At 41.0% G+C, this 127,167-nt stretch overlaps 2 protein-coding genes across 6 annotated transcripts; both read right to left on the bottom strand.

Annotated features, from left to right (window-relative positions):
• Window positions 1–21,256: 21,256 nt before the first annotated feature.
• LOC129783125 (kinesin-like protein KIF2A) lies at window positions 21,257–108,032 on the bottom strand. 5 transcript variants are annotated; one of them, XM_055792880.1, is made up of 21 exons: window positions 107,226–108,031; window positions 72,883–72,977; window positions 71,470–71,589; window positions 70,975–71,029; window positions 68,831–68,953; window positions 68,151–68,251; window positions 65,696–65,791; window positions 62,510–62,564; window positions 58,810–58,972; window positions 55,583–55,673; window positions 55,372–55,435; window positions 54,886–54,977; window positions 54,499–54,641; window positions 53,609–53,813; window positions 49,050–49,160; window positions 36,968–37,035; window positions 35,286–35,399; window positions 34,024–34,174; window positions 31,680–31,781; window positions 29,190–29,325; window positions 21,257–23,026 (listed from the first exon to the last, which is right to left on the bottom strand). In XM_055792880.1, exons 1-21 carry the CDS (start codon window positions 107,287–107,289, stop codon window positions 22,941–22,943), a joined length of 2,235 nt encoding a protein of 744 aa, XP_055648855.1. In that variant the 5' UTR covers window positions 107,290–108,031; the 3' UTR covers window positions 21,257–22,940. The 5 variants fall into 5 exon arrangements, 4 of the variants coding, with proteins under 4 accessions (XP_055648855.1, XP_055648852.1, XP_055648853.1 ...); XM_055792877.1 differs by lacking the exon at window positions 35,286–35,399 and adding an exon at window positions 53,006–53,040 and having other exon boundaries at window positions 53,644–53,813; window positions 107,226–108,027; XM_055792878.1 differs by lacking the exon at window positions 35,286–35,399 and adding an exon at window positions 88,732–88,844 and having other exon boundaries at window positions 107,226–107,938.
• Window positions 108,033–112,423: 4,391 nt separating this feature from the next.
• Window positions 112,424–116,630, bottom strand: LOC129783046 (uncharacterized; the record flags this gene model as incomplete). The annotated part of the gene is made up of 2 exons (XM_055792709.1): window positions 112,424–114,020; window positions 114,534–116,630. Coding segments are annotated over 2 exons (3,006 nt in total), but the record flags the coding sequence as incomplete, so codon positions are not given.
• Window positions 116,631–127,167: the final 10,537 nt, after the last annotated feature.

The following is a 127,167-nucleotide window of genomic DNA, read 5'->3' as shown; positions in this document are numbered from 1 at the left end:
AATAGATAAAGCAAAAGCCATGCATGCAAGCAAAGCAAAACAAGGATCCCCAGGAAAGCAGGGCTCCATCACACATAACAGTTACTTGGGAAGACAATTGCCATAATGCCAGATGTCCCCACCTTCCTTCTTCTTCCCCCAGTTTATATACTCAGCATAACGTCATATGGTATGGAATACCTCTTTGGCTCATTTGGGTCACCTGTCCTGGCTGTGTCCCCTCCCAAATTCCTGTGCCCCTCCAGCCCTCTCACTGGCAGGGCTCAAGAAACCGAAAAGTCCTTGATTTACTATAAACATTACCCAGCAACAACTATAAACATCAGGGTCCTATCAACATTGTTATACCAAATCCAGATCACAGGACTGCACCAGCTACTAAGAAGAAAATTAACCCTATCCCAGCTGAAACCAGGACACCCCAGTTCCTCCCTTTCCTCACCTTTTTTTTTTCTTTTTTTTCTTTCCACTCCTGTCTTTTCATTAGCTCTTGTTTTCACTTTTGATAAACCAGCTGAACTCACTAACCCCACTTTATAGCTCTCTGGAGGATATTTTTTTTTTTTTAATTGAGTCAAGCCATCTGAGCATACTGTTCAACAGACACCAGGAACTGTCTAGGGAAGGAAGGAATGTAGGACTTCTAACAGTGTCAAGCCATTACAGTCTCAAGTCCTAACAGGCGATTTCAACTCTGATGATTTCAATTCTCCTTACATTTTCTTCTCACAAACAGGATTTCTATTGAGAACTTATCCTCTGCATGCACTCTGTAGAGATGATTGACTCAATGAGGGAATCAGCTCATACCTTATGTATTAATGGGATCATTTCAAAACAGTTTTAATTACTGCCACATACAGATGCCTTTGTGAAATCAATTCCTGCAGATAGAACCCAGCTTTAGGAGTTTAAACACAGATCTCTCAGATCTTGACTTGTTGTGACCTCTCCCCACTTACACCATCCACCACCACCCCTTTTTATTTCCCCTTTTTATTCAACTGATGGGCCATGGCCAGGACAAATCATAATTTATAGAGGACATACAGGTGCTTTTAGGCACCACAGTACAGCAAAGGTCCATGAACTGCAGCTCTAATATTGTGGGATAGAGACAATTTTAATCTCTTACAAATCAGGAGGTAGAAAAGGCTTTTCTGTTGCAGAGCAAAGGCAGAGGGACATAGGTTACACCATAGGTAGGTTACATCATAGGAACAAGGAATTTCTCCACAGTCTGAGTACTTCTAGAGTTTAACTCGTTGAACAAGTTCTACAACTGTCCTAGAGATGAAACACAGGAGGTGAGTATTAAGTAGCTGCCATCTTTTGTGTACCTTCACAGCTATGAGGCATGCATAGAAATGCTGGTAGAGTCTATCAACCTTATAAAGCAACATTTTCTTAGAAGGAAGCACTTATGACTGCACTTAGTCATAACAGCCTGAATTTCCAAGTTTGGTCATTGGGTAAGGTTAATGTTTCCCATCTCTACTTACTAATCTCAGACTGTGTCTTCAAAATAAATGTTGAGCAATTTCAGGAATGTTGCTTGCTTGCTTTCTGCTGCTTTTGTGGTTTGTAACCAAGTAGCATGCACGGGGGGGGGGGGGGGAATGATGGGATATAAAACCCTTCAGCTGACAGTGTTGAAACATTTTCATATTGCAAAATCCAAGCATGGCTCTATTGCCATGCCAGAATTTCTACTAGTATGAGGGAAAAGAGCCTAATCACACACGAAGAAAAGCTACTCTCCAAGATCCCACTGAATATGCGCAGAACTGAGACAAACAGCATATTCTCAGTTGATGGTGTGTGGGGTGTGGGTGTGTGTGTGTCAGGGCTCAGTTACACCTAGAAGATATTGCAACACATCAAATGACACTCCTCAGCACAATGAGACAGTGGTGTCTTCAGAAACCACAAGTACCAATACAATCTCATCATCATTACTATACAATGTCCTGCACTTCCATTCCCACTCCCAAACTCCATCTCCTTTCACTTGCAAAAATCCAAGACCTGCTTCTGTTCTACTCTTCAGTCCTTAATTTCCTTTCTAAGGAAGTATCTGGATACAGTTTACTTCAGAGAATAGTCCAAGTCTCTTGATTGTTCTGCCATACTGGTTTAACATGTCATTGTCGTCGTCCCCAAGCAGTCAATCCTTTTGATAGATACAAAAGAGTATAGAGGTACTTTTCCTGTAACACTGAAATACATTTGAATTTTAGAATCACATCAGTTATGAAAACAAAATCAAAGACTGCTATATATCTGAAAGGGAACAAAACAAACAATCAGTAAATGCCTCCAAACTTCACTTTTTCTGGACTTCAAAGAATGCAGGTTTAATAACTCATATCCAAGCAATTAATTCCATACATTTTTTGTTATCTTTTATTAAGTATTCAATAAATTCTTTTCCACTAATGAGTTGCAAGAATAGATTCAGTTAAGATTCTCTGAAATTAGGAAAGTGTGGTAAATATATCACCCAAAATATAGTGTGTTCTCACTGATAATAATGCAAACTACATACTGGGCTACTTTAAGAGGAATGGGGCAAGTGGCTCTAGGGGATGTTATTTTCCTTTACTCAGCAGTAGCTGAGACTGCTTCTAGAATAGTCTTCAATTTCATCATCATTGTTCTCCCTTTCTTCAGTTCAAGAAAAAAAAAGAAGTATAGAAACTGGAGAGAGGCCAGAGCTACTAAGATGGTCTGGTGTCTAAAGCAAATGACCTATGTGAGGTTGAAGACTTGTTTAGTCTAGTAAAGTGGAAGCTAAGGGAAGACTTTGTAGACATCTACAACTACCTACCTGCATTGGGTTTGCATGGCAAGGTTTTCGGTAGAAGGGGAACTGCAGGGGTGGCTTCTGTGAAAAAGATGCCAGAAGCTTCCCCTATGTCTGATAAAGCCAGTGCCAGCCAGCTCCAAGATGGACCTGCCACTGGCCAAAGCTGAGCCAATCAGTGATGGTGGTAGCACTTCTATGATAATGTATTTAAGAAGGGAGGGGGGGAACAACCACAACTGCACAACAGCAATTGCAGCCAGAGAGAGGAGTGAGAATATGCAAGAGAAACAGCCCTGCAGACACCCAGGTCAGCGAAGAAGATGGGGGAGAAGGTATTCCAGCAGAGATTCCCCTGCAGCCCATGGTGAAGACTATGGTGAGGCAGGCTGTCCTCCAGCTGCAGCCCATGGAGGTCCATGGTGGAGCAGATATCCACCTGCAGCCTGTGGAGGACCCCCCTACTGGAGCAGGTGTGGATGTGACCGAAGAAGGCTGTGACCCTGTGGAGAGTCCATACTGGAGCAGGCTTCTGGCAGGGCCTGTGGCCCCATCAGGAGGAGCCCAAGCTGGAGCAGGTTTATTGGCAGGACCTGTGACCGTGTGGGGGATCCACACTGAAGCAGTTTGTGGAGGACTGTCTCCTGTGGGAGGGACCCCATACTGGAGCAGGGGAGGTGTGAAGAGTCCTCCCCCTGCAGAGGAAGGAGTGGCAGACGGTGTCACGGTCCACTCAGTGGACTCGTGATGGTTCGTTAACTATGATCTCGAAGTGCAAAAATCAAGGCGACCACACCCAGGGGTTATGTTTCAATCAAACAGCACAATTTTATTGTTTGCCTGTAAAGCGGCGTGCAATAGGTAGAAAGACAGAAAGTGAATAAAAGGTAAAGTAAAAAGAAAAGGAAAGAGGATTATAGCTACCACCACGGGTCCAAGGCGTCCCTATGGTCCCAGGTCCAGGCAGCATCCCGCCGGTCCTTCCGATCGCCATGATCCTTGGTGGGGAAGATCTCCAAAGTTCAGTTGCTAAGAAGGCATCTTTTTATGCCAAGCAACACACCTTGCTCCTCCTCTGGTCCATGGACTTCCACCAGTCTCTGCCCTCTCGAGCCAGGTTATCTTGCTCCAGTGGCGGGTAGCTTCAGACCAGGAGGCGTGTTCTTGTATTGTTTTCTGGTTCGTTGTTATGAACACAGTTGTGATTCATCTTCTGGACAGCTGTTATGCGGCCTTGTTCAATCCCAGGTTGCAGGGAGCGGCATAGTACTCCTCGTACCGTGCAGTTCTCCTTCCCAGGGTCTTTGTGTCTTGGTGTCCATGAGGACCACATTCCATCTCCAGGTCTCTGTTGGCAATGTTGAGACAATATTGCTCTCTTTAGACCGACTCTTACACAGAGACAACATGTCCACAACTGACTGCAACCCCCATTCCCCATCCCTGCACCGCTGGGGGTAGGTGGTAGATAAAATTGGGAGTAAAGTTAAGCCCAGGAAGAGGAGAGGGGTGGGGGGAAGGTGTTTTTAAGTTTTGGGTTTATTTCTCATTATCCTGCTCTGATTTGATTGGTAATAATTTCCCCAAGTCGAGTCTGTTTTGCCCATGACTGTAATTGCTGCGTGATCTCCCTGTTCTTATCTCATCCCACAAGCCTTTCATTAGATTTTCTCTCCCCTGTCTAGTTGAGGAAGGGTAGCGACAGAGCGGCTGGGTGGGATCCTGGCATCCAGCCAGGGTCAACCTACCACACTACCTGAAGGGCACTTACAAGAAGAACAGAGCCAAACACTTCTTATCAGCAGGTTATATAACTAGGAGCAAAAACTACAAGCTGCAGCTTGGGAGGTTTAAGTAGAAACTTCAGGTTGTCTTCCCCCCCCCACACACACACATTTGTTTTAAGAAAAACAGGAAAAACAAAGTTTCCATTCTGAAAAGCCACAAGAACCACTTATGGGGTCACCTTCTGAAGAAACGAGTGGCATGAATGATATTCACATGACATACTAGCACTGCTTTTAAGGATACTGTAAATTTCAGGAACAGTTGGCAGTTATACCAACCCTTCCCCAACCTTCTATAAACTTTCCTATGAGTATCTTTCCTAACATTTTCTAACCTGTATCAGTCATGCCATATGTTAGTATTTCTACTGAACAGTAAAAAACAAAAAACCACCTAACTATCAGTATCTTGCTATTCAAAGTTCTCCTAAAATCACTAACCACTAATGACCACAATCACTACAATGACTAATTTAGTCATTACTGAGATTTTAAAAACCAATAGATTAAGTTTTCTTTATATAAATGAGCAAGTCTGTCTGTACTTTGCCCAGTTTACACCATAGTAAGGAAGACAAAAACATTTAAGTAGGAAAGAGTTATGGGTTGGGGTTTTTTCCCATACTGCTGTTGACAAAAACAGAGGAATAGAACTTCTACAAATTTATTTTTACAAAAATGCAATACAAACTAAAACCTAGGTCTGAAAAAAAATCAGCATGCAGAAGACACAAGGGATAAAAGAACAAAGAGTAAGAAGGTGGAACACAGGAATAAAGGACAGCAGTGAGCAAGGCTGACAATAATATTTAGGGATGTAACTCAGATTACATCATAAAATATTGAGGACAAGAAGAATGGCCTTTCAGGTTAAATGGAAAGCACCAAACTGACCAAAACTCCAAACAACCAACAAGGAGGGGAAAAAAAAGTGGGACTATTCTAGGGAATTTGCTTGGATACAACTCAGCAGAAATTCTTATCATAGGGTTCAGTATTGATGACATAGGTGTGGTGAAAATTTATTAAATTGATTACTGCTTATGAAAAAGCCTTTGTCTTTAATTAGGACAGGGAGCTCAGGGAGCTCAAGGACAACTTTAATGAGCAGGTGGTGTTTTTCCTGAGCCCACTGAACAAGCAAGATATGAGCAGGACCACCCAGACAATAAATATTATGTGCAGCTGTGTCATGACAGTAACTCCACCATGCTCGGGTGTCTGGCCAACGTCCTGGCGTGTGTGAACCTTACAAATCATGAGATAGTGCACGCCTGCACTTAGCCTAAACTTAAAAGTTTACATGCACTAGATACGTAACCTGTTTTTGTTTTTCACTGAGTATAAAGGCAGGCAAGCTCCAGGACTTGGCCAAAAGCCTCACCTATGGGTGGATGCACCGCATAGGAATTCTCCCAGTTATCAACAGACTCCTGGCACTGCCTGCAACAAGGCTTCCCAGCTGAAGCGTGGGCCTGGATGACATTAAGGTGGTGATTGGTGATGTATCCTTTTCTTAGTCTCTGTAACACTTTGCAGTAATGATTTGATGCTTCGCTTCTATTGCTCTTTTATCATATTGTGCATAATAACTAGTACTGTTTCCTTTTATCATATTGCATGCTATTTTTCCTTTATTATAGTGTAATATAATAAACTCAATTTATTCTTATATTTGATTTGGAATTCATTTTTGCTTGGTATCCAGTCAATCAGCAAAACAATAGGGAAAGCCAAAGGGATAGCCAAAGACAACAGAAGAATATTTTTAATGTTTAATAGTATGCTTATAGGATGGCCAGTCTCACAAGACCAATCTTGTTCCTTTGACTTCTTCCTAGTTCACCTACTTTTAACAGATTTTCAAAAAGATAGGATAGAATGCTTTATAACAAATTATTGTGCAACAGCTGAAATAGAAATTCAAGTTGCAGTCTACCCTCATGCTCTGAAACTGCTTTAAACCATTTTAATTTCACCACAGTTAAAACCTGCTTCTGATGATACAGTTTTAAAATTTTATATGTAAAGCCTGGGCAACAAAAAGCTCTATTATGTTGCTTATAGATATGATACAAAATGCCCTTCTGCACAATGGTGCAATGAAAGAATGAGAGAAGAAAAGCAGACAGTGATGAAAAAGCCTAGTGTTAAAATGAAGTTTCAAGAAGTCAAAACTCATAAGGTACATGCTATTTTCAAAGACTCAGGTAGTTCAGTTCTCTCATATTATGAATGCCTGTGACTGGTACCCCCTGCTCCCAACCCCTGGTAATATGGTTCGCATAACTAACATTATTTTATGAGGCAAGCAGCCATTCTCTGTTGACAGAGTGAGTCACATATTCGTTCCCTTTCCCCTCGTTATCAGGCTCTGAAGGTCCTATGAACCAAGTAGAAAAACCAAGCAGATTTCTTCTTCCCCTCCCTACAGCCTCAAGATTCCTGTGTGCTAGGCTGATTACTGCTTTCCTTACTGGCCTTGAAGGTCCCAGGCACCCAGCCAACCAGGTGTTGTTGATGACCCTGTCAAAGAACAAGGAAGTGTAATAGCACACAGAGCACTGTCTATAAAATCAAGCAGTTACAAGTCCTAAGTGGGGAACTTGGACTGGAACTGCTGCTGGACAGTGAGACCCATGACCATGGCCACTGTAGAAGAAAATTACCATCTTTAATGAAAGACCAATACTTGCACTTTCCAACAAAAAACAATTTCTGTCAACAAACCACACAGCTTAATGCTTCATATTGTTCTGATGCCTTCCCATTGATTCTACCCAGACTGAAAACTGTTTCAATTTGAAACTAGGAAATAGTTCCCTGGAATTAGGTAACAGTTTTTCTTCTGACTCAGAGAAAGCACTTTGCCATTGCCAAACAATATAAAATGCAAAGCCAAATTATCTTATCCTTGGTAGTCAATAGAAGTCAGCACAGAAAATGACACACAACATAAAAGCAATGCTGCACTAGCACAGAACAGCACCTGGTAGCTTAAATAAAAATACAGAAGATATAAACAAACAGCCTAGATATACATGGGTGAAGAGGGGCTGGGAAGAGCATCGCTCATTGCACTCCAACTTTAGGGCTCTTTCCTCCAAGCTGTGCCTTGCTCTAAGCAGAAACTATTTTTCCCCTCCCTTCCCCTCTCCTTGGGCTACTGCCTACCTGCACGGCATGGCACCTGCCCAAACCCAGTGTTACCAAAAATCATAACCAGGAAAACACTCCAAACCAAATGATAGTTTAGAAAGCTGACATTGGTTTATTGCAGCGCTGGGTGCATGGGGGATCTTTCCTTCTAACATGCACACCAAGTTACTTGAGGGTGCACATTATATACAGTAGAGTACTTGCACATTCATAGTACATTACACATTCATTTTCATTCACGCACAGGATTGGTTACAAGTTTCTCACTTCTAATGCAAATTAGCATGCATCCTCAGATAGGGCTACTGAAGTTTTTTTACCAACTATGCGTATGCCCCAAGCAGGAGTTTGCCCTCTTTGGGGGGGGGGCTATTTGAGTTGGAGGTCAGGATCTCCCATTACCACAGTTACCTTTGTCCTACTGATGTGTGGAAAACAGACTTTACAATGATTAGATTGTAAAGTAGGTATGTTTATTCAGCACTGGGCGGCATGGGGGGTAGTCCCACCAAAATCGTGCGCACCGTTTTAACATTTTTCAGACCTATTTATACATGTTACATTTCTTTATCTAAAAACACACATACTATTGATTATATTCAACCTTTAGGCCACACCTCCACTGCAAAACATTGATTATAAGTAATCAGCAAACATGCTATAACAGTAAACATATCTAAGTAATGCCAAGCGACCTTTATGCAAACTCATCATGACATATAACTCTTAACAACTTAGAGGCATTATATGTGCAGTATTGATTAAGTATGTGCTTGCTTATCAGGCTAGGATGCCTTGGCTCACTACTTTCAACTAATTTTCTGCGGGTTGCAACACCTTATCAGCCTGTCTCCTCTTGTGGCCCAAACTTTCTCACTTAGAGGCTTCTTTCTGCATAATTTAGATAACGGTGTTCTTATAATTATCTGTTCTTTGTTTCCCAAGGTTGACTCCCTTGATTAGAAGTCCTTTCAGTCATCAGTTTTGATGAAATGAGAGGGTCAGCTTGACCTATACTTTCTGCATGTAAGAAATGGTCCAGCAATTCATGTCAATAGAGGGTTTAAAAGGTAAACATTGGGACCTGGATCTAGGGGCAGGAGAACAAAGGAGTTTCAAAATGACTGTTAACTATTGCACAGGATGCTACACAAGTCTCTGACATCCAGCCAAGAGATTACCAAATAAGGAAGAAAAGGAAACTGAAGGACGACTGGAGGACACAGCCTGGGAGGAAGACTGCGAGCCTTCAGCCCAAACGACGCCCAGAGGGACCACCGAGAACTGACTAATTGTAATAACCCTGCCTTTCTTAGAAGGAGTGATGAATATGTATTAGCTTAGGAACATAAGAACCGGCCGCCCGATGTAACACGTGTTAGAGGAGCCCTGACTCCCCGCGCACCCAGCGCTGTTTACTTGCCTTTTATTAACCCCATAAATAAATCATATAAAACTAAAAATTGACTCGGAATTTATAACAGTGCACGTACTTGTTTAATAAACACTAAATCAGAGTTCAGTAATTCAGGAATTTAGGGAACACCAGCACCGAGCAGCTCCACATCTCGCCAGCGCCCGCCATGCCGAGGGACAAGGGAGGCTGCCCACCCACCCGCCACGCCGGGGCAGCAACTCGCAGCCGCCCACTCCTGGGCCCGCACCACCGCTACCCCCTTAGTCCTAAAAGGGCGGCCCGCAACGGCGAGGAAGCCCCCAGGTGGTGGCGGCTGGCGGTACTGCACGCAGAGCAGGCCCGGTATGCGCAACCATGCCTGTTCTGAAACTTGCGCCACGAGCCTGCTGCTACACCTCACCTTCCCCCAGCGCGCCGCTATTGACGTGCGGAATCAGACTCCACAATCTATCAGTTTGTAAAGTAGGTATGTTTATTCAGCGCTGGGCAGCACGGAGGGGGGAGGGGACGGAGAGGTGTCTCACCAAAGTCGTGCGCGCCTGGGCAACTTGACTCACTTTATGCAATCAAATGTTACATATACATAAGGTTTCCAAATACGCCTATACATATTCATGACCTATCCCCACTTCATATTAAAATTAGTTCCAAGAAATCATTTCCAGAAGTCCCTCCCAGCTGTGCTTGCTAGTGCCTCTTGGTGGTGGTCGTGGGGGTTGTGGGGATGAAGGCTTGGTAGTCTCCCTCGCTCTGAACTTTTTACCTTCTCTCTTCACACAGACTCAGTTATCCTTGGTCTTTGTCCAAGCTGTATAGTTGGGTTTAGCTAGGTCTTATCAGGTACTGTCCTTCAGGAGGAACTGCAGACTCCTTGCTTCAGTTAATTTACACAATGGTTAGTAAAACAAAGCATTATTTATCAACAATCTAGGTAATCGTTAAGCAATTAGATCTACTAAAATTCCCTTAACCCCTTCTCTCACTATAGCGTCATCATCCAGCGACACAGGACCAGTTCATCCCCGGTTCATGTGGATGCTGTTGGACAGGGGTTGATGGGAGCTGGTGCACCCTTTAATGCGTGTGCACCTTTCCATTGGAGGCAGGTATTTGAGGTGGTGTGCGGGGGGTGCCTAGTTCAAGGTGTTGTGTGATGTTAGTGGAAAGGTGGGGGAGGGAATCTCTATAAGGAGTGTTGGGGCCATTGCTATCCCTTGGGGTGGATAGTAGTCCTATATCTCATGTCTTTATATCTGCTAGGGATGGCCTTGCTGTTCAGCTGTCCTGGAGGAGCAAGCTTAAATCTGTGGTGCAGTGGGTTAGGGTTCATGGTTACCAAATTACAGCCTATGGGGTGCACCAGTGCTGCTTGTCTTGGGCCTATTAGGAGACATTGCTGGCATACAGCCTTTACACAGAGAAATGGCCTGCGTACCTGGCTTGCTGTCACACTACTTCAGCACAGCATGGCTGTGAAACCGTGGCTGAATTAATCGCAATTCCCTGATTTAAAATAATAGGACTACTGAGCTTCCCTCAACCATTTGCTTCTTCATTTGTGTATTTCCCATCAAATCAGGACAATGGCTTTCTCCTGATGAGTTTAATGTGTAAATAATTGAAGAATAATTGAAGAAAACAAACTTTTGACAGTTTTGCTTATTTTGTGTAATTATTCTAAATAGTTATAATGATGGGGAAAAAATAATGTGAAGGGGCTGTCATAGAAATGTATGATATTTACATCTGCATATAACTTTACATTGAGTCAGGCATTTAATGTTAAATAACTTGGGGTTTGTTTGTTTATTTTGAGGAATACCTAATATTGAAGAAATAGCTGGTGAAATCCATAGGCTGGAATCCCAGATGTCTCTAACTGGATAAGGAATTACTGTGTGCAAGTATAGCCTCACAACTTACTCTTTCCTCCTGTGTAACAGCATTTGGACTCTGTAACAGCAATAAAGTGCCCCTCCCCACTATATACCAACAATAGAGAATTATTTGATTATAAACTACAGTTTCAAATTATAAACTGATAGACCATTTATGTCATATGGAGTTAATGAGTTAAAGCATCCTGTTGCTTTATCACCAGAAATTTTTGAGAATCACCTTTAAAATAATTTATTTTTCAAGGTTGAAACATAAGGCTTGCATTAGATAGTAGGTACTGGAACAAGGGAGATCCCTCCAGGACTGATGAAAGAATAAATTATTCTAGCTGTTTATATACAACAGCGTAATGTTGAATATTCTGACCCAAAGAAATTTAAAAAATGTTTCTTTTCTCTTTCCCCTTGTTATCTGTTCTCCCTCAGGTTTTTCCTGCCTTCTACTCATCCAGAGCTACCTGGAATGGGTATTATTCTTGGTTATTTACCTCTCTCTCAGTATCACATCTCACTACATGGCAATAAAACAAAGCCTAAATAGCCAATGTAATTGACTTTCCACTTACTGTTTTATTTAATAACATGTATTTAGCTAGGAAAACACGCTGTCATTTTTTATGACTTACGGGCTACATATATTCCTGCATTTAGGTGCTCTTCCTAATAACTCCTGAAGAGTCTATTCTCCAGACAACTTAAAATAGAAGTACTGTGTACTGTATTTGTAGCCCTACAGCTGAGCTGTTTTTAACTGGGCAGGGTAACACTGCTGCAAAGTACACTTGTAGCTTCTGCAGGAGGTTGTTTTGGGCACAGAGGTCTTGCTTTTGTAGGCAAGATTGTTACAGATCTGCTAATAAGTTAGAATTAATTGACTTTATTTGATTTTATAAAATCATTTGGAATAAGAAATATATTTTAATGAAACTTGTAGTTGCACAGCAAAAGCTGCTAGGAAATCCTTTGTACAGCCCTGTAGCAAGGCCAGAAGAATGGGCTAGAATCATTGTTTAAAACTTAGGTAAAAAATTTGGGATTTTACAGATTTCTTTGTATTTGACTAGACTTCTGTATGTAGAAAGTGTATTGAAATGTCAGAATATAGAATTAATGGGAGCTGGGGAAGAGTCAACTGGAACAACTTGTAGTTATCTGCCAAGAAACCGTGAACTTTAGTAAAAGGTAATTCCGGCAGGGGGATATCGTGACCACCGACTCATATACCACCTACCCAAATCGTACCCCAGACCCATTTCTGGACCTTTCTAAGCTTTACTGCGCAGAATCGGATATGGGAGGAGAGTATGTTGATTTTTGGGAAATACTATGATTATGCATGAATATTTAATGAATATGTATGAATAAGTTCTATATATGGTGTCTGATTTTGAAACTTGGTGTGCGTTTATCGTGAGAGGACTCACTCACGCACCCGGCCATCAATAAAGAAGTGTCTGCTTATCTGCATCACATTGGTGTCGATAAGTTCTTCATTCCGAGATTTTGGTAACAAGATCATGCTCTGCTCGCAAAAACTGCGAATCTTAAGCTAAATCTAACAGCAGAACCTGCAGCAGCAGCGAGAGAGCCGGTGCAGCTGCCGCACGGTCTCACCATGAGTGACCTGCCTTGTGTGGGGAAACTCAACCTCAGCGAGAAGCACCGGAGTGGCCCCGACATTCTGCCGGACCTGACGGATGTTGCACCCCGTGACACCCCGCCCGCCTCCTGTGATGCGCGACGATCCAGTTGCAGTGCTCGGCGTTACTTGTAGTCTCCTTGTGAAGCAAGCTGGGCTGGGCGTCGTCATGCCCAAGGTGCGGGCGGGGAAGCAGCTGCGGCAGGAGCACAGAGAGGGTTACACTACTGGTGAGTGTGGGCTGGGCTGAGCGGGTATGGGGCCGGAGCCTACTGCCCGGGCATGGCCTGCGTTCTTCCCCCTACCCACTACTTCCCATGGTTGGAGGATGCCTCGGTGCTGGAAGTGGCCCTGTAGGAGGCTCAGGGGAGAGCTGCTCTTGGTGGGGAACATGGTTTGATCTGAAAGAAGAGTGAATGCCTGCTGTATATAAAGACCTTCTTCTTAGGTAAAGGTTTCTTGTTGTGTTTTGTGAGATACATTTTCATTTTGAGTAACTTTGCTACTCTGGCTGCACTGTACTGGCATGCTGTTCAATACTGGAGCTGGCCAGTGCATCTTAAAAGACCTCCTCATTGTCAGTAGCATCACTGAGAAGGTGGGTGATGGCTGCCTAATGGACCGCAGCCACAGAACAAGATGGCTTTGCACTTTGGTTTTAGAGTAAATGCTCCTCTGTGGTCTCAGCTGCATCTTCAAGCTTCAGGATTAACTCATTTCGTATATTTGCTATGCAGGTTTACAGTCAAGCATCTAGCATTTGCACTAAAGAACCCAAATGGTTAGTCTTTTCAGTCTGTGTTGCCTGACATCAGGCTTTGAGCTTAGAAAATAGTGCTGAGGCATTCAGACAGGCTAACATGGGTTCCCTATAAATGGGGAAAAACTTGCACCCTCTGTGCCTGTGGTACCTGACATCTGCTGCCCCCAGGGCTGGGGAGTTTATTTGAACATGCCATTAGGGAACCAGGTGAAGGAGGTGATTAACCAGAGCTGCTCTCAGGGTTGAGCTGGGTGCTTGCTTACTTTTCCACACTTGGCTGTCCTGGTTTCAGCTGGGATAGAGTTAATTTTCTTCTCAGTAGTTGGTGCATTGCTGTGTTTTGGATTTAGCATGAGAATAATGTTAATAACACACTGATGTTTTTAGTTGTTGCTAAGTAATATTTATACTAAGTCAAGGACATTTCAGTTTCTTAGGCCCTGCCAGCAAGACCTGAACTAGCCAAAGGGATATTCCATACCATATGACATCATGCCGAGTATATAAACTGGGCAGAGTTGGCCAGGGCCTGCTGATCACTGCTTGGGGACTGGCTGGGAATTGCTCAGCAGGTGGTGAGCAATTGTATTGTGCATCACTTGGGGTTGTTTTTTCCCCTTTTGGATTTTATTCCTTTTTCCCCCCTCTCTCCTCATTACAATTGTTATTATATTTTAATTTAGTTATTAAATTATTCTTATCTCAACCCATGAGTTTTACCTTTTTTTTGAATCTCTTCTCCATCCTGTGGGGGTGGTGGAGTGAGTAAGCAGTTGCATGGTACTTAGTTGCTGGCTGGGGTTAAACCACGACATCAGCCAAGGATCTCTTATAAATTAGCTTTCACTGTTTTCCTCCCATCCCTTTCTAAATGACATTCACACTCCTGTTAGTTGATTTCAACTTTTTTTTGAGCTGCAAGTACCTTTCATTTTAAAATTAAATGATTACTTGAAATTGTTTCTAGAAAAATACTGAAATGCCATTTGTTCTTAGGCTGCCTTACGATGTACAGATGTCATTCTGAAAGTAGGCCTGGGAACCAGTAACCCGACAGTAAAGATGTTGGAGAAAGTTAAAAAATTAAGTGTGAATTTCCCCAACCAAGCTCAAATTACATTGTGGCTTAGACTATGGCAAACAAGGATCTTGAGCTATCTGATTCAAATAAGTAGAATTACTCTATGGATATTAGTAGAATTACATTCTGTTGTAGCTTTAAGGAGATTTGCATAGTTTCACCAAATTTTGTGGTGTTTCATGGCTTTTTATAAAGCACTCTGAGATAATTAAGGTAGTGTTTATGACAACTTCTATTGCTTCGAAGTGCTGAGGGAAAGCTTATGTTTTCCAAGTCTGTTAGTTGGCTTTTGACTTAAAAGCTGATTAGACTTTGAATTCCTTTTTTTGTTTCTGTTATTCTCAGGTGTGAAAATACTTACGTTTCAAAGGGAATTTTCACTTCATTTGGTTGTAAAACCAGGAACTAAACTATACTGTACTCTCTATTAATACTCAGTTATTAGCTCAAGTGGACCATCTGATGAAGGCATGTCATTCCGTGTTAGCGAACAAAGCTATCAAAGAGAGAAGAACCTTTCTAGGAATGTGAGGATTTGCTGCTTATTCATACAGCTGTCTGACTTCACCTGACTAACAGGTCAGAAAGAACAACTTCAGGCCTCCTCCTAAAGGTGAATCCAGCGTTGTCAGAATAGAGCCAAAGAACCCACCACCACCTATCAACTTAACAACAAAACATACTAGTCATAACACTTAATTTCATTTTTCTTTTCACTTGTTACTCAGTTATATATGCTGTTTTCACTACTAAGTACCAGCTATTCATTAGCATTTACAGAATTCCAAAATGCATATTCCTTTATTGATCAGGGTTTGCATTAGGACATTACCTGAACATGCCACCATCAATTTGGGTGCTACTTTGTTTACAGTATTTCTGACAACAAGACTGAGGTACCATCTTTGTGCCAGTTGGAATTTTGCTAGTAATAATGTCCCCTTCACACTACTTTGTATCTCCCAGAGACCTTTCTGGCTGATGACTCTGTTGCTTATGATCAAAGGAGTATCTATGAGAACTCTTATCTTCAGATGAGTGTGTAATCTCAGAAGACAGATGTTACAGGATAGTATTCTTAAAGTTATTTTTAAAAATGCTTTGAACTTCAAGATCATTTCAGCCTTGCCCAAGGTTAGTGTCCTGGTATCAGCTGGGATAGAGTTAATTTTCTTCTTAGTAGCTAGTACAGTGCTGTGTTTTGGCTGTGATGTGAGAACAATGTTGATAGGACACTGATGTTTTTAGTTGTTGCTGGGTAATGTTTATACTAAATCAAGGACCTTTCAGTTCCTTGGGCCCTGCCAGCAAGAGGGCTGGAGGGGCACAGGAAATTGGGAGGGAACACAGCCAGGACAGCTGACCCAAGCTAGCCAAAGAGGTATTCCATACCATATGGTGTCATGCTGAGTATATACACTGGGGAAGAAGAAGGAAGGTGGGGACATCTGGCACTATGGTGTTTGTCTTCCCAAGTAACCACTATGCATGATGGATCCCTGCTTTCCTGGGGATGGCTGAACACCTGCCTGCTGATGGAAAGTAGTGAATGAATTCCTTGTTTTGCTTTGCTTGTGTGCTATGTTATATATATATATAACTAGCAATGTTATATGCATGCCAGCACAGTCTGGCATGATGGAGAATTGATTCTGAGGTCACAAGATCTTCTGAAGTGAAGCTTTTTAGAAGAAAACTAGGCAGCTGTTTAAAAAGAACAGCTCTGTGTAGTCAATCCAGAGAGGAAACACTCTAGGAGGTTCCTAGACTATGTGGAAGATAACTTCCTGACACAGCTGGTAAGTGATCCAACCAGGGGAGATGCCCCACTAGACGTACTGTTTACGAAAAGAGAAGGACTTGTGGGTGATGTGGTGGCCAGAGGACATCTTGGGCATAGCAGTCATGGAACGATAGTTTTTCATTCTCGGATAAGTAAAGGAAGGGGGCTCAACAAAACCACTACCATGGATTTACGGAGAACAGATTTTGGCCTGTTTAGGAGACTGGTTGGTTGAGAGTCCCTTGGGAGGCAGTCCTGAAGGGCCAAAGGGCCCAGGAAGACCGGACATTCTTCAAGAAGGAAGTTTTAAAGGTGCAGGAGCAGGCTGTCCCTATGTGCTGAAAGATGCGCTATTGGGGAAGACCACCATCCTGGCTGAACAGAGAGCTTTGGCTGGAACTCAGGGGAAAAGAGATTTTACCGCCTTTGGAAGAAGGGGCAGGCAACTCAGGAGGACTACAAGGATGTCATTAGGTTATGCAGGGGAAAATTAGAAAGATGAAAGCCTAGCTAGAACTTAAGCTGGCTACTGCTGTAAAAGATAAAAAAAAAATGTTTTTACAAATACATTAGAAACAAAAGGAGGGCCAAGGATAATCTCCATCCTTTATTGGATGCAGGGGCAAACACTGCAACAAAGGGTGAGGAAAAGGCTGAGGTACTTAATGCTTTATTTGCCTCAGTCTTTCATAGTTAGACTAGTTGTTTTCCAGGTACCCAGCCCCCTGAACTGGAAGACAGGGATAAGTTGCAGAATGAAGTCCCCACAGGCCAGGAAGAAATGGTTAGTGACCTGCTGCTCCACTTAGACATGCACAAGTGTATGGGACTGGATGGGATCCACTCGAGGGTATTGAGGGAGCTGGTGGAAGAGCTTGCCAAGCCATTCTCCAGCACTTATCAACAGTCCTGGCAAATTGGAGAGGTCCCAGTTGACTGGAGGTCAGCCAATGTGACACCCTGTAGAGGGATTTTTAAAGGACCAAGGACATATGTTACCATTGTCTGGGTTGGACAACCCAGGCCTGTTAGTTGAAGCTGCAGAGCAGCTTTAAATTGTCCTGGGAACAAGCAGCGTGAGAAAGAAAACAAGCTATGCACAAACAAGAAGCCAGGTGCAGAGCAAGTCCTGGGAACCACGGAATCAACACACTCTCATCGGCACACTCTGATAAGACACCTGCAGCATGCTCACCAATCAGCGACACGGACCCCCACATGGCCAGAGACTTTTATCCAATCACCTGTGTGTAAAGTCGGGTGAGCGGTCGGTTTAAGTTATAAATATAACCTGTTTGTTTATTAAAGTGAGCACGGCATGTAGCCATATTGGTGTGATTGTCGTGACTTGGCCGACTCTCCACGGGGGACCCTCTTCGACACCCATCTACAAGATGGGCCAGAAGGAGGATCCGGGGAACTACAGGCCTGTATCCTGGTTTCAGCTGGGATGGAGTTAATTATCTTCTTAGGAGCTGGGACGGTGCTGTGTTTTGGCTTTGATGTGAGACTTTTCAGTTCCTCAGGCCTTGCTAGCAAAAAGGCTGGAGGGGCACAAGGAATTGGGAGGGGAAACAGGCAGGTCAGCTGACCTGAACTAGCCAAAGAGGTATTCCATACCATGGGACGTCATGCCTGGTATATAAACTGGGGGGTTTGCTGGGGCAGGCAGATCATTTTCTGGGGGACTGCCTGGGCATTTTCAGCAGGTGGTTTGTGTACCAACTGTTCTTTTCTTCCTTTCCCTCTGGATGTTATTCTTTCCCTTCCTCTTTTCATTATAACTGTTGTTGTCATTGTTGTTATTATTGTTCTTTCATTTTTATTCTATTTCAATTATTAAATTGTTCTTATCTGGACCCTTGAGTTTTACATTCCTTTCCAACTCTCCTCCCCATCCCTCTGGGTGAGAGGGGAGTGAGTGAGCGGGCGGCTGCGTGGTACTTAATTACCAGCCAGGGTTAAACCAGAACGGTCCTTTTTGGTGCCCAATGTGGGGCTCGAAGGGTTGAGATAACAACAGGTCTAATCAGACTGCGTTAGAACAAAAATTGTTGTCAGTGCTCACTGTATTACATTAATAATCATTGACTACAATGCTGATTTCTCTGCTGTTGAAGTTGCTGCTCATAGTCCCAGGGTTGCATTGGTTAATTTACTTACAGCATGTGTTCCCTATTGTGTTGCTTGTTTATTTGGGACCTGGGCTAAAGTTACTATAGTGTTGTACTATATAGTACTGGTTGGTGATATGATGGACTCACTGGTTATGAAACTAATCCAGTCTGTGTACTCTGTGGTGTTGTCACCCCTGTGTGTCAGATGGCCCCTGGGGGGGAATGTCAACAACTGCACCTTTGGCTTTGTTTTCCCAGAGTTGGCCTATGGGTGGGGTCCACACCTCCCCCTTTCCCCTTAAGAGAATTGGATATTACAGTTTCCCTGGAAACTTACACAGCCCTTCCATGTCTGTCTGTCTTGAGGATTAGGCCTTAATCTATAGTATAATTCAAAAATTTTAGTAATTCTTACTCTTACTTCTTGTCAGTTAATTTAAGTGGCAAGAGGAATGCTCTCCTAATTTAAGATAAAATTTCCTAGCTGCTTCTCAGAGTAACAATTAACAGAGCTACTGCTCTTTAAAGAAATGTAGTAAATCTGGTAGGATGCAATAGAAATAACTGCACTGGAAATATATCTGCATCTCTAAACTAACCCATTTGCTAATAACTTCTAGTGTAAAACTTGTAACAATTCTTTATGGCAGTTGAACAGTGATGGCTGTTTTCATGCTATTTTTATATATTCTTTGCCAGCCCGCATGTCTTGGAAATGACTTAATCTGAAATATAAATTAGTAGAAATTGTAACATGAATATTTCACTTTTTCAGACTGCTGCATGGCTTCAATTCAGAAGGCATCCATTTCTTATAGATTCTACTGGAAAAAAGAAAGTTGTTCTGTATTTTGTCACCTAAGTCTTACCTAAGTGAGAGTGACTTTAGTGGGACATGCTCTTCTTGCAAAAGCAATGAATGGAATACAGCATACATACTCTGGTTCTTAATGAGAACATGCAATTTTATCACAGATAATGGCAAGAAGTTGACACTCTGAATTTTAAAAGCATTAAATTCTTTCAGGACTGAAGTGAGGTGCTGGACTTTAATATGACAGCATATTTTTAAATATACCAAATGACATATGGATTGATGCTCCCATAATTGAAATCTATGTTCTCTGTTCATGGACTTCATCTCAGTATATTCTTGTGCAATACCCAACAGTATAACCCATAAGTCTGGTCTGGGCAACAAAACCAGATTTGTAGTCATTCCATTTGTTTGGGATTTTTGGTTTGTTTGTTTTAAAGTGTATTTAAATACTTTTTATTTTGTTTTTGTTTTGTTTTTTGTCAGCTGTAAATTCAGGCAGCTATTTTTATAAGAAAACTACTTTGCCCTTCAAGGCAATGAGGAGTTTTAGCATAGATCAAAGCTTTCAGTGAGTCTTAGAGCAATTCATGTCTGGGTTCTGACAGAAAGACTCACTGAAGTGTCTTAGTATAGTTTGGATTATATATATTTGTTATTAAGGACAAGGTAGAGGTTTTTCTACCAAGTTTGCATTAACTCTGCATAGCAACTATCAAAAGAAAAATCCACTTTGATCTGTCTTATGATTCGGGAAAACAGTAACTGTTAACTCTGTAGCATCATGTAGGGGTGAAGGCCCGACTGTGTATTAACTACCGTAAGTAATTTTTTCATGTATAGCATATCTCTTTCCATCAGACCACAGTAAGAGGAGAAGAGGCAAATTAGCAAAAAAAATCCCAAGATATAACTTCATTTTATACATGTCCAGTGTCAATACTTTAAAAGTAATTGGGAAAAAAAAAGTATAGAAACATGTACTTGAATTTGCAGACATCCTGAGAGATTGTCTTGGAAAACTGAATTGCTCATTTATTTTATTCTAGTGCTGCTTCACTGCATATAGAACCAATTTATGAGTGAGTATGAATAGCCACAGCAATATGCACAGACCAATACAGAAGGAGCAAGTGTTGGAGACTTGTGTCACAGGGCTTAAATGCTTTTGTTTTACAGGATGGGAATCAAGATAAGCTTGTCTGAGTCTTATTCAAGTAATTCCAGTCCACCATAGCAATGGGCTACAGGAATTCAAATGCTATAACCAGCTGTATCAGTTTTTTTTTTAATCTCGATTCTCAGGGATTCAGTATCAGTGTAGATCTGATCTTTACAGCAGGCTCTATTGCAAAGGCTGTCTCTTAACACACACACCCCCAACACCCCAGTTGATGCAATTTCAACTTGCATCTGCTACCTGACAGGGCACGTCATTTACAAGGCTTAGTAAAAGTTGTCGAAATCTGCCTCTGTCCTTGTCCTCTTTGGTACCCCTATAAACCACATCCTGCTTGTGGCTCTAGGCTTACATGGAGGAATAGTAGGGAAGCAACTGTTTCTCGTGTGGGATGTCTCAGTCTTCAGAGGCTTTTTAGAAAGTAAAATTTCTTTAGAGCAACTTCAAAGAAACCCTCTGGTATTATACAGTAACCTGTACTATCACCTACTAAAAAAAGCTGCTGCCTTCTATTTCATTGGGGTTTTGTTGTTGTTTGTTGTTTTTTTTTAAACTGTGATGGAAGACATTCTTAAATGTTCAGAAAGATGTGTGATGTTTCTTTTAAGACCTGTTGCAAAACTTGTCAGGACAGTCCTCTGGGGTGCTTCTTCCTATATGACAAATTTGTACAGAATAGTTAGTTCCAGAAGTAAATATTCATTCTGAAATCAGAGGCCTTTTAAAAAGTGTAACTCAGATGTGTTTACAAAATGAAACCCTTCCCAAAGCAGAACAGAACTTTCATATAAGTAAATTCTCAGCTGTAATTCACTTAATAGCTTAATTTATTAAACACAGTATGTAAAATCTACATTGTTTCAGTTTTCATGTTTACACACAGGACGATATATTTTTTTTTTTAATTTTTAACTATGATGCGACAAGAGCTTCCTATAGCCTACCTTCCTATGTGAGATACAAATATTAAACACTACGAGAATTCCTGGCTCATTTAACCCTCTTTGCCTTCCCTTTGTTTCCCTCCAGGCCTGGCACAAACAAACAGGTTTGTATTATAAAAGTAATTTTTAAACAGTTCCAAGGGGAAGTCTGCTGATATGAACTCCTGAAAACAGGGAGAACTTACAGAGAGGTCTAAAATTCTTAATTTGACAAATTCTTACATGAAAGGTCAATCTGTTTTGGATACTGACTTGCAAAAATAACTTGAGTGCCACCACCTAATAAGTGCTGATACACATGGTACCATTTGTGAGAATTCAGGTACTTGTGGGATTTCTGTTAGCACTAGGTAGAGGTATTGTGCAAATCCTCAAATGATGCAATTTCACCTCACTTTTCAGTTGCTGGGACTATATAGTATAAAGGGAAAAATAGGTATTAGCTAGTTTTTTTGAAGCATCAGAGGTACTTAAACTATCTGCAAACTACAGTTAATGTACATGTAAGCTTGTCATGCATCAAAAGCCAAATTTTAACAATATGTGAAAGGCCAATATGTATTTCTTTAGCCAGATCCTTGAATTTTGACAGTTATCCTATCCCATATGCAGAAGTCAGGTTGTACCTTTATTCTGACAGCAGTATCACACCATACCGCATACTGTATATCTGCATTATCCTAAGATACAACTCTCCTCAGTATTTAAACATTACCCTTTATTATACATCAAATAATTTATACTTTTTGGATTTTTTGTTGTGTTTTTTTATTACAGGAAAAATGTTAGAATTATATAGCTATTTGTTATGATATTCAAATAAACCTAGACTCCAGATTTTTTACAAGGAGCATGGAATGTTCAGCTGTTTGTCCACTCTAACAGCTCTTGTTAGTGCTGTGAAATGCACTAGCCACCAAAAAAAAAATAAAATTCAAAACACATTAGAAATGTACACACACTAAAAGTATTGACAAATATTGACAAATAAGGAATATTGTTTATTAAGGCTGTGCTTCAGAAAGAGGATGTTTAGGGTTAAGAAGCCTTCATCAAGGCACAGAATGGGAAGAGGTAAAAGCACAGCTGTCTGTAGAACATAAGTTATGTAAAATCACTAGTGAGATATGCATCCATACAAACACAAACTGCACAGCTGGTCTTTGTAACAAAACTGAACATAGTTAAAAGGAAATACTGTGTCTTTTTAATGGCCACAGTTTTACTTCATTATTAAAAACATGACAAATATTTCCAAACGCAAAATTCACAATTTGAATAAATGAAATATTTTAAACAAAGTGCTTCACAGATCTGAACCCTGCATGGTTGTACTGTCTGGCCTAGAAGCATTTTGTAGACATCGTAGGAGCATTTCACACAAATCTGAAAATGTCATTTAGGTGAATAAGAAACAGGACATTTCCACAGACATTTCTAACATTTTTACACTTTCAAGTAGCTGAGTTCTTACAGCCACTGGGTTTTGTAACATATGTGTGCTACAGCAGTATGGGTTCATAGATTCCTTTAGCAGCAGAGGCCCATTTCAAAGGGCACGTGGTCTTTTCAGGTTGATCTGTTTACTGGCCTGTTCCTCCTCTTGTAGAGCTGCCCGGAAAGATTTCACTTTATCTTTAATGAAAAAGAGAGAATGAGTACTAATGTGCCTGTGCTCAACACAGATCTTGAAATTAAGCCCTGATACTTCATATACTGGCACTAATGCACAACAAAGAACATTCCTCCACAAAAATAGCTGATACTACAAACTACAAGAGGATTGAGATAAGCTTAAATTCAACACTCACCATACAAGCAAGTTGCTTAGCAACTTAGTCCCTTAGATGATACCCCTGTCTCTAGACAGGATAGGTTTGGAAACTGCACAAGTGCATTGTGCAGCTCAAGAGGAAAAAGAAATTGTACAATCTCTGGAAGCAAGGTCAGACTTTGCAGGAAGATTACAGAGCTGTGGTTCATATATGCAAGGAGATGATACGAAAGGCCAAAGCTCAATTAGAGTTCAAATTGTCCAGTGTTGTGTCTGATTGTAAGGGCTTGTTAAAGTACATTAATAGCAAGAGGAGGTCTCAAGAAAACATTGGAGTGATACTTGTTGATGATGGTCATCTGACTAATAGGGATGAAGACAAAGCAGAGGCATTCAATGTTTTGGTTTTTTTTACTCAGTGTTTTATAATACTGACAGATCTTGGGCTGCCCAGTCCTCTGAGTCAGAAGACCACAAGTGTGGGAACAGTGACTTTTCATTTGTAGACACTGAAGTTGTAAGGGACCAGCTGTACCAGCTAAATGTTCACAAGTCCATGGGGCCTGATGGGATTCATCCCAGAGTACTGAAGGAACTAGCAGATGTTATTGCAGGACCCCTCTCGATCATCTGCCAAAGGTCTTGGGAGTCTGGGGAGGTCCCTGTTGACTGGAATATTATTACAGTTTACAAGAAGGGCGTGAGGGAAGACCCAGGAAACTACAGACCTATTAGTCTAACCTCAGTTCCCGGAAAAATTATGGAGAACATACTGGCTGCTATTGAAAGGCATTTCAAGGACAATGCAATCATCAGGCACAGTCAACGTGTTCACAAAGGGAAAGTCCTATTTAAATAATTTGATATCTTTCTATGATAAGGTCACCTGCCTAGTGGATGAAGGAAAGGCAGTGGATGTAGTTTTTCTGGATTTTAGTAAGGCTTTTGATACTGTCCCTCACAGCATCCTTCTGGACAAGTTGTCCAACTGTGAGATCACAGAACAGAATCATAGAATCATTTAGGTTGGAAAACACCCTTAATATCATCAAGTCCAACTGTTAAACTAACACTGCCAAGTCCACCACTAAATCATGTCCCCAAGTGCCACATCTACATGTCTTTTAAATACCTCCAGGGATGGTGACTCAATCACTTCCCTGGGCAGCCTGTTCCAGTGCTTGACAACCTTTTTGGTGAAATTTTTCCTAATATTGAATCTAAACCTCCCTTGGCTCAACTTAAGGCTGTTTCCTCTCGTCCTATCACTTGGTACTTTGGAAAAGAGACTGACACCCGCCTATCTACAACCTCCTTTCAAGTAGTCGTAGAGAGCAATAAGGTCTCCCCTCAGCCTCCTCTTCTCCAACCCCAATTCCCTCAGCTGCTCCTCATAAGACTTATTTTCTAGACCCTCCACCAGCTTCATTGCTCTTCTTTGGACATGCTCCAGCCTCTCAATATCTTTCTTGTAGTGAGGGGCCCAAAACTTAACACACTATTTGAGGTGTGGCCTCACCAGTGCCAAGTAAATAGGGAAGATCACTTCCCTAGTCCTGCTGGCCACACTATTTCTGATACAAGCCAGGATGCTATTGGCCACCTTGGCCACCTGGGCACACTGCTGGCTCATATTCAGCTGGCTATCGACCAACACCCCCAGCTCCTTTTCTGCCAGGCAGCTTTCCAGCCACTCTTCCCCAAGCCTGTAGCATTGCATGGGGTTGTTGTGACCCAAGTGCAGGACATGGCACTGAGCCTTGTTGAACCTCATACAATTGGCTTCAGCCCATCTAGCCAGCCTGTCCAGATCCCTCTGCAGAGCCTTCTTACCCTCAAGCAGATCACCACCACCACCCCCCAATGTGGTGTCATCTGCAAACTTACTGAGGGTGCACCCAATCTCCTTTTCCAGATTGTTGATAAAGATATTAAACAGGACTGGCACCAATACTGAGCCCTGGGGAACACCACTTGTGACCAGGTGACAGCTGGATGTAACTCTATTTGCCACAACTCTTTGGGCCCGGCCATCCAGTCAGTTTTTTACTCAGCAAACAGTATGCCTGTCCAAGCCATGAGCAGCCAGTTTCTCCAGGAGAATGCAGTGGGAAATAGTGTCAAAGGCTTTACTAAAGTCTAGGTAAAGAATATCCACAGCCTTTCCCTCATCCACTAGGCAGGCCGTCTTGTCATAGAAGGAGAGATCAGGTTAGTCAAGCAGGACCTGCCTTTCATAAATCCATGCTGACTGGGTTTTCCTGTGTGCTGTGTGATGGCACTCAAGATGATCTGCTCCATAACTTTCTCCAGCAGTGAGGAATGATGAGCAGGTACTGGGTGAAGAACTGCCTGAATGGCAGGGATCACAGTGTTGTAATGAATGGGGCTACATCTGGCTGGTGACTGGTCATCAGCGGTGTTCCTCAGGGATCGATTCAAGGGCCAGTTCTGTTCATTATTTTTATCAGTGATCTAGATGTAGAAGTTGAATACACCATTAGCAAGTTTGTTGATGATACCCAGCTGGGAGGTGCTGTTGACTCTCTCGAGGGACAAGAGGCCTTGCAGAGGGATCTAGATAGATTGGAGCATTGGGCAATCATCAATAGAATAAAATATAAGAAGTACAAATGCCAGATTCTGCACCTGGGATGGAGTAAAACCAGAAACAAGTATAAACTGGGAGAAGAGTGGCTGGAAAGCAGCCCTGAAGAAAAGGATCTGGGGGTGCTGGTTGACAACAGGCTCAATATGAGTCAGCAGTGTGCCCTGGCAGCCAAGAGGGCAAACCACATCCTGAGGTGCATCAAACACAGTATAACCAGCCAGTCAAAAGAGGTGATTATCCTGCTGTATTCATCATTGGTGCGGCCTCACCTTGAGTACTGTGTGCAGTTCTGGGCCCCACAATTTAAGAAGGATGTGACAGTCCTTGAATGCATTCAGAAGGGGGCAACAAAGCTGGTGAAAGGGCTGGAAGGCATGTCCTATGAGGAGCAGCTAAGGACTCTGGGCTTATCTAGTTTGGAGAAAAGGAGGCTGAGGGGTGACCTCATTGCTCTCTGCAGCTTTCTGAGGAGGGGAAGTGGAGAGGGAGGTGCTGATCTCTTCTCCCGGGTATCCAGTGACATAATGCATGGGAATGGTTCAAAGCTGTGTCAGAGGAGGTTTAGACTGGACATTAGGAAGCATTTATTTACTGAGAGGGTGGTCAAACACTGGAACAGGCTTCATAGAGAGGTGGTCAATGTCCCAAGCCTGTCAGTGTCCAAGAGGCATTTGGATAGTGCCCTGAATAACATGCTTTAACTTTTGATCAGCCTTGAAGAGGTCAGGCAGTTGGACTAGATAATTGTTGTAGGTCCCTTCCAACTGCAACTATTCTATTATGTTCTGTTCTGTTCTATTCTATTCTCAAATGTAACCTGTTCACACTTAAATTCTGCTTCTAACTTACAGAGTATAGGGAGATACATACTACATATTTCCTTTTCCTTCCCAGTAGCTTCCAAACCATCCTTAGACAGGTTCAAAATTGTAATTAGCATGCAATCAGTAACTTCTGTCCATTTGAAAAACTAGCAGAGTAAATTCTACTCCCCCCAATTTTTCATAGAATCATAGAATGGTTTGGGTTGGAAGGGACCTTAAATATCATCTAGTTCCAAACCCCCTGCTATGGGCAGGGACACCTTCCATTAGAACAGGTTGCTTAAAGCTCCATCCAACCTGACCTTGAACACTTCTCCAGGAAACCTGTTCCAGTGTCTCACCACCCTCACAGTAAAGCTCTTCCTAATACCTAATCTAAATCTACCGTCTTTCAGCTTAAAGCCATCCCCCTCATCCTATCACCACATACCCTGGAGCCTTCTCTTCTCTGGCTGAAAAACTCTCTCAGCCTGTCTTCATAGGAGAGGTGCTCCAGCTCTGTGATCATCTTTGTGGCCCTCCTCTGGACTTGCTTGAGCAGGTCCATGTCCTTCTTATGTTGGGGACCCCAGAGCTGAACGCAGTACTGCAGGTGGGCTCTCACGAGAGCCAAGTAGAGGGGCAGAATCACCTCCCTTGACCTGCTGGCTACACATCTTTTGATGCAGCCCAGGATGCAATTGGCTTTCTGGGCTGCAAGTGCACATTGCCGGGCCATTTTGAGCTTCTCTACCAACACTCCCAAGTCCTTCTCCCCAGGGCTGCTCTCAATCCATTCTCCGCCCAGCCTGTATTTGTGCTTGGGATTGCTCTGATCCACGTGCAGGACCACAATTGCACTTGGCCTTGTTGAACTTCATGAGGTTTGCATGGACCCACCTCTCAAGCCTGTCAAGGTCCCTCTGGGTGGCATTCCTTCCCTCTAGAGTATCAACCATGCTACTCAGCTTGGTGTTGTTGACAAACTCGCTGAGGGTGCACTCAATCCTACTGCCCATGTTGACAACAAAGATGTTAAATAATACTGGTCCCAATATGGACCCCTGAAGGATACCACTCGTCACTGGCTTCCACTTGGACATCGAGCCATTGACTGCAACTCTTTGAGTGTGACCATCCAGCCAGTTCCTTATCCACTGAGTCGTCTACCTGTCAAATCTATGTCTCTCCATTTTAGAGACAAGGATGTTGTGCAGGACAACTTTTCTATGAATGTGAAAAACATCTGTGATTATATTTTGGAAGTAAATAGATAAATTCATCATTCATTTGTTTCAGAATAACTAGTACAACAATGGGAAAAGCCTGAGAAAGGATGTATGGCATCCTTTTGTATTTTTAGCCCCCCCTCCCCCCCCCCCCCCTTCCCCAGTACATTGCTCAAGAATGGGAAGAAGGAAACCACAATGATAGCATTAAAAAGTCAGTCCCAATGTGACAGGAATAAAAGCTGAAATATTCAGTGACCATTATGTGCCATGAGCATAACAGAAGTTACTGGTAGAAAGAATCTTTGACTTAACAGTTCTTCCCTCCTGTAAAGCTATACATGTATCATGCTGCCTGTAAAGATGCAAGGATCTTTTAGATATCCCGTACCTCCAGTATCTAGTTTCAAAAGCGGTATCTAATAAGTTTTGGAAGAACAGGGAGTCACCTAAACTGTTTTTTCACTGCTGGTGTCTCAAATTGTCTTTTCCTGAAAAGGAAGCCATCATCCATAATAAGCAAAGGAATGTACATCTGCTAAAGTATACTGGTGCCAATACATGTTTACAAGGCAAGCAGGCCACATCCGATTTGCTTGATGCATTCTTCTAACTTACAGCAGATACTCAGACTGAGTAAAAAGTAAGATTTATCTTATAAGGAGTTTTCTAACACAGATAAAAAACCAAACAACCACCCTTGAATTTTTACCAGTTTAGCATGTCTGTTGGAATCCAAATAAATACAGAAACTAAAATGAAAAATTAATCTCCATGAGGTACCAAGCTGACATACTGATTTTAGAAGACAAGTGGAAGAGTCAGTTTTGGGAACTAAGAATTATCAGCAGTTTGTTTTTCAACAGAGAGGCTGACAAAATTCCGACAGAAAGGCTGCTGAGGAAAAAAGTAGGCTAACAGCCAAGCTACTCAGAGCTCAATACTACTCTTAAGCACAGACTGAAAAACAGCTGTAGGCTCCCTGCTACACTATAGAGTGCAGTATAGCAGGAGCTGGGAGTTCCTACTACTTCGTCCTCATTGCATTACCTTCTTTTTTTGTACAGTTCTTTTGGACTTTCTTTTTCCTTCCTTTATTGTTTTGGAACAAAGAAAAAAAAACAACCAAAGTTGCAGGATCAAGTTTATACTTCCTGGGGGTAAAGCAGAGACTCTTCATTTAAACTAGGATGAACCGAACACAGATGTGAACTTGTTCTTAGGCAGCAGAATAAATGTTCCTTCCACAGAACATTACAGGACAGCATAAGGTGAAAAAAAACCTCAAAACATAACCACACTCTTTTTTTCCTCCTCATTATTACTGCAAGTCTCTATGGCAAATAAAAATGCACACAAAACATGATTAAAAGCAATCTACCTCTAAGTTCAGCCAGAATATCAATTTTTTGCTCTAGAATTGCTTCAAGTTGGGTAGCGTAAGAATCCACATCATAGTCTACTTCTTCTGTCATCTCAAGAAGAGCTTTTTCATCTTCTAGCCATCTAATAGATTCCTAGATAAAAGTTAAAATAAAAAAACAATCCACAACTAAATACATTAGCAAAGTTTCAACACAAGTTTCAAGACAAAGAAATGAAGTACTCCTTTTCTCAAGATGACCACACTTTTACTGTCTAGTCACCTCACTATAAAAGATTTCAATTCTAAAATGAATCCTTATTCCTAATTCAGGAAAACGGTATGTTTTCTACATAGTTTCTTAACTCCAGTGGTCATACCAGCAACAGATAAACCCCAGCTACCCCAGTTCTCTTCAAATTCAGAACATTAGGTGGTTGTAAAGCTAAGAAACTCAGAACTTTATGTCATGATTGTGTCCCCTTAGATAGGTATCAAACTTTGAATCCAGGCTTCAGTTTAAGTATGGGCTGGTTGCCACTGACTATAAACACAGTGTCATTACTACAGTCAAGGAGCCAAAATAATTCTGTGCATACTCAAACCCAGGTTTTAGAGAAGCTGTATAAAAGAAGAGCTATTTTAAGCTTTCTATTGCATGAGCTAACTCTCCAGACTGATAAGAGTACTGTAAAAGTCGGTTAAAGCAGCTCTTAGACATCTTTGCACTCTGAATATTACACAAAAAAAAGAGAGGGGAAGAAAAAGTCTTGCAGCAAAGAAGAATGCAACGAGGAGCTTAAAGCTTACAGAACCATGCAAAGCTGTGATCAGGAAAACCGATCCCATTGGAAATGCTTTGAATATAAAAAAAGAAGAAAGCAGCTGACAGTTCTAGGCATGGTGGGCCTGAAATATTAAAATTAAGTCTTTCCCTCTGTTCTCAGTAGTCCAAGTAATATTGAAAGCATATTCCATACCCCATGTATGTTTTGTTGGCTTTCAGACAGATGGAGCTCACATCAGGATAGGATTCATATCATTTCATGTAAACTCGTATATCCAAGAAACAAAGGAAGACCAACACCACTAGAGCACAATTCATTCAGTTGATCTATTTTAGACATTTTTGTTAGGATAGGATGTTTTGTATGCCAGAATCAACACCTTCCAGGAGAAAGCTCACAGAAGACAACTTCTGCATGTTACAGTTTGTAGATTTTGTATTGGTGTAGCCCATTCCACTCATGGCATAAACTAACAAGCCATGCTGTGAATGAAGGGAGCTGAGGCTTGGACACATTTCCTTCTAATGACTGCTGTGAGAAGCAGTAATCTCCAGCATAAGGCCAGATGGACACACAGAGGCAGTAACATCTTAAACTAATGCAGCTTGTCTCTCCAGAAGTTGCAAGCATTAGGACATGGCTATGACATATGACATAGGACTTTCACACTTCTGCATGTTTTACTTCAGGGCTAATGCTTCATAATAACTAAATCTTTACATCTGTTTTAAAATGTGTTATTTAGCATCCTACTGTATTACATGAACACACATCAATGTTCCACTAAGTTAGATACCTAAATTGAGGAGATGTGTGTATTGCCTACAGGTTTAATGTTTTGCTGTTTTCTTGCAGCAGATGTGCCAAATGGACAGCCCAACTAAAGACTCTAAGGTTATGAACAGAAGCAACTCATATTGCCTTCTGACAACTAGTAACTCATTACTACAGTGTATTTTGTGAATGTAAAAGGCTCTGTGGCACTGACCAGCATTACACTGCGTGGGCAGTATTCCTTCCAAAGACCCTGACTAATAGCAAGTGAAACCTTTATGTATCTGTAAAAAGGAAGTAAACAGGCAGTTAGAAATATATTTGTTTCTTCAGTATCTAGGATGAAGATGTCACAAAAGGATATTTAGAGGAGATACAGGAGATACTTGGAGGGAGTATTGCAGTATCTTAGAAGGAGGTGACCAAACAGTGCTGATAGAGACATTACTATATAGAGACATTATTATTAATTGACAGCTTTGGCATAGGAATATTGGCATAGATTATACAGTGAAATTGAAAATTTCAAGACCAATCTCAGTAAGCTCCCTGCAACTAGAAAAAACAGTCACTAATGCTGGAAAAGAACTAACAGAAAATATATTAAATTGTTAAAATACTAAAAAGAAAATAGCAACTTTTCTTACAATGAACAGTCTATTTAGGAATGTTTGTTGAGAAGAAAAGGAAAATTTTATTAAATTTCTGGGATGGTAGAAAAATATGCTTCTTTTTCACCATGGGGACAAAGATTAATGGTTATGAGATCTAAACATCTGTTCCTATTTCTTTGCTACAATGGGCTTAGTGCAATAAAACAATTTAGAAATCTCAGACAGCAGTGGAATGACAAGATGATATCCTACATCTTCAAGAGTATGCACTTTCACTGGGAAAACCTGAATGCCTGGATTAGAATAAAACAAAGTAGAGCTTCATCTTTTACCTGGAAGACAGCCCTGTGGTCTTCTACTACTTGTTCTTCCATTTCTACCATTTGTGACACAGCTTCATGGAAAGTAAACAACTGTGGAGAAACTTCCTCTTCCTAAAAACAATAAAACTTGTTAGTCTGGAAAGAACTGTGGCTACAGGAAAAATATTGAATGTGATCCATCCCAGAACATAAAAAGAAATATGCAGAAAGCAGAACCCATCAAAAATAGAACTTAATACTTCTAACAAGAAAATCTTCAGAAATCAGTGGAGAGGGCAATACATTTAAAATGCTCACAGAGTTAAATTTAATTCATATTCATTAAAAATTTCCAGCCACTAATCCTAGTGAATACTGGAAAACAGGATATTTCATGTGAAAAAAACCCCAAGTTAAAATCGTGGGAGGAGGAAGTCACAAGGGAAGAATGCTAATTTCTAGTAGGTTTTACTCATTTTCCATCAGGGCTTTTTGTTGTGCATACCACAATAGACAGACAACAATTTTAAAAAAAGAGAACAGCAATTACGTTCAATACATTTCAGGGAATCAAAATTCAATTAATCCTTTGGGAAAAAAAGTGGAATAAATGTAAAGTGAAAAATCGAAAAAGTATGTAGTGATTAATACATTAGAAGGATGCATAATATGGATTTACAAACTGGGACAAACAGGACTTCTTTAGACATAAATAGTTAACAATCAAAGGGGAAAGTGCTAGGTAAGCTGCAATTAATGTTTTAGCAAGACAGTATGGTTCCTTATACCATACATTTAAAATCTTTTTAAAAACACATTGTAAAGCTTAACTGAATTCCACATGAACAACAGAAAAGTATGATATGAAAGGCTATTTGGCTGGAAGGACTGTCCAGTGGGAAGCTCTAGGAATCACTAGCACGTCCTTATAAAATAGAGTCCTGGAAGAAGAGTCAGTTACTAAAATGAGAAATACTGCAAACACCATGAAGAGGTGTTTGAGAATGCAGAGTCTTGAGAAAAATGTTAGGGTAGTAAGGATTTTTCCTTTCTATCTTTCATCAGCATTTTCACAAACCAGGTTTTAATCCCTGTTGAACATTTAAGGAACCAGGACTAGAGCTGCTAATCAGCAGCGAGGGAAAAATGCCCTTTAGAAAATGCCTCTCAGCCCTAGCTCATGCAGCCCAGGGAGACATCCTGGGAACATGATGTAGCACTCTCCCAAACATGTCTCTAGGGTTTCACTCCATGAAAATCAGGTTGTTGAGAAGAGGAATGATGGGTAGCCAGATTTCTAAATGCAGAGAAAGGCAAATTTGCTTGAAACAGGTGCTGCATACAGGGAACGTAATGGTAAAAAACACAGGAGTGTTAAATAAAATGGATGCATTCCCCAGGCTACTTCTAACTACCTAATAAAAGGGATGAATCTATACTGGAAAAAATGCACACTAAAAACCACAAAAGCCTAGAGCAGACCCTGCCTAGACATTAAAAGTCCTAATCAGTGAAAAGGAAAAAGGCCTAAAAACCTAAAGATCCACCGGAGAAAAGTCTCAGGTAAAAGTTCTGTCCTGCCTTACAAGATTGCACAACTTGGTTACTGAGGAACCATAGCATGTAGTGCTGAATCGCCCTGTTCTTGCTCACTGTACCCAGGCCTAAGCCATTGTTGGAAATCGCTGTACCAGGTACTAGAAATCATAAATTATGTAGAGTTAGACATTAATAGAAGGAAATGGTAATAAGCCAAGATTCATGTACAAAATCCTGGCATGGTCATGTATGAAAGAAAGTTGAAAAATGCAACTCTGAGGAAGACCACCTGAACAAGGCTAAAGGCCAGAACAACCCTCTAAAAATTGATGCCAAGAGAAGACTCCACCTAAACTCCACCCAGGCCCCATCTAGACTCTGCCTATCATTAATATGCAATGAGATGTTGTAATTACATGAATAATGTATAAAAAGATGTTGCAATCATGTATGTCAAATGTATAAATTAGCCTGTTTCACACCTGTACTTTGGAGTGAGTTTCTGTGGTGCAAACCACCTCCCCTGCGCAGAAATTAAATACCTTGCTGCTAAAAGTACAAAAAGTCTCTTAGCAATTTTCTTCATTCCAAGGTTTTCCAGCATCATCAGCAAGGAAGATAAAGAAAAATAAAACATTCTCCTCTCACCCTTCAAGGAACCTTTTTTTTTTGTGTGTATGGGAATGAACATAATATCATAAAGTGAAAAGGTGAAGGGGCATGCTGTATCTACTTAATGACATTGCTAACACACTATAAATACACATTACTCTGGATTTGTTCTGCCACTGTATTTATCAACATCTATTTCCATGTAATGCTGTAAACCACTCACATTTTGTTCACAAAGCAGTTTGAGATCATCTCTCTGAGGAGAGCTCCCCACACTCCACTGTGTCTCTAAGTCATTGATCTGATTTGGAGCATGGTGTATAATGGGACGGATATCTCCTGCAGTGTTAGGATCAACCATCAGCTCCTTCACCCTACAATCAGAAAATATTTCATTTGTAGATTAGTAACTTCCTGTACAAAAAAGTTAACACCAAAAATAAAGCCCTATGGGTTTATGCACTTTTAATTAGGATGATGATGTCAGCTTCACAAATTTAATGTACTTTCAGTGACAAAAAGATGTTAGTCCAGCTCCTAAAAAGCATGTAACATTGAATTTCAACTACTTGTAGGTGGATTACAGTCCATCTTCTAGCAAGAGGCATTTTTTGATTGATACTATTCATTAACTGTTAAGAGGGCAAAACTTTCCAAACCCTCAATATTAACTCCTTAACACTGAATAATATTTTAAAGAAAAGTTCATTCAGCACCCTAAACCAGACCATCTTTCTTTTTCTGTGCACACAAACATGCTTTAAAAAAATGAGTCAATCAGTACCCCACCAGCTGTTATAAGCAAATCCACCAAGAATTCTGAAGAAAATAATTTGTAAACAAGTATACCAGAGAATGAATAGTTCTTTTAATTAAAATATTTTCAAAGGTGAAGATATCTTAAAATGTTAGGCTCTTGCAGCATGAAAATAGTTTAAAAGACTGATAATGATCCTGTCCAAAAAAAGCTCATTTAAAAGAACGTTTATGAAACAGACACATCAAAGTCTGCAAATATAGCAAGTTTTACAACAAATTATTCATTTTTTAAGGGGATTTTTTTCTCAAGTAGCACATATTTACTACAATGGAAACTGTATTTCATTCATCTTCAGAGTGATGAAAAGTTTTAAAAATGTATACATAATAAAATTGTTTTCTTTTTTAATTAGACATATTCAAATTACCCTATACACAGACTTGTCATATTTGGTCCACTAAATGTACAAAATCGACATCACCATTTTTTTTTTAAATGTATGAAAGAAACCAGCAAGCCTGGATACAGAGTGTGGATGTTTAAGGAGGGTGAACAAAATAGTGGGAAGATGATTGCAGATCATGCAGAACTATCACCTGCCAAACAAAATAAAAACAAATATGTGTGACTCAAGGCAAGGGGACTAATGAAAGGTTGGTCTGTAAAATTACATTGCCAAAAAGAAAACTTAAAAATAAAGATTCCATGTATAGAATGAAGTAGACCTGGTGACTGAAGGAGAAAAGTCATCATACTCATAGGAAGGAGAGAGATCAGAGCGACTGCCACTACCCTGTGAGAAGGGAATGTCCGAAGGACTAATTCCAAATTCCTTTACTCTGCAGCAGCAAGATACAGCAGCAAATTAAAAGAAAATGTTCTCATAAACACAGTTAAAATGACAAATCTTTGATTAGCATTCTTCTTTAATAGAGTTATTTTTATATTAAAACACAAGTAAGAGTGCTGACATATTTAAACCTTCTGCAAATAGTTACAGATCACTAACAAAATTGAACAAAACTAGTGCTGCTAATTTGCAGGAGACTATAATAGAAATGTTTTCAGAAGAGTAATTCCAGATTTCAGTTCATGCAGTTAATAAAATTTATTCTACATTCAATATTCCATTAAATTGCTCCTTTTAACATATCAAACCACTACAATACTTTAAATTCTATACTGCCCCCCATCTTACACTGTGCAGACACTGGTGTTCAGCACCTAAAACCTAATTGTACTATGAAAATGATATATTGCTAGAAAAAATTTTAAATACTACACAAAACACATGAAGCAACTTTACAGTGATAGGCAGTTACTCCATAACAACATAGAATTGTAACACCAAGGGGAAGAAATACTTTCAGCACAACAATTTAGTATACTAGAAATAGGTATTTAATTTGTTTTGCAGTGTCTTTTTCTGGAGTCACTTCAGCAATGCATATTCTATAAGGGATAGAAAGATCCAACGAGTCTTGATGAATGTGCAACATCCTTTGTTTATGTTACTGTAAGCAGGGGAATAGATGTCCCCTTCTCACCAGGAAGGAAATCACATAGACCCATCCAAGCCAGGCAGATTTGTTACTAACTCCTTTGATCCAAACACAAAGACATCTGGATACAGAGGAGCAGGCAGTAAGCTTCCCTAGCAGCTCTCTGTGCCCAATTAGTGACTGGTCAGGGGGTGCCCAGCCAAGCAGAAGCAGACGTGGTTCTGCCCTATCTTTCACTGAGGGAAGCAGGCCACTTAGTGGTAGCCTCTTCTGGCAAAACCAGGCTTTCTGGTGGCCCAGAAACTTCTTTGCCTCCTTTGTTCTTTGCAGCAAAGCAGGAGGTGGGTCTCTGAGTCGAAGGTCTAATTGCAGGCACATGCAGGACCCCATTTCACAAACATTAAACTAAGGAGAACTGCAGTGGGGGAAGGCTTCTTTCACACTCACTGAAGAGATGAATATATATAAAAGAAACAGGCTGACAGCTGAATGCAATTCTACCAAGGGGATGAAAAATCACATTGCAGAAAGGTATTTCAGCTAACACCCCAGGGAATCATCATGAAAACTGACTATCCCTAATGCAAGAGGTGATGTCTCTAGAGCAGGGGCAAAACTAATAGGGGCATCTCCCAGATTCCTTGCAATCCATACTATATCCATCTCTAGATAATGGCTTAAATGCAGTTTCTATTGATTCTCTTGCAATGGTTGCAAAAAGTGACAAATTAAATTAAATGTGAGCCTGAAGCAGTAATCAGCATTTTGGTTTTAATGTTATTGAGAAATGCAAGTACACTAAAATTATACAAGTAGTTAAAAAAATTATATATCATGGAACAACAGTATTCCAAACATCAGTGATCAACAGCCAGTATAGCTATAAGCAATAACATTTTCCATACCTATTTGCATATCTCAATGTATTTAGAGTGTTTTCACAAGATGCCATCCCTGGAGAAATTGTAGCAATCTGGAGAAAACAAGCCACACATTAATAAATTGCTTTGTACAGATGAAAGGGTAGATTAATTCAAATCAACTTTATTTTTTTAATCTCCACTTTCATTTGAGATGTTCTACAAAACTTGTCTACTGTATACAGCTTGTCTTCATAGAATGACATCTCAAGAAGAGAGCTGTAAAGTCAAAGCTTCAATTTATTTTTTTCAACCATACCTGAAACATAAAGAATTCATAGACATTTCAAATTCCCCCATCTCACAGTTTTTGTAATATGACATGTAAATGCAAAACTCTAATTGAAAAAATAAGACTCCTCAAAAAGGGAAATATGAAACTCTGTAAAAGTAAGTCTAATGTATCCTGCAAATAATTACCAGATTATTTTTATAGACTCTTCTGAGAGGTATGAAGGCACCCATTTGCCAACCTGACATGCTCTCTAGAGAGGTGTGCTGCTTACTGGGGGCTCATATCAGGAACGTCACTGAGATACTATGAAGCCTTGTACAGTCCACTGACTATTATCTGCTACTGATATTTTACATGGGCACTGGTGATACAGCCAGGGAGCAGTCTGAGTAGGATCAAGGATTACAGAGCCCTGGGAGCGGTGGTAAGAGACTCTGAAGCACAGGTAGCTTTTTCATCAATCCTCCTGGTCAAAGGGAAGGGGTTTGAAAGGGCCAGTTGAATCTGGTGAACCAACAAATGGTTAGAGGACTGGTGCCGCAGCTGGGGGTTCAGCTACTTAGACCATGGGACTCACTTTGAGAAACCTGGCTTCCTAGGGGCTGATGGAGTCCATCTGTCAGAGAAGGGGAAGAGCATCTTTGGTCATGGGCTTGCCAAGCTGGTGAAGAGGGCTTTAAACTGAAATTGCCAGGGGAGGGGATCCTCAATACATCTCACTCCTACCGGTTTGATGCCAGCGTCAGCAAGAGATGTCCAGAGGCTGGAGAGGGATTGTAGGTCAGCAGGAAAGCACTTGAAGAGCAGCACAAAGGAATTCCAGCCACTCCAGCCATAAGTCAGCTTCATCAGGGGCCCAACTTAAATGCCTCTATGCAAATGCATGAAGCATGGGGAATAAACAAGAGGAGTTAGAGACATGCACACACCTGCAGGCCTATGATCTTACTGACATCATGGAGATGTGGGGGGATGGCTCCTATGACTGGAGTGTTGGGATGGAAGGATATAGGGTCTTTAGGAAGGACAGGCAGGGGAGACGAGGAGGGGGTGTTGCCATCTATGTCAATGACCAGCTGGAGTGCATGAAGCTCCTCCTGGGGATGGATGAGGAGCCAAATAAGAGCTTATGGGTCAGGATTAAAGGGAGGGCAAGGACAGGTGACATTATAATGGGGGTCTGCTACAGGCCATCTGACCAGGAAGACCGAGTGGATGAAGCCCTCTATAGACAGATAAGAGCAGCCTCACATGCACAAGCCCTGGTCCTCATGGGGGACTTCAACCACCCCCATATATGTTGGAGGGACAACACAGCAGGGCATGGGCAATCCAGGAGGTTCCTGGAATGTGTTAATGATAATTTCCTTCTCCAAGTGATAGAAGAATCAATGAGGAGAGATGCCATGCTGGACATTTTTCTCACCAACAAGGAGGGCCTGGAGGGGAATGTGAAGCTCAAGGGTAGCATTGGATGCAGTGACCATGAAATGGTGGAGTTCAAGATCCTTAGGACAGTGAGGAGGGTGCACATGCTACCCTGAACTTCACGAGAGCTGACTTTGGCCTCTTCAGGGATTTACTTGGTAGATCACCATGGGATAAAGCCCTGGAGGGAAGAGGGGACCAAGAAAGTTGGTTAATATTCAGGGTTCATTTCCTCCAAGCTCAGGAGCGATGCGTCCCAACAAAGAGGAAGTCAGGCAAAAATGCCAGGAGGCCTGCATGGATGAACAAGTTGCTCCTGGACAAACTCAAACACAAAAAGGAAGCCTACAGAGTGTGGAAGCTAGGACAGGTAGCCTGGGAGGAATACAAAAAAAATTGTCGGAGCAGCCAGGGACCAGGTTAGGAAAGCCCTGAGAGAATTACAGCTGGCCAGGGATGTCAAGGGCAACAAGAAAGGCTTCCATAGGTATGTCAGTGGTTAAAGGAAGACTAGAGAAAACATGGGCCCTCTCTGGAAGGAAATGGGAGACCTGGTCACCTTGGACATGGAGAAGGCTGAGTTACTCAATGACTTTTTTTGCCTTGGTCTTCACTGGCAAGTACTATAGCCACGCTGCCCAACTCACACAATCCAAAGGCAGGGACTGGGAGAATGAAGTACTGCCCACTGTAGGAGAAGACCAGGTTTGAAACCATCTAAGGAACCTGAAGGTGCACAGGTCCATGGGACCTGATGAGGTATGTTCGCGGGTCCCGAGGGAACTGGTGGATGAAGTGGCTGAGCCACTATCCATCATATTTGAGCAGTCGTGGCAGTCCAGTGAAGCTCCCACTGACTGGAAAAGGGGAAACATAACCCCCATTTGTAAAAAGGGAAAAAAGGAAGACCCGGGGAACTATAGGCCGGTCAGTCTCACCTCTGTGCCTGGCAGCATCATGGAGAAGATCCTCCTGGAAACTATGCTAAGGCACATGGAAAATAAGGAGGTGATTGGTGACAGCCAACATGGCTTCACGAAGGGGAAATCATGCCTGACAAATTTGGTGGCCTTCTACAAAACACTGGAGGAAAGGAATGCCACCCAGAGGGACCTTGACAGGCTTGAGAGGTGGGCCCATGCAAACCTCATGAAGTTCAACAAGGCCAAGTGCAATTGTGGTCCTGCACGTGGATCAGAGCAATCCCAAGCACAAATACAGGCTGGGCGGAGAATGGATTGAGAGCAGCCCTGGGGAGAAGGACTTGGGAGTGTTGGTAGAGAAGCTCAAAATGGCCCGGCAATGTGCACTTGCAGCCCAGAAAGCCAATTGCATCCTGGGCTGCATCAAAAGATGTGTAGCCAGCAGGTCAAGGGAGGTGATTCTGCCCCTCTACTTGGCTCTCGTGAGAGCCCACCTGCAGTACTGCGTTCAGCTCTGGGGTCCCCAACATAAGAAGGACATGGACCTGCTCAAGCAAGTCCAGAGGAGGGCCACAAAGACGATCACAGAGCTGGAGCACCTCTCCTATGAAGACAGGCTGAGAGAGTTTTTCAGCCTGGAGAAGAGAAGGCTCCAGATAGACCCTATAGCGGCCTTCCAGTACCTAAATGGGGACTACAAGACAGCTGGAGAGGGACTTTTTACAAGGGCATGTAGTGATAGGACAAGGGGGAATGGCTTTAAGCTGAAAGACGGTAGATTTAGATTAGATATTAGGAAGAACTTCTTTACTGTGAGGGTGGTGAGACACTGGAACAGGTTGCCCAGAGAAGTTGTGGATCCCCCTCCCTGGAGGCATTGAAGGTCAGGTTGGATGGGGCTTTGAGCAACCTGTTCTAGTGGAAGGCATCCCTGCTCATGGCAGGGGAGTTGGAACTATATGATCTTTAAGGTGCCTTCCAACCCAAACCATTCTATGATTCTATGATTCTTTATATATATATTTGTAGGCTATTCTGCATTCAGTCAGACTGTATATTTATTTGAGAGATATATTTTGACCACAGTCCAAAAATGTACTTAATATTAAAGATAAGCATGTGTTTAACTATTTTCCTAAGTAAGGATTTATAATTTTTTTTGTGAACTGGACTTTATCTCTAAATGATACTTGCTAACTTATCAAACATATCTGGAATCTGTAAGTTTTTCCTTTCCCAGTTAAATAAAATACCATGAAGATCTCACTTACTTTTAAGCACTCAGCAAAAGTAATAACTGTGATCAGGCAACACTGGCATCATTATTTGTCCTAGCTTCTCTCATTAGGCTGATTTTTTCATCTGTGCTCCTTTCAGGAGAGCCATAAAGGCAGTACCCAGGACAAACACCTCTATGATCCTACATAGTAACATTTTTTGTGGCAGCACAACATCAGGAGACTGAAAATGATGAAGTTTAGATAATTCTGGTCTTCTCTTTCATCCTGCTGCTGAACTTACTGTACAAAAGCACAGATAGTCATCCTGAGCGGAATTATTCCTACTGGGGAGAAAGGAAAAATATGCGATGGGAGAGGGTTAGAAAGTCTAAAGAGATGGCTACCACATAGACTAAAGTTTAAACCTCTAATGCTGGTATGCATCAGTTATTACAAGTGTAGATCATATGATTGCATGCCTCTCTATAAAGTATTCTTGGTGCTAATTAACAAAAAGCTACAAGTTCCTAAAATCCTTCCAAAGTCATTTGACGTGAAAGGTGCACACATCTCTTCAATCAGTTTAATGTTCAGAGTACACCACACATGGCAAATGTCATAACACCAGGGGACTGCTCCAACTTTTTGAAGTGTATAAGGTACAGCTGCTATAGGGAAGTGCCACTGTAGGTGCTGTCAGCCATGCTGATAGCCCCTTCAGGGTACAAGAACCCATGCATAAGATTCAGTCTATTAAATAGAAACGTGTACTACATCATATGTCCTCATGCCTCAACAAATTCAGACCAGGAAAGACAGGAGATCTCTGATCTCTCCATCACTTACTTCCTCATTTGTAATTCCAAATGAGGAAGGAAAAAGCAGCACTATTTATGGACAGGAATATCCTTAAGACCTGCAATTATCATTCTTTCTATTTTGAATGTATATACATTGCTTATAAGCCATTACAGTGGGATCAATGGCCCTTTTGGGACACTGAAGCCGCCAAGTTCCTACTCCCTCCCCTGGAGAGCTGAGGGGTTCTGGCACTTCAGCTATGACTGCAGCATGTCAAGGATGCAGTACTGGTTAAAAAGTGAGACTATTCTATGTAGCTACCTTGAAAATTTCAAATTATGGTATATTATCCTACTATGTAACTCTTAAAAAAACCTTTAAAATAACTGTGTTCAGTTTTGGGCCCCTTGCTACAAGAAAGATATTAAGGTGCTGGAGCATGTCCAAAGTAGGGCAATGAAGCTGGTGAAGGGTCTAGAGAACAAGTCCTATGAGGAGCAGCTGAGGAAACTGGGGTTGTTTAGCCTGGAGGAAGCTGAGGGGGGACCTTATCACTCTCTACAACTACCTGAAATGAGGTTGTAATGAGATGGGTGTCAGTCTCTTTTCCCAAGTACCAAGTGATAGGATGAGAGGAAAAGGCCTCAAGTTGCACCAGGGGAGGTTTAGATTGGATATTAGGAAAACTTGTCAAGCATTGGAACAGGCTGCCCAGGGAAGTGGTTGAGTCACCATCTCTGGACATATTTAAAAGATGTGAGGCATGGTGGTTAGGGACATGGTTTAGTGGTGGACTTGGTAGAGTTAGGTTAACAGTTGGACTTAATGGTCTTAAGGGTCTTTTCCAATCTAAATGATTCTGTAATTCTATGAAATGGTTTTTGAAACTATTTAAGGACAAGAAATTCATTAAAATTGCAATGACTAATAAATTTCAAAAAAACCTATTCATGCTGACTGTATGTCTCTGGCTTTCTTTAGAATGACACAGATCCTAGTCATAACTATCCACAGGGAAGTTATTTTCAAAATATTTTTTTGACTTTTTTTGAAATTTGACAAGAATAAGTTTCCAAATCATATTTTAACCTTCTATACAGATGAGACGCTCCATCCCTAACAAAGTAACTTTTAAAATTGCAACAAGAAATTCCATAAATGATAAAAGGCAAAGTCAAATAAAAACTAAGTGTAGAAATTACCAAAAGATATTTGACTCATACATCCCATTTAAATATTAGCATATCAGAAAGGAAATAGAAAAAGCCCAGTAGGTATTTTATACCACGACGTTTCAGGAATCTCTCAGAAAGTTAAAATCACAAGTTTTTACTACATCATTTTATATGCTCTCTATATTAAAAATATATTTGCAAAATGTCTTACTTTCTAATAGCACATTAGAACATTGGATCAAATCTTTGTATTTTTGAGGAATCCTTTTACAATAAATGCATCCTCACTGACAAGCAAAACCAGCATCTTAAGAGGTCAAATTTTGATGAATTATCTTACATGTTCAACAAATAATATTCTCCAATTGAATAATACTTGTGCTGCAATCTCTTTATTTTGCCTCTTAAAGGCAAAAATATTTTGGAGGAAATGCTATTCTTATCTACATGTTACTTTGTTATAACATTATTGTACAGTTGTGTTGGATTTGTGTGGCAAGGTTTTTGTAGGGGGGGGATGGCTACAGGGGTGGCTTCTGTGAGAGGATGCTAGAAGCTTCTCGCATGTACTATAGAGCCAATGCCAGCCAGCTCCAAGACAGACCTGCTACTGGCCAAAGCCAAACCACTGACAGTTGATTGACAGACACCTCTGTGATAACATATTTAAGAAGGTAGGAAAAACTGCTGCACAACAGCAGCTGGGAGAGAGGAGTGAGAATATGTGAAAGAAACAACTCTGCAGACACCAAGGTCAATGAAGAAGGAGGGGGAGGAGGTGCTCCAGGTGCCAAGAGCAGAGATTCCCCTGCATCCCATCGTGAAGACCATGTTGTCCCCCTGTAGCCCATGGAGGTTCACGGTGGCACAGATATCCACCTGCAATCCATGAAGGACCCCATGCTGAAACAGGTGGATGTGCCCAAAGGAGGCTGTGGCCCCATGGAGAACCCATGCTGGAGCAGGCTCCTGACAGGACCTGTGAACCCATAGAGAGAAGAGACCATGCTGGAGAAGAGACCATGCTGGAGAAGAGACCATGCTGGAGAAGAGACCATGCTGGAGAAGAGACCATGCTGGAGAAGAGACCATGCTGGAGAAGAGACCATGCTGGAGAAGAGACCATGCTGGAGAAGAGACCATGCTGGAGAAGAGACCATGCTGGAGAAGAGACCATGCTGGAGAAGAGACCATGCTGGAGAAGAGACCATGCTGGAGAAGAGACCATGCTGGAGAAGAGACCATGCTGGAGAAGAGACCATGCTGGAGAAGAGACCATGCTGGAGAAGAGACCATGCTGGAGAAGAGACCATGCTGGAGAAGAGACCATGCTGGAGAAGAGACCATGCTGGAGAAGAGACCATGCTGGAGAAGAGACCATGCTGGAGAAGAGACCATGCTGGAGAAGAGACCATGCTGGAGAAGAGACCATGCTGGAGAAGAGACCATGCTGGAGAAGAGACCATGCTGGAGAAGAGACCATGCTGGAGAAGAGACCATGCTGGAGAAGAGACCATGCTGGAGAAGAGACCATGCTGGAGAAGAGACCATGCTGGAGAAGAGACCATGCTGGAGAAGAGACCATGCTGGAGAAGAGACCATGCTGGAGAAGAGACCATGCTGGAGAAGAGACCATGCTGGAGAAGAGACCATGCTGGAGAAGAGACCATGCTGGAGAAGAGACCATGCTGGAGAAGAGACCATGCTGGAGAAGAGACCATGCTGGAGAAGAGACCATGCTGGAGAAGAGACCATGCTGGAGAAGAGACCATGCTGGAGAAGAGACCATGCTGGAGAAGAGACCATGCTGGAGAAGAGACCATGCTGGAGAAGAGACCATGCTGGAGAAGAGACCATGCTGGAGAAGAGACCATGCTGGAGAAGAGACCATGCTGGAGAAGAGACCATGCTGGAGAAGAGACCATGCTGGAGAAGAGACCATGCTGGAGAAGAGACCATGCTGGAGAAGAGACCATGCTGGAGAAGAGACCATGCTGGAGAAGAGACCATGCTGGAGAAGAGACCATGCTGGAGAAGAGACCATGCTGGAGAAGAGACCATGCTGGAGAAGAGACCATGCTGGAGAAGAGACCATGCTGGAGAAGAGACCATGCTGGAGAAGAGACCATGCTGGAGAAGAGACCATGCTGGAGAAGAGACCATGCTGGAGAAGAGACCATGCTGGAGAAGAGACCATGCTGGAGAAGAGACCATGCTGGAGAAGAGACCATGCTGGAGAAGAGACCATGCTGGAGAAGAGACCATGCTGGAGAAGAGACCATGCTGGAGAAGAGACCATGCTGGAGAAGAGACCATGCTGGAGAAGAGACCATGCTGGAGAAGAGACCATGCTGGAGAAGAGACCATGCTGGAGAAGAGACCATGCTGGAGAAGAGACCATGCTGGAGAAGAGACCATGCTGGAGAAGAGACCATGCTGGAGAAGAGACCATGCTGGAGAAGAGACCATGCTGGAGAAGAGACCATGCTGGAGAAGAGACCATGCTGGAGAAGAGACCATGCTGGAGAAGAGACCATGCTGGAGAAGAGACCATGCTGGAGAAGAGACCATGCTGGAGAAGAGACCATGCTGGAGAAGAGACCATGCTGGAGAAGAGACCATGCTGGAGAAGAGACCATGCTGGAGAAGAGACCATGCTGGAGAAGAGACCATGCTGGAGAAGAGACCATGCTGGAGAAGAGACCATGCTGGAGAAGAGACCATGCTGGAGAAGAGACCATGCTGGAGAAGAGACCATGCTGGAGAAGAGACCATGCTGGAGAAGAGACCATGCTGGAGAAGAGACCATGCTGGAGAAGAGACCATGCTGGAGAAGAGACCATGCTGGAGAAGAGACCATGCTGGAGAAGAGACCATGCTGGAGAAGGTTTTACTGACAGGATGTGTGATCCCATGGGGGACCCATTCTGGAGCAGTTCATGAAGAACTGCAGCCTGTGGAAAGGACTCATGTTGGAGAAGTTTGTGGAGGACTGTCTCCTGTGGGAGGGACCCCACACTGGAGAAGGGAAAGAGTGTGAGGAGGAAGGAGCAGCAGAGACAATGGGTGATGAACTGACTGCAATCCCCATTCCCTGCCCCCCTGCACTGCTTGGGGGAAGGAGGTAGAGAAATCAGGAGTCAAGTTGAGCCCAAGAAGAAAGGAGGGGTGGGTGGAAGGTATTTTAAGATTTGTTTTTATTTTCTCATTACCCTACTCTGACTTGATTGTTAGTAATTTCATTTTCCCCAAGTTGAGTCTGTTTTGCCTGTGATGGTAACTGCTGAGTGATCTTCCTGTTCTTATCTTGACCCACGAGCCTTTTGTTATATTTTCTCTCCTCTGTCCAGTTGAGCAGGGGAAGTGATAGAGCGACTTTTGGTGGGTACCTGGCATTCTGCCAGGGTCAACCCACCACAACAGTATATAACAGTATTGTACCTAAAAAGTTATTCTGTGCTTTAATTTACTTGACATAGGCAGTCTTCTAGAGGACACAGCAGTGATCTCTACAGTCAGCTGTAGAAACCTGAAATGAAGCTATTCATTATGAAACTGTTTGCATTAATTTTTAGAAGCTCAAAGCACCACAGTTAATTACATGTCTCTGCTGCAAACAAGCAGTCAGTGTACCTGCAGGATAAGTACTCTCTTAATTTAATAAAATATTGTTCAACTGTAGCTATTATAAACTGTAATGACTTGCTCTTTTCTTTCCCTGTATATTTCATTCAGTAAAATTTTGCCAGTGTATGATATAAAACCTAAACATGAACATGCTTACAAACCAGGCACACTCTGTCAAAGAGCCAAATGTAAATACCACACTGGAAGGCTGAATTCATTTTCTTGATAAAAGAGGCAAAGGAAGACCTAGAAGAGTGGTAAAGCTAATCATTATCCACTCTTCTTCCCACTTGGCCACTGTAGTGCAAATCCTCTCTTCTCTTTCCAGGGAACTGGGGAGTACTGGAGGTAATTCCAGACTAAGGTATCTCCTAGATCTCCCGCAATTCAATATATGCTGTTCAAAAACCTGTCAGATCTCTAGACAGGCAGCTTTTTTCTGCATCCATCTAGTTATTGCAGGAACAAGCTCTGCAAATGTGAGAGCCCAATTCAAACAATCATAAAGATGCACTGTAAGTTTCTTTTCTTTCCCTCCTTCCTTTCAACTGTAATTCAGAATAAGTCATAACCACCCAAGTGCTCTTCTTCCCATATCAGTATCTTAAGAAAAAACATTGCTGATTAAATTCTTGATAAAAGTTACATGTAAATAAACACTAAAACCAGAATGTCACAAATGGTCCTAGTACTGAGAAATTACATGAAAAAGTAAGAGGAAGAATGAGTTTGAAAGCAGTATCTCATCATGAAAGGGTTTTCTTATTCTTAATTATAAAGTGAATGTAGTTATATGAATGAGAAAATAAAAAATAATTCAAGCATATTTCCACTCACTTTCAGAGGGGATTTTTTCCTTAATTTAGAACTATATTGAATATAAAAGGAAGGAATGCAAGCTTTATCAGAAATTAAACACCCATAGATCATGGATTATTCTTGATGGCATTCTCACACATTTAAATAGGAAAAAATGTTATAGCAACTCTATAAGAAGAGTGATAATTAAAAAAGCTTCACCAAAATGAAGACAGCTTGTTAGCACTTTAAGGAGTGGTAAGGGTGATGGTAAGAACTTCATGAAACATTCACAAATGTTAATCCTTCTATGTACAGAGCACAATTCCCAACAGGATAACTTTCTAAACCTTCTTTAGCAGTGTGGATACATTGGCTAGATATGCACAGTTTAGCTTTCCAATGAATATGAATAGGATTTATGAAGTTATGTCTCAGTGGAAAGAAAACAATCCTGTGTTTTCATTAGAAAACTGAAGAAGAAAAGATTAATCAAAAATGCTATTTTACCACCATTCTCAAATTAGAACCATACCTAACATATAAAGAGAAGACTAGGCTGTCCTAACACCAGACTTCTGTGGCCTCTAGACTAATTCCAAGGAGCCTGTGAAAAGTAACTAACACAAATGTATTGAGTCTGGCTGGGATGGAGCTAATTTTCCCCATAGCAGCCCTCATAGTGCTGTGCTTTGTATTGGTAGCTAGAAAGGTGCTGATACCACACCAGTGTTTTGGCTACTGCTGAGCAGTGCTCCCACAGCATCAAGGCTGTCTCTCCAACGTTCCCCCCTCACCACTAGGCTGGGGGTGGCAAGATCCTGGGAAGGGACATAGCCAGGACAGCTGACCCAAACTAACCAAAGGGATTTTCCATACCATATGACATCTGCTCAGTGATAAAGCTAAGAGAAGGGGAGAGGGCATTCACTATTATTACGTTTGTCTTCCAGAGCAACCATTGCGTGTACTGAAGCCCTGCTTCCCAGGAAGTGTCCAGACATTGCCTGCTGATGGGAAGTAGAGAATAACATCTTTTGTTTTCCTTTGCTTGCCACATGCACCTTTGCTTTTCCTTTATTTAACTGCCTTTATCTTGACCCATGAGTTCTTTCCATTTTATTTCCCAACACCACACCCCACCCCCCGCTGAGGAGGGGGAGCGACAGAGCGGTTTAGTGGGCACCTGGCGTCCAGCCAAGGTCAACCCACCACAGCAAACAAGTCTAACATTTGGTGTCTACTGCAGAGAGTTTGCATTTCCATAAGGAGAAACATTAATAATGGACAAACAAAATCACTGGATATCTGTGCTTTTATCTGTCCTTTCCACCATCTGACAGAAGAATTCTGTTTTTCAGATTGATGCAAATGCACATTTATATAGTACACAACTATTCATCCTATCTATCCCAAATACTTATCCCTTCAACAACTTAGAACATACTCTGATGCCTTTGATACCAATTCTAAATTTTCCTTTGTCATTTAAAGATCATAACTTACCACTATGCTTCCAGTCTACACCACCTTTTCCAAAATTTTAATTCAACAAACAATACTCTCATATAACAATCAAACAAAAAAACCCTCAAGCTAGAAGTTCTTCTAGCTATGTGATGTGCCTAGCTAGAAAACTAGAACAAGCAATAAGAAAAGCCAATAAAAAGTGAAAGGGAGCAAGTTATCTGAAATGTCTCTGCTGAAAGACTCACTCCAAATGTAGTGTTAGTTAATGTATAAACTTAAGTCTAACACATTACTAGTAGCAAGTGATCAGTTCTAAACATAAAATCCTAAATTCCCAGCTTCTTTTTTCTTTGTAATTGTTAAAACATACAGTTAACTAAACCAACTTACCATACAGGTACGGGAGTTTTCTCCTATAAATGAATCTCTTAGCACCTGAGTAAGTTTACTTGCTCTGAATGGTGTATGAGGTTTATTTCGACCTAAGGCTCTAATGCACTCCTGAAAGAACAAACAGGTTTATATTTATTCAATTCATGTCAAAGAAAAATATGTAATACAAAAGCAATTCAAAATCAGAATATATATGACTTAGTTATGTTGCTGTCCTCTAAGGTATCATTAAAATTTACTATTCAAGCTTGAATTCAAGAAGTGTTATGCTTTTACCTCTCATTAAGTTCAGTAGAGAGGTAGGAACTAAAAAGAACTTAAGTAGCCTAAAAGCTTTCTGAATCTCATCCAAAACGTTTACATATATTGTATCCACCACCAACAACAAAAAATTCAGTGTTGATGTTAAATGTGCAAACTAACTGTTTCTGATTATGAGTTTTACAGCCTGAATGATCTACAGCCTCTGCCAGCAGAAGTGTGGACAGTGAGTCACGTTAACTATCAGTTAATACCAGTAGCTTTGATTCAGGCTCTACCACTGACTTTCTTTACAGTTCACAAGAAAACACCAGTGCCCAAACTTTCTGAAAGCTTCCACAGGTCACAAACCTAGTAAGTATAGCTCTGTACCGATGTACTCAGTATTGGAAGACACTTGAAAATGTAAGTCATTCCCCATTTTAAAATATTCTTCATGTGAAAAAACAGGGATAACATCTCCCCTTTCACTTACAAGAAGGGTATGGGGATAAACTAATATTTTCAATTGGTTGGAGAGTTCCAGAAATACTGTACAGAAGTAAATATTAAAGAATTACTATAGAAGTTACAGCAGCAACTAAGTACAACAGTGCAAACCAAGACCACGCTAATCTAAACATTTTTGCCCACTCAGAGTTCTAACAGCAGCTAATAAATTACTTCTTACAGAAAGAAAGTTTAAATTTCAATTTCTGTTTTGTTGTTTTTGTAATATTTTGATCATTAATTCCAGTTTCTGGATTTGTCTTAATATTTTGTGTACAGGCATCTCTTCAAATTCAGGGCTTCCTTGGTACAGTTTTAACACGTTTACACACAGAACTTCTTCAAAAAAACAAACATCAAAGTGTTTTCATATTATAGCTTTGCTTTTAGCAGGGCTAACAGATGGAATGCTCTTGTGTTATATGAATAGTTCTACAGTAGTTCAGCTAATCCTTCAGCTACAGCGATATCCTTGTGGCCTTTTGAAATTTCCTAGAAACAGCTTCTTCCAAAAGCCAAGCTAGAAACTCTGGGATGATAATCCAAGAAAGCATTGCAACTGTGAAACAGCATAAAACAGAACTAAACAGGCTCAAAATAAAACTGCCATGATACAGAACAGAACAAGGGCAAATTGGTTTTAACTAAAGTGATTATTTAAAAACTCATTAGTTGAATTTTATAGAATGGACACAGCTAAGATAAATAGAAAGACTGAAGCTTGCTGAATGTGAATTTCACATGCAAATGTTAAAAAGGACTCAATACTTATAGGTGAGCAAGGCAGTGCATTCTTTGAATGTTTTTATTTTGTTTGTACTTTACTACTATACTTACATAAGGAGAAAAGCAGATTAGATGGGAAGAAGGGCAACAGATTTTCAACAAGTGATGTTACAAACTAAAACCAGTAACAAATGTGTATGTTGGATTACTGACATGGCAACCAACCTGTTTAATTAAGATATTTTAATTTACTATCATGACTTTTAGTTTGCTCACTCTTGAAAAATTAGAATTGGAAGGTGTCCCTGCCCACAGCAGGGGGGTGGAACTAGATGATCTATAAGGTTCCATTAAACTCGAAACATTCTATGATTCTATAACTGTCTCCTTAATAGTAAAAGGATTATAGGAGGACACTTCCAGCTTCTAAATTAATGAAGTTTTTAACTACTTTTACTTTTCATCACAGCTCAGAAAACCAGGTAACAAAACAACAACACTACTTCCATGTAGAGACATTATGGAAATAATTTTTTGTACCAAAAATCTGAACAGGTTAAGACAGGATTGATATCCACATGTGTAGTGGTTTTGCATGGCAAGGTTTTGGTGGTGGTGGGACTACAGGGGTGGCTTCTATGAGAAGCTACCAGAAGCTTCCCCTCTATCCAATGGAACCAATGCCAGCTGGCTACAAGACGGACCTACTGCCAGCCAAGGCTGAGCCAATCAGTGACAGTGGTAGCACCTCTGTGATAACATATTTAAGAAGGGGAAAAAGACCTGCTGCGCAACAGCAGCTGGAAGAGATGAGTGAGAATATGCGAGAGCAACAACTCTGCAGACACCAAGGTCAGTGAAGGAGGTGCTCCAGGCACCAGAGCAGAGATTCCCCCACAGCCCATGGTGAGGCAGGCTGCCCACCTGCAGCCTGTGGAGGTTAATGGTAGAGCAGATATCCACCTTCAGCCCATAGAGAACCCCATGCCAGAGCAGGTGGATGTACTCAATGAAGGCTGTGACCTGTGGGAAGCCTGTGCTGAAACAGATTTTCTGTCAGGACTTGTGACCCCATGGGGGACCCACACTGGAGCAGTCTGTTCCTGAAGGACTGCACCCCGTGGAAGGGACCCATTCTGGAGCAGTTCATGAAGAACTATAGCCTGTGGGAAGGACTCATGTTGGAGAAGTTTGTGGAGGACTGTCTACCGCGGGTGGGACCCCACACTGGAGAAGGGAAAGAGCGTGAGGAGGAAGGAGCAGCAAAGACAATGTGTGATGAACTGAATGCAACCCCCATTCCCTGTCCCCCTGCACCACTCAGGGGAAGGAGGTATTTGGGAGTGAAGTTGAGCCCAGAAAGAAGGGAAGGGTGAGGGGAAGGTATTTTTAAATTTTGATTTTTAGTTCTCATTATCCTACTCTGATTTGAATGGTAATAAAACTAATTTCCCCAAGTCAAGTCTGTTTCACCCATGATGGTAATTGCTGAGTGATCTCTCCCTGTCCTTATCTCAACCCATGAGCCTTCCATCATATGTTCTCTCCCCTGTCCCAGCTGAGGAGGGGAGTGATAGTGCAGCTTTGGTGTTCACCTGACATCCAGCCAATAACAAACCACCACAACATGCAAATAGCAGATCTTGGATTAGCACCAAAAAACACTCCTCAGAACATAGTAGTTTAATTCAGACTTGACAATAACTTCAAGGGTCTTGAATACAAATGGAAAAAGCTGTGTAATGTTTTTGGGGATAGATGAAAAATGGAAAACTAACATATAATTGAGAAACATTTATAGCTTCTTGTACTGCTTGTTTAGTCCTCTGCAAGAACTCCACTTATTTTATTTCCCTTTCCCCATATAATTTAGATCACATCCACCAGTACAGCAGCAGCAGAGCCTTTCACTTTTTAATTAAAAAGACAAGTTGTATGAAAATGAACTGTGTTGTATGAGTATTGCACTGAAGGCACTAGCCAGCACAAAATCAGCAAGTAAACTAAAAAACAAAACAAAACTGCTTTATTCAATTACATTTGGAAAAAAGTGATAATGTCAACAAAATTTTGTTTGCATTATTTTGATATTAAATCAAAACAGGCCACAGTTTTGGAACTGCCACAATTTTTCAACACTATATACAATTTTGTGATTACACGTTATAATTTTGTGGTATTTTTAAAGATCTGCTTAGAGTCTGATACAAGTCTCCTCCCAAGTTTATACTGGGATAAAAAAGTAAGCACAGTGATTTTTGGGTTTAGATTCTTTATATAAAACCACAGTGCTGGTGCAGAGAGTAGTAAACCTAAGCAAAGCTAACCAACAACAGAGATAAGTTCTGGGCCATTCAAAACTACTGTTTCCCCAACTGAGACAAAAAAAAAATACTTTCCCTATTTAGACTGAACCTCTTTTGAGCATTTTAAAACAAACAAAAAAAGCATTTGAATATTTAAATAATATTTCTTACCTCTCTTGATGTGTTCTGGATTAATGTATGAAAATCTGCAAAGTGAGTGTATCAGACAATTTGCTATAAAAAGTAGTCAAAAATGGATTCCAACTTTCAAGGGTTATTTTAATTGATTTGTTAATTCTTTCTGGATATAATGCTGTTGTGTTGTTTCTTCTTTAGTTAGTTAATTATCAGTGGTAAGTAAATCTGTCGTAAAGGTAACTTTAATTTTTATCTTTTCTTAAAAAAAAATAAAATATATACTGAGATCAGTAAGAATATTTCCAGTTAGTATTTCAGACCTTGAGTACCAAAGTCAGTCATCTCTCCTCCCATTTTAGGTGTATATCAGAGAAGTGTTCAAATTCAACTACTGGGGATTTTTGTTTGTTTTTTTTTAAAGTACATGAAAGTTGATAGCACGTTTCTGCAATGTTTCTACTTGGTACCAAGTGTTTCTTCAGGCATTTAAAGGAAAAATCAATACATTATTTTACCTGTCACATCAGTAGACAATGTAGACAAGCAAAACCTGCAAAAACACTTGTTTTAGTAGTCATTGCTATTATACGTAGAAGGCTTCCACCTACTCAAAGGCAATGGAAACATTTTGGTTACCTTAAGTGCTAAAAGGCTCTTGTTAATTTCCGCACCTTCCAGTCGCGTCTGCCTATCTGCACTGGAAGTATCCGCTCCTCTTTCATTGCCAGCCAAATCAATCAAAGAAAATTTACCATGCAATTTCCCTTTCCTTCTGAGAATAATCTGAAACACTGCATGGCTTCTAGATGAGTGTGCATTTGCAGATGTCTGGCCAGATGTCCTTTAACAAAAGGAAAGAAAGGAAGGACATATGAACAGGCAAAGGAGCATACATGTTAAACACACTACCCTCAGAACGTAAGATTTTACAGGGCAGAGTCCTGTATTTACCCTAATAATTTGTTGTTCATAGTATAATTATACCTATTTTTCCAATTCTTCAAATAGAAATGGAAGATTAGTAACATTTTACTTCCCTCTTAAAAACAAGAATAATCACATCTCCAAAGATTTCAGACTATCAGAGAGCTTTCATGTAAAATGCCGCATGTGGCATTTTTATCTGATCAGGCAGCAGTCTATGCACAAGGCTAATTTTAAAAACAATAAAGCTGGATCTTAACAAAATTTAAAATTTTTATATTTCTGTCACTACATATCAAGGCCTTTTAGAACTGAAGAATCTGGCAGTATTCCAAATTATAAATTATGTGAATGTAAGTCAGTAAACTGGTTATATAATGCATGCAATTCACATCCTGTAGAAAAATCAGTTCATATTTCTCTCTAGGAGAGAAACTCTAAACTATTTTTATTCAAATGACAGGCAGATTCCTTACTTGCAGCCAACATTATAAAAAATACCACTGCATATTAAAAAGCCGTTACTATGAAGAGACACCAAAAAAATCTTGTTCCAATTCTTTAATTTACAATGAAAAAGTGGTGGAAGCTATGGGAGATACCTGCAGCTGTTGCCTATTTCAATAAGCTTAAGAACATCTTCAACACATTTGACTTCCCGTTCCTGTAATCCCACCACCTGGACTTGCTGTTTACCATCTTCTAACACTCTTAACTTTGTCTTCCTGTTCAACAAGTCAAAAACCTAGGAGGGGTGGGGAAACAGAACAGTTAAATAGGAGCTTTAAAAGACATTTTTGCTTCAAATATTGTATCAAAATATGCAAAGCATTCCATACATAAATGTGATTGGAAGGGAAGTGTAAAGAATTTCTTGAAATAAAGCTTTCAGTACAAAAAGGAAAAAAAAAATCTTTTATGTGACAAGCTCACAATCTTATTTGTGAAAGAGAAATTCCACCTTCCTCAGAAAAAGATCAAGTACTTACCTTACCACTGTAGATCTCAAAAAACGTTGCATATACTTGAAGTTCTAACTTCTTATAGTTTGGCTTCTTTAGCATTAAAAAGACATCTCGAGCTATGAATACATTTCCAAAATATAAAGAAATCTAGTTATGTATTTTCAATTAGTGAAGACTCATTAATGCATAACAGTCTATTTTACAGCATCTCTCATATTTTGCAAGTGTAACAGGTAGGGTCAGTCAATCAAGTAAAAAGCATTGCCACATTACATTGGAAGATGCAACAGAACCCAAAATTAAACTTAATTAATCATCAGTTATATTTCATACATTTTTTAAGCTATCTAGATATATATTTACTGTGTAAAGACTACACACCTAGGAACTATTTTTTATGTCAACAAAGCAGTAATGCAAAATATGTAGACCCTTATGTTTGTATGAAAGAGAGTAGAAATGTATTGATCTCAAATAATCTGCAAAAAGCCAACAGAACAATAGTCTCACCTGCAAGTGCATATATTCCTTTAGAACAATCTTGGTTCTTTCCTGAAAAGTCACCACCCATAGTCTAAATTAAAAAAAAACCAAACAAGACCAAAAATACACTATAAAGATCACAGAACTGTAACTTATGTATTTGTTACTTATTAGAATTTATTGAAGTGTTTTGCACATAAAAAGAAGTGTATTGCTGACATGTAGAAGAAATACTTACATGGGTTTTTCCACTGCCTGTTTGTCCATATGCAAAACAAGTGGCCATTCCCCTTTCAAATATGGTTTCCACTAATGGTCGAGCTGTAAACCTTAAATGCAAAAACCAGCAGTACTTAAGAAACCTAATTATTTTAAGATGCCACACTACCACAAGGACACTATATATTTTAAGGCCCAAAGAGACAAAACTGGTTCTGTACTTTGAGAGACTAAAGGACGTCTCCATGTTAATTCCTGAACTAAAGAGGCTACCAGCTCTAAGGCATTAAAATACCCTAAACAATTAAACAAAAGCTACAAGGTATCTCCCATTTATTTTACAACAATATTATCCTCCTTCAAACCGCCTTGAGAAGAAAAAAATTTCCTTGTTTTAATGATGCAACATGGCACAGATTTCTACATGGAGTTTGGAGCTCCCTAAAGATAGCATTAGAAGATTTGGAAGTAGGACAGTGCAGCAGATAAATAATTAGATTTTGCCAATATAAAAAAGTCTGCTATAGTTTTGGGGTTTGGTGTTTTTTTCCTAAATCAGCTTCTAAGATTAAGTTTAGAACACAGGTAGCCAAAACAACATTGCATATCTTAATATTTTGAGAACATAGTTATGCTGAGAAAAGGCTCAAGAAAACATATACCCAAGCATGTCAGAATGGAAAAATCCAGTTATCCCTTAAGTATTATTTGATGTGTCAAAAATATTCTCCAAAGTATAATTTTTCTACTTTAGATAATTAATTTTTACTTTTAAAAGTGTAGATTTATTGCTTCTACTTCAGCTACTTATTACCATTATTTCATTAAAAACTCCAAAATCAAAAGGGCAACCTTATGGAGAATTACCTCCACTAGGTGATGGAAGTAAGAGTCTCTCTAAACTTTTTCCAGGTGTTTACACATAAAGTATGTTTAGTGACAGAAAGAAGAATGATTGTTTACAGAAACACTAAGGTGTTACAACCTCCTTTCATTCCACTTTGGAACAAACACAAGATCACTTACAAAAATAATATGGATAAGACTGAGCCATTCAGCAACCAAGGGTTATGCAACAAAATCTAAGTTTAACTGAATCATCAGTTTTCATCAAATATGTACCAGATAATTCCCGATCAGCCTTAGTCTTTCTTGCTTCCTCCAAACATATACTTCTTTTGTCCTCAAGAGGATATTCCCATATTTCAGTGTTTGTTCTTTTTGTGTTGAAGATATAAATTTAAAGAAACTTATCCACCTAAGAAGTACTTTCCATTATCTCTGTTTAATTGCATTTAAAATTATTTATTTTGCTGATTTATAAAAAAGGGTCCTATTTATATGTATTTTAAAATAAGGCAAAATACAAACATATCTAGAACAGTTTCTGTAAATCATTATACAACTCCAAATGTTACCACACCAAAACAGTTCAACTTTCCTTCTAGTAGAATCTTTATTTGCAATCTTGATCTTTCAGAAATATAAACGGGTTCTCCTTTAAAATTCAACAAGTATACCCATTCACACTAGTGCATTTTTTTTAATACTAAAGAAAGCTTACAACTCAGTGTTGTGGCTCATGGATTCAAAAATACATAAAATACAGCTTAAGCAAAATAATAATAAAAAAATAAGAATAGTACATTTCTCAAGAATGTTTTTCAGTACAGAAATATAGTGAGTAATTTTAGCATACTGAAGAAAACTGGAGTAACTTGTCATATCTCCCCCCCCACACTGTGACCTGTGACCCTGGTAGTTCTGGTGAGAGCAGACAATGATACCTATCCTCTTAATTGTGTTATTACAGGAGGCCTTGAAGCAGATTATCCTTCACATAATAATCATTATTGTACCATATGAGGGAGAAGGAAAAAGCCTGTACTGCTATATAGACTAGAGATTTACTGTTTCAGTATGAATACAAGCATCTTTCAATGTTTTTTCTATATTTCTATTCATTTATTATGTAACTAATAAAAATTGTCCAGAAGAAACTCAGTACAAAAACATAATAATGTATGCAAAAACCAGCCCTCACATTTAAACACTATGCTCACAAAGACAAATAACAGGAAGGAGGGAGATTACAAGAACTGGGTTTTAAGCAGGAGGAAAACTGTTGCAAGAGGCACATCTCACCAGCTAGATCACTCCCACAGTTCTTCAGTATCAAGAAAGAAAACATGCTACCAGTAGATAATCATTACACAGAAATTTCCAAGGGCACAGCTTTGCTGTTTAGAAGTCTTTCATTAGTATAAACTAACAGACTAAAAAGATTTTACTTTTGCTACCCTTCTCCTCTTACTTATATCAAGCATAAGGCACAAGTTTTCATTTTCAAGGCCTTTTAATAATTCTTTTACTATGAATTTTCTCTTATCCACCAACAGGGTGTTAGCATCCAACATTAATCAGGATACAATGCCAACTTTCACTTCCTAGTTTTTGGATTAAACCCAAGAATTAAGATATTTCTCTGTCACTACTCCTTAAGGCTAAGGGAAGCACTTTCTAAGCATAAGGAAAATTATCTTCATTAAATTCCTTTCTAATATCAATATTCCTTGCAAAAATCTTCACAATATTTAGACTGTGTACCAAGATCATGACCTGTCATGGTGTCTAACCTTGCCTGCTACTGTATCTAATATATTTAGCGACTTGCACAAGGTAAACAGCTACTTCTAAACAAGTTTTTTAAAGTGCTGTGTGCATTATTCTTTTCCAACTGTGGAAGTGAAACAGAAGAATAAAGGAGAAAATGGAGATCCAGATACCTTGGGGCTGAGGGTGGGTGGGTGTCTTTGTTGCTGTTGTTTTTTAAATCAGAAAGATTCAGCATTTCATCTAGATTGCTTCCAACAGACAAACTAACTCGGGTATCTCAGCAATAGAGCAAATATAATCAATCACCCTCTCCCCCCTGCCCCTTTTCCCACCCTCTCCTGATTTGTTTGCCTCCTGAGGAAACAATACACACTAGAGCCTGGAAAGGCAGGGCTTGGAGGAGGACTGAGAACAGGACTGAGGTCAACAGAAGTGGAGATGATATTTGCACGTGAAAAATTCAGGATAAACAGAGCTAAAACAAAAGTAAACAGGCAAAAGAATGGAGGTAGCAATATACATATCTGATAACACAGATAACAGAAATCCATGACCAAGGCAAGTCCACAGTTATTGACGTGCGAGATACATGAGAAAAAAGGTTCACAAAAAAAGCACATATACACATACCTGTAAACCATTTCATTAGGAGCTGTGTCATCAAAGGCATAGTCAAAACGAAAAGTTTGGTTTTCAAGGTACCTTGTTAAATCCACCTTTTGTTTTGGTTCATGTACCATCACAACATCTTTACTAGGAATTGTTATTACATCAAGGTCTTTCATTAAAGTCTCTATAAAATAAATGAAATATATATGCTTAAATAGCAACACATGACTATTTTTTACATTTTTTCATTGTTTACACTCTTATAACATCTCAGATAACACAACTCCTCCAAGTAACAACAATGCAATGGACTTGGGCTTCTGATACCTAGATAGTAATCTGCTAAGTAAAAGATTTCACTTTGGAAGTCTAGTCACACTATCCTTTCCAAGTGCTAGAAAGTACAGAGAGGTTGTACAAAGTTGATTAGAAAAACTAAGATCATTAATGATAGCGCTATCCTTTTAGCTTCATTTTAAAATGTTGTCTTTTTATTTTCCCTAAATCCTTAAAGTTACAGTCATATGTTCACAGCTTTCAAAAAGAAAAAAATTGTTTTCATTCTACACACATTTTCATTGTGTATTCCTCCTGGAATGTATAGTATACATCTTTAATATAGAATTTCTCTAAAGTAAAATCCTTTCTAAAAATTATCTTATAAGCAGAAGAAGCTGAAAATGCTAATGCTGCTTCCTATCACTGGGAATGAACAAAAGCCAACTAGATGTGTTTTCAATAGTGAGTTCCCAGGTTATAATTACTACACAGCACTACAATTTATTGCTAATTGTTGTATGATATGACTCAGCAAAACAGAGAACCCAGCAATCTATGATATGCACAAAAATAAAGAACTTTTATCTGTACAGTAAGGATCACTAATATGTGATCTTCTACTACTATGATCTACTAATATGTAATTCTTCAATTTCTATGTAAAATTTCTTAAGACATGGGCTTCAAAAATTTCATGTGGCTTTATACCACATTTTTATTTTGACATTCATCTTCCTACCAACACCTCAGAACTACTTTTTAATAGCCTCCAAACCACTAATATCCAAGATATGCAACTTGCACAGAATCAAATCCCACTTCTGAATCCCAACTCATGCCTCATGACAACTTGCTGTCATTTAATGTAATTTCACTTTGTCCACCTTCAGTGCAGGTAGAAGGTAACATTCCCCCCAAACGTACCACATTTCTAAGTCATATTTTATGAAAGATAACCTCCAATGCTAAAACAGAAATTGAACTGCTACCAGACTTGTATATTGAGTGCCCTTTTTACATAGGTTGTGCAAAATAGATTCAGTCAACCAATTTTTGAGATTATGCATTCCTTTCAAATAAATAAAGGAAAAAATATGGGGAATAAAAAAAAGCAGTATGTAGTGTGTTCACCTTGGCTGAACACTAGGTGCCCACCAAACCACTCTATCACTCCCCTCCTCAGCAGAACATAAGATGGAAAAGAACTCATGGGTCAAGATAAAGGCAGTTAAATAAAGGAAAAGCAAAGGCTGCACAAAGAAGCAAAGGAAAACAAAAGATGTTATTCTCTACTTCCCATCAGCAGGCAATGTCTGGACATTTCCTGGGAAGCAGGGCTTCAGTAGGCATAGCAGTTGCTCCAGAAGACAAACATCATAAATAACGAATGCCCCACCTCCTTCCTCCTCCTTTCTCTTAATTTTATTGCTGAACAGACATCATATGGTATGGAATATCCCTTTGGTTAGTTTGGGTCAGCTGTCCTGGCTATGTCCCTTCCCAGGATCTTGCCATCCCCAGCCTAGTGGCGAGGGGGGAATGTTGGAGAGACAGCCTTGATGCTGTGGGAGCACTGCTCAGCAGTAGCCAAAACACTGGTGTGGTATCAGCACCTTTCTAGCTACCAATACAAAGCACAGCACTATGAGGGCTGCTATGGGGAAAATTAGCTCCATCCCAGCCAGACTCAATACACAGTAAAAGTAAAAATAAAGAAAAAGAAAAAGGTAGAGGAAGCACCAACAGAGAGGAGAAAAAAATAACACAAAAGTAAACTAACTATATACGGATATCAACATATGTTTTCCCTTTCCTATATAATTCTCCCATTTTCTTCTGGATATGCTCTGGATAATCCTCAATGTGTAGTTCTCACATTACAAAAATAATAAATGCATCCCATGTTGTTTCAGAGTCAGAGTGATGTTCTTCGAGTCCTTTAGCTAAACAAAATATGACAACAAGAGAAGGAAAGAAACATCTTTCAAAATGAAAGTCAGCTTGCTTTAGTGCTAGATTCAGACAGGCTGCAATCCAGAAGCATTTGTGATTCTTAATTTCCCGCTGGAAGTAAAGAAATTCATAGATTGGGATTTAACTGGAGTTGAACATCTAAACTTCTCCAGTCTGATCAGCAGGCAGTAAGAAAAAAAGTTGTAATAGTAATCATACATAAAAAGAAGTCCCTAGGGAGTGGTTCCAGCACCTAAAATTATTTAGTGCCATTTCATATGCCTGTATCCTGCCCAGCCCTGAGCAGAAACTCCAGGAGATACAAGTCCCCAGTTTGTCTGTAACCCACTAGCCCTGCAAGGATCTCTTAGACACCGTTGGGCACCTTACATGTCAGAAAATACCACCATTCAGGCACCTGAATTGTTCCCTTGATGTCTGATTTGAGACCACTTGAAAGTATAAATATACATATATTAAAAAAAAAACCATAAAGTTTTCATTGGGCAGCTCACTGATCAGGAGATCACTTCAAGAATAGTTTAAAAGAATGGTGATCTTATGTCCTGGTTTCAGCTGGGATAGTGTTAATTTTCTTCCTAGTAGCTGGCAGAGTGCTGTGATTTTGAATTTAGTATGAGAATAATGTTGATAACACACTGATGGTTTTAGTTGTTGCTAAGAAGTGCTTACCCTAAGACAAGGACTTTTCAAGTTTCCCATGCTCTGCCAGTGAGCAGGTGCACAAGAAGCTGGGAGGGAGCAGAGCCAGGACAGCTGACCTGAACTAGCCAAAGGGATATTCCATACCGTAGGACATCATGCTCAGTATATAAAATGGGGGGAGTTGGCTGGGGGCCGCTGTTCACTGCTTGGGGACTGGCTGGGCATCAGTCAACGAGTGGTGAGCAACTGTATTGTGCATCTTGTTTGGGGTTTTTGAGGGTTTTTATTCCTCTGGGTTTAATTCCTCTCTTTTTCTTTACAATTGTTGCTGCTATAATTAAAATAATACTTACTTTATTTCAATTATTAAATTTTCCTTATCTGAACCCACAAGTTTTACCATTTTCCAATCCCCATCCTCATCCCACCGGAGGGCAGGGGGGAACGAGAGTGGCTGTGTGGTACTTAGTTGCCAGTTGGGGTTAAACCACGACATCCTAACACAATGTAAGAATACTGAAGAAATTACAATAGAATTAATTCCCAGATGAACTAAATACATCCTAGATGACCTTGGGAAAACATTACAGTCTCTCTGTGCCTCAGCTCCCAGTACATAAAATGGTGACAGTTAAACAACTTTTCTCCCCATCTTTATCCGGATTATGACAAGTTATGAATTTTCTGGGTCCCTCACACATATTGTCTAGCATAACAATTTCACTTTTGATCAGTATTTCTAGATCTCTTTAATACAAATAACATTACTATCAGAAGAAGCTTTTCAGCCAAAAAAAATTGGCAAAATCTTAAATGGCCATACCTTTTTTATTGAGTGGACGTTTTCGTACACAAACACATATCCTGTGCTCATCAATCTATAAAGAAAACAATATAAAGTAAAATATACCCCAATTCCTGTTATATGATATGTTACTTCTATTCTTGAATTAATTAACCAATTGCTTAAACAAAGAGAAATTTCCAAGACAGCGAGTCATACGAACGTGTAAAAGCCCCTTGTGTCTGAACAATAACCAAGAACCCAAAAGGGAGAACCATACATCAATAAACCCCCCTGCAGACAGTGATCTGATCATGCAGATGAAGATTCCACATCTTGGAACACTGCAAGCAAATCTAGCTGTATCAGGGTAGATATGTTATTGTCAGAAATTGTCACAATCTCTTTGATCATGCACTGGTAGAATTCTCAATCTTCAGAGGTACAGGACAGGTAAAAAGTAGAGTCAAGATCCTAAACCTCATGTTACAGATCTGCTAATAAATTAGAATTAATTGACTTTATTTGATTTTAAAAAATCATTTGGAGTAAGAAATATATTTTAATGAAACTTGTAGTTGCACAGCAAAAGCTGCTAGAAAATCCTTTGTACAGCCCTGTAGCAAGGCCAGAAGAATGGGCTAGAATCATTGTTTAAAACTTAGGTAAAAAATTTGGGATTTTACAGATTTCTTTGTATTTGACTAGACTTCTGTATGTAGAAAGTGTATTGAAATGTCAGAATATAGAATTAATGGGAACTGGGGAGAGTAGACTGGAACAACTTGTAGTTACCTGCCAAGAAACCGTGAACTTTAGTAAAAGGTAATTCCGGCAGGGGGAGATCGCGACCACCGACTCATATACCACCTACCCAAATCGTACCCCAGACCCATTTCTGGACCTTTCTAAGCTCTACTGTGCAGAATCGGATATAGGAGGAGAATATGTTAATGATTTACGGGAAATATTATGATTATGCATGAATACTTAATGAATATGCATGAATAAGTTTATATATGGTGTCTGATTTTGAAACTTGGTGTGTGTTGATCGTGAGAAGACTCACTCACGCACCTGGCCATCAATAAAGAAGTGTCTGCTTATCTACATCACATTGGTGTTGATAAGTTCTTCATTCCGAGATCTTGGTAACACTCAGAACAGTAAACTTTTGGCTGTAGTGGTGCATGGAATCCCTTGGGAAACTGCCCTCAAAGGTAAAGGAGTAAATGAGAGCTAGAAAATATTTTCTTAGGGCGCAGGAGTTCTCAATCCCAATGTGCAAAAAGATAGGCAGGAGGCCAGCTTGGCTAAGTCAAGATCTCTTAGCCAAACTAAAACAAAATAACAAAATCCATCGGCAATGGAGGCAGGGATACAAATCCTGGGGACATTATAGGGATATGGCCCAGGAGTCCACAGAGGGGATCAGGAAAGCCAAAGCACAGCTGGAGCTGAGCTAGGGATGTGAAAAATAGCAAAAAGGGTTTCTTCAGGCACATTGGACAACAAAGGAAGATGAAAGAACTTGTACCCTCCAATGAACAACAGGAGACATGGCTAAAACCAACATGGAGAAGGCTGAGTTACTCAATGACTTTTTTTGCCTTGGTCTTCACTGGCAAGTACTATAGCCACGCTGCCCAACTCACACAATCCAAAGGCAGGGACTGGGAGAATGAAGTACTGCCCACTGTAGGAGAAGACCAGGTTTGAAACCATCTAAGGAACCTGAAGGTGCACAGGTCCATGGGACCTGATGAGGTATGTTCGCGGGTCCCGAGGGAACTGGTGGATGAAGTGGCTGAGCCACTATCCATCATATTTGAGCAGTCGTGGCAGTCCAGTGAAGCTCCCACTGACTGGAAAAGGGGAAACATAACCCCCATTTGTAAAAAGGGAAAAAAGGAAGACCCGGGGAACTATAGGCCGGTCAGTCTCACCTCTGTGCCTGGCAGCATCATGGAGAAGATCCTCCTGGAAACTATGCTAAGGCACATGGAAAATAAGGAGGTGATTGGTGACAGCCAACATGGCTTCACGAAGGGGAAATCATGCCTGACAAATTTGGTGGCCTTCTACAAAACACTGGAGGAAAGGAATGCCACCCAGAGGGACCTTGACAGGCTTGAGAGGTGGGCCCATGCAAACCTCATGAAGTTCAACAAGGCCAAGTGCAATTGTGGTCCTGCACGTGGATCAGAGCAATCCCAAGCACAAATACAGGCTGGGCGGAGAATGGATTGAGAGCAGCCCTGGGGAGAAGGACTTGGGAGTGTTGGTAGAGAAGCTCAAAATGGCCCGGCAATGTGCACTTGCAGCCCAGAAAGCCAATTGCATCCTGGGCTGCATCAAAAGATGTGTAGCCAGCAGGTCAAGGGAGGTGATTCTGCCCCTCTACTTGGCTCTCGTGAGAGCCCACCTGCAGTACTGCGTTCAGCTCTGGGGTCCCCAACATAAGAAGGACATGGACCTGCTCAAGCAAGTCCAGAGGAGGGCCACAAAGACGATCACAGAGCTGGAGCACCTCTCCTATGAAGACAGGCTGAGAGAGTTTTTCAGCCTGGAGAAGAGAAGGCTCCAGGGTATGTGGTGATAGGATGAGAGGGATGGCTTTAAGCTGAAAGACGGTAGATTTAGATTAGGTATTAGGAAGAGCTTTACTGTGAGGGTGGTGAGACACTGGAACAGGTTTCCTGGAGAAGTGTTCAAGGTCAGGTTGGATGGAGCTTTAAGCAACCTGTTCTAATGGAAGGTGTCCCTGCCCATAGCAGGGGGTTTGGAACTAGATGATATTTAAGGTCCCTTCCAACCCAAACCATTCTATGATTTCCACAGAGATCTGATAATCTTCATAATTTAAGGATTCTGCTCCTCTGACTTCTCTGCAAATCAAAGGCCCTCATCACCTTCAAAGATCAAATATTAATTTTTATACTCAACAGGGATTTTCAGAATAGCTTAATGGTTTTGTGTGCACATCCCTTAGCACCCCAGGAAAATCTACAATATGGAGGCTAATTAGTACATGTTGGTATTATTGTCAAAATATATTTAAGTGACATAAAAAATGATTGAACCCCCCGTTATAAAGAATACTAATAAATTTTAAGTTATTCATTTTTTATGTTTACAGGCAGAAGGATATTCATACATTGAAAAAATTGGAAACACAGTAAAACTCAGAATGATAAAAAATTTCCACATCACTGGGGTACTTACAGGATCTGTAGTTGTCAGTGGTCTATAATCCAAACTTCCCCTGAAATCTCTTATCATACACATAATTTCATAATTTGGGTTTGTAGCATCAACCTCCTAGGGAAGTAAGCAACAGAATTTCTAATATACTTTTTTTTCCTGAAATGAACTAATTTCAATATCTTCTAAATTTACTTGTTAAAAAACCAACACTAACTGAAATGTTAATTTTTCTACAAAACACCATAAATATTTCAACTGCAAGTTTTTTTTCCATTCTGGTGTAGCTAACTTACTGATCATAAAACAAAACAATTACATGCTTTCTATTACATATTTTTGGTTGGTATAATAGAAGTATATAGTAAAAAGTATTTTCTATTTTATATATATTTCTAAGTGATGACTCATTAAAAATCTACTCAAGAAAGTAATGAATCCTGCCTTTTGCCAGAATTTTCACATTAAAGAAACACAGCAGAACAATTGCACAACACATGGCACATATAGTCAACACTTCTTAATCTGAAATAAGGCAGTCCAACAGACAAATGGATACACTCTATTATACAGGTACAAAACACACTGCAGAGGACAGTGCAGGTGCCCCAGCTGCTCTAAACACAACTGTGCTGGATCAGAGTTGGTTAAAGGAGACTGATCCTACTTGCTGGTTCTGAGTTAACTTCTACAGTTACTTGGATGCATTGGAAACTCTTCTAACAATCCTAGACCACCCCATCTCACCCCCAAAAAAGCAGAAGCAATCCCAATGATACACAATAGGCTACATCTAGGCTCACAAGACCTCCTGTCCCTAAACCTGGAACCATCAGTATCAGAGCAAACAGACATGTAAGAGACCATGCATGGAGACCCTCTAACCTCACAAAGCCTGAGCTACTGAGCCTACTGTCAGCTGAGCTGGTTCTCTGCAGAATTGCTCAAATGTCCTTCTTGTCACTTCTCCCTGTGACTGTCAGTTTTTACCCCATTTCAGGACATGCTGCTGATGCCATGCATAGCCAGCTCTGGTACTCAGACCTTATTAAGCTTTGCATGGCTTCCCACAAATGAGCTAAAACTCCTGGATCATATCTAGCTGTGGAAATAGCATAGGCACTTTCAGAAAGCACTGCATTGGGGTTAAGCTGAAATGGAGCCAGCTCGTGTCTCTACACCCATGACACAGCTGATCCACACCTCAGACAAAACTGTGCCACGGCAATCAGAAGTTGACCGTACCTTTAAGTTTTTCACCCTAACTACAGTGAACTAAAATCTACTTACAGTAAGTCCATACAAAGTGTATTCCTGCTAAAACATTTTCTTCTAACATTCTGAAAGGGGTATTGCTTATTATGGAAGAGGTATTTGCCTATACAGAGTTTGAAGAATATTAAAGGTCTTGCCCACCAGAAGCCAGTGTTTGGCTAATTATTGCTGCGTTTTACAGCAACAGAATACACAAAGAAACATGAAGCATAGATACATACAAGTCACCAAGAAAAACAGAGCTTTCTCATACAGAAGTTTGACTCAGATGCAAAGGGAGTCATCACAGAAGTGATAAAAAGAAAATTTTAGGTATAGTACCACATCAAAGAATTTTAATATATAAAACAAAATATATTTGCTCCTCACACAAAGCCACAGTAGTATTTTGCATTTGTTTAAGTGTATGGAAATTAGAGAACATGAATTCAATATAAGTGATTTTAGGTCAACTTAGAAGCATCATTAAACCATTAAGTAAATTGTCTGCATTATTTATTTGGTGGTGGTACTTCTCATGTCAACAGCAAATTGGTAGTATCTCTTTCGATAGACTAACACATACACATAGGCCTGCCAACAAGATTACGTTACTAGTAGTGTAAAAGCTTTTACACTACTGTGACAGAAAGTCATTTAATATTAAAAGATTTTCTCAAATGATTAACTTCATTTCTTTCACACAAGCATCTAACAACTTGCTGCCAAGCTGTTTGCATGATGCAAAACTAAATTAGAAATGCATAGATAGGTGTAAAGGGAGAAAAAAGTATCACTGTTCAAACATGGGCCTCAGAAAGATCTCCTATGAAACATCAAAGATGATAAAGAACAATTTATCATAATGTTGCAATACTTCCTGCAGAATAACAGCCCTATCTTAAAGCCAAAGATTTGATTATTTTCATCAATATATTTTCCTTAAGAAATAGCCATCGTCAGTACTTGATTTTTAAATAACATACAGAAAGATAAGCAATTATTTCTGTAGGAAGAAAAAGGGGAAAAACTGTCTAAAGAAATTGTTATCAGAGCAATGCAACCACGCGCCAAAATATTTATCAAAATTATATACAGGATGAAAACATTTAATTTCAAGATTAAAGTTCATTAAAAATATGGAAGACTTAAAAAAAGCACAATAATTTTGCAAACATCTTATCTTCCTGACATGTTTTCCATCCGAGCTAAAAATACTAACCTGAGCTCTTTTTTCTCTAAGTTCCTGCTGCTGTAACCTTCTCTTTTCACGTTTCTCTTGCAATTTTTCAACCTCTTTTACACAGTTAGATTTTCTACGTGCTTAAAGAAAACGATGTAATTTAAAAATATTGTTGCATGAATTTAGTATTTACACTATAACATTTCTACTAATTTATGAATAATTAGAATGCATTTATTTATATCAACTGTCTTTTAAAGCAAATCAGTATTAGTACAGAATAATTACAGTAATTTAAAAAAATTATAGAATAAATAAATTAGAAAAAATCATGGAAATGGGACAATAATTGCACAACTGAAAATATAAGGACAATGACCCCCAAAATATATTTGGACATGTGATGATATTTGGATACATGTGATCTCTTGGTCTGAATTAAAAGAAAGCCCAGTCAAATTAAAAAAAAAAACAAAAACATAAAACACACACACCACCATGGTTAAAAAAAAGTTAGAGGAAAACCAAATTCCAAATATTAGAATAACTATGATAAAAGTGAACATCTGTTTAGCCACAGCACTCTGAAAAAGTTCATGAGGAAGCCTACAGGCAACTGCATATATAGACCATTTCTCATTTATGGACAACAATATAATCCAAAAGAATGTACATGTAATGCCCAGAATGAATGAATCCTTGATACACAGTTTACATACAAGGAGGTCCAAATTCCTTTTTTGCAGCTTGAACCGGAGATATATCTGAAACACTACCATTCTGTTGTGAGGAGGAAGACTGTTCAGGAAGCTGAGTAAGACGCATGCGTGCAGAACCAACCACTGCAAAAAAAAAAAATAAAATCACAAAGTTCATCTAGATATAGAAGAGTAACAATTCCAATTCTGAAATACTTTATTATGGCAAGATAAAATGAGGCCCCTTTCAAGATACAACAATTTATTGGGGAAAGGGGGAGCCATACATATAGAAAGTCTATTAATGAAGACATTAGGTATGCAGCTTTTTTATCCTAGTGTTATACAACAAAACATAATTATTAAGTACCAATGCTGCACATGCATATTTTTAAATACTCTACTACAGAATTAGTAGAATTGATGTGCATAGAATGAAGTATGTACTTGGAGATATGCAGTTTTGAAGTTTAAAGTGTTGAAATTTTATTTATATTGTAATTATACCCAAAAACCCAGTAAGAAAAAAATGGACCCATTGTTTCATATTCTCTAGATGTTACAGAATGGTCCCACCCCATTGAATCTACAACCTGTGGACAAGTAGAGGGATACAAATAAAAGGCAGCAAAGTGCAACTCAACCTATGAGTGGAAGAAACAAACCTTTTTGTCACTATGCTGAAAGGGATACAGATACAATCAGTATGTCTACCTAAACTTATTCATTCGATATGTGATAAGGATGCCAACTTCTCAAGATGCAGATTGATGTCTGTTCCCAGTAAATGCAGTGGGAGTGGCATGCATGCAAGCCTCTTTGGTAGAGCTGAATGTTTTAAGTTGTTTTTTAAAGAGTTGCTTCAAGCAGCTCTGCTTCAGCTGGCCAGTTTCCTATGCATGTTCCTAATAAGGTCTGCCAGAGGAGTATGAAAGTGAAGGTAACAACTTTATTTGGTAGCCTAGAGATGACATTCCAAATGAAAGCCAGCACGCTGTGCAACACGGAGACAACTATGGAAACAGGTATCAAATGGGATAAACAAGACAAATCCCCAGATCATTCCAAATATGATAGGAGATCTAGTTTACAGCATGAATTAACTACACGAAACAAGACAGTGTGCTGAGAAAACTTTAATTACAAGGCCAACAAAGAACAAATACTTAGGCTGACTGTAAAGAGTAAGATGCACAGGACCTATTAAAATACAAGCTACAGGGTTATTTCATACCAAACAGACCATTTACTACAAATGACAACATGTATAGATGTGAGGAGAGCCCATCAATAAGATGTCTCAAATTTAAACCATATTAGTTTGAAAAAAAATTATCCTCTCATGAGATTTCTGATTTAACATCCCCAGAGGCAAATGGCAGAAGAGGAAGTGATCCCAATTGTCCATCAGAAGAATCTAAACATTTGTAAAGATATGCAAACCCACTTGTGTTTCAGGTTTAAACAGACAGAATGGAATCTAGTCTGAATTAATTACAGTAGATTAATGTTTGGAAGAAGAATCATCAACATCATCAGTACAAGTTAACTTTAATGCAGGAGAGAAAATGAAAACAATAAGCAATAACTATTTTTTGTCATGTTATTAGATGTATTACATCTGTATTCATCCAATACACACTTTTCACTTGTCCTCCTGTGATACTTCAGCATTTTTGTAGATTTTTCACTATTAACCATAGAGCAAGAAATAACCTGTAGGGTTTAAGTACTCTTTGAATTAATGTTTACACACAGACTGTTAGAAAACAAAACTAAAAAATTGAAGGCATAAGAATTTTAAGTGCACTACTTAACATATATTGAAACACTCAAGCTGAAGCAAACTGAGGATGCTTTAACTTGGAAAAGTCCACATATAATGTAGTATAATTAATTAACTTTGAATTTTTGCATCTTCAGTTCTTTCAGCTTAATTTTCCTAATGCTACATTGCTTAAATTTAAATATAAATACTATTCATACAGTATGCATTCCTAAATATACATAGGAGTAATCCAGGAATGATGTACCATGTCTTTTACATGTCACATGCATACATACCAAATTAGAAATGAAGAACTATTAAGGAATGTTAGATGAGCATGAGATTAAAACGTTCCCATATTTTTTACTTCCTTGAAATGGAAAGAGATAATATTTACCTCTGTTATCTCTGGCAGGAGTGTCATTCTTAATAGGTGCCACAGTTCGTCGACTCTATAAAGAAAGAAATCTCTATTATTTGATCACCTTATTATTGAAAACAAACTGCAGCCCCACCTGTGCTTCTTTCCAGTGAATAAAAATAACACAACATCAGCAATAGAGAAGTGATTGCTGCCAAATCCTTCCCTGAAGATCCTAGGGTGAAGACTGCTTGAACTATGAGTACTGTTTCAAAACAACCTGCAAAACCTTTTCTATATTTTTTCCTTGAGATATATTTAGTTATATAAATATTAATCCCCAACTCCCTCTCTGCCAAACCTGTTCTCAGAAAATTTTTTAGAAACCCCTATTCACCATAGGAAAAAGAAAGGAACACAGTTATCAAATAGCTACACAGACACAAAAGTTAGATTTAAAAATTCAAACATACAAACATGTATAGGAGTACTATAAGTTTAATTTGAGCATGTTGCATAGGTATTACCAACCTTCACAGTTTTGTTTACTTTGGCTGCTGGAATAGGTAGTGGTGGCATCTCTGGACTAGGTTCAATATCTTCATCAGGTGCAAGATCTGGGTTAAGTGAAAATATGCTCTCCAAGTCAATCTGTGTAAAAGAATATATAACGCATTTATGAGTCTTAGAAAAATATTCACCCTCTCCATTTCTTGTGTTATGTTTTAAACTAAAAAAATATATTTAGTGGCTTTACCCCACAATTTGTTAATTCTATAACCTGAATGATCTTATTTTATGTTCACTAAAAACAGTATAAACTTTGGTCTTTTTATTAGGTGCAAACACACCCTTCAGAAAAGGGATTAATTAAAAATGACCAATAGATATTCATAATTTTTTAAAGTGATTAAATTCATACAGAAGTAGCTAGTATTACTGTGGTAATTTGACAATTACTGCAGAATATAAAAGACATTCTGTAACATAAAAAGAAAGAGATCTCAATTATTTGAAATTTCCCAGACAGTGCAAAAGAAACAGATGAATTACAACCACTCAAAAAATAAAAGTGCAGTTGAAGCCATGTTGAATTTATCCTGCTTCCCCCCCCGTAAGTGTTCCTCATTCAAAATGCTGTAAAATGTAAGGGGGGGGGAGGGGTAGGATCTTAAAAATAGCTGGTTTCAGATCTATTGAAACTTGGTTTCCTAAAAATCTTAAATAGATTTGGTCTCTATAAACTGCCATTTCCTCTGGCTAGGCCTTTCAAAGGCCTCACTACCGTACAGGTTCTGTGTCCAGAGGGATGAGGTCAGCTGATGAGATCACCAGGACATTCTCACAATTTTTTTCCCCCCTGTTATTTGACAAAACTGGTGAAGTGTAATTATTTCTGAGCTGCTTCTCCAGATCTCAGCTGAAACTGGCTAACGTGTTCCAAAATTTACAGGAAGAGGGGATAGCAAAGTATAACTGGGTCACACACACAGACACAATTCCTTAAGGAAAGCAAGGCTGGAAAGTTGCTGCCTAAAATAAACAAACAAACTAGCAGTTCAATCCTTCAATAATACAAACACAAAAAGATTTCTAATCCAGCTACCACTGGTTTCTTGTCTGAACTGCAAGTCATTCTCCCTCTCAAAAACTTGATTTTTCTACTTGTAAAAAGGAGTAACAAGGTCAACCTTTGTAATCTGGTTCAAAATTAAAAGATGAAAAGCACTATTTGAAAGCTATGACACAGAGCTCAGGAAGTCAAATTTAATACAACAGATACCAGCATTTGCCCAGTATCTCCTATTCAAAACAGTCTGTAACCAAAGAATCATCAAGTAAATTAAGATTTATATTTTCTCTTTGTTTCCAGTGCAAAATCCAAATATCCATGTAAACTACATATTTTTTAAAAGAGAAAAGTTCTAAAATAATTATGTTTACCTCTTTGCCTTTAGTATCTCCATTCTCAATCCATTCAACAGTTACACTTTCATTATCTTCATTTAGGGACGTTACCATAGCTTGGTGAATTCGGCCTAAAAAGGAAACACAAAAGATCAATTAACAGATGGGAAAATTTTCCAGAAGTTACAAAGTTATTTTAATGCCTGCACTGAGAAATGCAGATAGAGGCAAGAAGAAGAGGGGTTAAAAAAAATAATAAAAAAAAATAGAAGATCATTCCTGGCCACATACCATAAACTAGCTCAGATTTGATCCACTAGCAAAGGCTCTAACAGGACAGTCAGTGCATAAGTTAAAAACCTCAATGAACAGAAAACTAAATGGTAAGTAAATAAAATACCATAAAAAAAAACTACACCACTTAAGAGAGTCTACCACAGGTGGGAATGTTTCCTGAGGTGCACTCCACAAAGACTTGTCTCCCTTCTAGGCTGATACAACATTAAGTGTCACAACATAGGAGGGAAGCCCCCTAAAATTGTATTCTGATAGCCACTTCTTATGGTCATTCAACCAGTTGGTAATTCAAGTAAAATTAAATTGCCTGCAGTTTAATACAAACCATCATTTTAAAACCAATTGCTAACACAGACTGTTAAGCTGGAGTTGCCCTTGCTCTGACTTCTCTAGTGAAAGATCCAAAGCCAGCAAGCCCCCATAAACTACAATAAAACCAATAACATTTCAGTAGGAATAAGAATTTTCCCTCTCAAATATAGTGTATTTTAAAATGTAATCTATCATACTTTATCATATTTCCTACACATGCAAGAAGCAATCAGAAGAGCAGCCATGCACCGATATAAAAGTGCATGTTCACACTGATTTCACATCTATACTTTGTCCTAAGAGTACCAAGAATTGGGGTTTCTAAAGAACACTAATCCAATGCAACTGCTCCCCAACGCCCTCCCTTAATGAGCCATAGCACAAACAAGCAACCCCTTACTCCATTGCATTTGAGAGGGAAACACAAGCAATACGGTAAAAAAGGAAACTTAAATAATAATTTGTTATCTCCCCAAAGGAAAAAAAAAATGGAAATAAAAAGCTTTATACACCCAGCAAAAAGTATTTTCATTACAACTGTACTTAATCTTTCCATAAACTCCCTGAACACCACACAATTTTAACTTGTTTGTAGCCTGCAGCCCACACACACCCACAGCAGCTCCTGCAGGTGTCTCTACCAGGCCATCCTCAGTCTCACCAAGCTCACCTGTGCACACACCTGTGCACCAATACAGCTCCCCAGCAGCTCTGTAGAACGAGTACATTCTCACATCCACATACCACAGTACATGCCTCCTCCTGTAGCACCATTAGACAAATCCACTCCTCCAACACCAGCATGTCCCACCTGCTACCTCTGAGTCACCCCCCCAGAGACTGCACTTCAGCACTATCCTGGTTTCAACTGGGATGGAGTTAATTATCTTCTTAGGAGCTAGTATGGTGCTATGTTTTGGTTTTGATGTGATACTTTTCAGTTCCTCAGGCCTTGTTAGCAAGAAGGCTGGAGGGGCACAAGGAATGGGACACAGCCAGGTCAGCTGACCCAAACTAGCCAAAGAGGTATTCCATACCATGGGATGTCATGCCTGGTATATAAACCTGGGTGGTTGGCTGGAGCAGGCAGATCATTTTCTGGGGGACTGTCTGGGCATTGGTTGGGTGGTAGGTGGTGAGCAGTTGTATTGTGTACCAACTGTTCCTTTCTTCCTTTCCTTTGGGATGTTATTCTTTCCCTTTTCATTATAACTGTTGTTGTCATTGTTGTTATTATTGTTCTTTCATTTTTATTCTATTTCAATTATTAAATTGTTCTTATCTGAACCCTTGAGTTTTACATTTCTTTCCAACTCTCCTCCCTATCCCTCTGGGTGAGGAGGGAGCGAGTGAGTGGCTGCGTGGTATTTAATTACCAGCCAGGGTTAAACCATGACAAGCACCCTCCCTGAGCCACCCCACAGGAGCCCAAGGGCTATATACAGCTCCAAAAGCACAAGCCAATTGTCCTGGAGTAGTCCATGAATGCACTGCTGCTGCTAGGCACTTGCTTAGGAGTGAAATGCAGCATGGTCCTTATACATCTGCTCTTGTCTGGGTTTCTACCTTTTCCTTTCCTAAATCTCCCAATCTCCCTAATCCACCCCAGTTTTCTCCTCCATCGATTGTTTCAAACTTCGGTTTCAGCCATTTCAGTCACAATTTGACAGTTATCAAAAGTTAATGTTTTTATATAGCCTAAGCCTCTTAGGACCTGCTGAGGGAGAGAAAGGAACTAAAACATTAACTGGTATTCCAAATTCCCTCACCTAACAGTGCAAGCAACAGATGTCTATTGTTAATATATCTTTTATTGCAAAGTCTGCCTAAACATTCATATCTAGTTAAAATGAAGCAAAAAGAGAGGCTACAGGGAAGCATCATGGAAGGTAACAGCAAATCTATGTACTCTAATACAACATGCAGAGGAAGAGACTAGTTGAAACTCAGGCAAAGCATAGCACATGGGGGGGACTTGCAGAGCTGTTGGCACTGCTGAGCAGCACTGCTTTTGCATCTGTGGTGCTTTCCTTACCAGCAACAGTACATTACACGCACATTTCTAACCTCTGCACTTCTCCTTGCCTAAAGCATAAGATTCAGTCTACCAGTAAAGAAGATCAAGTTTTACTTTAAAAAAACCAAACAACCAAACTTCCCTCTGCTTCACTTGGTTCCTTTCCTCTAGCATTTACTAGTTTTTATTTCCCTGACCTGTATTTTGTCTGAATAAACCCTTCCATTTGTGCTTCCCAAGTATCACTCTCCCAGGCGCCCCAGCGGTGTGTGCTGCAGGGACAGTGTGGATTCCTCACTGAGGTACAGCCAGGGGGAGATGTGCAGGCAGGAATCACAACTGTGTCCTCCTCTCTGCACACAAGCTTCCTCCATTTCCCCTCATCCAAATGACATTGTGTAGGCACACATCCTTCCCTTGGGACTTGTAGAGGAATGAAGACAGTGGGTTGATTGACATTGATAATATGCAGTTGTGGCCTTGCTTTGACAATGTGCAGCTGTGATCCTACAGCAAAGTGATTAAATAGCTCTGAGGAGGGTGGGAGAAAAACCTTGATGAAGCAGAGACAAGGAGGAGTGTGGTCTGGTCTCTGGAGGATGTAGAAACAGCATGGACAGTAGAGCTTGACCAATGGTAAAGCTTTTTACTGCTTTCTGATTTATTTGTGTTGTATTATTTCCTGACTGCTGTAGCTCAATTGCAACAATTGGTGCCCAATGTGGGGCAAACTGATTTGGACATTTGAAGTTTATATGAGGCCACAAGTAATGAGCAGTAATGGTGGTGCCCAATGTAGCTGAGATAGATGGGGAGAGCCTGTGATCTGGGTCATGTAACAGACATTGGGAGAGGTGAACCATTGAGGACTAATTGTTGTGGGTTTGCATATGTTCTCAAGCAGTAGCAAAAACTTTTGAAGAACTTTATAGCTTTGTAGATGAAAACATGCAAGTACAAAAGGTCATTGGAGGAAAGCCCATGGGGGTCATAATCTTTTTTTGAGAAAGAGAAGGCCAACGTTTGGGGTGGCTTACAGAACAAAGGTGTGAAAGTACAGTGGGCTGAGAAGTGCTGGAGGGAGTCACATTAGTTGAGCAAATTCTGTCTGGCCTGCATTATAATCATGTGGTAATTAGAAAACCAGGAGCAGAGTCATATTTCAAAGAATGAGAACCCTTTTTTACTGCCAGTAAAAAATGAGACTTTAAGTATCTAATCAGGCTGGAAGAGCACTCAGAATGGCTGAAAGAACAGCAAGAAAATAGTAATACAGGTGGAGGAAAGATGAAGCAGAGAAGTGTGTGTTCGTATTAAGAAAGACAGTGAAGAAAAGTCTACAACTAGCTGAAACATACAATCATAGCTCCATAGCTCTACCTGCTATAAGTGGAGGGATTTTTAGCTTCCCACAGAACTATGTCCTATAGATCTGAAAAAGGAACCAGACATCCCCCCCCCGATGACTTGATTGTATTTTGGGGGAGGGTGAAAGGGGGTCTGGGGGATCAGTGGAAAAGCAGTGCAGGAATTGGGGTTCCATCAAACGGGTAGAGAGTCAGTGGATAATGGAAAAACTGTCAACATTGAGATAGAACAAGTGTAAAACTATGACAATGTGCCCAGTGGTGGGATGTCTGGGATGATAGTTTGTCAGTCCTCTGGAAACCTAAGAACTTGATATTCTAGGGACTTTAGGGGTGGAATTCTGCGGGTTTTTTTAATTTCACACATAAAGCAGCTATTCATTGGCACAATGGGGTGGGAGTGAAAAATGTCACACTTGACAATCACTTGTGGAGAAATGAATCAAACTGGTGTGTGTCTGTAGGGCATAATTGTACACAACCTGCCCCAGATGTGCCCCTGCCTAGGCAACTACCAAAAAGTTTATTTCTAATTTGTGGAGATAGGGCTTGGCCAGGGCTACCCAGCAGGAAAGTGGGAGGACCATATACTGCGGTGAATGAAGAGATGGGACGCAGCTTGATGCAAGCAAATGTCAATTTATTGTACAGAAGCACACGTTTTTATACACTTTCAGAAGCTGCGCGTTTTAAACAGATTGGTTCTTGAAGCTAAGCCTTGCATACTAGGCAATCCCTGATTGGTGGTTAACTACCAGCAATTAACAGCAAGGTGTTGCCTTTCCTTGGCGCCATCAGTCTCCCACTCCCCTGTGCTCTGTAAACATGCCTCATCATGTTAATTGTTGTCTAGACAAGCTCGAGCACATTCCCCTCAGCTAACTGATTGCCACGCATGGTCCTAGTTTCCAGCCTGCTCCTGCATCTCCCCCTTCCTGTTGCACAAAAGAACCCCTGAAACCGAGCAAAAACAAGGCACAAGTAATAGAACAAATAAAAAACCAACTAAGACATATTATCAATGTCAAAATAACCCACTGTCTTTGTTCTGTACAGTTTTACAATTTCCCCTTTTTGTTTTTGAACAGCTAGTACCAGGTTTGCCATGTTCTGCAGGGCCCTTGCAAACATGACAGCAACCAAGGCAATAGCAAACAAACAATACTGCCAATTGAGTGAATGGATGCCAAAAAAAGGCTGAAATTTTCTCAGATTTTGATAACATGTTGCTGCAATGGGGCGCCTAAAATCCATGCAGCACATACCATCCAAATCCTCACAGCCATGTCCTTGAACCAGCAACAAAAAGCAGTGGCAATTTTGACTCGAATTCTTAACTGCCTAACAAACAAGGTGATTTAACTCTTTAATGCTTTCCCTGCTGTTACTCTGGATAAGAGAAGGACCGCTGCGACACGTTCCCATCATAGCCTCCTACTACATTAGTATCTACAGAAAGACAATTATCGACAAAGTGTGAACAATATCAGCTTCTTTTGGATTAACATTATACATAGATGGAAGGGCACACCAAACAAGAACTGGTTCAGTCAAAAAGTTCCAAACATCGCATGCCTTCTCTGAACATACCTCTGGGGTCATTCCCTTCGTTCCCTCTCTTTTTTTATGCAAAGAGAAACACTTTTACCATAACAGAGAAGCCCCTATTTACATCTCTGAGCCCGGACGCAAACCGCAGCTGTATGCTCCACCAGGCTCAGGGCAGGAATCATTCATGCAGTTACATAGCTATATATCTCTACAAGCATGCAGACACCTATTAAACACTAGATAACCATGTTTATCTTTCCTACCCTCCTTCACAATACCCAGCTGTTCTCTCATCTCTTGTTAGGTCAAATATTCTCCAGTTTCCTCTCCTATCTCTCTCTTCAGACATTCTGTAACCTCCTCTTTTTTTGCTTGTTAATTGCGACAAGGCAAAGGTTGTGTGTAGCTGGGTGACCATGACCTGATTTATGTTACAATCAACTTAACACTGAATACAGGAAAAAAAGGTATGGGAGACATAAGGCAAACATCAATAAGGTGGTTAAAGATAATTATAATAAATCCTGTAATACTTTTGAGTCATGGCCCAAAGTTTCCCAGCCGTGAGAAGAGACCAAAGGCATCCCGCCCCTGTCTCTGTTGCAGATCTTTGTTTTAAGGCTTTTGAGTTTTGTATACTTTTGTGGATTGATTCAGAGTGGTCACTCAGATTCACGTAACACATCCTATCAAAGTCTTCACACTTGTGTCCCTGTGCTAATAATAAAAATCAATAGCAACTCGGTTCTGTAGCAACATATGATGGACAGAATCAACATCTGTTAATAAGCCGGGAAAAAAAAGAACAGTATTTGTAGTATTACTTTGTTTAGCAAGCTAGCAGCCTAATTTACTAAGCAAGTTAAAAGCGTGTACTATTCTTACAGAAGAGATTAGAGAAGCAAAAATCTGTTATGCTGCATTCCAGAACTCAGCCTGAGAATTACAGTCTGCTGTGAGTTCTGCATTACAATCATTTGACACATGTTGGGGTTGCGATTGTGAAAGTTGCCCGTTTACAATTTTCATTGGCATTATCACAGCCAGTTGTTTTAAAAGCAACCCTTGAGCTTCCTGATGTTCGACTTGTTGCAAAATATTCTGAAGCCAATCAATAAAGTTAGTATTAAAGTTAGTGACTCTCTAGGACCCTGCAAGACTGTGGCAAGACTCCCGCATCCTGACTGCTTTAATAGCCATCTCATTCATTTGCAAACAGTTGTCCCTGGCATACCTTGCCTGAGTCACAGAATCGGCACAGTTAGTTGCTCCAGCTAACTGCTCATAGTTAACAGCAATTCCCCGATTAAGGTTTTCAGTCAAGGCCACAACACATAGCTCACAAAAATCAGATAACCACATCATATACTGTATCAGTTAGTACCATACAAAGCAGTAACTTCCAATCATGCAGTGTGAGTGTATAAGGCTCTGCCATCACTTCAGGAAGGGACATAGCAAATGTATTATGAATCCTCCCTTCCCGCACTGCTTTGCTTAACTCTGTAACAGCCTTGTATTGCACAGGCTGCCACTCTGCAGGTTGATTTGTCTGACAAAATACTGAACATGCCCTAGTGACTCCCAAAACCCATCACTGAAGTGTTTCCCACTTGCATTCCTGCCACCAATCCCTCAGACTCCCTTTCACCCTCCCCAAAAATACAATCAATGCATCAGGAGAGACGAGGGGGTGGGGAAAAGGTCTAGCTCCTTTTCCAGATCTATAGGACCTGGATCAAAAGGTTTATCAGTGTCAATAAAATCATTGTCCGAGTTGTCCTGTTCCCGTGCTTGCTCCTGTGTTGTGAGGGTCGCTGCAATCAGTGACAGAAGCTTTGGGGGCAGAGGAGGTGTGGACGGAATCGCCATCGCTGACGGTGTCTTGAGAAGAGTCGCGCTGTCGGTGGAATTTACAGCTTCCTCTGGTTTAGCACCGATAGTAGAATTAGTCCACACTTGGCAAAGAGTAGTCAGAATTTGCCACCAAGATGTTAAATGCATTCCCGACACGGAGTTCCCCTCCGCGGCAGTATCATACAATTGGCTGCTGTATGTACACACTTTCATTCTTTCAAAGTCTCTAAAGTTTCTTGGCTGCTCACCTGTCTCGATGAATACAGGTGTTATCCTCGGGGTTTAGGTTGTCCGCCTGGTCCAGACAGCAAGACGATCGTTCAGCCAAGCCGTCTCCTCCGGAACGCAGCCCTCTTCCACGAGCTGTCTTTTTTCCGTCCTTATTCTTCCAAGGCTTCGGAACACCACCATAGGGGTCACCATTTGAGGAGACTGAGGCACGGACTCCCTGATCTGACTAGAAGACCCTTTATGAGTCCATACACGTCTCTTTCTGGGGACGAAGCCTGATTCCCCATTACGGATTTCCCACAGCTCACCTCTCAACTCCGGAGGGATTTCTGGCCGGCTCCTGCTTCCTTTCAGCAGATCATTCAAAGTTCTGTGGGATTCGCTGCATGTCGCTCAGATAGGCGATTCGAGAGCCCTTCACATTAGATCCTTAAACGCATCATGTCGGGGTCACCAATTTGCGGCGAATGAAGAGACGGGACGCAGCGTGATGCAAGCAAATGTCAATTTATTGTACAGAAGCACGCGTTTTTATACACTTTCAGAAGCTGCGCGTTTTAAACAGATTGGTTCTTGAAGCTAAGCATTGCATACTAGGCAATCCCTGATTGGTGGTTAACTACCAGCAATTAACAGCAAGGTGTTGCCTTTCCTTTGCGCCATCCGTCTCCCACTCCCCCGTGCTCTGCAAACATGCCCCATCATGTTAATTGTTGTCTAGACAAGCTCGAGCACATTCCCCTCAGCTAACTGATTGCCACGCATGGTCCTAGTTTCCAGACCGCTCCTGCAATATACCATAGGTAAATTAAGTTTGTTAGCGCCTTCACAGAACATTATATTAAACCATAACCATTTATTGCTAACACATGGTCATGGCTGTCAAGACTTTGATGGTATGTGTTGCATGGATTTAAAAACAAATTCAAAATAGATTCACAAATAGATCAAGGAAATAATGGAAGCAACAAAGAATTTACAGGAGAGTTATGGGTTTCTAGATGATCGGTTAAGTCACTTGGGGTTAGGGTCTTGGTTCATGGGATTGATTGAGATGTGACTCATAGGACTGTTTGTAATCTGTGCCATCTTGCTCATGATACCATATTTGTTTTGTTGTTTGCAAAGGGCCCTGCAACAGATGATAAACATGGCCTTTTTGGTTGAAAAACAAAAAGGGGGAAAAGAGGGATTAGACTGGGTTGCTGGCGGCTCAGGCTTCAACGATGGAATAGAGCTGTGTCTTTAAAGAGAGTGAGCCACAACCTTGACAGAGTAAACTTGGAGAGAAAACAGGATATGAAGCAAGACTAGAGCCAGATATGGGGTGACACGTCAGCTGCTGGCTGAGAACTTGAAACCCACACATCTTAGCCAATCAATAGTTGTTGCTGAGTAGGTTAGGTGTAAGGATAATCAATCAGAGAAGCTGGGGAAAGGGTATATAAACCTGGAGAAACAAATAAAGGCGTGCTTCTTTGCTGCATTTAATTGCCAATGAAGATTGCAAGTGGGCATTGCAGCCCTTCTGCAATTGCAACCCCACCATGTGTCGAATGTTTGTAATGAAGAAGCAACCTTTTGAAAAAACAAAAAGGGGGAATTGTAGGGGAATGAAGACAGTGGGTTGATTGACATTGATAATATGCAGTTGTGACCTTGCTTTGACAATGTGCAGCTGTGATCCTACAGCAAAGTGGTTAAATAGCTCTGAGGCATGTGGGAGAAACCTGGATGAAGCAGAGACAAGGAGTGTGGTTTGGCCTCTGGAGGATGTAGGAATAGTATGGACAGTAGAGTTTGACCAATGGTAAAAGTTTTTTTTTCCTGCTTTCTGGTTTATTTGTGTTGTGTTATTTCCTGATTGCTGTAACACAATCATAACAGGGACTGTGCCCAATTTCTGCTAGTGGCTGGGCTGAAGCAGACTCACTGAGCATGACATTTCCACACCTTATTTCCTTGGACAAGCATTTTTGTCTAAGTTTTCTTAGTTCAAGATTCTCAATAGACCTTTCCATTAATTTTTCTGTATTTAATAACCTCTAGTGACTTAATTTGGTGCAAGAACACTGTTATAGAGCTGTTTCAATTGTCTATTTGGTCTGTTAGCAAAGTAGCAACAGAAGCCACTTTCTTCCTGTAGCAGTGCTGCTTCTGCCATTTCTACAAACAGCATGCTAGGATGCAAGGACACAAACTTTTCAGCACTGTGGGAAATGGAAGACTTTTCAAGCTTATGTTGGTATAATCTTCTGCTACTGTTTTGAGGCTTGGCCCAGCTGTCAATCTGGAATCAAGAGAAAACTGATATATGAAAAATGTAAAAGATCATAGTGTTGTATAACATATGTTTCTCTAGATTTACATGTTAACAGACTTTATAAATTTTGAAGAAAAGCACTAGTCGCAGCCTGTGATGCTGTATTAGTCACAGAGCCATCATATAAGTCCTATTACCTGTTCTTGTGCTCTATTACTTTTGGCAGAAAAAAAAATAATTTATAAAAGGTTTAATCTTTGCCATAACAAGTGAAAGGAGATCAAAGCAGGCTGATGAATGAATAGAAAATACTGAATGCTCTCACAAATATGGTAAGCCAGCATGCCATAACAAAAGAATCACAAAAAATCTTCCATCTGTGCCAGACTTTATCCACTCCCTAGCCAAGAAAGTCAGGACTGAACAATAATAAAAAAAAAGAAAAAAACTTATGTCCATCTCCCAAATATTATTAGTTTAAATAGAAAATTTATACCATGTTTAAACTGGCAATATACCTATACAATTTGTTCTTTGTGTTACTAAAAGTTTACATGTTGTTGAACTGCCAGAAAGCACATATTCATCTTTATAATTGCCTCTTGCTCTCCACAAACAGTATTCTGTTATATTTTTCTAGTACACAGATGAATACAGCAGTTGTGAAATTCGGGAATGCCAGCAACCAATTAGGTTGTCTAGCATATAAAACAAGACCAAGCTGCAAATGCTAAAGCATAAGAGCCAAATCAATCTGCAGAGAGTGGTTGAAGGTAATGTCCCTGATTTCAGGTGCATTTCCTGGAGTTGGTATCCAAACCTGAAATGTAACACATGTTCACAGATCTTACTGACAATCCACTAACAAATGGGGGGGAGGAAAGCCCACGCATGCCACTGAACTGTGTATAATATTTAGCTTCTAAATACAAAGAGCATATTTAATGTCCTTCATACAGCGAATAGGGCACAAGCAACTTTTCAGTCCTCCTTGCATTCAGTACCAAGAACACCCTCCATCCCCCATCCCAAACCACTAAATTATAATTTGATGTGCTTAATCTAGCTGAACTTGTTAGTGTCTGTACTGATGCACCTTCTCTAAAGAATTTACCTAGAGCTGCATCCCAGCACTGCCGTCACAGTTTTTGCTTCTCTAATAATTGTTAAATCTCCAATCTTTTCACATTGCAATTCACTGGGTTTTTTTGCTGACCTTTCATTTTCCAAGCCAATCTCTGAAATTTCCCTTTATATTCAAAACAAGTTTCCTGTGGTTTCCCCAGTTAGAGGAACACTTTGGGTTTTACTTCCCTTCAAAGTAGGTCATTTCTTTTGGGGACGGGGAGCTAATTCTTTTAAGCACATTTCAGAGTGCATTATTTAACATTAGTGAGTTCCTCCTAAAACAGCTTCCCTTTATTTGTTTTCAGAAGCTTCAATTACCAGTGAAATCAATGGCAGTCAGCCCACTGGCTTCATAAAATGTTAAGAGTATCTCACCGCAGTAGCATTTGGAAGCTACAGCTACATATTGCTTCTGTAGGTGTCAGTGTTAAGAGTGAGAGAGACTTGTTTCTAAAGCAGCTCAGTTCATAAAGAAGTATCACATCACAACAGGCAACAGATGCACTGATATTTAGATATCTATCAGCAAGTTATTTCAGAAGCTCCATGCTATGTGGAGAAGTTCTCCACATGTAACTTGGTCACAAAAAAAAGATATTTAGAAGGAAGCACCTGTCCAATCTTATCTAATACATTCAACCATAAATCACCTATAAGCTGAACACATTTCATCTTTATGTTGGTAAGTGGTCTACCTCTGCTATTCACCCCAGAAAGTTGCACTAGCACCTCACTGTCAACATATACAAACTTTTTTCCAGATTACGTGTTCACAGCCATTTAGTACTCTGTGCTTTCTTTTATGGCTTGTATAAAGACACCTGTAAAAGAACGGAGAGCCTATCTGTACCTCTTTCAGTCTGAGTATCTCCTTTTTCAACACTGGCAACCAGGACAAGGTGCAATATCCCACATGGGCTCCAGACTGCTTTCCACAGGAAAGCTCACTACCAAATTACAGTAATTCTAAAATTGTACTCACTTTTCCCCTTGTCACTTCACCCTGGTAGTCCACACTTATCTGTCATTTACAGTTTATGATCTCCCAATTTATAGCAAAAGCACATTTACTTTGTGCAGTGTTTTACCCCAGTTGTTTCATTCCATATTCCTAATCTTCCCGAATGATATAAATCTCCACAGAGATGATACTTCCACTCTAGCACAGTAATGAAGCTTCCTGAGAACAATGTTACTTTCTGTGTTATAACCAGGAATTAATAACTATAATGTCAGTCCCAAGTGATCCCAGAAGGCACGCTATTAGGTAGAAATTATTAGGTACACTATCATCACCTGTCTTAAATAACATTACCATTCCTGTATTAAACTTCATCTGAAAAAATTTTAATGCTCTACAAAATATTTTACTGAAATTATGAGAAACTTATGACTGACCTTCATAATGGGTTGATACCAGTAATGCTGTGCAAAGCCTCTCCCACACTAACGCGTACTGGCGGGGCCAAGCTCAGGTCATGTACTCAGCTCCAGAATTCAGCACTGCATTTACCCCCTCTGCCACTAGGATACTAGTTTGGGACACAGAGACTAGAAGCGCTTCAGCATCTGTCCTCCACTGTTTGCTACAGCTTTTAGTTAGAGGCACTCAAGTTCCTAGAGTGCTTCAATTAGATTTGTAATTCCCCCTATCCCCTCTGTACTACTGTAAATTCAAGTAGGATGAGCTAAAAACAGTTCCAAAACTGATTTTAATGTAATGGCTGATTGCTCCATAACCTACAATTCTTTTATTAAGTTATGCTGTTTTTGTCATTGGGATACCGCATCAGTTGTCTTTATTGATGGGAAGGGGAGGCAACTCATATGAGGATCTATCATTTGCACGTTACTGAGGGTGCACTCAATCCCACTGTCCATATCAATGACAAAGATGTTAAACAGTGCCGGTCCCAATATTGACCCCTGAGGAACACCACTCGTCACTGGTCTCCACTTGGACATTGAGCCATTGACTGCAAGTCTTTGAGTGCGACCATTCAGCCAATTCCTTATCCACTGGGTGGTGCATCTGTCAAATCCATGCCTCTCCAGTTTAGAGACACGGATGTCATGTTGGACAGAGTCAAATGATTTGCACAAGTCCAGGTAGATGACAGCAGTTGCTCTTCCCTTATCCACCAATGCTGTAACCCTGTCGTAGAAGGCCACCAAATTTGTCAGGCATGATTTCCCCTTCGTGAAGCCATGTTGGCTGTCACCAATCACCTCCTTATTTTCCATGTGCCTTAGCATAGTTTCCAGGAGGATCTTCTCCATGATGCTGCCAGGCACAGAGGTGAGACTGACCGGCCTATAGTTCCCCGGGTCTTCCTTTTTTCCCTTTTTACAAATGGGGGTTATGTTTCCCCTTTTCCAGTCAGTGGGAGCTTCACTGGACTGCCACGACTGCTCAAATATGATGGATAGTGGCTCAGCCACTTCATCCACCAGTTCCCTCGGGACCCGCGAACATACCTCATCAGGTCCCATGGACCTGTGCACCTTCAGGTTCCTTAGATGGTTTCAAACCTGGTCTTCTCCTACAGTGGGCAGTACTTCATTCTCCCAGTCCCTGCCTTTGGATTGTGTGAGTTGGGCAGCGTGGCTATAGTACTTGCCAGTGAAGACCAAGGCAAAAAAAGTCATTGAGTAACTCAGCCTTCTCCATGTCCAAGGTGACCAGGTCTCCCATTTCCTTCCAGAGAGGGCCCATGTTTTCTCTAGTCTTCCTTTAACCACTGACATACCTATGGAAGCCTTTCTTGTTGCCCTTGACATCCCTGGCCAGCTGTAATTCTCTCAGGGCTTTCCTAACCTGGTCCCTGGCTGCTCCGACAATTTTTTTTGTATTCCTCCCAGGCTACCTGTCCTAGCTTCCACACTCTGTAGGCTTCCTTTTTGTGTTTGAGTTTGTCCAGGAGCAACTTGTTCATCCATGCAGGCCTCCTGGCATTTTTGCCTGACTTCCTCTTTGTTGGGATGCATCGCTCCTGAGCTTGGAGGAAATGAACCCTGAATATTAACCAACTTTCTTGGTCCCCTCTTCCCTCCAGGGCTTTATCCCATGGTGATCTACCAAGCAAATCCCTGAAGAGGCCAAAGTCAGCTCTCGTGAAGTTCAGGGTAGCATGTGCACCCTCCTCACTGTCCTAAGGATCTTGAACTCCACTTTTGCAGAGCAAATCAGGTGGTGCTGAGGATCTGACATTCACACCGCATGTTTTGGACAGGACTGGGGAGGTCTAGTGCCACAGACTGAACACCCCTTGTTGGAGTGCATCACATACGTTTCTGGAGTGGACCCTCCAATTAAATTTCATCAAAAAGGAATTTAGTGTGCTCCGAGGCCACTTTCAAAGCAAACTAAAGCATAGCATGAGGACATAAAGGAATGATCAGAAGATACATGTCCAAAGCTCATTCCTGATCTGAACTGAAATGCTTGTACAGGCATACCCCTGTGGTCCCAAAAGGCATGCTTAGACCACTAAGACCTCTTAATTTTTTATGGTTATTCACTTTGACCTATGCAAAAGTGAGAAAACTACATTGCAGCCTCCCACTGTGATGCTTTCAGAGCATGAACAGGAGCATGTGCTGCACGTCCTGGGATGTTGAAAAGAATTTGAAAGTGCTATGCCCACTAAAATGCAGGACTGTCCAAGCAGTGATAGCCAAAACAATGCAGTTCAGGCGTCTTCTCATCAACCAATCAAGGAAGTTTAGGTTTCCTACAGAAGGTAGGTCATCTGGTTCGCTCCAGATGGGAGCCTGGAAGTCAACTAGCACGTGTGCGATGAGAATTATCATGGTACCAGGACACTAGACTAAAATGAGGTGCAAGATAAATTCACAATCAAAACAGTCCAAGCCATGAAATACCTGAATTCTTTCTACAAGATTATATGCAAATAAGTGGTAATGAAGGAGGGGATTGGGAAAGTGAAACACTGTTTTCTTTTATGATGCAGGCCTTTCAAAACACTAGCTAGAAACTTACATGTCATCTTTCAGCCTAATGTTGTTACACTCTCAATAACACAAAGTTTGGGGTCTGATCCTTTGGCAAGACAGCTTTTTGGTTAGTCAGATGCCATGACAATTGTGATAAACCTCAAAAGGGCCTCTCAAAAATAAAGGTGGCAGATAAGCTTCAATATAGACAAAAGAAAGATAAGTCAACCAGAGAAAAATAATCTAATTTATGGGTACATAATGCTGAAACTAGAACTAGAAGTTACAACTCAAGTAACAGATCCTTAAGTTAACACCAACAGTTCTCTAAAATCACCAACTCAATATGCAACTACAACAAAAAGGAGCCAATGGAACATTGCCCATCATCAGTAACCTAGAGAATAAAAGCAAGTGTCTTTTTAAAACTATAAATAAAACTTTAGTGCCCGCACATCTCAAGTACTGTGTGCACTAGTCTTCACACCTCAAAAAAGATGTAGCAGAATTAGAGGAGGTAAAGAGAAGGTCAATGAAGAAGACAAAGAGAATGAAGCAAGTAGAGATTAAGGCAGGCGAGATTACTCACTTTTGAGGAAAAGGCTGCAGGTGGATTTAGTTGAGCTTTACAACCGTAAAGGACAAAATGAGTGGAAACTGTTATTCACCGAATCCTGCAACACTAAAACTAGGAGCAGTCTCTTAAGGCAGACTAGTTTCAGGTAAATAAAATTAGTAATGTACTTCTCTATGCAGCAAGCAGGGAGCTTCCCAGTCTTGCTTCCACAAGAGATTTTGGAGGCAGACAGTGTAAATTGGGTCAGTGTGTGAGCCGGCACAGGCAGGACACAGGGAAAACCACAAAATCACAGATGAAATGCAAAGAGTAAATTTATTTTCATTACCTCGCCAACTGGGGGACCCCTGAAGCAGCACCCGGGTGGAGGTACACAAGTGGGGACACAGGCACCACAGATATTGGTCCACGCTAGAGGATCACCGAACCTGCTGTTTTCACCTGTATATATATCAGAGATTCACACAGGCATCATTTACCACAGTGCTTTGATCTTTCCCACAGCAGGGCAGGAATCTCAAGCATGCCTCTAAGTCTATCACAGGCCTATGTTATCTGAACACAGATGTTCCACTTGTCAAACACACAAGGCTAAGCAATGATTAGTATGATATATGTGATTTTCTACACCCCAGCTGCAAGTCACTTGAGCATATTTACAATCCTCCACACCAGTCTTCCATTAATTTTCTGCAGTCAGAAAGGTATTCAATAAATTCACAGACAATAGGTCTGTAAGTAGATATTTAATAGGACTAGGCAAAGTTTTGGATACTGGGAGAAGACAAAGGCATGAGACTGCAGACAGTGACAAGGCTGACCTGCTTCCCCTAAATAGCCTCTCCTATCACCATTGAGCTAGATGAACCATCAGTCTGAACAACTAGGGCACTTCTTATGGTAGTGGTGAGCTTACTTTAAGGAGAGGGAGGAACCTCCAAAAAAGCAGAAACACTTCATAAGCTTTAAAAAAAAATCACATTCTCTGTTTTCAGTAAAAGTCTTAGAGATAAAAACAAAAGTTTTCATTCACTTTTCAAAAAGTAATCTTCATTTTGTCATATATTCACAAGGCAATCTCCCTTCCAAAGTGTAAAGAAAGCCCAAAACAAAAAAAAAAACACAAAATCCACCCATTTTCAACATTCCTGTGAGGTTTTCCAATACCTACAGGTCCCTTCTATGGCCTATATGAACCCTTGCAGTTCTCGGATTTGAGGAAGATTAAGCAATTAGAGCTGCAAACTTTATTTAAATGAGAACAGATGTTAATTAATGTATGCCATGATAGTATTTTCTGTCCTCTATCACATTTTTCTTTTACTGCCGCTGCATAAGCGAAGGTTTTCATTCAATTGCTGGTAATGACATTAACATCTTTCTTATAAGTTGAGAGCTTGTACACAAGTTATAGGAATAGTTCAATATGTATTTTTTAATTTCATCAAAATGAACATAATTTGACATCTTCTTGCACATTTAATCAGCAGTTCCTTGGAGTCCTTTAAAACAATTTTGCAGGCAGCTTCTTTAAAATCTTTTAAAACCATTTCTGAAAGTTCCTCTCCAGAATCCTTTGTTATATATTTTTAGAGTTCAAAATCCTCTGTGTTCAGTATAAATTTCAATACAGTTATGGTATGTAGAAGCAAAGGGAGATTCAGTCAAGTATCTCTTTCAAACAGCATTGGGGTTTAGTGGTTGTTGAAGTATTTTTAGCTTATCCACAACAGAATTTAAGATTGTGGTGGATTCAAATAGTGTGGTGAATACATTCTGCTAAAAGACTGAGATGACTTGGCCAATCTTCTCCCTCTCTTCCCCCTTTCTCACTTTGTTGCTTGAATAAATGGTAGAGACCACCTTTTCATGATTTTTTCTGCTTTCTCTGAAGCTGACAGTAGCTGCCTAGAAACAATAGCTTCTTGCATCACATAGAAAATTTCTACCAGCCCCTTTTAAAGATATTTTTGACTGGTACCATTTGCCTTTTATGACCCATCTTGTCAAATAGGGGTTTTTTGTTTGGTTGGTTTTTTTATTTCCCATACTTTACAAAATTACATTCAGTAAGAATATTTCCCATTACTTTTACTTTATTACAGAGTTGCCAACTATTGTTCCTGGTTAAAAGTCAGAAGCCTTTAGTTTCATACAAATTTAAAGCCTGTATTTTTCCCTTATCTTAACAAGGTTCTAAAAGCTCAAGCTCAAACCAAGAAGTAAACTTAAGAGTAATATTTTAGTTACAATCATAGAATATCCTGAGTTGGAAGGAACCCATAAGGATCATCAAGTCCAACTCCTTACTCCTAGCAGGACTACCTAAAAATAAATCATACAACTAAGAGCATCATCCAGACACTCCTTGAACTCTGACAAGCTTGGTGCTGTGACCACTTCCCTGGGGATCCTGTTCCAGCAACCGAACACCCTCTCAGTGAAGAACTTTTTCCTAATGTCCAATCTGAACTTCCTCTGATGCAGCTTCATACCATTTTCACATGTCCTATCACTGGGCACCAGAGAAAGGAGATCAGCACCTCCCCCTCCACTGCCCCCCTTGAGGAAGTTGTAGACTGCAATGAGGTCACCCCTGAACCTTCTCTTCTCCAAGCTGAACAAGCCAAGTGATCTCAGTTGCTCCTCATAAGTCTTGTCCTCGAGGCCTTCCACCATCTTGGTCACCCTCCTCTGGATACACTCTTAATAGTTTGATGTCCCTCTTATACTGAGGCACCCAGAACTGCACACAGTACTCAAGGTGGGGCCATACCAGTGCAGTGTAGAGTGGGACAATCACCTCCCTCGACCAGCTAGCTATGCTGTGTTTGATGCACCCCCAGGACCCGGTTGGCCCTTTTGGCTGCCAGGGCACACTGATGACTCATATTCACCTTGCCATCAACCCAACCTCGCAGATCTCTTTCCGCAGAGCTGTTCTCCAGCCTCTCGTCTCCCAATTTGTAGGTATAACCAGGATTACCCCATCCCAGATGCAGAATCTTGCTCTTATTAAATTTCATACAGTTGGTGATTGCCCAGCTCTCCAGTCTATCCAGATTACTCTGTAAGGCCTCTCTACCCTCAAGGGAGTCCACAGCTCCTCCTAGTTTAGTATCATGGGCAAACTCACTTAATGTACATTTGACTCCTGCATCCAAATGATTTCTAAAAACATTAAAGAGCACTGGCCCTAAATCTGAGCCCTGGGGAACCCCACTGGTGACTGGCTACCAGCCTGAGGTAACCCCATTTACTATAACTCTTTGAGCCCAACCCACCAGCCAATTGCTCACCCAACATATTATGGACTTGTCTAGCTGTATGCTGGACATTTTGTCCAGAAGGATACTGTGAACAGTATCAAAAGCTTTGCTAAAATCCAAACCCACCAAATCTACTGGCTTCCCTTGGTCAACTAGATGGGCAACCTTGTCATAAAAGGAAAATAAGTTACTTAAGCAGGACTTTCCCCTTGTGAACCCATGCTGGCTATGACCAATGGCTGCATTGTCTCTCAAGTGTTTTGCAATAACTCTCAGAACAACCTTCTCCATAATTTTACCAGGCACTGAAGTGAGACTGACAGGTTTGTAATTACCAGGGACTTCCTTCTTACCCTTCTTGAAAATTGGGACATTTGCCAGCTTCCAGTCAACTGGGACCTCTCCAGACTCCCAAGACTGTTGAAAAATAATGGAGAGAGGCTCTGCAATAACATCAGCCAGCTCTTTCAGGACTCTGGGATGAATCTCATCAGGCCCCCTAGACTTATGTGCATCCAGCTGGAGCAGCAAGTCTCGAACAAGTTCAGAGTCAGGTGGGAGTTTATAATCCCCCCAATCACAGTCTTCCAACACAGGGCTCTGGGAGTCCCAGGGCCCATCATCACTGTTAAAAGACAGAGGTGAAGGCGGCATTAAATAAATGTCTCTGCTTTGTCTACATCCCTATTTGTGAGATGACGGACCTCATCAAGTAACGGACCAATGTTATCTCTGATCCTTCTTTTGCTGTTAACAAATTTTACAAAGCCCTTTTTGTTGTCCATCACAGTGCTGGCCAGCTTGAACTCTAATAGAGCTTTGGCCACACAAATTTTCTCCCTACAATGGCAAACAGCATCTCTGTGGTCCTCCCATGTCACCTGTAGTTGCTTTCACTGTCCATATACTTTCCTTTTTCACCTAATTTCTAGAACAAGAGGCCTGCTCAGCCAAGCCAGCCTTCTGCCCCGCTTGCTTTATTTCAGACACTTTGGAATTGCCAGCTCCTGCGCTCTTAAGAGATGGCTCTTAAAAAGTGAGCAGCATTCATGGATGTCAATACCTTCAAAGGCAGACTCCCAGGGGACATAACTAACTAGAATCATAGAATCATGTAGGTTAGAAAAGATCTTTAAGATCATAGAGTCCAACCATTAACCTAACACTGCCAAGTCCACCACTAAACCATGTCCTGAAGCACCATGCCTACGCAGCTTTTAAATAGCTCCATGAGTGGTGACTCAACCACTTCCCTGGGCAGCCTGTTCCAGTGCTTGACCACTCTTTCAGTGAAGAAATTTTTCCTAATATTGAATCTAAACCTCCCTTGGCTCAACTTGAGGCCTCTTCCTCTCATCCTATCGCTTGGTACTTGGGAAAAGAGACCAACACCCACCTACCTACAACCTCATTTCAGGTAGTTGTAGAGTGATAAGGTCTTCCCTCAGCATCCTTTTCTCCAGACTAGACAATCCCAGTTCCCACAGCTGGTCCTCATAGGACTTGTACTTTAGACCCTTCACCAGCTTCATTGATCTTCTGTGGACACGTTCTAGCACCTCAATATCTTTCTTGTAGTGAGGGGCCCAAAACTGAACACACCAGTGGCGAGTACAGGGGGACGATCATTTCCCTTGTCCTGCTGGCCACACTATTTGGATACAAGCCAGGATGATGTTGGCTGCCTTGGGCACACTGCTGCCTCATGTTCAGCCGGCTGTCGACCAACACCCCCAGGTCTTTTTCCACCAGGCAGCTTTCCAGCCACTCTTCCCCAAGCCTGTAGTGTTGCATGGGGTTCTGGTGACCCAAGTGTAGGACCCGGCACTTCTCCTTGTTGAAACTCATACAATTGTCCTCAGCCCCTAGGTTCAACCTGTCCAGATCCCTCTGTAGAGCCTTCCTACCCTCAAGCAGATCAACATTCCCACTCAACTTGGTGTCATCTGCAAACTTACTGAGGGTGCACCCAATCCCCTTGTCCAGATTGTTGATAAAGATATTAAACAGGACTGGCACCAATACTGAGCCCTGGGGAACACCACTTGTGACCAGCTACCAACTGGATTTAACTTCATTCGCCACAACTCTTTGGGCCCAACCATCCAACCAGTTTTTACCCAGTGAATAGTATGCCTGTCCAATCCATGAGCATCCAGTTTCTCCAGGACAATGTGTGGGAAATGGTGTCAAAGGCTTTACAATAGTCCAGGTAAACAATATCCACAGCCTTTCCCTCATCCACTAAGTGAGTCAACTAGCTCCTTCAGCAGCCCAATGTCTGCTCTCCCCATATCCAGGAACAAAATTTCGCTGGCAGTTTTTCTCCTATCACCAGCAAATTGGAACTCAACTATTTTGTGGTCACTGTGACCAAGACAACCACCAATCACTGTCAGAGTTCATCTATGTGGTCTGATGAAAGCTTATTGTAACTTAAAAATCATCAGGTTGTGATTTATATTTATCTCATTCATCACAACCTGAATTCCTATCCTATTAAAATGTCAAGATGAACTGGGAAGTTCAATTCATAAATGCAGTATAGGACAACATGCAAACATAAACCAAAATTGAATCAGAAACATGGAGTATTAGAATAGAATAGACTATTTCAGTTGGAAGGGACCTACAATAATTATCTAGTCCAACTGCCTGACCAATTCAGGGCTGACCAAAAGTTAAAGCATGTTATTAAAGGGCATTGTTCAAATGTCTCTTAAACACTGACAGACTTGGGGCATCAACCACCTCTCTAGGAAGCCTGTTGTAGTGTTTGACCAGCCTCTTGGTAAAGAAATGCTTCCTAATGTACAGTCTGAACCTCCTCTGGCACAGCCATGAACCATTCCCATGCATCATCCTGTCACTGGATACCAGGGAGATCAGCACTTCCCTCTCTACTTCCCCTCCTGTCCTGGTTTCAGCTGGGATAGTTAATTTTCTTCCTAGTAATTGGTGCAGTGCTGTGTTTTGGATTTGGTGTGAAAACAATGTTGATAGGACACTGATGTTTTTAGTTGTTGCTAGGTAATGTCTGTACTGTCAAGGACTTTTTGGTTTCTTGAGCCCTGCCAGAGAGAGGGCTGGCGGAGCATGGGAAATTGGGAGGGGACACAGCCAGGACAGCTGATCCCAACTGACCAAAGGTATATTCCCTACCATGTGACATGATGCCGAGTATATAAGCTGGGGGAAGAAGAAGGAAGGGGGGGATGTTCAGCATTATGGCATTTGTCTTCCCAAGTAACCATTATGTGATGGAGCCCTGCTTTCCTGGGGATGCCTGAACACCTGCCTGCCCATGGGAAGTAGTGAATGAATTCCTTGCTTTGCTTTGTTTGCATGCACGGCTTTTGCTTTACCTATTAAACTGTCTTTATCTCAACCCACGAGTTTTCTCACTTTGATTCTTCCAATCCTCTTCCCCATCCCCCTGTGAGGGGAGTGAGCAAGCAGCTGAGTGGTGCTTGGTTGCTGGCCAGGGTTAAACCATGACACCTCCTCAGGAATCTGTAGAGAGCAATGAGGTCACCCCTCAGCTTCCTTTTCTCCAAACTAGACAAGCCCAAAGTCCTTAGCCGCTCCTCATAGGACATGCCTTCCAGCCCTTTCACCAGCTTTGTTGCCCTCCTCTGGACACATTTGAGTACATTAACATCCTTCTTAAATTCTGGGGCCCAGAACTGCACACAGTTTCCAAAATCTAAGTATTCCAAAATCTAAGTGTACATGTGATTTCAAACTTAATTCATTTCCACTGCCCTCTTCCTAGAGCCAGAGATCCTCATCATCACATCATTATGCATGCCTGCATCTCTAGCAAACACTTTTATACACCTCAAACTCCTTATGCACTTCAACCACATGGAGAAAGTAACACATTTTAGTGATTGCAAGATGTGCAACACTGCAACAAAAATTTTAGATCCAAACTCTGCAAAGGCCACAAGTATGCTACCTACCTTGCTTCTAAAGAGAAAGCTTTAAACAAAGCTCGTGCTCTACCTTCTTCTATTCACATACACATTCATTCAGTGTGTTCATCCATTGAAGGCAACTCTTAACATACTATCCCATAAGTAACAGAAGAGACTGAAAATACACTTCTGATACCTGGGATTACACAGAGCTTTCAGTGCCTGATGGGAGCCCTGAGAAACTCAAACTTGCACTTGACAAAGCTTCAATGGGATTATTGAGAACTTGAAAGCAAATAACATTCCCCTACATGAAAAGCATGACCACCTAATGATAAAAATGCAACCAAAGTCAAAGATTTATTGTTACATGCAAGTTACTTGAAGTCACTTTGTTACTGCTTGGAATTAGACAATTATGTTTTACAGAGTTGACGCTGCAGAAGGAATGCAGCAGACTTGTGCCTTTACAAGTCTGGGAAACTTGAAAACAACTTATGCCTGATGCAACCAGAACTGCCACTAGGTAAAAACAATAAGCAATACTGAAAGCAGTATTATTTGAATAAAGCAAAATAAAACTCTCCACTACCACATGTCAGCCTTTAAGCAGCAAAATCCTTCATTCTTCTTTTTCAAGAGTCAAATATAAGATCAGATTCAGTGTTGCTGAACAAGATCCCATTCCAAATTAAAAAAAAAAAAACCTGATCAAGTGGCTTAATTACTAAATCTAATGGATAACACATTTTTTTAAATGTCATGAAGATTTGGTTATAACACACAGTTATACAGTCATCTTCAAGAACCTCTGCTTACTTGTTTTAACTATGCAATTCTAAAATTTGCTTGAGTTCCTAACAAATTAAAAGAATAATTAAATTTAGACTGTAACAGTAGAGTTATCAAGTATCTTCTAGGTATGTTCTGCTCATGTAAATGATTCAGTGTACTACAGACATTCAAAAAAACCCAAACCAAGTGTGATAAATTCATTCCCTTTTCCAGGAAAGGTAATTCTAATGTAATTTTTCACACAGCTTTATTACCTTTTGTCTAACAGATGTAAAATCTAGTTTTACATATTTAGCAATGACCAAATTCAAAGACAGCAAAATTAACTCAACAGAACACTCTTCAACAAGAAAATTGCAATGTCATCTTCGTAACACCCTCCCAGAGAACTACCTGGGGTTGCTTTGTTTCCCAGGAGCAATTACAAGGCACAGAGAAGAGTGGCACAAGACAAGAAGACCAAGCCCTGTATTCTGCTTCCAACAGTGGTTCCACTTGAGAAAAGCATTTAACATGGCAAGCATACTTCACCATCTTCTAGTAAAACAATGGTTTATGGATGTTCTAAGCCACAACTTACCTGTTTATCATGATACTTTCTGGGGATATGCACAAAATGCATTTCCAGGGTATCAGACACAGTCAGTACTGTCTCATAGCTAAACACAACAGAATTCAAAGTGTCCCTTTACAGAGGTCAAAGTTGTAGGAAAATCATGTCAGCTACCTATCTATCTCTCTATTGGGAACACTGTAGCGAGCTATAGGCTTTGTAACTCTTCAAGTGAAAATAAAAAATAGTACTTAAACAGCAATATAACAACTGTGAACATTTTAAGGAGAGGAATGAGGACAGAAAAAGAAGAAACCGTGCATGTGCCTGTACCTATACAATATTAACAGGTTCACAAATACAACTAACAGCAGTTTAAGACAATCTACATCTGGATTACCATAGTTTTAGTTCTCTACCCTTCCTCCCTCACTTCCCTCCAACACATTTAACTAAAAACAAACACTGATGCAGTGGACAGACAAAACCAGCCCAGAATTAAACATCTTAAACAGCTGTGGAATCACACCAGTAGTCAAAATTAACTGTAGCTAACTTAGTTATGATGAGCGTCTAACAGTCTTAAGTATCAAAATCTCTACCAAAACCCAGGAAAAATTGGTCCAAATGCTGTAGCTAGGAACATTTGTCTTAGTGTCTATATTCAGTTCAGTATTGAGAACAATTTAAATAAAACCCCAAATAACATGTCACAATAAACCTCAAAGGTTTGGAATATACAACTGCAAGCAAGTTTAAAAAAAATACTTTAGAAGGAACTGTAACTATTCCCTCCAAAAAACTAAAAAGAAATGCAAGGAAACATTCACTTCTGAAAAGACTCAAGTGGTAAAACTGGAAAACATAGATAAGCTTTAAAGCAAGCAAAAAGAATTCTTATATACCTGAAAGCTTGTTCATATTTTTGAAATAGATGAACAGAAATAACAAAAAATGTTTTACAGCTCCATAAAAACCTTCTACCCTACATCTGGAAATACACACTGAAAGCATCTAGTCTTCCAAATAACTCTAATTATGCTACAGAGGCATTATGAGAAACTGATTATTTAAGGCCAATGTCTTCTTAAAAACTCTTTAATTTAAAATTAAAAACACCATAATGCTTGACCATATATTTTGTTTACTATGCATTCTCATTACTGGACAAAGTTAAGACTGCTTGGGAATCCTTAATGTGGACTTCTGTATCTTACTTCTTGCATTATGTCAGAAATTTAACTTAACTCAAGTCTGAAAAGTTAACATAAACCTTTAATTTATCAAAAGTAATTGAATTCTTTTCTTCTATGACTAAACATATTGTGAATATTTATAGTGAACACCATATTTTAGTGTTCACAATGGGATGACCACAGCATTCTCTTCCTGATCCCAACAGTCCAGCTATACAGTATGGTGAGGAAGACAACTCAACAAACAATAAGACAGGAAAAAAGTTTAAAAAGAAAAATCAAACTTTATAAGCAGTAAATGTTTACAAAGGAAGAACTTAAACAAGAACATTGCAATTAAGTGAAATTACTCCATTCTGTTACTTATTTCTCAAGCACAAAAAATCACAGTGGCACATTACACAGGTCAAGCCAACAAAAATGCTACATATTTTGTGCTCCAGGAAAGGAGCTCACCTGCTAAATACTTCATACTGTTCACTCATTTCTCTACAATGTCCTACAGTAAGTGGATGTATTAAAAGAACTCAAATAGCTAATTTATCTTCTAGAGCAAACAGAAAGAGATACTTTTGCAATTACATTACTCTTCAGTCAGGCATGACCTCTTTCCAATGATTTATTGTCTCTTCCCACCTCAGCAAGGTAGGAAGCCATGCTTGGTGCCATGCTGCCAAGCAGCATCATGGCAAAGTCTTCATAAAGCCATAAGAAGAAAACACAAGTAAAACTGAGCCCAGGCAACAGGTCATTATAGAGAGTGGGTGGAAAGAGCAATAACTTTACCTAATGAACATAAATAAAGGATAGATTCCCCCATAACATGATGAGAGGAGAAAAAACATGCAATACAAGCTGTGTAATCCTAGTAGTCATATACAGCTCTAAAGATGTTATTGCCAGTATGTAATGCTGTATTAAATACATTTATGGAACAAAGATTTTTGTCATTCAAAAGCTATTTATACAAAATACAGAAGGCCTACATAAATATCTGAGAATCTGCAAGTTACAGTGAAAATACACTTACTGCATAACAAAAGTTGAACACTTAAAAAATGATTTGAAAGAGGACACAGAAAATTTAACACAGCCTCCTGTTCAACACTTCTGTGTTGATCAACAATCCCCAGAAACTCTGGATGTAACAATATGAGAACCTACAGTGGATAAGTAAGCCTAAATGTCAGACCCATTAGCTCAACCAACAACAGCAGACTTGAAATCCTGCCAACCCTGTGTGTGATCTGGCCATTATGGAAGGACAAAGACACATTGTGTCCGTATGACTTACATAGGGATTAGGTAAATGAGTCAAATGACTAAAATGTGGTAAAAAAAAAAGTCTTAATCACAGGGAAGGAATAGATGTATGCCATAAAAGGAAAGAGTTTTTAAAAGCATAGTACCATTTAAATCTATCCTCAAGAGTTTGTAAAATAGGGTGACTACCTAAACCTGAACAGAATTTTTATAGGGTCATTCTACCTTCTACCTTGCTATAAAATCATTGTTGCTATTGGGAGTTGTACGTAAAGATCAAGATCATCACCCAGAAGACAGAGGACAGTACAGACCTCTCAACTCTGAGAAACACCAATTTTATGGAAGTTTGGCTTTAAAGAAAAAAATTAAGGCCTTACCATTACAAAAATTTAGACTTGTTTGTGTTTGAAGGTGAGACAATTACAATGATGTTTTGGCAAGCCTAAGGGGAGAGGAGCTGCCAGTAGGATTTTGGACTAGATGGATTATCTTTGACCATGACCAGTTCCAGCTGCCTCAGAGACAAGTGAAGAAAATTCTTAAGTAGGCAATTTCAAAATAACACAGCCACAGGCAAGTTTTCTTCCTACCTTCTGTTAGTTAGAGGTTATTTAAACTACCTTTTACAGTTGCTGGTGTATTTTTTTAATTTTTACTGTAAAATTTGATATTCCTACCATCCACATCCATGTGAGAAACGAACAAACAGAGATTGGCTTTTCACTAAGTGCTGTGCTAGACAGATAAGCTGCCCTCCTCAGGTCCAAAGTTCACCTCGAGGAAGATATCTGACCATCCCTGCACAACCACCAGAGGACCCCAATGACTAAAAAGCGCAAGCGCAGTGGGGGTGGAGTTATTTAAATCATTTCAAGGAATATGTATATGGCTGATGCAACCTCAATGGTATAAGTAGATCATATTTGAACTTGTTTGGCACGCCTCTGACTAGAGTCACGCACCCAGTGCTGTGGTTTTTGCTCTTTGACTTTGCCTTAAAATAAAAGATTTCCGAACCTACCTTTGACAGGTCAGGTATTTATAACAAATCTGGGAGCTCGTCTGGGCGAACTAGTTCTCCTGGCCCCAGGATCTTTGGTGACTGTCAGATAGGAAGCGCACCTCACTGATTTCAGTGAACTCTGACGGCACGCCTCTGACCACTGGGACTGTTGGCTGAATGCCCGAGAGAGAGTGAGAGAGGTTCTTAGAGCAAAAACCACTTGGAGCTCCCCGGGAAGTAAAACCACGGTCGCCTGAAATTCACGTACACGAAGACCCAAGTAAGAAGAAGGACTGTAAGTATTACTCGGTTGGGCAGGAAGTGGGGGCTTGACTGCATGACTGAGTGAGACCTGACGGGGTAGCCCCATTCCAGGAAGCGAGTGTGGAGTCTTTTTAACCGCGGTTCCAATATCCCGTGAGGGACTTGGCTGGTGAAGAGACGAAGTGAGTGGAAAGCCGTGTGGAAGACAGCCCCAGGGAAAATATGGGACAGGGAAGTAGTAAAACGAGTCCCAGGAAAAAGGGGAGCCAGAGAATACCAAATTAAATACCCCCAGACAGTCCACTGGGGCTGATGTTAGCAAATTGGGAAAGTACTGAGAGAACTAAGGATAAAGATAAAACAAAAATGATAAAATATTGTATGTTAGAGTAGACCAAGGAAGAGATTAGACCAGATCATGTGTATTGGCCCCTTTATGGGTCATTTGAGGGTTGGCTTTGTCAAGCATTAAACCTCTATGTGAATGCCCGAGAATCCCCTAATCCAGAGGAGAATGAATACGCTGCTTGCTGGAAAGGGAAAATTTAGCCAGGATCAGTGGGAGTGTTCAGAGCAAAGGAGGTAGAGGAATCACCTTGTAAATGGGACCCCCTTGAGTCCTTGCCCCCTCCATACCTGGTGATTTCTAATGCCCCTTCAAGTGAGGGCACCGAAGGGCCTGATGAAAGAGGAAGTATACCCTGACCCAACAGGACTCCCAGAACTAGACAGAGACAAACTGTTAAAGTGATAGCACCAGGTGAAGAGCAGGCAGTTGGAGTTTTTCCACTTAGAGAAGTACCATTGGGAGGGGCACAGGGAGGTACTGGGTTTGTGAACACCCCTTTGACTTCTACCGAAATCAGGAACTTTAAGAAGGAGCTTAAGGGCTTATTAGAGGATCCTCTGGGGATTGCCAAACAATTTGATCAGTTTCTGGGGCCCGGTATCTACACGTGGGAAGAAATGCAGTCCACACTGAACATTATCTTTTCCCCAGAAGAAAGGCAAATGATTAGGGTAGCAGGCATGAGAGTTTGGGAAAGGGAAAATCAACAAGGACCACCTGGAGATCAGAAGATGCCCCTAACAAATCCCAACTGGGTTCATAATAGTATGGCTAACAAGAGAAATATGTCAGATTACCGTAGCCTGATCATTAAAGGTATTAAAGGAGGCTACTTCCCGGGGACAGAATGTTGCAAAGGCTTTTGATGGGCAACAGGATAAGGATAAAACTCCTACCGAATGGTTAACCAGGCTCTGGAAAAACATGCAACAATATTCGGGAGTAGATCTCGAGAGTACAGCAGGGCAGACCCTTTTGAAAGTACGCTTTGTTACCCATGACTGGCCAGACATCCATAGGAAGCTGGAAAAGTTAGAAGAAAAAGGACTAAATGAGCTACTAAGGGAAGCACAAACTGTGTATGTGAGATGGGATGAGGAAAAGGCTAAAGTTGAAGCAAAGATAATGATTGCCACCATGAGGAATGGGGATCTTCAGAGAAATAGAGGGATTCCTAAAAAAAGGGGGGGGGGGGGGGGAGGAGCAGCTGCTTTTACTGTGGGAAAGGACACTTTAAAAGAGAATGTCCAAAATGAAATAAAGATCTTAAGGTCTTTAAAATGACCCAGGAAGAAATTGCAGAGGACTAGGGGTGTCAGGGGCTCTTCCTCCTGGGGGGAAGGATCCCACCTAGAGCCCTTGATAAATCCACAAGTAGGACCCCAGGAGGAAACATGAGAATTTGTAGTGGACACTGGAGCGGAATGAACATGTGTGTGTCAAGTACCTCTGGGGTGTGAAGTAAGCAAAGATACCATAAAAATAATCAGAGCAAAAGGGGAGGGGTTTAGTGCTCCAATATTTAGACAAATAGAGATGAAAGGGAATAACTGAAGGGAGAAAGGAGACATTTTATTTGTCCCAGGGGCAGGATGCAATTTACTGGGAAGAGACCTACAAGTTCAACTAGGGATAGGAGTTGTTCTTGGTGAAGGGAGAATGGTGGTAAAATTTTTGAGGTTGACTCAGGAGGATGAGTTGAGAATAGACCCTAAAGTGTGGGCTGGGGATGGAAACCGAGGAAGCCTGGGTATAGAACCCATTGTCATTTCTATCCAGGATGAAGGGCGTCTGATAAGGGTTCGGCAATATCCCATATCACTAGAAGGACGAAAAGGGCTCCAACCAATAACTGATGCTCTGGTAAAAGAGGGCACTCTGGAACCCTGTATGTCTCCTCACAGTACTCCCATCCTGCCTGTTAAGAAATCCAACGGAATGTACCAGCTGGTCCAGGACCTTCAAGAAGTAAATAAAAGAACCATAACTCGATATCCTGTAGTACACAACCCATAAACCCTTTTAAGCAAAGTATCACCCCAACATAAGTGCTTTTAGTGTAATTGATCTCAAGGATGCATTTTGGGCTTGCCCACTGGATGAGCGGAGCAGAAATGTCTTTGCCTTTGAATGGGAAGATCCCTACAACGGACGTAGACGACAATATAGATGGACAAAATTACCCCAGGGGTTTACCAAATCCCCAAACTTATTTGGACAAGCTTTGGAGCAAGTCCTCCAGCAATTCCAAACCCCCAAAGGAACGCAGCTAATACAATATGTGGATGACCTATTAGTTTCAGGGATGGAAGAGGAAAATGTACAGGAAGCGACCATACAACTGTTGAACTTTTTAGGACAGGAGGAACTGAGAGTATCCAAGCAGAAACTTCAGTTTGTGGAACCTGAGGTCAAATATTTAGGGCACATCGTTAGTTAGGGAAGCCATAGACTGAACCCAGAAAGAATAAATGGCATACTTCCCCCCCACCCCCACCCCCCAAAATAAGACTGAGGTAAGGAAACTTTTGGGGCTATTGGGATATTGTAGGTTGTGGATTGAGGGATACACGCAGGTAATAAGATTCTTGTATGACAAACTCATTGAGGAAAGTCCTACATTGACAAAGGAAGACAAGGCTAGTTTGGAACAACTAAAGACCAAATTGACACAAGTACCTGTGTTGAATCTCCCTTCCTTGGATAACCCTTTCTATTTATATGTAAATGTGGAAGGTGGTGTTGCACATGGGGGTACTGGCTCAGGACTGGGGAGGGATTAAAAAGCCTGTGGCCTTCTTATCCAAAATGTTGGATCCCGTCGGTAGAGGTTGGCCGATATGCATTCAAGCAGTAGCTGCCACCTCAATTTTAGTAGAGGAAAGTCGAAAACTTACATTCGGGGGAAAATTGATGGTACATACTCTGCATTCTATCAGAAATATACTTAATCAAAAGGCGGAAAAATGGCTTACTGATAGTAGGATGTTAAAATATGAAGCCATCTTACTCAATCAGTAGGATTTGACATTGGTGACCAGCAAGATTTTAAACCCTGCTCAGTTCTTATATGGGGAACCAAAGGAGGAGTTAATACACGATTGTATGGAACTGATTAACTATCAAACTAGAGTCCGAGAGGACTTATCAGATTATGCACACCCTGAGGAGATCAAATATACATAGATGGATATTCTCAATGTATCCAGTCCTTGAAAATGTTGGGCTTTATCCAAACACTTTTTCATGTGTTTTTGGCCATGAGATCTCATAATGCCTTTCATTTGTACATCTATATTCTGTTCAGTTCTATAAGAAATCTCTCATGAAACACTAATTAGAACTTTGTCAAACTTGACAAAATATGTAACTTCTTTCCAGAATATTCTGGTCACATTATTACATTTATTGTGTTCTACATGTCTTTGTAATTTTTTTGTAATGAACAAGTATGACTTTTAACAGTGATATTTCACAAAAAAATTGCTATTGTTAGTTTTTATTTTTATTTAAAGGAAAATAGACTTATCTGGAATTAATAAAGCTCTGTATTCTGGGAAGTGTTTAACATAACTGGTGTACAGATGGGAAAAAATGCATACTTTTTCAAATGGCCCGATTAACAAACTAAAAGTTTATTCTTCTCTGGATTCAACAAATAAACAGGTAAATAAGGAATATTTAAATAATTATTATACTTACCTCTCAAAACAATATTTAGTTTTAAAAAAGGACTTACTACAGACAAGACAAAATGTAACAAAAAGCCCAGACCAACACACCACTTTCTCCAAAAAGTTTCTTAAACGGTTTTAATCATGCTTTCAGCCTAGGGTAGCTGGTATGATACACAGCCCTGATTCTACCTAGAATATAGTTCTGAGTAGAGCAGATCCAGATAGCTCACTGTGACTGAACCAGAACATCATGCTTCTCACCTCCACTTTGTCCTGGCCATGCATTTCCTACACACTGATACTGTTGGGGTCATGGATCACTCTGAGTCATTTGAACTCACTAATCCTGCAGACAACTAGTACATCCAAAAGTTTTCTACTCTTTAGAGAATCAAATCATCAATGAATGTATTAAATCAACAGAGAGAAAAAAAATCATTGGGCACACTGATGGGACAGTTTATAGGAACAACACAGCTGACAGGCACAGGAAGCAAGACCTCCCCTTGTTAGAAGCAGCTAGATCAATCTCGATTGCCTGTGCAACCACAGCTCAGGTTGGAAACTTACCTTCTGAAAGGCAATGCAATCTAAATGCAATCTAGTGCTGGCTGTCCTTCAATATCTTTCTCAAAATGCTCCCTTCCACATACCTAGGACAGTTCCTCCAACAGTTTATTGGGAAGAGAATGACAGAACACTGCAGTAGCCTGAGCCATAACGTGGCATCTCCTCCTCCAGTCCCAATGAAAAACAAGCAAACCTCACAATAACCAGGACCCACTAACCCTGGTATGACACTGCAGTGTGGATGCTCGCACAAGGACCAAGTTAACAAAAATGCTCAAAACCCTATTGTTTGAGCAACTGCTGTGAAGGCATTCCCCTAGTATATTACTGATGAGTAATATATTTAATGTTCTGCATTACATATGTGATACAGCAAAATACGTAAACCATTAACAGTAATGAAAATAAGTATTGTTATGTTCAAGAGTTACTGTCCTCACTTCTGACATTAGAAGTGAACAGAACTGGGGGGGGGGGGGGGGGGGGGGGAAGGGAAGCAAAGCATTCTCATGCTTTATTTTCCAAAGGCATACAAAACAAACAGTAACAATTATTAGAAGTTCACATAGGCCTCAGAAAAAAACAGTTTTACAAGTTACTACAGTGAAGTTTTCTGAAACCTCAGACAGAGATCTGCAGGACTTATGCAAATAACCTATCAGATTCTTCATGTGACACACAAGCCATTAAGCACAAAATGAGGAGTTAGGTTTAATATAGTGTCCAGCCAACACTAACCATTATTTTATTACAGGGTTGAACTGCAGTATGGGACATGAGAAGGCAAGCTGCATAAAGCTTGCTGGCTGTTTGTTTCCTGCCTCATGACAAAACCATGCTAACTTCAGTGCCTTTGACCTCCAGGTGTTTCTTCCCCTAAAAAATCTGATTATTCTTTAGCAAGCTCCTGAACCCTGGAGAAAAACAAACAAAAAAAAAGACTTTCCAGAAAATCCTATCAGAACCCCACCCCTGTTTAGTAGGCTTCACAGATCTCATAGAGGCCAAGAGCAGATGACATATTCCTACTCAAATTGAAGAGCTGAAGTCATGAGTGACTTGCCATTGATTCAGTGAGTGAACTTCCCATTTCAGTTCTCTCTTTCCATACAAATATGAAGAGTTATTACCCTAAACCAAACACACGTTTCCTTTATTCACATGTATATCTAGACAGCACCATACATCCTCCCATCAAGAGATGCTGGGCAAGATGAGAAACACTGGATCCCCAACGGAGAAATAACAACTCTTCTTATATTTTAACCATAAGGAACATCTGAAATAATAACATCAAGCTTTTATGTGAAATGATGTTAGTGTCCAAAGGCATTTCTGTCAGAGCATACTGTTGTGTCATTTTTTCAGAACATGGCTCATACACCAGAGCAAACAAGAAGTAATTACTTTGCATTGAAGGCTTTTCCTCCTTCCATCACCTCATCCCCTCCCCTATGCCCCTCCCACCTTCCCGCGAAAACCTCCCCAGGCTTTCCTCCCCACCCTCATCCCTCTCCCCCCCAAATCACCTCATCAACCCCATCCACAACCACCCCGCACGTCTCATTGCTCACCCCACACTCGTCCCGTTTTCCCCTCACCCATGAACCCATCCCATCCCTGCTTCATTCCCCTCGCACCCACCTCGCCCTTCTCCCCCCCCCCCCATTTCAGCCTCCCACCCTTCGCCGCCCCGCCCTGCTGCAGCCTCCCCGTCCCCAGCGGCGGCCGCCGCCGCTCGCGCCCCGCGCAACCGCTCTCCGCCGCCAAGCGCGAGCGTTCCACTGACAACCGCAGCGCGCGCCAGGCCCGGCCCCTCCCCGGCCCCGCGCACACAATGGGCCCCGCGCACAGCCCCCGCCCCCCCGCGCCGCGAACCTGGGTGGCGGCAGCGGCGCCCGGCCAGGGGCTGCGGCCGCTCCGCCGGGCTGGCCCCTCCCACCGCCCCTGCCCCACTGACCATCGCTGCGCTTGATCTCCACGTAGATCCCTATCTGGATCTTGCCGAAGTTGGCCGTTGCCATATCTTCATGGGGCAGCCAGGGAGATCGGAGGCGCTGCCGGCTGGGCGCACAGGAGGCAAGGAGAGCGCGCACAGCAGCAGCGGCGGCGGTGGCAGCACCGACCGCGACGGCTCCGGCAGGGCGGAAGGGAAGGGAGGAAGGAAGGGCGGACGGGGAGAGGGAGGAGGGGAGAAGAGAAAAAAGGCGCTGGCTGGATACTGCTGCGCCTGTGCGGCTCGCCGCGGCGTCACGGCAGGAACGGCTCACGGGGGAGGCGGGGGCTGAAGCGCTGCCGGGGTAGTCCTCGTCCTCTGCCCTTCGCGGCACCTCGGCGGGGCTGGCACAAGATGGGCGCCCCTGCTACCCTGGGGCCACCTCCCTGCGCCTCTCCTCTTGGCCCTGTCCCCGACTTACAAACACACATATGCTCCTATTTGGCATCAGATGGTGACCGAGCTGCCTTGAAGTTCTAATGTAATAGCTTTATCTACCTAATATCTACTCATAAGCCTCCCGTGTGCCAAGTAGAGCAGCTTAGAGGCATGCTTCATACTCGCTCCCCAACCTGCCAGCAGCTCTTCAGTCCATACTGTCAACAGCATTCATCCATCCTCACCTCATGACTGCCTTTATACAACTTAAATAAAAACCAAACCACACTTCATGTTCCTCATTTCCCTATAATGATTCCTGTACCTCAGGCAAGCCACTTGGTTAAACATTGTCCCTTGGGTTTCTCCTCTGAGGGCAGTTACTAACATGATGAAGCCAACACAGGTTTAAAATTGTCCTTCCTGTACAGTTTCCTATTCACCTTTAAATAAGTCACCTTTAAATAAGCCTATACACTGATACGAGAAAATATAGTAAGAAACCTAAAACTCTGCTGCAAGCAGGAGCTGCATAGATAACAGGAACCATCAACATGCAAGCAGGAGCCTCATTGTCTGAGAAAGAAGGTTTGGAGCTCGACCCTCTCAGCATTCCAAGAAGGGACAGTTAGAACAGATGTAGATGAGCTCAACAAGAATGTAAATAAGGAGCCTTCTGACAAGGACCTGCTAACTGCTAAAAGAAAACAAACTGCTGAAGAAGTAAGACTCAAGGATACTAGGGTAAAAAGTAATTGTGGTAGTGGAAGATCTCGACCTCCTACTCAAATGGTCACCCCGAAGGGTGTGGATCCCCCACTCGGGGAGCATGCGTAGTAAATTTAAAAGGAACTGTACCTTTTAACTGAAGTGAGAAAGAAACTAACCAATAATTAGTTAGGAGGCGTAGACTTTGGGCGGAACTAACCAACTGCACTGTATAAATGTGCATTGTGAGTAAAACTAAGTGTGCAAGTTAGGAGGAGCGATCCCCCTTGCACCCGGCGCTGTAATAAACATACCTGCTTTATAACTCTCCTCGAGTTGTAGAGTTTGATTCCGCACGTCAACATACAACCTCGTCTTGCTCAGCAAAGCCAGACTTATTAAAAATAATCCTGCAATCCACACTTCAACTGCTAATACATCATGACAACTGACACTGTGCCAGCACACCTAAGAGCTGCATGCTCCAACCTAGCCTGTCACCCTCCTTGCCTCACATCTTGCCTCCACTTTCAGTTTCATACTGAAATCAATATGACACCTGACAAGTCAGAGTCAAGAAATTATGGGTCCCAATTCCTACTGACGTGCGGAATTAGACTCTATAACTCGAAAGTTATAAAGTAGGTATGTTTATTGCGCGCAGATGCACGGGGGATCACTCCTCCACAAGCATGCATACCCGAAGTGACGAACCATCTCACATTTATACAATAAAACAAATGAATATTCAATTAACGCCTATACATATTCGTTACCTAAACCCGCTTACTCTCGCTTCATATGTTAATTAGCTTATCAGTCCTTTGCCTGGAATGTGGTGGTCTTGCAGGTTTGTAGGTGATTCATGTCCTTGTGACCATCTGATCTTCTCCAGCAAGAAGACTTAGCACTCCCTCCCTCTAGATAACATTGAAATGGCTCTCATCCTTTTCTCATCCTTTCTATAAATTGCCCCTTTGTTAGAGGAAGAAGGGCAGGCGTCTCCTCAAAACTGTAGTCGTCTCCTCAGAGCTGTGTGCCTGTGTGACCAGACACCGCACCCATGACTAGTCACCATACCCACATTCCTGAGTAGACATATACAATCACAGTCGGTGTCCATTGTCCCCATTTCACACTATTTCTCCATATCACTACAAGCTTTCTATATCTATATTTATGTGTATATATAGAGAGAGCAGCCCTGCAGAGAAGGACTTGGGGGATACTGGTGGATTAAAAATTTAGAAATGAGCTGTCAATGTGTGTTCACAGCCCAGAAACCCAGTTCCGTCCTGGGCTGCATCAAAAGAAGTGATTCAAAAGAATCACCTCGAGAGAGGTGATTCTGCCCCTCTACTTGGCTCTCGTGAGAGCCCACCTGCAGTACTGCGTTCAGCTCTGGGGTCCCCAACATAAGAAGGACATGGACCTGCTCAAGCAAGTCCAGAGGAGGGCCACAAAGATGATCAGAGGGCTGGAGCACCTCTCCTATGAAGACAGGCTGAGAGAGTTTTTCAGCCTGGAGAAGAAAAGGCTCCAGGGACACCCTATAGCAGCCTTCCAGTACCTAAAGGGGGACTACAAGACAGCTGGAGAGGGACTTTTTACAAGGGCATGTAGCGATAGGACAAGGGGGAATGGCTTTAAGCTGAAAGACGGTAGATTTAGATTAGATATTAGGAAGAACTTCTTTACTGTGAGGGTGGTGAGACACTGGAACAGGTTGCCCAGAGAAGTTGTGGATGCCCCCTCCCTGGAGGCATTGAAGGTCAGGTTGGATGGGGCTTTGAGCAACCTGTTCTAGTGGAAGGCATCCCTGCTCATGGCAGGGGAGTTGGAATTATATTGACGTGCGGAATTAGACTCTATAACTCGAAAGTTATAAAGTAGGTATGTTTATTGCACGCAGATGCACGGGGGATCGCTCCTCCACAAGCGTGCATACCCGAAGTGACGAACCATCTCACATTTATACAATGAACAAATGAATATTCAATTAACACCTATACATATTCATTACCTAAACCCTGCTTCGTATGTTAATTAGCTTATCAGTCCTTTGCCTGGAATGTGGTGGTCTTGCAGGTTTGTAGGTGATTCATGTTCTTGTGACCATCTGATCTTCTTCAGGTGATTCATGTCCTTGTGACCACCCGATCTTCTTCAGGTGATTGTGACCACCCAATCTTTTCCAGCAAGGAGACTTAGCACTCCCTCCCTCTAGATAGCATTTGAATGTCTCTCATCTTTTCTCATTCTCTTTTAAATAGCCCCTTTGTTAGAGGAAGAAGGGCAGGCGTCTCCCGGTCTCCCCTTTGTTAGAGGAAGAGGGGCAGGCGTCTCCTCAAAACTGTGGTTGTCACCGCACCCATGACTAGTCACCATACCCACATTCCTTAAGCAGACACATGCAATCACAATCCATGTCCATTATCCCCATTTCACATTATTTCTCCATATCAATCCCCCCTTTTCTATTAAATTAAGTAAATTCTTTTACTTAAGCAGCCTTCCCGAATGATATAAAGCATCATACATAAGTGTTACTCTTTTAAACATTCTCCAAACCCACAAATATAACATAATGGTTAGTATTAAGGAAATTCCTAAACTGATCAATAAGATCACAATGGGGTGTACCATAGTGTTAAGAATTCCTGTTGCAGAGGGTGACCAGCCAAAGAGAGTATCCCACCAATTATGGTTTCCATCCTGTTCTACCTTTTTTAAAACTTTCTTGATCCCCTCTACATCATGATGGACCATAAGAAGAGTTTCATGTCCCTTTTCTTTGGTTTCTTCCAGTATACGTTGTAAATCTGCATGTCTTAATAGTTCTTTTATACTGCTTATATTTAGTCCTATGGGGGTAGGAATTATTATCTGTGATAGGGTAAAATTGGATTTTAAGAATTGATGAGACACTACTGGGGCTGAGTAACTAAAATCGCATCCTGTGATAGTAGTAAAATTACAAATACAATAATTTGAATACTGTGCAGTCTCTTTTACCTCCCCATTTATGGTTATTGTGTTACACTTAGTTCTCAAACACGCACATCCCTTCCCTGCATATATAATTACTGTTTTCAAGTTTGCATTTGGTCGGGCCTCGAAATGACATATTTTCTGATCTGTATCTAAACAAGTATCCTGAGCCATTATAGTATTGCTTTCACAGAGGAAGCCCTGCTGTTCTCGCATAATACAAGATTCTAAATCTACTGTTTGCCACTTGTCGCCTATCTTTCTGGCCCATGTTCTATGTTCAAAAGGGTATAGGAGCACCCCATTATGGTTAATTCCAAGGGCTACAATGGGGTGTATGGTAATTATTACTGCATTATGTATGGTCAACACAAAAGCTGTGATGGTGTGTGTGTTGGGGTCATAGGTAAAGTTCACCATATTCCACCATGACTGGAGTTTTCTTTCTACCTCCATAGCACTGTCCCAAACCATCTTTCGAATTTCTGTAGGAAATATGCCTTCCTCTCCTTCTCTTATTATGGATGCAGCTATTGATTGCATCCACATTTGGGCTTGGATGCAACTTAGAGCCAGGGCGACGTCATCCTGTAAACCACCTAATGCCTTAGTGATGAGTTGATGATCTTCCATGTTTATTTGTTCCCACCTGGGGAGTACCTTCGATATCAACCATTGATGTGCCCCTAATGCCAATAATGAAGATTTTAGTGGTTGTTGTAGTTTTGATAGATCGGCCGTGGTGGCGGCTAGTTTATTCATTATCACCTCTGAGTCTATGGAATTTAATACTCCGAGTCCTGTTCCCAACATTCCAGTTACATCTCTCACTATTCTGTTCCGATAAATATTTCCCCTTTTTCTTAACCAAGTTGTCCATCCCTCATAAGAGGCCCGTAAGAAGGGGGAACAGGATGGCTTAACATCAGAAACATTGACTTGTATTTTTAACTCTATTCTTTTAAGAGACCATTCTGGGTTAAACAACATTTGTTGCTGACCTGTATTTCTGATTACATATGGTCCAATTGTATAAATGTTTGGATCTGGTTTAGTTAATTTAAGATAAAGTGTTAATGGGGTTGTTGTAACTGTGGTGGTGGTAGGAACAGTGGTTAGCATGATTGTTATTTTGATCTTATAAGTCAGAGCTGTTCTTGGGGATTCCTTTCCTAGGCATATTATAAAGATGGGCTCGGTTAAGGTAAAATTGTGCCAACATTCCCGTGAATTAAAGCACACGGTTGTATTTAGAAGGGTAAATTCCTTATCTACCTTTCTGACATTAATCAGGGTGTCTCCTGAAATCTTGGTGTTATCCTTTTCATTATATGTTTGACACCCTACTTTTATCCTATCTGCTAATTTTCCCCATAATCGGTCGACTTTGTGTACATCCTCCCGATCCCATTGATTCCTTTGGTACACGTCATTTTCAGAAAAAACCACCATAGCTAGTTTCGTCTTTGAGTCCACCTTTCCCATTATTCCAGTGTGTTTTTTCTGAGCATGATTCCAAGGCCAATTATCAGGCTCTTGGTTGTAGGCAAGAGAGAGGGTACAAAAAAACACAAATGGTTTAAACCCACTATTGATCATTTTAAGAATCTAAACGTTAAAATCTGTTTTGATCAAAAATATCTTTGTTTGAGTTGGGGCTTACTAATAACAAGTTGGGCGAGCCTGGCCACTGGCTCAGTCCCCGACTCTTGTTCTATATTGTTTGTTGTGGTGCCCTTCCCATATGGTGGATCCGCAACTGCTCAGGTTCACTTACTTGCCACCCACATTGTTCCCATTTGTCCGAGTAAATTTGAGTTTCAGTTCTTTTTTATCTGGGGTTACTTTCCAAGAAGTTGCAGGGGCTTTCTTAATCCGGGTATGGTGAATCCAAGAATTCTGTCCCTCAACCTTGATTGCAGTGTAGGTGGTGAGTAGGACTTGAAAAGGTCCGGTCCACTGTGGTTCCAGGGTTTTATCTGCAAAACACTTAACGTATACATAGTCTCCTGGTTGTATATCGTGAACAGGTCCATCCAGACCCCTACTGCGTGTTCCCATCACATGCTTCTCAATTCTTATTAATTGTTTGTTTAGTGCCACCATATAGGAAGTCATTGTTTCTTCACCAATCTGTGAAGACATCCCCTTTTGTACCCCATAGGGTCGTCCATATAAAATTTCGAATGGGCTAAGCCCCTCTTTTGCTCTCGGTCTAGTTCGAATTCGTGTAAGAGCTAATGGCAAAGACTGGGGCCAAGTTAGATTTGTTTCTTGGCCTAACTTGACAATCTGTTGTTTGATTAGATGATTCATCTTTTCCACCTGGCCACTCGATTGTGGTCGGTATGAGGTATGTAATTGCCAATCTATTCCTAGATGGTGGCTAATCTGTTGCACTATTCTGGACACAAAATGTGGTCCTCTATCCGAGGACATTACCGCTGGGACTCCAAACCTAGGTATTATCTCTTGGAGTAGTATTTTGGTCACTTCCCGGGCTTTAGCAGTTCTGCACGGGAAGGCTTCTGGCCAACCTGAAAAGGTATCTGTTAGTACCAATAAATATCGATACCCCCCTTTTCTAGGAAGTTCCGAGAAATCGATCTGCCAATGTTGCCCAGGAACATTTCCTCTCCCAATTTTTCCCAACTTTGGCCCCTTGGTAATCTTAGGATTAGTCTGGAGGCAAAGATCACATTGTTGGGTTACTTGTCTAATAGTAGTATACAAATTTCGTGCTATTATGTTTTTAGTGAGATCCTTATATAGAGCTTCTGCCCCCCAGTGCCTTTTTCTATGTTCTTCCCTGACCACTGACCATACCATGTAGGAAGGAATCACTATTCTCCCATGTGAGATTATAGCCCACCCTTCCTCATTATATGATCCCTTTAGGTCAGAAATTAGTTTGCGATCTTCTTTCGTATAGTCTGGTTTACCTTCTAGAGATATTTGTCCATCGGGTATTAGCGCACCCTCTACCTTGATTGCTTTTCTGGCTGCCTGTTTTGCTTCCCTGTCTGCCAGTTCATTTCCTCTTTCCAATTCTGTGCTCACTTTCTGGTGTGCCTTAATGTGCATAACTGCCACCCTTTCAGGAAGCTGGACCGCATTTAGGAGTTTCAAAATTTCTTCCGCATGTTTGATGATTTTTCCTTGGGAGTTTAACAGTCCCCTTTCTTTCCAGATTGCTCCATGAGCATGTACCACTCCAAAGGCATATTTAGAATCAGTCCAAATATTTATAGGTTTTCCCCGAGCTCTTTCCAGAGCTCGAGTAAGGGCTATGATTTCAGCCTTCTGTGCCGAAGTGTCAGCTGGTAGCGGCCCCGATTCTATCACTTCTTCAGAGGTTGTAACAGCATATCCGGAATGTCGCTTTCCATTCAGCATATAGCTGCTCCCATCCGTGAACCAATGTTCAGCTCCATTAATAGGAACATCCTTGAGATCTGTCCGACTAGAATAAGTGGCTTCGATTGTTTCTAGACAGTCATGATCGACTGATTCTCCAATATTCCCATTAAGAAATGAGGCTGGATTGACGATGTTTGTAGTCACGATCTCAACATCATCTTGTTCCACCATTATGGCCTGGTATTTTAGGAATCTCTGTGGGGAGAGCCAATGCCCCCCTTTTGTTTCAAGGACTGCAGACACTGTGTGGGATACTAAGACAGTCATTTTCTGGCCCAGGGTAAACTTCCGGGCCTCTTGGATGTTTAGGATGACGGCTGCTACTGCTCTCAGGCAACCAGGCCACCCTTTTGCAGTGGCATCCAGCTGTTTAGAGAAGTATGCCACTGCCCGTCTGTATGGTCCCAAATCTTGTGCCAGTATTCCTAATGCCATTCCCTGTTTCTCATGGGAAAATAGGAAAAATGGCTTACTCACATCAGGAAGTCCTAGTGCTGGTGCCGACATCAAGGCTTTCTTCAGTTCATGGAAAGCTCTGTCTGATTCAGCATCCCACTGTAGATCCTTCTGATTAGCTGCTATCAGGGAATATAATGGTTTAACAAGCAAGCCATAATTGCATATCCAAAGCCGGCACCATCCTGTCATTCCCAGAAATGTCTGCAGTTCCTTTACAGTTCGTGGTCGGGGGGCTTGGCATATGGCTTCTTTTCGGGCCTTCCCCAGGACCCGTTGTCCGGCACTGATCTCATACCCCAGGTATGTGACCTGTTGTAACACCACCTGTGCCTTCTTCTTAGAAACTCGATATCCCTGTAGTCCCAGAAAGTTCAGCAGACTCACAGTCCAAATAATACAAGATTCTTTGGTTCTGGTTGCAATAAGAAGATCGTCTACATATTGTAACACTTTCCCTTCTTCTGACGGTGGTTCCCATAACTCCAAATCCTTTGCTAATTGGTTTCCAAAAATTGTGGGGCTATTTTTAAACCCCTGTGGCAACACCATCCATGTGAGCTGGGTCCTTCGACCGCTTCTGGGATTTTCCCATTCAAAAGCAAAAATTCTTTGGCTGGCTTCATGGAGAGGGAGGCAAAAGAAGGCATCTTTTAAGTCTAAAACTGTGAACCAAGCTAGGTCAGGTGTCAGGGTGGTAAGTAAGGTATAGGGGTTAGCTACTACAGGATACAGATCCTCTGTTATTTTGTTAATGGCCCTTAAATCTTGAACTATCCTATAAGACCCATCAGGTTTTTTAACTGGGAGGATAGGTGTGTTAAATTCTGACTCACATTCTTTTAGTAGTTTTAGTTCTATGAATCGCTCTATGTTTGGACGAATTCCTTCCCTATCTTCCCTTTTCAGTGGGTATTGTTTAATTCTTACCGCACTCTGTCCATCCTTCAATTTTACTATTACAGGTGATGCATTCTTGGCACGTCCCGGTATGTCAATTGCCCATACTCCGGGATATACCTGATCAATAATCCTGGTATCAATTTCCCTTTTTATAGGAGTATTGGCCAGAGATAGGCTCATAACCTGTATGTATTGATGATTATTTACCTCCAGAGTAACTTCCCCTTTTTTAAATTTGATTGTTGCCTCCAATTGTTCTAATAAGTCTCTACCAAGAAGGGCCTTTGGGGAATTTGGCATAAATAGGAATTTATGGATCCCCATCTGTTTTCCCAACTTATATTTTAAAGGTTTACAAAAATAAGCCTTTTCAGTTTGGCCAGTTGCACCTTTTACTGAAACATAATCATTTCCCAAAGGCATTAAAGCCTGGTTCAAAACCGAATAGGTGGCTCCTGTGTCTATTAAAAATTCCACCTCCTCCTGTTCTTCTCCTAATTTTAATTTTATTAATGGGTCGGCTAGTCAATTTTCTTCTTCCATGTGAGCTATTGTTTTCCCTTGATTATTGCGCCATTTAGTGTTTTCTTGATGTCTGCGTTCAGGGCATTCGTTTTTCCAGTGTCCTGTCCTTTTGCATATTGCACACTGATTCCTACCCAGGGGTGTCAGCCCACGCCTTGATTTAACTTTAGATTTTTGATTCTCATTTTCTCTTACTACTGCTAATATTTTCTTTTGGTCCTGCTTGTAACCTTCTTCTCGATTACTAAATATTCTCCATGCTTCCTCTACTAATTTTCCAAGTCTCTATTTTCAGGAGGTCTCAATTTTTGCAACTTGCGCCTAATATCCCCCTGTGATTGTCCTAAAAAGAGGGATATTAGTTGCTGTGCGCCTACCTCCGAATTTGGGTCCAGAGACGTGTGCCGGCGCATTGCATCTCTTATTCTGTCTAAGAATTCTGAAGGTGTTTCAGAAGGACCCTGTCTGACCTCATATAACGCTGCCCAATTTATTGTTCTAGGAATTGCTTTCTCCATTCCTCTGAATATCCATTCCTGGTATGCTTGTAATCTTTCCATTTCAGCGGCTCGGTTTGGGTCCCATTCCGGGTCCAACAAAGGAAACCATTCTCTATAATTATCTCCCTTTATATTATAATGTTCCTTTGCGAGATCCCCCGCTGTTTTTATGACTAATTGTTTTTCAGTTTCAGTCAAACAATCTAATAATAATTGTATATCACTCCAGTCAGGATTGTGCTGTTTTATTAGAAATTTAAAATTCTGTGCCGTCTTTATCGGATCATTACGGTATTCTCGGGCAGCCTCTTTCCATTCTCTCAGATCAGCGCCCGTGAACGGAACTTTTATTTTCATTGTTCCTCTGTCCGGATTTACAGCTTCTCGGAGGGGTGCCTGTAAAATAGACTTCTGTCTGGTGCGTGAAGACACCGGACTATTTGGAGCCGTAATGGCAGTTTTTGTGTTTCCTTGTGTGGCACCGGGTGTTTGGTTTTCTTTATAAATAACTTGTGGAATTTCTTCCTCTTGTTCGCCTGGGGGTGGACTGGGAGCCCCGGCCGAACCTTGTCTCTCCACTCTATAAGGTGGATTAAATAAATCATTTAATTCGGGCTCTTGTTCTCTGTTTAATTTGATACACCTTTGTCCAATACTACATGCTGAGCAACATCTTTTTAACTTTCCTTTATGCTCCGTCCTGTCCTCTCTTTCTAGTGCTAGTACCATAGGATCCCGAGGGGGTACTAAGCCACAGTCCTTTTGCCACTCAGGTTTGTCCTGGAGGACGAAGAACATGTCTGCATACGATACTTCGTCCCATTTTCCTTCTCTTCTCAGACACAACATTAATTGCAGGAGAGTGTTATAATCTAACGTTCCTCCCTCCTGAGGCCATTTCGCATCGCTCTCCAATTTATACAAAGGCCACCACTGATTACAATATTTAACCAATTTCCTTCTATTTTCGGTACCACCCTGTCCTACGATATCACTCCAATGTTTTAATATACAACCCAAAGGCGATTTTTCACAGGGCTTACTCCTTCCATTTCCCATTTTGCAATTTTAATTACTTTGTTTTTCTCCGGCCGCCTTAGCCACCCAAGGTTGGAAACGCGGATAGAGCTTTTTACTCGTTTTGCACTCAAACGCCTGTCTCAAGCACTCTTGCACTCACACTCAGTCAAAATAATTAAGCTATACACGGAAAATCAAAATGCGCATCTCAATCACACCATTCACACTCTCCGGGCAGCCCGCAGTCACACAAGCAGTATGTTATACGGTACCGTGCACTTATGTACAAACTCTTAGGAACACTAACAGTTCACAAAGTATGCATTTCAATGAACAATTGCCAATAAACAAACAACAAACAAAAACCAATTTTTCCTGGTCTTAAGCAGAGTGTTAAGTTTTCCGCTATTTGCCACGAATTACCAGAATGTTAATATTTTTCAACATACATTTCTAACTCCGAGTTTTGAACATATAACAAGACAACACATAGAACAAACAAGACACAGAGCGCTATTTCAGTTGTTACATTCTAGGAATTCCCCAATTCTTAAGACAACCTAAAGGAAGTTTTTAGCTTCCTCTTTTTCCTACGCAAAAGTTTCCCTTTTGCTGTGAGGTCCCTCTTGTTCCTGTGAGATTCCGCCTTATTCCGTCCCGCCCCCCGCTTTCCGTCACGAGGCCTCCGGGCTTTTAGGAATGGCAGTAACCTCGGGTTTGCTCGATCTGCCCTCAAGATCGCTAGCGGCCACCCCTTGGTCAGCAAACCCCCTCCCAAGGTACCTTTCCTCCTGGGGACTACGCTGCGCGCCGGACGTCTCCGTGCGTCTCACCAGCCGCCCCGTTACTAAACATACCGTTTTATCCGTGGATCCAGGGGTTTCTCTTCTGCTCCCGGGTGAACAGCTGAGAAGAGGAGGCTCCTCCGAGGAAATCTCCCGGGGCGCGCCTAGGAGCGTCCGCTCCGCAGCTGGTCCCTCAGCCGAGCAGAAATCCTCCTGGCTGGCTCGCCAAACTGACGTGCAGAATTAGACTCTATAACTCGAAAGTTATAAAGTAGGTATGTTTATTGCGCGCAGATGCACGGGGGATCGCTCCTCCACAAGCGTGCATACCCGAAGTGAGGAACCATCTCACATTTATACAATGAACAAATGAATATTCAATTAACACCTATACATATTCGTTACCTAAACCCCGCTTCGTATGTTAATTAGCTTATCAGTCCGTTTCCTGGAATGTGGTGGTCTTGCAGGTTTGTAGGTGATTCATGTTCTTGTGACCACCCGATCTTCTTCAGGTGATTGTGACCTTGTGACCACCCGATCTTCTTCAGGTGATTGTGACCACCCAATCTTTTGCAGCAAGGAGACTTAGCACTCCCTCCCTCTAGATAGCATTTGAATGTCTCTCATCTTTTCTTATTCTCTTTTAAATAGCCCCTTTGTTAGAGGAAGAAGGGCAGGCGTCTCCTCAAAACTGTGGTTGTCACCGCACCCATGACTAGTCACCATACCCACATTCCTTAAGCAGACACATACAATCACAATCCATGTCCATTATCCCCATTTCACATTATTTCTCCATATCAATAGAATATGATCAAAACCCAATCTCTTAAATCATGTTTAAAAGTTAATTTTTCAAGTTCAGCAGACTCCTGTGACTATCTTGAAGGTCTCTGAGAAATGTTGAGTTTTGACAGTGCTCCATAGCTTGAGAGACATTGGAAATCACTGATCTGAATGATTTTACACCAGCAAAATCTATAACCTAAGACTTTCTGCTCTTCTTGGGTCCAGGTATAAGTATTGTGGTTACTTCAAACTGATAGTTGCTTCTGTAAAATCTTGGTAAAGGAGGCCATTGCTCCTGCAGCAGTTTCTGTTTTCAGTGTGCCCTGGCTTCAACTGGGATAGAGTTAATTTTCTTCTTAGTAGCTGGTAAAGTGCTGTGTTTTGGCTCTGATGTGAGAACAATGTTGATAGGACACTGATGGTTGTGGTTGTTGCTGGGTAATGTCTATACTGAGTCAAAGACTTTTCAGTTTCTCAGGCCCTGCCAGAGAGAAGGCTGGAGGGGCACAAGAAATTGGGAGGGGGGACAGCCAGGTCAGGCGACCTGAACTAGTCAAAGAGGTATTCCATACCATGGGATGTCATGCTTGGTGTATAAACTTGGGGGGAGTTAGCTGGGGCCTGCCGATCGTTGCTCAGGGACTGGCTGGGCATCGGTCAGCGGTTTCCCTTTGGATGTTATCTCCCCCTCCCTTATAACTGTTATTGTCATTATTCTTATTGTTCTTTCATTTTTATTCTATTTCAATTATTAATTTGTTCTTATCTCAACCCTCAAGTTTTACATTCTTTTCTGATTCTCCTCCCCATCCCTCTGGGTGAGGGGGGACTGAGCAAGCAGCTTCGTAGTACTTAATTACCATCCAGGGTTAAACCACGACACAGTGATTCATTCAGGCTAGCATTTTTTGGACAAGTGTACTTCCAAGAAATAACCGACTCTATTACAGGATTTGTATTTCTTCTCAGAAGGAAGCATTAATAATTTCACTGAGCTGTTAATACAGCTGTCATCCCTGTTGGTCTCTGTTGCTTTTTAAGGTGTTTTGATGGGACCTGCAGTGGTGGCTGCTGCTGCTAAAAATACTAGATTAATTTGTCTTTTGATTTAAACAAAGATTTGAAAATAAACAAGGAAAGATCTTTCCAGCAGAGAAACACTGACAAAGTATTAATTCAAAAGAGCTGGTGATTACAACAATAAGGGTTGATTTGAGTGTCACAATATTAGACATCACTCTGCACTTGTCAGCTGAACTGACTTAAAGTACACAGAAGCAGGCTCATTCCTAGGGCATGTTCTTTGTTCAGCATCAAGAAAATATCTGTAAGTCTAGATAGGGTGATCTACAATTTTATTGTACATATTCATCAGAGAGAGGTTAGGAAAGGATTTAGAAAAAATATTGTTTACATTTAAGCATTCATTACATAAGCCTCTCAGACTGATGCTGTGTCGGGGGCTCTACTCCCATCTCGTGGTGAGCAGAAATCACATCAGCTCTGGGACCAGAGACCCTGACCCTGGAATGTCTGTATTTTGTTGTAACTGCAGACATTTCCAAAATATTTTCATTCTGTGAGACAAACGTCAAATAAAATCACTTCCTAGAATAAGATTTATTCAAGTAATATACTTTAAAGCAAAATGTACAATTTTATTTTAATTTAAACTATTTAATAACATGTATCACGTAATCTGAATGTATTCCTTTGCTTTGAAGATAAGCTCTAGTGCTTTAAATCCACTCTAATGCTGCTGGGAAAAATAATCTGTGAATTATAGTGAATAGTACAATTAAGTGAGAAAGAAGGTGGCTCACTGATGGATATTCAAAAGCAACTCTACTGTTCCCATTCTTAACGTAGTGACATGTTTCTTCTGAGAATAACCAAGATCATTCCTTTCTTCTGTATCACATCTACAGTTAAGGAGTAACATGGTGAGACCCCATTTACAGCAGCAGATCTTAAGAGAAATTAAACAATTTATTTCCTTCTAAGCAGGAGAATAAACACTTGGATGCTTTTATATCCTTGACCCAGGGATCCATGGCTGGGCACTCAGACGCTGTGACAAGATCTGCTTGAACACTCAACTGTGAAATAGCCCTCTTGTTTCATGGGAAATTGTCATGGTTTAACCTCAGCTGGCAACCAAGTACCACACAGCTGCCTGCCCACTCCCCTGCAGTGGGACAGGGGAGAGAACCAGAAGAGCAAAAGTGAGAAAACTCATGGGTCAAGACAAAGACAGTTCAACAGGCAAAGCAAAAGCTGTGCACACAAGCAAATCAAAACAAGGAATTCACTCACCACCCCCAATCAGCAGGCAGGTGCCCAGCCATCTCCAGTAAAACAGGGCTTCATCACACATAACAGTCACTTGGGAAGACAAATGCCAGAACTCCAAACACCTCCCTCATCCCTTCTTCTTCCCCCAGCTTTATATTGCTGAGCATGACATCATATGGTATGGAATATGTCTTTGGTCAGTTGAGGTCAGCTGTTCTAGCTGTGTCCATTCCCAACTTTTTGTGCTCTCCTAGCCTACTTGCTGGTAGAGTGGTGTGAGAGGCAGAAAAGGCTTTGACTCTGTGTAAGCACTGCTCAGCAATAACTAAAAGAGCCCTATATTATCAACACTGTTTTCAGCACAAATCCAAAACATAGCCCCATACTAGATACTATGAAGAAAATTAACTCTATCCCAGCCAAAACCAGCACAGAGGGGAATGACGGTGGGGAGGAGGCAATACTGTTTTATTCTTGTTGGTAAGCTGCTACCCACAGTGTCTCTGATGCTGTGTTCAGATGGAAGAAGACACTAGGCATGCCTGAGAAGCTCACAGCCCTGCAAGTTGTGCCCATGGCCTGTGGCTGACTAGTTGTAGTTTAAATATAATAAAGTGTAAAACCATTGACATGTTGGCATTTACACTGTTGGGATCAGAACTCTCTTTAATGAAGAAGGCAGATCGAGCAACAACAGACCTGCTGTAATTTATCTGTCATTACAGTTAAAACACAAGACCACAAGGGTTCAGATGGAGTTGTTTCTCTTTTCTTCAGAAGGATAAAGGCCAGATGTGGCAATTGAGGCATGGACTTTGCAAGGATGGTGAAGCAAAGGCTTTTATTGTTAGTTAGTTACAGCTTTTATAAGCTTATACTCTGTACACACGCTGCTAAAAGCTTTATTATTGGTCAAACTCTACTGTCCATGTGCCCAGCCACTGTTCACTATAGGCTACTCTCTGTCTCCTTATCTTCTAGAGGTGATAACACATTCCTCCTTTGTTTCTTTTTCATCTGGGTTTCTTCTCATACGCCCTCAAAGTTATTTACCTCTTTGCTGCAGGATCTCAGCTGCACATCGTCAAAGCAAGGTCACAGCTGCACATTATCAATGTCAAACAACCCACTGTCTCCGTCCCCTACAGCCAGACATTTGGGGTCAACTCTTTTTGAATAAGCAAAGAAATGAACGTGAAGTATATGAGTGTGTTATGGCTGTGTGCAGTCACTGCACTTCATTTCCATACAGATTTGGCCATTTTTATCTTCTGATGTGCCCTCCATAGGTGTTTGTGATATCTCTGTTAATGATGTACAACATTACCCACGTGTTTTGCTGTCACATTCATGTGCCTAAACATTTTATAACCTTGTCCTTTCTCCTCATGTTCCTTCATTCCCATCTGTATCCCTGTGCCATCAGAAAAGGGTTTGTACAGCTGGTTCAATCACAACATACATGAAGTTAAATAAAGTTGTCAGTCAAACTATTAACATTGTAAAGGATCAGAGTGTGGGCTGCAATTTTTCTGAAGCAATGACACACAAAAGTCTCTCCACACAGAATACTGATGCCCTTAGTAAAAACACCCCTGATATGTATAAGCACATTCAGCTAAGAGAAGCAGGGACTTGCACTACAAATTTCAGCTACGTCCCTTTGGTTCTCTTCAAACAAAGGAGAGGGATGCAGCAAAGGGCCTTTCTGGGTGCTGATATTAGTGGAGAAGAGAAATGCAGGAAAACAGAAAGATCCTGGAAGTCCTCCTGTTGTCTAAAACTCCCGAATTCTTGAACTCTGATTTAGTGCTTAACTATATGTGCACAGAGTTTAGGTCAAGCTGACCCTCTAGAGTTGTCAAGAATGATGAATGAAGGGACTTCTAATCAAAGGAGTCAGCCTTGGGAAAAACAAAACAAAGAACATCCTATCTTCGTAATGTAAGACATGAGCACTTAGACTACCTTGTTCATGTTAAACTCTTATTAGTCAGCTCTTATGGTCTTTAGCCTTGCCCTAGAAGTGGGCTAACCTCACTATAATACTAAAAATCATACCCCCTAAGGGAAAGACCCAGGCCCACTAAAAGAGAGCATGTGTAGCAGTAAGATAAGTTAGGTAATGGATATGCAAATGTGTAGCAAATCATCTGGACCAGCCCTCTGGGCAGGGAAAGTGTGATAAGATTTTGTATATAATGTCTGTAACTTTGTACTACACTATGCTAGCTCTGTTTTCTAGCATCCAGACTTGTGCAACTCTGTAATAAAACAATATCTTGTCTCAGTGTGTAAGATGGGCTCATTGCACACCAGAAATGGATTCACATTTTAGAGACAACATGGTTTCTCCCACTGTCTGATGTGCCATGACTTTTCTAACTTCCAAACATTTTGCAATGCCCAGCTGTGTGATTATTGATGAAGTTAATATTCTTGAAAGTGAGATATTAAGTTAAAATTAAAACAGGGTGGCACTATTTGTTGCTGAGTTTTAAGACTTATAATGATCAAGTAGTGAGAGCTGAGATAAAATGTTACTGCTTTAGTTAACTTTTATTTTGTATCTCTCTTGTTCATGTACAGTTAAAAGTATATCAAGGACATTATAGCTCAGTGATGAGTCTTTTTTTAATAAATAAGCATTCTCATTTGCATTAATACAGTGTCTTCAAGTTTCTAGCAGACTGAGGCAACATGCAGACATAAATGGAAGACAGTCCTTTCTCCAAAGGGTTTATAAACTTAACATAAGGCAAGATGCAGTAGTTGAAACAAACAAAAGGAGGCTCAGGAGGTAATGGGTAGACAAAGATCTCCAATAGTCACACAATTTTCGGGAAAGCTGGTAATGTATACCACATAAAGGGCTTTTATGATGGTGTTAGCAGAGACAAAGGAACAAGTACAGGTATTTTAGTTTGTCACTGCTCAACTCAGAATAAGCAAGCAATGTTTAAAGGTCATCGTGCTATGTGAATCATAGGGAAAGTTTTGAAGGAAGAGCACTATGGATTCAGGTACAACACTAGCGCTTTTTACTGTTACTTCAGTCCCTTTCTCCTCTCTTGCTCTTTATCACACTCACTTATATATCCTCCTTCCACTGAGATTGTCATAGTTCCTCATAAGAAGAGGCTGTATCCATCTTTGTGGCTGCATAGTCCTTAATACAAGAGAGCCCTAATGACATGCGGAATTAGACTCTATAACTCGAAAGTTATAAAGTAGGTATGTTTATTGCGCGCAGATGCACGGGGGATCGCTCCTCCACAAGCGTGCATGCCCGAAGTGACGAACCATCTCACATTTATACAATAAAACAAATGAATATTCAATTAACGCCTATACATATTCGTTACCTAAACCCCGCTTCCTATGTTAATTAGCTTATCAGTCCTTTGCCTGGAATGTGGTGGTCTTGCAGGTTTGTAGGTGATTCATGTCCTTGCGACCATCCAATCTTCTCCAGCAAGGAGACTTAGCACTCCCTCCCTCTAGATAGCATTTGAATGTCTCTCATCCTTTTCTCATTCTCTTTTAAATAGCCCCTTTGTTAGAGAAAGAAGGGCAGGCGTCTCCCCGTCTCCCCTTTGTTAGAGGAAGAGGGGCAGGCGACTCCTCAAAACTGTAGTTGTCTCCTCAGAGCTGTGTGCCTATGTGACCAGACACGGCACCCATGACTAGTCACCATACCCACATTCCTTGAGCAGACACATACAATCACAATCGATGACCATTATCCCCATTTCACACTATTTCTCCATATCAATCCCCCCTTTTCTATTAAATTAAGTAAATTCTTTTACTTAAGCAGTCTTCCCGAATGATATAAAGCATGATACATAAGTGTTACCCTTTTAAACATTCTCCAAACCCACAAATATAACATAAAGGTTAGTATTAAGGAAATTCCTAAACTGATCAATAAGATCACAATGGGGTGTACCATAGTGTTAAGAATTCCTGTTGCAGAAGGTGACCAGCCAAAGAGAGTATCCCACCACTTATGGTTTCCATCCTGTTCTACCTTTTTAAAACTTTCTTGATCCCCTCTACATCATGATGGATCATAAGAAGAGTTTTGTGTCCCTTTTCTTTGGTTTCTTCCAGTATACGTTGTAAATCTGCATGTTTTAATAGTTCTTTTATACTGCTTATATTTAGTCCTATGGGGGTAGGAATTATTATCTGTGATAGGGTAAAGTTGGATTTTAAGAATTGATGAGACACTACTGGGGCTGAGTAACTAAAATCGCATCCTGTGATAGTAGTGTGAGAAACTATGGACTAGGGTATTGTTTATTAAGATTTATGTTAAGCCCAATGTAAAGGTCAGACAGTGTGAGAAACTATGGACTAGGGTATTGTTTATAAAGATTTATGTTAGGCCCAATGTAAAGGTCAGACAGCAAAAGATATAAACAGCCACAAGATACCGCTTGTGCAAGATAAGATAACCACCAGATGTCCAGGAACCGACAGAAACAGGACAAACTACCCCATATAAGGACATATGAGTGAGGGGTCAACTATGGGACAAAGGAGGAAGACTTCTTACTTCGGCCTCAATGACCACCAGAAGGCAGAAAACGACCCCCTAACAACAACTGAAGCATGCGCAGAGTACCTCCACTACCTCATGAACACGGGAGTAAAGATGTATAAAAAGGGACTGTTTGAACTGCTCAGGACGGCAGTTGGCGGAGCGCAGACTCCCCTGCCGTCCAGCGCTGTTTTTGCTCATATTCTACTTGCTATAATTAATAAAATTTTAATTGGATTATGATCTGTTGTGATCTCAATTTATAACAATTTCTGGTGCCGTGACTCGGATAAGGAACGGTGGGCTTTGGTCCTCCGGGGAGGCGCCCCGCGACATTTCGCGGCCCCGCGACCAACAGCTTACTCCAACCTTACCGACGAACCTAAATTCTAGAATAATGAGCAAAGGAGAAACCGGTAAAATCCCATAAAAATTCTGTGCACAGCAGTCCGGACAAAGACGCAGGACACGTAAGTATATTGCGAATTTGTTCGCGGGTTTGCCGTTCGGGCGGGATTGGGTTTCCTAGAATATAACGAGTGAGAGGTTCGATATACTGAACCAAGCGAGTGTGGACTCTTAAG

This window comes from Falco peregrinus, chromosome W, assembly GCF_023634155.1.
Source record: "Falco peregrinus isolate bFalPer1 chromosome W, bFalPer1.pri, whole genome shotgun sequence".
NCBI classification, from domain to species: Eukaryota; Metazoa; Chordata; class Aves; order Falconiformes; family Falconidae; genus Falco; species Falco peregrinus.
This window is presented reverse-complemented; position numbering and strand designations above follow the sequence as displayed.

Excerpts from the sequence above, each read along its gene's own strand:
- LOC129783125 (XM_055792880.1), bottom strand. The coding sequence starts at position 107,289 with ATGGCAACGGCCAACTTCGGCAAGATCCAGATAGGGATCTACGTGGAG. Across the intron at positions 54,642-54,885 it reads TTGAGATCTACAGTGGTAAG|GTTTTTGACTTGTTGAACAG; the intron begins GTAAGTACTTGA and ends CACCCCTCCTAG. Across the intron at positions 23,027-29,189 it reads TATTCTGGCTGAACTTAGAG|ATAAAGTGAAATCTTTCCGG; the intron begins GTAGATTGCTTT and ends TTTTCATTAAAG.